Source organism: Dipodomys merriami, unplaced genomic scaffold (assembly GCF_024711535.1).
Source record: "Dipodomys merriami isolate MVZ:Mamm:240054 unplaced genomic scaffold, mDipMer1.0.p SCAF_1, whole genome shotgun sequence".
Taxonomy (NCBI): domain Eukaryota; kingdom Metazoa; phylum Chordata; class Mammalia; order Rodentia; family Heteromyidae; genus Dipodomys; species Dipodomys merriami.
The window spans coordinates 89,236,866-89,381,044 of record NW_027202270.1 but is presented as its reverse complement, the minus strand read 5'-3'; the positions used below and the strand labels follow the sequence as shown (position 1 = coordinate 89,381,044).

Sequence of the window (144,179 nt, the reverse complement as noted above, 5' to 3'; positions counted from 1 at the left end):
TATCTTTATGGCACGTTTTGAGCTTCAAGGATATATACATTCAGTCTTCCACTGAATTGGGGAAGTTTTGGTCATTGATTCATTTATTCATTCTTTACTCATCCCTCTCCCTTCCCCTTCTAGGATTACTATTATCCCTATATCTCCATATTTGATATTGTCTCAAATATCTCAGTCTCTACTTCTATTTCTTTCCTCTTTAAGCTGAATAATGTCAACTTACCTATCACCAGGTTTGAGGATTCTTTCTCTTGAATGTTTAAAATATGCTGCTGAATCACTCATGTGAAATTCTTTTGAGTAATTTCCCCTTCATGGCAATCTTACTGACTTAATAGAGTTCTGGGTTATATCATTTGCATTAGTCGTTCAACAAACTTCTCACAATCAAAGCACCCAAGCTCTGTGCTTTAAATACAAGCCCCTTCTATTTCTATCAGTAGCAGAAATCTATAGTGGGATTGTGTATGGCCATTTATAGACTATCAAGATGTACAGTTAAAATACTGTTAATGGTGCCTGGTGGCACCATTAGCTAACAACTAGTATCCTAGCTTCTCAGGATACCGAGATCTGAAAACTGGAGTTCAAGCTACCTTAGGTAGAAAGGTTGGTGAAAAACTTATCTCCAATTAGCCACCAAACAAAATGTCAGAAGTGGAAGCTAGGTGCATGCGGCCTGTAATCCTAGCTACTCAGGAGTTTGAGATCTGACGATCGCAGTTCCAAGCCAGCCTGGGCTTATTTCCAATAAGCTATTCAAAAAAGCCAGAAGTGACTCTGTGGCTCAAGTGGTAGAGTGCTAGCCTTGAGCACAAAGAGGCCCACTGACAGTGTCAAGGCCTGAGTTCAAACCTTAAAAAAGTAAGAAGCGGAGCTGTGGCTTAAGTAGTTCTAGCCCTGTAGGAAACAAACAAACAACAAAAAACTCAGAGAAAGTGCCAGGCCTTGAATTTTACCCCAAGACTGTTCCACCCCACACAAACATAAACACATACACAAAGTACCATTCAGTTTTCATACCAGGATTTACTTACTTTTCTGTTTTCTTGGTGTTTTTTCAACTACTATAACAATTACATATTGTTTGGGTAGAGGAGACTAGTTACAGTTTAAATGTTTCCTGTCTTACTGAGGAGACTAGTTACAGTTTAAATGTTTTGTGTCTTACTAGGCTTAACTTCTGATGGGACTTTAGCTGGAGATGGAGTGTTTGTGGTTCTGAACTAATTGATGCTTTCATGTTACTTGCTTCCACAAGGTCTGGCTGGGCTGTGAAAAAGGCAAAATTCAGAGAAATCAGTAGCCTATCATTTCAAAGAATGAAATAGTAGAAAAAGGAATTTAATTCGAGGTAAGTTCAGATTCATCACATAAAGTAGTTGATATGTTATAAACACACTCTTTGGAGACACTGGTTATAAAGGGGAAAATCCCACCATAAATGCAGAAACCTATCTTACTCATTTAATTGTAACCCCTCTGTACACTAATTTTAAAATAAAAAGACATGAAATAAAAGCTGATGATAATTTCCAGAAAAAAATAAATGCAGAAACCTTCACTGTTTACCTTAAGGCCAGGCCTGGATCTGCAATGTGGCTCAGGTAGAGTGATATAGTTCAGCCTTCAGATGTTTTGGAAATGTTGACCTTCAAAGTGCAGAAGGAAGGTACATCAACAGGATGGGAGGCTGGAATGTTCAGAACACTATAGACTGTATTCTTTCTAGGTTTATCAATAACTTTTTGTCTTCTGGATTCTTCTGAGCAGATGGGATTAATACTAAAGAGAGTTATCCTTCCCCAGGATATTGCTAGAACCAAAGCAATTGAGAACTTGGTAAGTGTAGTTGAGAATGGCAGGTGTTTTATTCTGGGTCCTCATAAATGAAGGGCTCTGCTGCACACAGACAGTTACACACCCTGTCTAAATGGAAACCACACAGAGGAGGTGTATTAAAACTACTTTTTATACATTCTTCTATTATGGTGACCACAAATGAGCACAACTCTCAGCTCCCTGTGGAAATTCCAGACCTACATAGGAGATTACAATAATCTGTCCTCTTTATAGACCTCTGCAAGCAGTTATAGACCTCTCCCAAGCAGTTATTACAAGAAAAGCTGAATGAAACTCCTAAAAGCTTTTCTACCTTTCTGTCCATCAGTCTCAATAGCCAGATGCTGCTCTAAGTTTCACTACTGTACAGCGAGGCATGGGGATGTCCATTTCTTGTTTCTTTTCTCTGATATTTGTATGATTTTTCATCAGCAGATAAATGTGCTGAAGCTATAGCTATAGGCATCTCTGACACAGCTGCTCAGCTGCTAGGACCTGTCATGCTCAGTTTGTGTTCAGCTTCCCCTGTGGTTTCTGTCACTGTGTCACTTAGAGCACAGTAGTACACGGCCATGTCTGACTCCAGGACAGCAGTTTTCTCCAAATGGAAGGAGGTGGCTTCTCTGTCATAACTGGCTGTAAATCCTTTGTGGCTGCCTTTGTCATTGGCTGTCATGGCTTTCAGGAGGAGTTGTGGACCTTCTCCGGGATACTGAACATACCAGAAGAGAGAAGGATATCCTGTGGTTGTGTAAGTGCAGTTTATCCTTAGGGAAGCCCCTTCCAGCACCATCACTTGCCCTTGTGTCTGGGTCACTGAATTTCCATGAGTCCTTCCTGGGAGGGAAAAGAGATGTGTGTCACTTTGTGAATAGAGACCTTAAGTAAGCTTAAGATTAAAAATTTTGCTTGCAATATAAAGAATAAAAAATAGGCATGTTACTTACCAAGTAGTAAGAGTATCAGAGTTACTAAGCTTGCAGAAGCACACATCTTAGAGTACTGCATAAATAATCTTCCCATACACTATGTTCAAATGATAGAGAACTGATTAAACTTAACTTTCAATGCAGTCAGGATATGAGTGGTGCTATGAAGTTGCTCCCCCTGGTGAACAGGGACTGAATTGTGCTGAATGCTTAACTGAATGCATTTCAAAATTCTCTTTTTAAAATATATGTACAGATGGGTTACAGTTACATGAGTAGGGTAATGAGTACATTTCCTATCGAGTATTGTTACCTCCTTTCTTTTTCCCCAACAATCCCTTCCCTCCCTGTCTCTCCAACTCCTCCAGGCCCCATCCCTGACATTGTAAAGTTCATTTTCAGCATAGTGTCCTGTGCATCTCATTGTCACAATGGGTTGACCCAAACCCCTATTTAAGCATTCCCTTCAACTCCCCAAATTACAAAAATATATATACAAGATTTGGGGCATCGGAATCAAATATAGTGAAAACCCGGGTTATAGTACATTATAAATACAAAAAACAATAGCAACAAGAAAAAACCACTCCTAACCCTGTCTTGGGGTACATTTCACTTAACATCATCTCATATGGTCACATGTACAAAGCCTTTGACCTTCTTTGTTTGTCCTAGAGATGTACTAGCACCAGAATCAACTCCAAATGGATCAAAGAGCTTGAAATAAAATCATTACAGGAAGGAATAGGAGAAATCTAGGGCTCCTTGGCACAGGGGGAAATTTTCTTAATAGAGACCCAGAAACAACAAATCAAAGAAAGGTTGGACAAATAGGATTGCATGAAACTGCAGAGCTTCTGCATGGCAAAGGACATAGCTAGCAAGATCAGTAGAAAGCCCATGGACTGGAGAAAACCTTGACTAGTCATACAATGGATAAGGGTCTCATATCTAAAATATACTTAGAACTCAAAAAACTAAATCCCCCAATAACAAATTCTCAAAGAAACAACTGCCTGATAAATAAGTGGGCTAATGACTTAAAGAGAGACTTCTCTGAAGAGGAAATAAGAATGGCTCAACTTCTCTAGCTATAAAAGAAGTGAAGATCAAGACAATGTTGAGATTCCACCTCACCCCAGTTAGAATGGCTATAATCAAGAAATCTAGCAACAACAGATGCAGGAGGGGATGTGGACAAAAGAGAACCCTACTGAATTGTTAGTGGGAGTGTCAACTTGTTCAACCACTTTGGATAGCAGTATGGACATTCCTCAAAAGACCCCTATGACCCAGCAATCCCACTTTTGGGCATTTACCCAAAAGATCACAAACAAGGCTATACTAAAGCTGCCAGCACAACTAAGTTTGTGGCATCATTATTCATCATAGCTAAGATATGGAACCAACCCAGAAGCCCCTCAGTAGATGAATAGATCAAGAAAATGTGGTATATATATACAATGTAATTCTATGCCTCTGTCAGAAAGAATGACATCACCCCATTTGTTAGGAACTGGAAAGACTTGGAAAAATTATATTAAGTGAAGTAAGCCAGGCCCAAAGAAACATAAGTCCCATGGCTTCCCTTGTTTGCAATGACTAGTACATTTCAAAATTCTCTTGACTGCAAGGGTGCCCAGGAATTAATAGACAGTAGGACACCAAAACCACTGTGGTTTTTTATTTTTATTTAATTTTATTTGAGCGAAAGAACAATACACTGACAGGTCAGGACCATGCTCAAGGTCGGGATCCTGGAGCACGGCTCTGAATGCCAGCCCACACCAGAAGGGGAAGGGGGAAAGACTTGAGCTTGCACAGTTGGGCTCTTTGTCCATTTTGGCCTATAGGCTCTCCAGAAGATTTTTGCTGGGGCCTTCTGCTTAGGGACTGTTGACAGGAAGCTTGGGGAATAGAAGAATAGATAGGAGTCACACTTTTAGTTAGTAGCAGAAGAGGAGTTACAGTTTGACTTTATAAACACAAAAACAAAGTTAAAAATGATCCATTATCGATAAGCAGAGGCTTCTAATTTCTACATGGCCCAAATACCTTTATTTAATTGTGAAAACGCGGTACAGAGGGGTTACAATTACATGGGCAAGCTAATCTTATCAAGCATTGTTGCCTCTCCTTTGTTTCCTCTTACCATCCCTTCCCATCTCCCCCCTCATATCTTTAATTTTTACACCACAACATTGACCTCCTTTAGAAGGTATATATCAGTCTTCAACTCTACTTTGTAAATATGAAAATATATTTCTTTTGTCCTTTTCACTTTTTTTTTCTTTTATTTTTCTCTTAAGATTGTACTTGAAATGAAAACACTTTTGTGTAGAGCATTCCTGGCAGTCTGTGTAGTCAAGAAAACATAAATTACTTGGTATATTTTAACATTTTAAAAGGACATTATATTTTCATACACTTATTGTCAGCTAGCCCAGAATCCACTGATATGCCTACAAGTATTTGGTGCTGAACTCATAGGAAGTAGTAAAGTGAAGTCAGTATGGAGTGATTCTGTTGCTTTTTTTGCTTTTGTTTTTGTTTTTGTTCTGTTGTGGTGTTCCCCAAAACCTAGAATAGTGACTGACATCTACTGTGTACCTTATTCATATTTGTCAAATGAAGCTGAAATATGAATAGATGGTCTTTGGTGGAATAATTGTACGAATGCCATTTTTATGTGTGTGGCAGTCCTTGGCCTTAAACTTAGAGGTTAGACACTGTTTCTGGGCTTTTGTGCTCAAGTCTAGAGATCTACCTTTTAAATCATTGTTCCATGTCTGGCATTTTGGTGCTAAGTTGGAGATAAGAGTCTCAGGGTCTTTTCCTGGCTGGTCTGGAACCTTGATCCTCAGAACTCAGCCTCCTGAATAGCTTGGATTTAGGGATATGAATCTCTTGTGCTCAGCTGAAATGCCAAGTTTTTGCAAAGGTGTTTCAGAGAGAAAATCTACTCTTCATAATCAGTACTCAAATCAGAACTTCTGACTTTCATAGTCATTCATAGAAAAGGTGTGAATCCTATGCAGAAGAACACCATAAATTAAATTACTAATTTCTTATAAAATGGTCTGGGATTCTTCCTCTACAGTTCAGCTCTAGACAAGGTGACCAGTTGTGGGATCCAGGCCACAGACATGTATTTCAATGTCTCTTGATCATGAAGTATGCTTTTTACATAGAGTCCTAGTCAATACTTTTTCCTGGTAATCAATCTCCACAAATTCAGACAAAGGGGCTCATGAATCCAGAGACAATCTGTTAATAATTACTTGGGCAAATTAAGTGAGATTCTCTGGCCTAGATACTGTTTTGGTTCCCTTTTCATATCCACCATCCTTCAAATAACATTGCCAGAACCTACATTGAACTACACTAGAGGGAAATTCTGGATAATTGGCTGCATCCTTGTGTTTATATATGAGGAGAAGGCATAGTAGATCCAAAGGTGCAGAGTGTAAGAATAAAGTATAGCAGAGTGTTTCAGTTTACAAGATGAAAGAATTCTAGATAGGTATTATTGCACAGCAGTATGAACACACAATTCATATTTACTTTTAGACAATATTCTAAAAGAATTGGTAGGGTTAACTGTTACATTATCCATCATTTACCACAACTTGAATTAGTTTTGAAATCTGTAGAAAAGTGCTTTACTTTAATACTTATTATCACATCTATATCTTCTGAGTGCAAACATAAAAGAATTTTAAAATACAGAATCAATTACCAACCAAAAACAGACATTCTAATTTCAGAGCTTAAAAAATTGTTGAGAGGGCTGGGAAGGTGGCTCAGTGGTAGAGTACTTGCCGCACATGCATGAGGCCCTGGGTTTGATTCCTCAGCACCACATAAGCAGAAAAAGCCAGAAGTGGTGCTGTGGCTCAAGTGATAGAGTGCTAACCTTGAGCTGAAGAGCTGAGGGACAGGCCCAAAGTTCAGTCCCATGACTGACAGAAAAAATAGTTGTTGAGAGATAGAATTAGGAAATCTCCATGTGTAAGGATTGTGTGTTGTGCAACACTGAAAATTAATACATGTGATGGTATGAAGTGCTTTTTAAAGAGATACCATGAAAGCCAGAGGAAAAGAAAGAGACAATTGAGTTTGTCCTCCACAGTGTCTCCCTGAAGAGCAAAATAATGTATGGATAAGACTGTTATAGACCATAAATCATAGAGTGTAGAAACTTAGTTCTTCATGCTAGAATTTATTAATCTTCTAAGTCAAATTGTTCATAGTATAAGGAGTGTGAGACTAGTCCCTCAATGATGTTTTAATAGAAGGTAATTAAGTCAATAGATGTTTAAATAAATCCTACTATTTTACTGTTGATATAGTGGCTCTGCTTTTTCATTAATCAATATAAATATCCCAATGAAAAACTTTATATTTAAGAATTCTCTTTATCATCTTTCTTGCTAGACAAGACTGAATATTTTTATTTTGCTACTATTTTTACTTTAGATTTAAGTTTAGGCTAGTTATATAAATAAAGTTTAACAGCAAATCTAGTAAAAATACATTGCAAAATTTTCTGTATTTGTAGGTTGGAAATTCTTAACCTAATAATCAGTGCAATTTACAAAGCCTTTTTTGCTCTTGAAATACTAGTAATAAAGGTATATAAGAGAAATTCAACTGAACATATATAACCAGGTAAATATGTAGAAATCAACTTGGTGAAATTATATTAAATACAATGGTGAGAAACTTCAAACTATAATTAAAGGACATAAAATATCCTTTATGATAACAAATAATAAGATAGTATCAAGGGGATGTTTCATATTCATTGTATAATTATACATTTTAGAGTGATACTGAATGTGGAAATAGATCAAAGAAATTTTATACTCTTATTTATTTATTTATTTATTAAGTTAGCACTGAAATTTGAACTCAGGGTGTTGTTTGTCTTCTGCAACTTGAATAATGTCTTCAGGATAGTTTTTTGGAGAACAGTACTGGGGTTTGAACTCAGGGACTTCCCTTGCTAGACATAACCTCTACCATTTAAGACATGTTCTTATAAGTCTTTTTTGTCTAAATCTAGATTCCAGAAATTAGAAAAGAATACAGAATTTTTCTTTGAGACTGGTTTGTTATACTTAATATAGTATCTCCAGTTTCTTCAATTTTCCTAAAAATAATTTAGTTTCATTTTTTGATTTTTGTGTAATGCTCCATTGCATGCATATATCTACATATACATGAATACACATGCATATGCAAATACACACCTGGGAATGAGAGAGTTGTGGGCAAGTGGGGAGATAAGGATAATATTGAAATTTTTTCCCTTCTTAAATGGCCTCAGCTGAGCTTTGGTTCTGAGCAGCATGTAATCATCAAAATTGTGTAATAAAATACATCTAAACAAGCTAAAAGCCAAGGAAATATGATTACCTACATGGAAACCTTTATTTCAGATACAGAAGGGAGTTTCCACTAGGATTTGGAATGTGGCAGGTCTCTAGAAATTCAGAGAGTAAAGAAGGATACATATGTTCAGTCATTCATTTTATAGATGAAGAAATGAAGAACTTCAATAATTTCAATATATTTGACTAGTCAGAAACACAGTAATTAAATAATAAATAGTGATTTAAAAAATCTTGATCGATTTCGACATGACCACTTGTACTTCTCATTGTTGCAATGGGTCCACCTGTATCCTTATTTAAACGACTTGTTTTTCCCCTTCCCCTCCACAAATTATACCGACATCAAATACAGTGAAAGCAGGGGTTATACTGTGGGGGAGGGACATACAAAGCAACAAATAAATAATCTTATAAATGAGTTTGGTTGGGGGGAGAGGATTGGGTGGGGAGAAGGCGGGGGGGGGGGGGACGGAGGTTGGGAAGGGATGGGAAGGGGAAACAAAGGAGGAGGCTACAATGCTTGATAAGAAATGTTCTCATTATCTTGCCCATGTAATTGTAACCCCTCTGTACAGTATTTTCACAATAAAAAATAAATTAAAAAATCCAGAGGATATTTACATTATAGGTTAAGAATCATTGATACAGGGCTGGGAAGATGGCTTGTGGTAGAGTGCTTGCCTTGCATGCATGAGGCCCTGAGTTCGATTCCTCAGCACCACATACACAGAAAAGGCTGGAAGTGGGCACTGTGGCTCAAGTGGTAGAGTTCTAGCCTTGAGCTGCAGAGCTGAGGGACAGCACCCAGGCCCAGAGTTCAAGCTCCATGACCAACAACAACAAAAAAATCATTGATACTTAGAATATTACGATCATCTGACTTGTAAGGAATTGTAACCCATTTGCACAACTATTTAATAATAATAATAATAATATAAAATTAAAAAATCTTGATCGAGCTTTAGATTTGCATCCCCTAGTATGACTTTGCTACCAGCATCCATAGCACATAATCAATATTGCTTGTAATATTTTAATGAAATATAGTTAATTTAAGAGTAGGTCCTGATGGTACACTTAGGCAAGTTTCCATTCTTTAAGGAAAATAGAATTCTTAGACCAGAATTAGACAAAATAAAGGGTTTTTTGTTGAAAATTACTGAGTCTGTGGTAGTGTATAATTAGACTGATGCACACAGTCATGGTGAAATCTCACTCAAACCCAAGAAGGATATGTAGTAGGTGTTGTCACATGAAAACAATGGTCAATTAAGTTCCACAATACAAGTTAGGGTTGGAGGCTTGACTCAGTTGGTAGAGTGCCAGCCAATGGAGGAAGCATCCATTACTGAGCTCAAGTCCCCCTCTTGCAACAAAAAAGTTACAAAGTAGAAGTGTGTAGAGGAAGAGTGCAGTATGGGAATCTGATGAAAGGCAGATGGGGTTTAAGGAGCACAGTCTTGGTTACTTGAGATTAGGTTACAAGTTCCTATGTTCCATAACAATTTTGTTGTATAGCCTCACAGTTTTCCTTTTGTTCTTCTTTTTTTTGTGAATGCATTTTCCTCATATTTGATACATAGTTATAACCACAATGATCCTTTAAAATCCTTAGAAGGATACTTTTGGAGAATGTTCATGAGGCCTGATTGAAGCTCACATGATACTACACCTTGTTCTCTGTTGGTGTTGGTGAAATCACATAATCTAACCTAATGCACCTGCCCATGTCAGTTGCTCAGTGAACACAAACTCAAGAGTCTTTTCCTTTCCAAGAGCTGCAGGAGGAGGGGTAGTGAGGCTACCCAGAAAGAAGATAGGTGGAGGGAGAGAGGATAAGGGCAAGTGAATGTTTTGCTTTAGTTTTCTATAGGATTTGTCTAGTAATTCTGAATATTAAAAAATTAATTAGAACAGAAAAGTTGATTCTATGCTGACTCCCTGAGGTGATGTCATTCTGGAAACAAGGAAGTGAGCAAAGGGAGGGGACAAAGAAGAGAATTGAAGACAGTGAGAAATGGAGGGGGTGGGGAGACTTGAAACAGATAAGCCAAGAAAGAGCAAATCCTAGCCCCTAAATACTGGCTTTTCCTGTCTTCCCATTGCTAAGAGCACCCATTGCCAGATACTTAAGGGTCATTTTAGCTTGGGTTCTGCAGAGTGGTTTTAGAGGTTTTAATATCTGAGGTGCACAAAAGTGAAGTTTATGTTATTTATATCAGTGCTTCAGGAGAAAGTGTGTTGAATATGCAAATTATGAGTCAGTACTTCTGGGTGGGGCTTGAGGTTTTGAATATCTGCAGAGGAAGAGAGTGGAAGCCAGGGAATGATTTAAAAACATCAATCAACTCTTACAGTTTTGGAGAATGCATCTTCACTCATTCAGCCACTGTTGAGCCACTATGAAGACCTAGGCTGTGCTAATCCTTGAGGATTCAGCAGTGAAACCACAAAGTTCATAACATTTCAGAACTTACTTGTTTATGTGGTGGGGTGTTTGGAAAGGATCAATAGGGAAATTTATAGTCCCTATAGTACCTATAGAATTAGCTGTAGCTCAGTTTTGATCCTTTGGTGTTTGAATTTTAGCTTTCAAAAATACTGTGGTCCTTACTTACAGGGTGAGATTGTTCAAGACTTAGCTTACAGCTTCCATTTCTTACATAGCTGGCTGCACACCAATTGGTTCCAATTGGTTTAGGCAGAATGAAAAGAGCTTCAGAGAATCAGTGAAGCCAGGAGTTTGTAATCACAGATGGAAGGTTAGCCAAATCTGTTGTAAGTCCGTTGTTCTGTGCTACAAATTTAGATTAACTAAACCACTTAAAGTCATTATCAGAGGCTTAGGAGAGTTTTCTATGATTTCTAAAGTTTTAAAGCTTTGTGCACATGTACTCTTAACTGTGTTTGGAGAAAAACAATGAGTAAACTTTATTCATACATGTTCTTTGCTAATATTATGAGCTAAACATATCAAACTGGTAATCCCCAAATAAAGTTTTGGAATGCTTAGAGTCATGTCTTTGGAATCTTCATTTCTTTCATATTTAAAATGATAATACAGGTAGGGAATCTCTTAACTCAAACATCCCAAATCTAAAATGATCCAAAATCAGAATGTTTTTGAGCAATTGATATGACCTTGAAAGAGCAGAGTTCCACAACATGTCATGTGACATGTTACAGTCAAGATGCATGAACTGTAGTAAAAAATTAACTTCATGTTATGTGCATAGATGTTTTTGGAAACAAAAATGCTTATTTTTGTTCCATGTTCTTCTTCAGTCCCATCCCCAAGAAATTTCTTTCCATATTTCTAAATATTCTGAAATTTGAAAACATCTTAGATCAGAAACACCTCAGTTGCAAGCATTTCAGATAGAGGATAATCCCCCATACCACCATACTTTATCTCTATTCCTTAATTTTCTTGAGCTGAAGATTTGCTCAGTAGTAGAGTGCTTGCCTAGCATTAGTGAGGCCCTATGCTCAATTCTTATCACTGAATAAATAAAAATGACTCTTAAATTTATCATTCGTCTTTATGACTGTATTTTACTACGTTCTCCAGCCATGGATATTCCTCTCACCTATTAGCCAATGAGTCAAGTCTTGGAACACTGCTTAAGCATTTCTGTTTATTTAGTTCAAATAGATATTAATTAAATTCCCTTTACACATGAATATATCCCTTTATCAAGTTTCTGTAACTATAGTTGTCAATAAATAGTAACACAACAAGGATGAAATTATGGATAGAAAATCAAGGTTGTCTTTCTGAGTGCCAGCTGACATAGGGTTGGCAGCTTGTCAGGTATTTTAATACCATAGTACGTATGGTATTGATTGCTAGGTTTCTTGTCTTTGAAGAAAGATTTGGTAGACTACTGCTTAGTTCTATGTATTAAGTGTCAAAATCCTATAACAGAATCTTCTAAGAAACATCAGCTTATGAAGTCTTCCCTCATTATCTGTTACTTACTGAAATAGATATCTAAGCATATGTGAAGATCCTTGTACCTTCCTGAGAAAATGGAAGGTACAAATGTCAAGACAATTTATAATGATTTCTATGCACAAAATGACCTTAATATAGACTACCTATGCTTAGAAATAAGAGTAAAGAAATAAAAAATGCACAAATAAGTTTGGTTTTTAACAGATGTGTACTCCTTGTACATTGCTTCAATTCAAAATTTTGAGAGAACAAAATATATTTCTATTTCTTTTCTTCCCTTGCCATTAAATTCTCCTCTTTTAAGTGGGAATCATGTGGTATATTGGTTTGACACAATCTCACCATAACTTTGGGAAAAAATTGGAAGATATAAGCATAAGCAATTATTTTCTGGATAGGAATCTAGTAAGGAAAATAAAAGCAAGAAGTGAAAAATGTTACTGCATCAAAGTACAAAGAATTTGTACATCAAAATAAAGAACAGAATGAAGAAACAGCCTATAGAATGAGAGAAAATCTTTGTGAACTATTCACCCCATAAGCCATTCATATTTAGAATATACAAAGAACTCAAGAAAAAGCGCCAAAAGGCAAATTATGTAATTATTAAATGAGCAAATGAATTTAACTGATAGTTCTCAGAAGAAATAGTAATGGTAATATACCAAGAAATATTAATCACAGCTGTAAGGAAATACACATCAAAATGATATTGCGATTCTTACCCCAATTGTGGCAATCATCAAGGAAATACCCATGGGGAGGCAGGGCAAAAGAACTCTCATACACCATTGATGGGAATGTAAGCCAGTGAGACAACTACAGAAATTCATATGCAAGTTCCTCAAACAACTAAAATGAGACCTCATTTAATACCCTGGCACATATCTCTAAATGTAAATAAGTTTTCAAGACAGACACTTCCACATTTATGCTTGTGTTTGCATTTTTCATAATGCAAATTAGGCTAAGTGCCCAACAACTGAAGAATGGATCAAGACAATGTGGTATATACTTCATGCAGTATTTTTCAGCCATAAAGAAGAACAAACGTTTGCTATTTGAAGGAAAATGCACAGAATTGTGAAATCATCACAGTGAATGTGATAAAACAAAATATCACATTTTTTATCAAGTAGAAAGTAAGCCTAAAATAAATATGATAATTGTGATGGTTATTGTGTTGCTGCTGATGATAATGAAATATGTGTGTTCAAAGGAGACTGGTAGTGATAACAGGATTGAAGAGGCAGAAGGAGATTATATTGAGAGGTAAAGAAGATTGAAATACATAACACATATACACATGAAGATAGCCTAATGATACTCACAAAACAATGATAAAGTGGTATGACAAGAAAAGAGGCAAAGGGAATGTACCAGAGTGATGAACTTCTTCAAAGGACAATGTATGCAATATACATGAAGATTTATCTAAATTATTTGTAGAATTATCCTAATGAACCCCCATGGCACTACTGATATAAGGTAAAAAAAGCCAAAGTGAAAATTAGAATTGTGTTTAATTTTAACAATTCTAACTTACTTCTGGCTCTCAGAAGAGTAAAAAGGCTCTGAAATACTTCTTAATTTTTAAAAGAGAATTTGGGGCTAAATAAAACTTTTCATGTCCAATTCATCTCAGAGTTAGGAATATATGTCCAAATATTTTCTGATATAGTAAGAAAAGATTCTTATTAGAAGAGTAAAACTTTTTATATATGAAATGTTTAAAGTGTTATCTTCAATTTATTTTGTAAATTGAAACAATTAAGTTGGACTTAGAGATATACACCTGATGTCCCGGCCCTTGGGAGTCTGAGGCTGAAGGATTGTGCATTCTAGGACTACTGAGACTGGTCTCCAAAAGGAAACAAAAAATACTCACAAACATACATGCATATGTATGTATGTATGTATTCTATTAAAAATCTATATAAATATACACATTCATATGTATGTACACAAACACATATATGCATATATATATATATATGTAAATACTTCTGTAGCTTTTTGTCACTCAGGGTTTTGAAACCTCTCCATGAGGTTTCAAAATAATTCTTCATGAGAGAAAATCAACTGAATGAATGAAGTCAAAGCAACAAGATCCAACCTAGAGAATGCCGTGTGTGTTTGAACCTTTCATATCTTTCTGATATTTACAGTTTTTAGGATAATCATATGTATTGCTCTTATCACCCCAAGAAAATGATTCTTCTCTTGAGCATAGGAGTTCTATAGTTACATTAAAGGAACAGTAATGTTCAGAGTTGTTACAACTGGTGTACTCATGATGTGTAATAAAACATGTGGATTTTACTTTAGTCCAACATATTATTCCGCTCTTTGTTAGCAAATCAATAATGCTTTTAATTTTTTTAGGGGGGGAGGTCCGGTCATGGGGCCTGAACTCGGCCTGGGCACTGTCCCTCAGCTCTTCAGCTCAAGGCTAGCACTCTACCACTTGAGCCACAATGTCACTTCTGGCTTTTTTTTTTCTGCTTATGTGGTGCTGTGAAATCGAACCCAGGGCCTCAAGCATGCAAGGCAAGCGCTCTACCACTGAGCCACCTTCCCAACTCAATGCATTTTATTTTTAGACCCAATCCATGAAGACCAGAAACCTGGCTCCATATTTATATGGAATATGATAGTAGTGAATTTATTCAGCACAAACCCAAATAGGTCTTTTATAAAGTTTGCATAGCTGAATTCTTCCGACCAACAAATATCTATTCTGCTAGGTTCAATCCAAAAGAGATGGGAAATGAAGCTGCACTGACCATTGGTACTACATCCCTCCTCAAGAGCCTGGAATATGGCCCTTTGACTTTTCATGAATCTTCCAGACAGTGCTCGAGCTCACTATAGATAAGAAATGGAGAATGAGGGTCGTGGATAGACTAGAAAAATGGAGGATGCTTTCATTACAAGGAGGTGGATGGGTGCAGAGCATGACCCACCTAGTCTGAGTCCAGAGTCTGGCTGGGGCACAAACACCTGTGGCACTAGAAGAAGGATGTGGGACTTAAATGTTAATTAACCTGTCTGCTACAAAAAGATGTTGGATATTGCCGCAGCCAGTCTGCTTTTGTCACACTGTCCTCTTCTCAGAACCAGAAACCTTAGAGGACCAGGTGCCTTGGTCCTGATATCGGTGCACCCAGCTCAAGGCCATCCTGTGCTGCTAGAAAAGTCTAAATATTAGCCAAACACAGGACCAGAGAGTCACCTTTTGGTGCGGATACCTGCAAAGGATAGCTGGAAGAACCCAGGAGCTACAAATCCCTTTGATGGCCTTTGGCCTACTGGTCCATGGACGCTTTCACAGCATTTTGAATTGAACCGGCCTTGCTCCAACAGTGTGCATGCACACCTATTCTGTGGAATGTGCCAGGTGATGTCAGGAAGGGCCACACTGAGCAGTGGGTCCATAGCTACCAGACAATGGAAAAGGGATAGCTCTAGTCACTTCTTGATTTTGCTGATTATTCTCACACAGTTTCTTGTAATGGGAAAGTTCTCAGTAAATACAATGTAGGCCTGGCTACCAAACTTTATCTAGGAGGGGTTACAGCACAGACTAGCCTATTTGCAGATGGTCAACCCAGATCTCAGGTAGGTGACTTCTTCAGGAGGTGCCCTCTGCCAGAGGCCACAGACTCCCCTCTATGGAATGTCTGTTTGGCATCTAGAGAGGACTGGCTAAAACATCAACAAAAGAACAACAACAACAACAACAAGAACTCCAGCAAATAATACCTGTACTGCCAATTGGCTACTAAGAGATGTTGAAACCCCAGAATCATGACGACCCCTTCTTCTCATTCTTCTCAATGTAGTCCTATGCTTCTGATTTCAACACCTAAGCCCTTTGCTTAGGTTTCAGAGCTGAAGAAATCATGTCATCGCTGTTCTCCTCACCCAAAAGACACAGAAGCCAAAGATTGAGAAGATCTCTAGGGGGAGTTAAAAATTCAGGAGGGGGGTAAGGGACAGACCATTGAGAAGAGGGGTCAACTTAGCAATGGTGAAAAATCACCATGTAGTTTGGGAACATCAGGAAAGATGCTTCTCAAGGGATGCTGTACTACTCCCCAGAGGAATTTTTTTTCCAAGGATGTCCATATGTCTCCTATAGGTACCCTATTGCATGTCCATGACATTCCCAGGTCTCAAACTTCACCATGGAAAGGAAATCTTAGAAGCCTTGGAGGGTAGAACAGAGGTGATGGCAGTGACATCAATACTGCCTCTTCTTTTCCTTCACCTCATGCAGGGACCTGTCTCTCTCTATTTCAAGGTTCCAGCTCTTTTCAACACCACTAATGTGGACAAACTGGCTGCTGGGGGCCTGAGGTCCTGTCAACACTCTCATCAAGCACTACACCTACAATATCTAGTTCCCCTTTGGCTCCTTTTCCACACCCTCTTCTTCCCTGTACCCCCTGCATCTAATTTGAGGGTTCTAAATGATACATTCTCATATATCCAGAGCTGTCATCTCTCCTACTTCTCTCTTCCCCAAAACACCACTCTCTAAACATTTGCCTCCTATAAAAAAGGATCCCCTACTTCTATGTGTGCACATTTACCATCACTTCTTTCCTAGGACCCTGTATTCCAACCAACCGGGAATAATGTAAACACTGGCAGCACCAGTATTGTATTTGTTATGCATTTCCCAAGGTATCTGATCATGTGACCATGCAGCCAGCTATGTGGATAACACACTACCTTCTGAGGTGCTCATTTTCAGATCTTCCCTATTGTCCAGCTCTGACCATTATCAGTTTCCCCAGATCTCTATAACCTGCAACAGGGATGCATTCTAATTGGACCAGTACTCAACAGCTCCCCTACACTCTACCAGAGCCAGAGGCTGCCCCTCCCTCTAGCAGCCTCCACAATCAATTCAAAAACAGAAACCCTGAGAACGGCTCCAGGCTGGGCTCTGTGAGATTTTCACAAAATAGCCCCAGGGAAAAGCTACTGATTGTTGAAAGGCCTCAACTCTACCCAGAACCTAGCCTCACCACTACATCCCCCACTTTTGTGATTCTCAAAGCAGATCACCCTCCCAGTAAACTAATCTGGGAGGAGGATCTCAAAATCTTGGGTAAAGCAGAGCATTTTACTGCCTGTTCGAACAAACTGACTTAAGAAACCAATCAAGCCACAAGACCTCAAGCTGACAAGAGACACCAACAAGAGGCTGGTTACAGACAAAAGGGAGATACAGGATTCTTCCCACCCCTCCCAAAAAAATCAAAAAAGAAAAAAAATCAAAGAACTTCTTTTTTTCTTCCTCTTCTTTTCTTTTTTTTTCTGTTTTCTTTTTGGTAGCTTATGTATATAATTTTTTTTCCTTTTCTAAAAATTTTATTAATTTTAATTTTTGCCTTTTTTGAAAAAATAATTGTTTTCCAGCAACTTTTTTTCCTCTTATAATTTTTATTTTAGGAATATATGAATGTGCGTTTTCCTTTCTTTTCTTGTCTTCTTTCTCTTTTTCTTTCTTTCTTAACAATCTTTTTGTTTTTTTGTCTACCTCTACTGAACTTCTGAACTTTTTTTCTCCCTTTCTAATCCTTTTCACCTTTTCCTCTCTTTTGATCTTCTTTACGTGACTTAACTCTTGTCCTGCACATCCTCAGATAAACCCGTAGTTAACTAGTAGACCCTATCCCCCATTGTGTACACACTTAATCCACAAATTTATTACTCAATTCAAAACCTCTGAGACTTAAATTCCTTAATAGCAGTACTACCTCTTTATACCTATATAATATTTTAAGCATTTTTTTAAGTTTTTCACTTCTCCTCTATGTCCCTACCGTTCTATTAATATACTCACATTCCTCTCTAAATAGATGGTCTTTTAATCTCCATAATAATATTAATTTTTATGTTTCTATTTTTTTCTGGTCTTTTTTCATTTCCCTTTCCTTTTCTTCTTTCTCTCTCTTTTTACTTGCATCCTACCAAAGCTATTTCCTACATTGAGATTAGGACATAGTTAACTCTCCCTGAGCCTACCCACACCAATCTATTCCAATATTTTACCCACATCTCTCCCTAACCCTAATAATTTCTGGTCTTCCAAATTCTTCTCTGCGGTTCAAAGCCCATTAACATATAGTTGTTTGATGTTGAATAGATGTATCTGTTGAACTAGATTGTATCTGTAGACTATTGACTGTACAAATGCAAACTTTAATTGATGGTTGCCTTAAGATAGTGTGCTAGCACAAACTGGTGCTATTTTCATCTCAAATGGGCAGAGTAAGCCGGAAAAACACAAGAAAAGTGGCAAATGCGGATATCTCAAGTCCCAATCTTGATAATCAGGGGTCAGAACAGATAATGAATAATCCAGAGGAGAGTTCCCAAATAGCTCTACAAACACTGCTGGCAAACAGATAATGAATAATCCAGAGGAGAGTTCCCAAATAGCTCTACAAACACTGCTGGCAAACATGATAAATGAGAAGTTTGACAACTTACAAAAGACTCTGTATGAGCGTGAAAGGGAGAGAAAGGAGGCATACCAAAAGCTTATACAGGAATATCATAAGCATGATGAAGCTACTCAAAAACTGATACAGGATTTGCATGAACAACTTGAGATTACTCAAAGAGAAAGGGAGGAATGGCATGAGCAGGCTGAGAACACTCAAAGAGAACTGCAGGAATCCCACGAATGGGAGGAAGCTAATCAAAGAGTAATACAGGAATTGAGAGACCAGGTAGAGAATACACAAAGATCACTAAAGGCATTCATGGAATCCATTAACAAAGAGCTGAAGGAAGTCAGGGAGACCACAAAGGGAATGCTGAATGGAACCCAACAGAAGGAATGGGAGTCCAAAGAAACCATAACCAATCAACTAAGTGATTTGAGAACAAACAGTGAACACCAAATTAAGGAAGTAAAGAAATTCATACAAGACCTAAAACAGAGCTTCAACAAAGAACTTGAAGCCAGAAAAGCTGACCAATTAGAAGGAAAAGAGATAAAAAACAAAATAGAGAGTCTTGACAGCAGGTTAGACCATGCAGAAGATCGAATCTCAGGGATTGAAGACAGCCTAGATATTATAGAGAAAGAACATACAACCATCCAAGACAAGTCCAAGAAATATGATAGAACTATCAAACACCAGGAAGACACCATCAGAAGGCCTAATCTAAGGATAATGGGTGTAGAGGAGCTCCTAGAAACAGAAGTTAATGGTCTAGGAAATTTGTTTAACAGGATCCTAGCAGAGAACTATCCAAACATACAAAAAGATAGGCCTATTCAGATACAAGAAGCTTTTAGAAACCCAAATAGACCAGACCAGAATAGGACATCCCACCGTCACATTATAATCCACACAGGATCAACTCAGACCAAGGAAAAGATCCTTAAAGCTGTCAAGGAGAAAAGAGCAATCACCTATAAAGGGAAACCAATTAGAATCACCTCAGGGTTCTCAGCAGAGACAATCAAAGCAAGAAGAGCCTGGAATGATGTATGCCATGCCCTAAAAACAAACAACTATCAACCAAGAATACTGTACCCAGCTCAACTCTCCTTCATAACTGAAGGCCAAATAAAAACCTTCCATAGCAAAGAAAAATTGAAACAATACATCTCCACCAAACCAGCCCTACAAAAGATTCTTAAAGATGTCCTACACATAGAAAACCAACAAGACCGCAAAAAAGGCCAAGAAACTGCACCCAAACTGAGAATCCAAGAACGATAGGAAGAACCCAGTTTTTACAGCCCCCAAGAAGGTGGATAACATGGCAGGAACTCCCAAATACCTCTCAGTCTTATCTCTTAACGTTAATGGACTGAACTCTCCAATTAAGCGACATAGACTGTCTAATTGGATTAAAAACAAGACCCTTCTATCTGCTGCCTGCAGGAGTCACATCTTGCCCATAAAAACAAACACATTTTCAATGTTAAAGGCTGGAACAAAATCTACCAAGCAAACGGCCCCCATAAACAGGCGGGAGTTGCAATCCTAATATCAGATAAAATAGACTTCAAATTAAAATTCGTGAGAAGAGATAAAGAAGATCTCTACATACTAATTAAAGGATCTCTCCTTCAGGAGGATATTACAATTCTAAATATCTATTCGCCAAACAATGGAGCACCCAAATTTATCAAAGAAACACTACTTTCCCTCAAATCCCATATAGATCCAAAGACATTAATTGTTGGGGATTTTGACACATCATTCACCCCACTAGATAGAGCAACTCAGCAAAACCTCAACAGAGAGACAGCAGATCTAAACAGCTGCATAGATCAACTAAACTTAACAGACATCTACCGAACATTTCACCCAGCAGCATCAGAATACACGTTCTTCTCAGCAGCACATGGAATGTTTTCTAAAATAGACCACAATTTAGGCCTCAAAGCAAACTTGTCTAAATTCAGAAACATTGAAGTTATACCTTGCATTCTCTCTGACCACAAGGGAATAAAATTAGAACTCAACACCAAAAGCCACCAAAGAAAGTCCGGTATCACATGGAGGCTGAACAACACACTGCTGAATCATGAGTGGGTCATGGAAGAGATTAGAAAGGAAATTCAAATGTTCATGCTATTCAACAAAAATGAACACACAAATTACCAGCTCCTCTGGGACACAGCAAAGGCAGTACTCAGAGGCAAGTTTATAGCTCTGAGCTCCTACATCAACAAATTGGAGAGATCTGAAACTAACAATTTAATGACACATCTAAACCTCCTTGAAAAAGAGCAGCAAGATAAACCCCAATCCAGTAGACAGAAAGAAATAATCAAAATTAAATCAGAATTAAATGAATGAGAATCCAAAAAAACTATAGAAAGAATCAACAAAACAAAGAGTTGGTTCTTCGAAAAACTTAACAAAATTGACAGACCCTTAGCAAATCTTATCAGAAAAAGAAGAGAACACACCCAAATTAATAAACTCAGAGATGAGAATGGAAACATCACCACGGAAACAACCAAGATTCAGAACATTATAAGGGAATACTTCTCAAAACTTTATGCTAATAAGTTTGAGAACTTGACAGAAATGGACCTTTTCCTAGCAAATATTGACATGCCAAAACTAAACCAAGATGAGTTAAACCAGCTTAACAGGCCCATATCAAGCATTGAAATAGAAACAGCAATAAGAGACCTCCCAGCTAAGAAAAGTCCAGGGCCAGATGGCATATAGCGGAAATTTACAAGGCCTCCAAAGCAGAGCTCACACCAATACTCCTCCAAGTCTTCAATGAAATTGAAAGAGAAAGCTCACTACCAAACACATTCTATGAAGCCATCATAACCCTCATCCCAAAATCAGGCAGGGACTCATCAAAGAAAGAGAAGTATAGACCCATTTCTTTGATGAATATTGTGGCAAAACTTCTCAACAAAATTTTGGCCAATCAACTTCAACAATTCATCCAAAAAATCATACACCACGATCAAACAGTATTCATTTCAGGGATGCAAAGCTGGTTCAATATACGCAAATCAATTAATATTATTCATTACATCAATAGGAGCAAGAATAAGAACCACATCGTTATCTCAATAGATGCAGAAAAAGCGTGCGCCAAGATCCAACACCGCTTCATGATGAAGGTTTTGGAAAAATTAGGAATCCGTGGAACATTCCTCAATACAATAAAGGCTGTATATGACAAACCTACAGCCAGCATTATACTCAATGGTGAAGAACTAAAGCCATTTCCTCTTAACTCAGGAACCAGACAAGGATGCCCACTCTCTCCACTTCTCTTCAATCTAGTATTAGAATGCCTAGCTACAGCAATAAGACAAGATGCAGACATAAAGGGGATCCAAATAGGGAAAGAAGAAATAAAACTCTCCCTCTTTGCAGATGACATGATCTTGTATTTAAAGAATCCTATAGACTCCACTCCCAAATTACTCAAGCTGATTCAAAACTTTGGCAAAGTAGCAGGTTATAAAATTAACCCCCAAATTAAAGGGCTTTTCTGTATGGCAACAATGAGAAAAGTGTGGCTGAAATTAGGAAAGCAACTCCATTTGTAATAGCCCCACAAAAAATAAAATACCTAGGAATTAACTTAACTAAAGAAGTGAAGGACCTCTATGATGAAAACTTTAAAATCTTGAAAAAGGAAATCAACACAGAACTTAAAAAATGGCAAAACCTCCCATGCTCCTGGATTGGAAAGATTAACATCATGAAAATGGCAATACTTCCCAAGTCTATCTACAAATTCAACGTGATACCTATCAAAATTCCACTCTCATTCTTCCAGGAAATAGAAGAGGCAATCCAAAAATTCACATGGAACAATAAAAGACCCCGAATAGCAAAAACGCTCCTCAACGGAAAGAACACTGCTGAGGGAATATCAATACCAAATTTCAAACTCTACTATAAAGCCATAGTAATCAAAATAGCTTGGTATTGGCATAAGAACAGACCTCAGGACCAATGGAATAGAATTGAAAACCCAGAAATGAACCTACAGACCTATAGCCATCTAATCTTCGATAAGGGAGCTAAAACAATAGAATGGAAGAAAGACAGCCTCTTCAGTAAATGGTGCTGGCAAAATTGGTTAACTACATGTAGAAAACTAAAGCTAGATCCTTATATATCACCCTGCACCAGAATCAACTCCAAATGGATCAAAGACCTTGAAGTCAAAGCAGACACTCTGAAAACACTACAGGATGGAATAGGAGAAACCCTAGGTCCCCTTGGCTCAGGCCGAAATTTTCTGAATAGAGACCCAGAAACACAATAAATCAAAGAAAGGTTGGACAAATGGGATTGCATAAAGTTGCAGAGCTTCTGCAGGGCAAATGACATAGCTAGCAAGATCAATAGAAAGCCCACGGATTGGGAGAAGATCTTTACTAGCCATACAACGGACAAGGGTCTCATATCTAAAATATACTTGGAACTCAAAAAATTAAACCACCCAACAACAAATCCTCAAAGAAACAACTACCCAATAAATAAGTGGGTGAAAGACTTAAAGAGAAGCTTCTCTGAAGAAGAAAGAAGGATGGCCAATAGACACATGAAGAAATATTCAACATCCTTAGCCATAAAAGAAATGCAAATCAAAACAACACTGAGATATCACCTCACACCATTTAGAATAGCAAAAATCAAGAATTCAAACAACAACAGATGCTGGAGGGGATGTGGACAGAAAGGAACCTTACTTCATTGTTGGTGGAAATGTAAACTTGTTCAACCACTTTGGAAAGCAGTATGGAGGTTCCTCAAAAGACTTCACATAGATCTTCCCTATGATCCAGCAATCCACTTTTGGGCATTTACCCAAATGTTTTCAAACAAGACCACACTAAAGCTACCAGCACAACAATGTTTATTGCAGCATTATTTACCATAGCTAAGATATGGAACGAACCCAGATGCCCCTCAGTAGATGAATGGATCAAGAAAATGTGGTATATATACACAATGGAATTCTATGCCTCCATCAGAAAGAATGACATTGTCCCATTTGTTAGGAAATGGAAAGGATTGGAAAAAATTATATTAAGTGAAGTAAGCCAGGCCCAAAGAAACATAGGTCCCATGGTTTCCCTTATTTGCAATATTTACTATAGGTATGAGTCAAGCAAAAAAAGTCAGATAATGTGATGTTAGGAAAATGAACCCTTAAATATGTATTTTAATGTTTTCGTTTCTTTCATGCATGTGTTTCTAACGCATTTATAAGATTATTTCTTTGTTGCTTTGTATGTCCCTCCCCCACAGTGTAACCCCGCTTTCACTATATTTGATGTCAGTATAACCTGTGGAGGAGATGGGGACAAATAAGTCGTTTAAAGATTCAGGTGGACCTGTTGCAACAATGAGAAGTACAAAATGTCATGTCAAAACTAGCTTTACAATATCGGTTTGGGGGGAGGTGTGTATAATTGGGTGGGGGGGAGGGGGGAGGCTTGGAAGGGAGGTGAAGGGTAAACAAAGGAGGAGGCTGCAATGCTTGGTAAGAAATGTATGCATTATCCTGCCCATGTAATTGTAACCCCTCTGTACAGTATGTTCTCAAATAAAATAAAATTAAATAAAATAAAAAATGGCCAAACCTCCCATGCTCCTGGATTGGAAAGATTAACATCATGAAAATGGCAATACTTCCCAAGGCTATCTACAAATTCAACGCAATACCTATCAAAATTCCAACCTCATTCTTCAAGGAAATAGAAGAGCCAATTCAAAAATTCATACGGAACAATAAAAGACCCCGAATAGCAAAAACGCTCCTCAACGGAAAGAACACTGCTGGAAGAATATCAATACCACATTTCAAACTCTACTATAAAGCCATAGTAATCAAAACAGCTTGGTATTGGCATAAGAACAGACCTCAGGACCAATGGAATAGAATTGAAAACCCAGAAATGAACCTACAGACCTATAGCCATCTAATCTTCGATAAGGGAGCTAAAACAATAGAATGGAAGAAAGACAGCCTCTTCAGTAAATGGTGCTGGCAAAATTGGTTAACTACATGTAGAAAACTAAAGCTAGATCCTTATATATCACCCTGCACCAGAATCAACTCCAAATGGATCAAAGACCTTGAAGTCAAAGCAGACACTCTGAAAACACTACAGGATGGAATAGGAGAAACCCTAGGTCTGCTTGGCTCAGGCCGAAATTTTCTGAATAGAGACCCGGAAACACAACAAATCAAAGAAAGGTTGGACAAATGGGATTGCATAAAGTTGCAGAGCTTCTGCAGGGCAAATGACATAGCTAGCAAGATCAATAGAAAGCCCACGGATTGGGAGAAGATCTTTACTAGCCATACAACGGACAAGGGTCTCATATCTAAAATATACTTGGAACTCAAAAAATTAAACCCCCCAACAACAAATCCTCAAAGAAACAACTGCCCAATAAATAAGTAGGTGAAAGACTTAAAGAGAAACTTCTCTAAAGAAGAAAGAAGGATGGCCAATAGACACATGAAGAAACGTTCAACATCCCTAGCCATAAAAGAAATGCAAATCAAAATAACATTGAGATATCACCTCACTCCAGTTAGAATGGCAAAAATCAAGAACTCTAACAACAACAGATGCTGGAGGGGATGTGGACAGAAAGGAACCTTACTTCATTGTTGGTGAGAATGTAAACTTGTTCAACCACTTTGGAAAGCAGTATGGAGGTTCCTCAAAAGACTTCACATAGAACTCCCCTATGACCCAGCAATCCCACTTTTGGGCATTTACCCAAATGTTTACAAACAAGACCACACTAAAGCTACCAGCACAACTATGTTTATTGCAGCATTATTTACCATAGCTAAGATATGGAACCAACCCAGATGCCCCTCAGGAGATGAATGGATCAAGAAAATGTGGTATATATACACAATGGAATTCTATGGCTCCATCAGAAAGAATGACATTGCCCCTTTGTTAGGAAATGGAAAAACTTGGAAAAAATTTTATTAAGTGAAGTAAGCCAGGCCCAAAGAAACATAGGTCCCGTGGTTTCCCTTATTTGCAATATCTAGTATATGTATGAGTCAAGCGGAAAAGGTCAGATAATGTGATGTCAGGAAAATGAACCCTTAGATATGTATTTTAATGTTTTTTTCTTTCATGCATGTTTTTCTAACGCATTTATAAGATTATCTCTTTGTTGCTTTGTATGTCCCTCCCCCATAGTATAGCCCCTGCTTTCACTGTATTTGATGTCAATATAACTTGAGGAGGAGATGGGGAAAAACCAGTTGTTTAAGGATACAGGTGGACCTGTTGCAACAATGAGAAGTACAAGTTGTCATGTCCAAAACGAGCTTTGCAACGTCGGTGCTTGGGGGGGGGGAAGGGGAGGAAGGAGAAGGATTGGGATTGGGGGGTAGTGGGGAGACTGGGAAGGGATGTGAAGGGTAAACAAAAGGAGGAGGCTGCAATGCTTGGTAAGAAATGTACGCATTATCCTGCCCATGTAATTGTAACCCCTCTGTACAATATGTTCACAAATAAAATTAAAAAAAGAAAAGAAAAAAGAAATGATGCACACAACAACATCAATGAATTGTAGAGATTTTACTAAGTGATGGAAGGCGGACATGGTTGTAAGGACAGGATGACTCTGATTCCAGGCCTATAGAGTTTGAGCTGACGATGGAGTTCAAGTGAATGGGGTAGAGGAGAGAGCTGTGGAGTTGGAAGGAGCCATGAAAATCTCAATAATAGAAAGTTTCAACATATAGATACAAAGGTATTATTTAGATAAAAACTAGCATAAAATTTTATTCAACAATAAGCTTATGTTTTGTATACTTCATTATATGTGTTGGGAAATTGCTTTCCAAAGTATTGGGGTAAGTGTTGTACCCCTCACCTGAGAATTATCATTGGGCATCCCAGCTTACTGTCTGCACTGGGCTGGTGCCAAATGCATATTGCTATTCAATATTGTAAATAAATATGCATTTTTAAATTAAAATAGAAGTATTTTTAAAGGAAAGGAGAAAAGACTACTGACATTGCACACAAGATTATCCACAAATCCCTGGTGTTCTAGGTAGCTTCCCTTGGAAAGATGCTTAGAGAGGACAGATTCAAGTAGGCCTGGAGAACCACACTTGAGGAAGTAAAGGGTCAAATTATAGATAATTTACTTGATTTTGATTCTGATACCATAGCCATGTTGGCCACTGTAGGAGATTATTAAAATAGATTTACTTATCATGTAGGCACAATAATGTGAGAAAATCAATATTTTCTAAGGGAAGTGTGTGTACTTGTGCATTCCCTTACAAATGAGCCTTAGAAACCTGGACCCTCCACATCCCAGCTTTCACCTCTGAGTTCCTGAGAAGAAAGCATTTATCCATTGTGAAGAGCAGATTGACTATGACCATGGACAGAGAGCAATCTAGGACTTGGATGGAATGAATTGTAACATCTCTGGGTGCTAAATAAATAACCACTTTGAGGAAAGCAGCAGAGACACCTCTGTCTGTGTTTCAAAACCCTGCTGCAGGGTTTCAGTGCAGTCAGCAGGTGCCTGGGGAGCACTGTGCATACACAGCACATAGGTAAGTGGCTGAGTCTTCAAGGTTAGCACTGGTGATGTGCAAAAAGCTTCCCTTTTTTGATAATGTGGCTCCCAGTCTGTCTTTCTGCTTTGCATCCCCAGCTGAATATAGGCTGAAGAGGAATGTGAGGCCTCTCTCAGCATCCTGCCTGTACCACAGAAGTTCTCTGAAATTGCTGGTGGTGTAGCTGCAGTTGAGGCTGCCACTGCCTCCATCCTGAAGGCTCAGGCTCTCGGGATTCTGTTCCACCTCATCTTTCCCATGCAGCCCTGTTCAGGAGGAGAAAATCAAAATGACAAAACATCTACAGTTCAGAGTTTTGATACATTTACAACAGAAGACTTTGGAGGAGCTGAGACTGAATACCTCCCTCTACTCCTCAGGTTGGATGAAACTGCCCTGGGTTCTCATCTCTTAATTTCTCACTTACAGTCAAGCTGAAGCCACAAGACCAGGAATATGCACTGCAACATATTCTCCAACGTGAGCTCTCAGTCTTGAGATGAGTTATAATGATTCCAAACCTTCTCTTCTCAGGGGAGCTTCCTTCACGTCTTTGGTCTTGTTCTAAGATGTGTGGAGAAAAGTTAAGTTTAGCCAATCAAATGCACCTCCTCTAGTTGTTTCATGCTTTTGAAATCCAGGTCATTTGTGCAATGAGGAAAATGGAACTACTGACGCCTAGTGGCCACAGTGCTCACTCCATGTCCCTGCTGAAGTATTCATGCTTGGTGAGTATGCAGCATAAGAAGGGTAAATGGCGAGTGAAGATCTCCCAATCGTGGGCTTTCTATAGATCCTGCTAGCTATGTCCTTTGCCATGCAGAAGCTCTGCAATTTCATGCAATCCCGTTTGTCCAACCTTTCTTTGATTTGTTGTGTTTCTGGGTCTCTATTAAGAAAATTTGGGCCTGAGCCAAGGAGACCTGTCTGCTTTGACTCCGAGGTCTTTGATCCATTTGAAGTTGATTCTGGTGCAGGGAGATATATAAGTATTTAGCTTGAGTTTTCTACAAGTGATTTAGCCAGTTTTGCCAGCACCATTTACTGAAGAGTCTATCTTTCTTCCATTCTATTTTTTTACCTCCCTTATTGAAGATTAGATGGCTATATGTCTGTAGGTTTAATTCTGGGTTTTCAGTTATTTTCCATTGGTCCTAAGGTCTGTTCTTGTGCTAGTACCAAGCTATTTTGATTACTATGGTTTTGGAGTAGAGTTTGAAATTTGGTATTGATATTCCTCCAGCACTGTTCTTTCTGTTAAGGATTGGTTTTGCTATTTGGGGTCTTTTATTATTGCATATGAATTTTTGGATTGCTTCTTGTATTTCCTTGAAGAATGAGGTTGGAATATTTAGGTATTGCATTGAATTTGTAGATAGCCTTGGGAAGTATTGCCATTTTCACGATGTTGATCCTTCCAATCCAGGAGCATGGGAGGTTTTGCCACCTTCTACATTCTGTTTTGATTTCCTTTTTCAGGTTTTTAAAGTTTTCATTATAGAGGTCTTTCACTTCTTTGGTTAATTTAATTCCTAGGTATTCTATTTTTTGTGGGGCTATTATGAATGGAGTTCCTTTCCTGGTTTCAGCCACACTTTCCTCATTGTTGGCATACAGAAAAGCCATTGATTTTTGAGGGTTAATTTTATACCCTGCTATTTTGCCAAAGTTTTGAATCAGCTTGAGTAATTTGGGAGTAGTGCCCTTGGGATTCTTTAAATACAAGATCATGTCATTTGCAAAGATAGAAAGTTTTATTTCATCTTTCCCTATATGGATCCCTTTTATGTTTGCATCTTGTCTTAGTGCTGTAGGTGAGCATTCTAATACTAAATTGAAGAGAGAGTGGACATCCTTGTCTCATTCATGAGTTAAGAGGAAATGGCTTTAGTTTTTCACCATTGAGTATAATGCTGGCTGTAGGTTTGTCACATACAGTCTTTATTATATTGAGGAATATTCCCTGGATTCCTAATTCTTCTAGAGCCTTCATAATAAAAGGGTGTTGGAACTTGTTGAATGCTTTTTCTGCATCTATTGAGATAACCATGTGGTTCTTATTCTTGCGCTTGTTGATGTGATGAATTTTATTAATTGATTTGCATATATTGAACCAGCTGTTGAACAAGATAATGTCATCTGCAAAAAGCGAGAGTTTTACTTCACCTTTTCCTATTTGGATCCCCTTTATGTTTGCATCTTGTCACTAGCCACACAGCAGACAAGGGTCTCATATCTAAAATATACCTGGAACTCAAAAAAGTAAATCTCCCAACAACAAATCCTCAAAGAAACAACTGCCCAATAAATAAGTGGGCTAAAGACTTAAAGAGAAACTTCTCTGAAGAGGAAAGAAGGATGGCCAATAGACACATGAAGAAATGCTCAACCTCCCTTGCCATAAAAGAAATGCAAATCAAAACAATATTGAGATACCACCTCACCCCAGTTAGAATGGTTATAATCAAGAACTCTAATAACAACAGATGCTGGAAGGGATGTGGACAGAAGAAAACCCTACTGCATTTTTGGTGGGAGTGTAAACTTGTTCACTTTGGAAAGTAGTATGGAGGTTCCTCAAAAGACTCCACATAGAGCTTCCCTATGACCCAGCAATCCCACTTTTGGGCATTTACCCACATGATCACAAACAAGACCATAGTAAAGCTACCAGCACAACTATGTTTATTGCAGCATTATTTACCATTGCTAAGATATGAAACCAACCCAGATGCCCCTCAGTAGATGATTAGATCAAGAAAATGTGGTATATATACACAATGGAATTCTATGCCTCCATCAGAAAGAATAACATTGCTTCCATTTGTTAGGAAATGGAACGACTTGGAAAAAATTATTTTAAGTGATGTAAGCCAGGCCCAAAGAGATATAGGTCCCATGGTTTCCCTTATTTGCAATATCTAGTATATGTCTGAGACTAGCAGAAAAGGTCAGATTAAGTTGAGGTTAGGTGAAATGAACCCCAAGACAACTATTCAAATGTTTTTTGCTTTCATGTGATTGTTTCTAACATATTTATAAGATGATTTCTTTGTTGCTTTGTATATCCCTCCCTCATTGTGTAACCCCTGCTTTCACTGTATTTGATGGTGGAATAATTTGGGGAGGGGAAGGGAAAAAACAAATCGTTTAAATAGGGATACAGTTGGACACATTGCAACAATAAGATGTACAAGGTATTATGTCGAAAAATGAACTTCACAACTTTGGCGGGAGGGGGGGAATGGTGGACATGGGGGAGGGCGGAGGCTGGGGAGATGAGAAGGGATAGTAAGGGGAAACAAAGGAGGAGGCAACAATGCTTTGCTTGATAAGAAATGTACTCATTATCTTGCCCATGTAATTGTAACTTCTCTGTACGGTATTTTCACAATAAAAAAAAGAAAAAAAATAGAATTGAATAGAAAAAAAGAAGTGTAAATTCTAATGAGAATAGCCTTGTCTTCTTTGTACTTTTAATCTTATCATTGGACTTTGAGTTGGCTCTAATGCTAACTGCTACCACAGGCTGCAAAAAAGTTCAGTGTTAATTGTAGGTCTCATGAATAAGGTTTCTCTTTGAAATACACAAGAACCTAGGCTGTTATACCATAAGAAAATATTGAGTAGGTATATGAAAATGGTTGTGGAAATGTCTAGCATACTTTTGTTTGTCTAGAAGCTTGGGAACATAGGTTAAGAAACTGATTAATAATTTTTTGCATAGCTACAATGACTGTTCCATGGTGACCCAAACTCATAATCACACATTTGATAGATGTTGATAGGGAAGTGAAAAAGAGCTCTGCCATTCTGGATCTTAATCAGAACTGAAAGTTACTGTGTAGAGTGTGCGTGTGCGTGTGTGTGTGTGCATGTGTGTGTGTGTGCATGTGTGCGCGTGCGTGTGTGTGGGGTGTGTGTGTGTGTGTGTGTGTGTGTGTAGCAGTGGCTATGCTGCATGCACACTATATGTTATACTATATAAATACGCAGAAAAGACAAGTCTCTGCACCTCAGTTCTCACCCTAGCAGCACCTATTCCTACTTTCCTACTCTCTCTTTCTATCTCTCTCACACACAGAAAAATATATAGATGTATTTATTTGTCGATGTGTATCTATCTGTCTATCTATCTGTCTATCTATCTATCTATCTATCTATCTATCTATCTATCTATCTATCTATCTATCTATCTATCTATCTATCTATCTATCTATCTATCTATCTATATCTATATCTAAATCTATGTCTTACTGTTTTTCCATACAGAATGGCCACAGACTTTCATAGTGAATGTATGCTCTTTGTAAATTTATGATTTATAGTTTTTCATTTGTGGTTATTTCAGATCTTCTACCACCACAAATTACACCAACATAAAGTTCCTCAGGCAAAAAGTTGCAAACAAGTCATCAGTAAGATAGTACAGATGTAGAAAACTGAGATAGAAAACATGTACATTTTCCATGGAATAAATGTGTCAGTATCTACTTCTCCACTTCCCAGTGAACACATTATGTTAACAATCTTTCTAATTTTCTTAATTTAATAGATGAATATACTAACTCAGTGTATGATAAGTATAATTTCTCTATTGAAACTAGGAAAGAAAACATTTTATAACAGATTATCATGTCTCTCTTTGAGACATGCTCCCTTATTCTCTTTGTTTTGGTTTATATTGTTGTTGACTGTGGGGCTTGAACACTGAGCCTAGGCATTGTCGCTCAGCTCTTCAGCTCAAGGCTAGCACTCTACTACTTGAGCCGCAACACCACTTTCGATTTTCTTAGTGGTTTATTGGAGATAAGAGTCTCTTGGACATTCATGACCAGGCTGGCTTTGAACTGTGGTCCTCAGATCTCAGCCTCCTGAGTAGCTAGGATTGCAGGCATGAGCCACTGATGCCTGACTATTTTTCACTTTTTAATGGTATTTTCATGTGAAAGATTTTATATACATGTCATCTTACTGCATGTTTATTCAAATGTGTTCATGTACAATATGCTTTCTGAATTTCAGACCCTAATTTCAATGTCAGATAAACTTCAAGGTATTTTAAAATATTCTGACATTTTGTATTGTGCTTAGCATTTTACCTTTTAAAAATGCAATTTGAACTACTTGATATAAGAAGTCAATTTTTTTCAAGTATCTTCGCAGTTTACCTTGTTTTTCTACTGGCTAGTGTGACATTGTGGTAATCTACATGTGATTTGTTTTATGTCTGACTTACATCTTCTTATCCAACAAACTAAGTAGCCCATTTTTATTTCAACTACTACCAAGGACTTTCACTTTATTACTGTTATTTAATGTAGGACAGACTTTGACTTCACTATGCTTTTCTGGATATTTGGATTTTGTTTGAAATTTGGAATCACTACATCTGGTTTTGAAGAAATACACAAACATTCAAGGTAATAGTATCTTAGACAATACCATCTTATATAAAAGTATGAATTAATGACTTGAGAGAATAGGTACTTAATAAAAATTAATCTCAATAATATTCTGGTTTAGGTAGCTGTGTCTCTAAGAATATTGAAGTTTTATATAATCAGACAAAGATATTATGGAAAAAAATTGGAAGAAATTTCTGTAACTGCTAATTTCTTAAATAAAATAAAAATGACTAGATAATGAATATTAGGAACTACAAAACGTAACAAAGTTAGTGCTCATGTGAGGCTGGTAATGAATGATAAACTAGAAACTGTCCAATTAAAACCTCAGCATTTTTTTGTTGTTGTTGTTGATCATGGAGCTTGAACTATGGACCTGGGCTCTGCCCCTCAGCTCTTCAGCTCAAGGCTAGTGCTCTACCACTTGAGCCACAGTGCCACTTCTGGTTTTCTGGTAGTTTATTGTAGAAAAGAGTATTGCAGACTTTCCTGCCTTGGCTGGCTTTGAACTGCGACCCTAAGATCTCAGCCTCCTGAGTATCTAGGATAACAGGCATGAGCCATTGGTGCCTGGCAAAACCTCAGCATTTTACAGAGATGTAAATGGAAATTTAGAAAAGTGAAAAACTAATTTAATGCCACACTGGTTATTTATGCAATGAACTCTAAGAGTTGCTTAGTGTTCTGTCTGCTGACATTCCATACCAGATACACCATAATCAAATATGATACCTGCAAAGGCAAGAATTGTGTCTGTCTTGTGACCTGGTTTCCCCTCACTTATGTAGTGCCTTGGAATTAATTTAAAAATTCTATTTAGGTTTCCCAAACTGGTGTACACATTAAGGCATATGAAATCAGAGGGAAAAAGGTCTTAGTCTCATGCAATGTTAACCCAGTTTTATTGTTGTTTTCGGTGCCAGTTCTGGTGCTTGAACTCAGGACCTAGGCATTGACCCTGAACTTTTTTGCTCAAGGCTAGTTTCCCCACTTGAGACATAGCTCCACTCTCAGCTTTTTTGGTGCTTAATTGGAGATAAGAGTCTCACAGACTTTCTTTCTCAGGCTGACTCTGAACTGCAGTCTCTTGAGCAGCTATGAATATAGGCATGAGCCATCAGTGCTTTGTGCAGATTTGTGGGGTGGTTTTTTGTTTTGTTTTGTTTTGTTTTGTTTTATGAGATTCTTTATATTTCATGACCAATAATTTAAAATTTTACATATATACATACTCATATTGTGAATAAATAATATGAACTAGAAAAATGAATATACAGCAAAGTCTTTACATATTCAAACATAGCATTTGACCTTTCCTCCTTGTGGCTAGTGTCCATTTTTATAGGTAAGTGAGAAATTAATTGGTTTTAATGTGACACCTGATTTTAAATAGTGGTAAGTGACTCAAGAAGTTTCCAAAAATTTTGTGGAGCCATGCCATGTCCAATGCTACAAGATGAACAGGTACCTAGAGTCAGGTGGTAGAGTATGAGATAGAAACAAAGTCACAAAGATGATCTCGGGGATCAAAATGGGGAAGCCATGGGGCACTGTGTCTTAGAGGACAAAGGCCCCTAGTTCATCTCCCAGGCAGCTAACATGACACAGTAGGAAAGGCAGTAAACTTTGTACACAACCAGTGATGAACAAACAAGTCTCATTTTTTAACACAAAGCAGACATCATTTTGGCAGAAAAGTAAGCCTGAGCTAAACAAGCTCTTCAGTTAACATCCTTAAGTAAACTTTTCTTATCCTAGTGTGGGAGAAGGGTTAGGAAGGGCTAGGGAACCAGCCAAGCATAAACTCTTAAGCTAACATTCTTGAGTCAACTAGCTATCTTCTCATGTTGGTTTGGGAGAAGGGTCAGGGGTAGGGACCAAAGCCACTGTTCTGTGTATGCCTCTGCACTCTGCTTCTAAGTGACTCTTGCTACGTATCCCTGGCATGGTGTCTTTACATGTACCCAAGGGTCCCTTCAGCCTTGCTTAGGGATGTCAGTGGTCCCCAACAGAGCCAAGGAACATTAAAATTCTTGTTTTTGAACATCTGTTGTAACATGTGAGGAAAATTACATTGTATAGCAGGATGTAAGTACTGATGATGGTCTGGACTCGGTTACCATGATAGCTGTCATTCTGGCCCCCGCCCCTTTTTGGTTTCAAAAGAGATAAAACTGGACATTTTAAAGGTGCAGCAAGAGACTGGCCAGGCTGGACACTTCCCCACTTTAAATATTTCCCTTTATAGGTAGTATCCAAATGAGAACAACTTGTCTAAATAGCTTTTAAAATTCACAATTTTATAACACTATAATTTGAGAAATAGTTTATATTGCTTCTGCTTGTATGCAGTATTGTTCACATTATTATATAAAGAAGTCCAGATTCAAATAATTTATTCTTCCTAACTGGTTAAGAATTATACTTTTTTTGTTGTCTGTCGTGGGGCTTGAACTCTGGGTCTGGGTGCAGTCCCTGTGATCTTCAGCTCAAGGTGCACGCTCTAACACTTGAGCCACAGTGCCACTTCCGCTTTTTGAGTGATTTATTGGAGATAAGAGTCTCACAGACTTTCCTGCCTGGGCTAGCTTTGAACCATTATCCTCAGATCTCAGCCTCTTGAGTAGCTAGGATTGCAGGTGTGAGCCACCGGCGCCAGGCTTGAATTACGCATTTTTAATAAGAACCAGTGGAATATGTTTGTATTAAAAGTAGATAAAGATATTCTATGTAATCATCACTGCATAAACATATATATTTTATAATTATCCCAATTGGTTAATATAACTTGATAATTTTTTTCTAACTTAGTAATATGATACAAGTATGCATAAAAGGCTTTGTTCACGAGCATTTTACAAGTGATTTTACATGTGCTTTATATTTTATCTCAATAAAAGAACAAAGGAGATACACATGTGATGTGTCTAGACATTGTATGTGAAATGCCCTATGGTCTCTCTGTAAGTCCCACCTGTGCCCACAGCCCTGCTTCTCTCCTTGGGTCTCTTGCTCTGGCTGAGGTTTATGTAAGGCACCTGCAGGCTTCTCTCTCATTACGGGCTCTATGAGTGTGCAGAAATACACAGCTGAGTCTTCTGGTTGTGTGGTTGTGATGGTGAAGTTGATGGATCTGGATGACTTCTAGAAGTTCAGGAAATAATGACCCTCTGTTGCATTTTGCTTATCATAAAAGTTCTGATGAATAAGAAAAGCCAATTCTCTGCTAGTGGGCTGTTTGTACCAGAAGATGGAGTAAGAAGTTTCCTTTGCGTCAGTCATATAAACAGCCTAGGGTCACAGCCTCCTTCTCCAACACTAAAATTGCAGGCTGAGCTTGGGGTTACCTTCTGAGCCATGTTGGTTCCTGAAGTAAAGAGGACAGAGTCAGATTGACATTTTCTTTATAATCACGGCATTTAAAAGATGAAGGGATTTAAGACTCAGCTCTGAATGTCTCCTGTTGAACCTTATTAGGGAACAAAGCTCCTCTCCTCATCACTTTCATGACTGAGAAGAGAGTGAGACCTGGGTTTATGGACATTCTTACCAAGACACATGGAGGCTATGGCTGCTCCCAGCAAGCTGGTGATCAAAATAGTAGTGGCTCTTCCTATGACAGAGATGAGGTTATGCCTTAAAGCCAATTGTTAATCTGTACCATGTGTTCACTAGGAAAAATAGTGTGTTCTGTGATTTGCTGCCCACCAGCTAGCAGACAGGAGGCAGGCTTGCCTGTGTCCTCTCACAGGCTTCCTGAACAGGGGCGGATGCTGTGTTGTCCTAGCACCTGATTGTCTCATAACTTACTGGTCTGGAAATAATCATAGGTAAATTTAATTATATTCAGCTCATTTTTGGTGCATGGATAATGCAGGACTCACTATTAACTGCATTAATGAACGTATTAGGTCATATTCTCATGCAACTCTTTTGGGATGAGTAGTACTCAAGTTTGAACTCTAATTTGCACTTGCTAGCAATGCACTTTACCATTTGAACTACATATCCAGCTCCTTTGGTTTTGGTTATGTTTCAGGTGGGATCTCATATTTTTGCCTACGCCAGCCTTGGATTGTGATCTCCCTTCTATGTCTCCAACATAATAGGGGGGCAGTACTGCTTCACTTGGTATTTTTGATGAGATGTGGGTCACACTAATGTTTTGCTCATGTTGGCTTCAAACCACAGGCCCCCTGATCACCTCCATATAGCTGGGATTTCAGGTGTAAGCCACTGCACCACCCTCTCAGGTACCTTTGTCTCCTACATGTGCCTCCTATTCTCTAGACACAGCCAAACTGAAAGGTTATTCAGAATTTTGACTCTACAATGAAGGCAAGATCTTTATTTTCAATCCTTGTTCTTACCAGTCATGGGCTTCAAGAAAATGTTATATAGTAAATGTTGTTATTGAATGATTTTACATCATCCTCTGGATCTCAAAGTCTGTCATAAATGTGTCATGTTTAATAACAGCAGAGAAGATATCACCCATGTCTTGTTTGATATCACATATGTGGACTAAATTTTAGACACTTCCATGTAGTTCTCAGGTCAAGGGATCTCACTTATGATTTAATCCATATTTTCTTGAAATCCCTCTTGTTCCTTCAAACTGTATTCACAAGCTGTGGTGAACATTAAGAGAGAGAAAAGACTGAAGAAGAGAACTTGAAACCAGAGCACTATCAATAACAACAGAAGCCATTTAAAAATACCAGTAGGAGCCAAGCATGGTGGCACTCATCTGTTATTCCTGTACTCAAAAGATGGAGGCAGGATGTCTAAGAGTTCTAGGCCAGGCTAAAGCATTTTTTATTCTCTCATGTCTCTAAGAAATAAAGACTAGTAGTATTCAAGCTCTATTGGCTTTTGACTCTGGCACTACATCATTAAATGTTTGTAGTCTCAAGATAAAAGTAACTTGTTTCAGCCATCTCCGTGTATGTTCAGAGGTCATAGATTTACACTGACATTGCACTAATAATTCCAAATTTTGAATTTGTACTTCATATATCAGTATTTTAAGACAGTAAATATCTCATAGTTGTTGATCTATATATTTTGTATTATGTTCTTATGCAAAATTACGCAGTTAGTGCATAATTCTTTAGAGGTCTGGTTCTCAAAGTAGAAGGAGCTGTCTCTCTTAGCATGACTGGCTTGGGAAACTCTGTTGCCAATCCTGGTCTGATGAGCTCCTCAGGAGGAGTTCAGGCTCTAATTTTGCATTAGACTTACATGAAAAGGAAAGATTGTTAGCTAATGTGGTAACAATTGCAGTTCAGTGCCAGACCTATCCCTTGGGAAAGGTAATCTGCCTTACTTCAGGGACCTCAAGAACCAATGAGTTCTTTCTAAAAACAGTAAACACTTTTACTACAATGTCAATGTCAAAGAAGTATCCTACAGCTCTGAAGAGGTTACATGTCAGCCTAAACCTGGAAGGAAACATCTCTGACGTTTTGAGTAGAATTACTCATTGGATATCATCAAGATCACCAGCCCTGACCAAGAAGCAGAAAGAGTGGCTGGCTGAGATTCATCTGAAAGTTGTGGTTAGGATACAGCAAACCTAGGAAGGTTCATCCAATTGCTGGATTTTTGCTGGAGTTTTACACATCCTGCTCATGTATTAAATGCTGGTAGTACTAGCTGAAAACAGAAAATGGTGTGCTGAGTCACTAAGGTGAGTTTGTTTCTGACAGGAACTTGGAGGGAACAAGCCCTCTTGTGGTTGCTGTCCATGCACCCTGCCCTGCATCTTTAAACATGGAGCTTAAATTATGTGCAGAGAAGGGAAAGGGGTGTCTGAGGTACTGATGGGGCTTCAAGCAATAAACACCAAATATTTTCTGTAGACATTACAGAAGTGCCTGGAACCCAAACGGTATGTATTTAAGTCCTTCTTCATCATAAGGTGCAGGAAAATCTGCCTTTCTAAAATTACCAGTCTTTCACTGATAGTGCAGTCTTGGAATCTATTCTGTCTGTGAGCCATAGCATTAAAAACAATCAAGTTCTAAGAAAATGTACCCATTTAAAGAGTATGTAGGCCAGGACTAGGAGGCTCCATGCCTGTAATCCTAGCTACTCAGGAGGCTGAGATCTGAGAACTGCAGTTCAAAGCTAGACCAGGCAGGAAAATCCGCAAGACGCTTTTCTCCAATAAACAACCAGAAAACCAGAAGTGGTGCTGTGGCTCAAGCAGTAGAGTGCTCGCCTTGACATGAAGAGTGCAAGGACAGTGCCCAAGCCCAGAGTTCAAGCCCCATGATTGGAAAGAAAAAAGAGTACCTTGATTTGTAAATGACATTTTCACATTTGTCATTAACTTGCTGAAAAAGATACAAAAAAGCGATGAAATCTATAGAAATGTTCTGCTTTGTTAGTCATCCCAACGAGAAATGTGCTTTTGTATAAAATTGAAAATAAAGTAAAATTTTCTGCAGAAAGCAACCAATTAACATAAATACCTTACAACTGTGAGATTTACTAAATATTTGTCTGCCACAGTTAATAGTGTAATAAGCAGAAGTACATAAAAATATGACAATAAATAAAGAAGTATTGGAATTAAAATACCAAGGGAACTGAATAAACACCTGTAAAAATTAAAAACAAAAGAGGAGTTTCGGGAAGATGGCAGAGGAGAAGCTGGAATCTGAACAAGCTCTCGCATAGAAAGCAGTTTTAGAGTTCCAGTGAACAGTCCTAAGCCAGAGAATCACACCAAGTGTGCCATCACAGGACAGAGAGTTAGACAAGAGAGGGAAAGCCAAGACAAGGAGACACGTCTGAGTGCTTGCCAGCAGCTGTCGCAGCTGCAGAAGGGTTGCAGCGGTGACCGCAGCCGCGGCCATACCTGAGCGCTCACACAGAGAGTCCGGGACGAAGGAGCCACACGCAGCGGGTGAGAGGATTCTACTCTACACCAGCAAGAACCGGAGCAGACATCTTCATCCTGCAGTTTGCAGACCAGAGATGACCCAGGATCCAAGACTCGGCGTGAGTACAAGCCCGACGTCCTCACTCCTTCTCAGGGAGCAGAGGAGGGAAGGACACCCCTCCCCCCCAGCACCAGTGATCTCCATCTTGGATACCGACAAAGCTCGGAGGAGCTGCTAGCTCCAACTCAGGCCTTGGAATAAAACGAGTCATTTAGCAGGTCACAAGAACTTAACGGTGAAGTGACTGCCAGACTCAGCTCCATCCAGGGAAAAGTCACCCAGCTCAGGCGCCAGCCATTGGAGTGGCTTTCCTCACTGGGTAACCAGAGCCAGAGGCTGCCCCTCCCTCTAGCAGCCTACACAATCAATTGAAAAACAGAAACCCTGAGAATGGCTCCAGGCTGGGCTCTGTGAGTTTTTCACAAAATAGCCCCAGAGAAAAGCTACTGTTTGTTGAAAGGTCTCAACTCTACCAGAACCTAGCCTCATCACTGCATCCCCCTCTTTTGTGATTCTCAAAGCAGATCACCCTCCCATTAAACTAACCTGGAAGGGGGATCTCAAAATCTTGGGTAAAGCAGAGCATTTTTCTGCCTGTTCGAAGTAACTGACTTAAGAAACCAATCAAGCCACAGGACCTCAAGCTGACAAGAGACACCAACAAGAGGCTGGTTACAGACAAAAGGGAGATACAGGATTCTTCCCACCCCTCCCAAAAAAATCAAAAAAAAATCAAAGAACTTTTTTTTTCTTCTTTTCTTTTTTCTTTTTTCTTTTTGGTACCTTATATATATAAAAAAAAATTTTCCTTTTCTAAAAATTTTTTTTTGTTAGTCTTTAATTTTTGCCTTTTTTGAAAAAATAATTGTTTTCCAGTAACTTTTTTTCCCCTTATAATTTTTATTTTAGGAATACGTGAATGTGTGTTTTCCTTTCTTTTCTTGTATTCTTTCTCTTTTTCTTTCTTAATTATCTTTTTGTTTTTTGTCTAGCTCTACTGAATGTCTGATCTTTTTTCTCTCCCTTTCTTATCCTTTTCACCTTTTCCTCTCTTTTGTTCTTCTGTATGTGACTTAACTCTTGTCCTGCACATCCTCAGATAAACCCATAGTTAACTAGTAGACCCTATCCCACATTGTGTACACACTTAATCCACAAATATATTACTCAATCCAAAACCTCTGATACTCAAATTCCTTAATAGCAGTACTACCTCTTTATACCAATGTAATATTTTAAGCATTTTTTTAAGTTTTTCACATCTCCTCTATGTCCCTCCTGTTTTCTCAATATATTCACATTCCTCTCTAAATAGATGGTCTTTCAATCTCCATAACTATATTAATTTTTACGTTTCTATTATTTTTCGGGTCTCTTTTCATTTCCCTTTCCCTTTCTTCTTTTTCTCTCTCTCTTTACTTGCATCCTACCCAACCTATTTCCTGCACTGAGATTAGGACATAGTTAACTCTCCCTGTGCTTCCCCACACCAATCTATTCCTATTTTTTACCCACATCTCTCCCTAACCCTAAAAATTTCTGGTTTTCCAGATTTTCTCTGTGGTTCCAAGCCCATTAACATATAGTTGTTTGATGTTGAATAGATGTATCTGTTGAACTATATTGTATCTGTAGACTATTGACTGTATAAATGAAAACGTTGGTTGATGGTTGCCTTAAGATAATGTTCTAGCACAAAACTGGTGCTATTTTCATCTCAAATGGGCAGAGTAAGCCGGAAAAACACAAGAAAAATTGCAAATCCGGGTATCTCAATTCCCAATCTTGATAATCAGGGGTCAGAACAGATAATAAACAATCCAGATGAGAGTTCCCAAATAGATCTACAAACACTGGTGGCAAACAAGATAAATGAGAAGTGTGACAACTTAGAAAGGAGTCTGTATGAGCGTGATAGGGAGAGAGGAGGCATCCAGAAGTTTATACAGGAATATCATAAGCGTGAGGAAGCTATTGAAAAACTGATACAGGATTTGCGTGAACAACCTGAGAATACTCAAAGAGAAAGGGAGGAATGGCATGAGTAGGCTGAGAACACTCAAAGAGAACTGCAGGAATCCCACGAATGGGAGGAAAGAGAACTGCAGGAATCCCATGAACGGGAGGAAGCTAATCAAAGAGTAATACAGGAATTGAGAGACCAGGTAGAGAATACACAAAGATCACTAAAGGCATTCATGGAATCCATTAACAAAGAGCTGAAGGAAGTCAGGGAGACCACAAAGGGAATGCTGAATGGAACCCAACAGAAGGAATGGGAGTCCAAAGAAACCAGAACCAATCAACTAAGTGATTTGAGAACAAACACTGAACACCAAATTAAGGAAGTAAAGAAATTCATACAAGACCTAAAACAGAGCTTCAACAAAGAACTTGAAGCCAGAAAAGCTGACCAATTAGAAGGAAAAGAGATAAAAAACAAAGTAGAGAGTCTTGACAGCAGGTTAGACCATGCAGAAGATCGAATCTCAGGGATTGAAGACAGCCTAGATATTATAGAGAAAGAACATACAACCATCCAAGACAAGTCCAAGAAATATGATAGATCTATCCAACACCAGGAAGACACCATCAGAAGGCCTAATCTAAGGATAATGGGTGTAGAGGAGCTCCTAGAAACAGAAGTTAATGGTCTAGGAAATTTGTTTAACAGGATCCTAGCAGAGAACTATCCAAACATACAAAAAGATAGGCCTATTCAGATACAAGAAGCTTTTAGAAACCCAAATAGACCAGACCAGAATAGGACATCCCACCGTCACATTATAATCCACACAGGATCAACTCAGACCAAGGAAAAGATCCTTAAAGCTGTCAAGGAGAAAAGAGCAATCACCTATAAAGGGAAACCAATTAGAATCACCTCAGGGTTCTCAGCAGAGACAATCAAAGCAAGAAGAGCCTGGAATGATGTATGCCATGCCCTAAAAACAAACAACTATCAACCAAGAATACTGTACCCAGCTCAACTCTCCTTCATAACTGAAGGCCAAATAAAAACCTTCCATAGCAAAGAAAAATTGAAACAATACATCTCCACCAAACCAGCCCTACAAAAGATTCTTAAAGATGTCCTACACATAGAAAACCAACAAGACCGCAAAAAAGGCCAAGAAACTGCACCCAAACTGAGAATCCAAGAACGATAGGAAGAACCCAGTTTTTACAGCCCCCAAGAAGGTGGATAACATGGCAGGAACTCCCAAATACCTCTCAGTCTTATCTCTTAACGTTAATGGACTGAACTCTCCAATTAAGCGACATAGACTGTCTAATTGGATTAAAAACAAGACCCTTCTATCTGCTGCCTGCAGGAGTCACATCTTGCCCATAAAAACAAACACATTTTCAATGTTAAAGGCTGGAACAAAATCTACCAAGCAAACGGCCCCCATAAACAGGCGGGAGTTGCAATCCTAATATCAGATAAAATAGACTTCAAATTAAAATTCGTGAGAAGAGATAAAGAAGGTCTCTACATACTAATTAAAGGATCTCTCCTTCAGGAGGATATTACAATTCTAAATATCTATTCGCCAAACAATGGAGCACCCAAATTTATCAAAGAAACACTACTTTCCCTCAAATCCCATATAGATCCAAAGACATTAATTGTTGGGGATTTTGACACATCATTCACCCCACTAGATAGAGCAACTCAGCAAAACCTCAACAGAGAGACAGCAGATCTAAACAGCTGCATAGATCAACTAAACTTAACAGACATCTACCGAACATTTCACCCAGCAGCATCAGAATACACGTTTTTCTCAGCAGCACATGGAATGTTTTCTAAAATAGACCACATTTTAGGCCTCAAAGCAAACTTGTCTAAATTCAGAAACATTGAAGTTATACCTTGCATTCTCTCTGACCACAAGGGAATAAAATTAGAACTCAACACCAAAAGCCACCAAAGAAAGTCCGGTATCACATGGAGGCTGAACAACACACTGCTGAATCATGAGTGGGTCATGGAAGAGATTAGAAAGGAAATTCAAATGTTCATGCTATTCAACAAAAATGAACACACAAATTACCAGCTCCTCTGGGACACAGCAAAGGCAGTACTCAGAGGCAAGTTTATAGCTCTGAGCTCCTACATCAACAAATTGGAGAGATCTGAAACTAACAATTTAATGACACATCTAAACCTCCTTGAAAAAGAGCAGCAAGATAAACCCCAATCCAGTAGACGGAAAGAAATAATCAAAATTAAATCAGAATTAAATGAATGAGAATCCAAAAAAACTATAGAAAGAATCAACAAAACAAAGAGTTGGTTCTTCGAAAACCTTAACAAAATTGACAGACCCTTAGCAAATCTTATCAGAAAAAGAAGAGAACACACCCAAATTAATAAACTCAGAGATGAGAATGGAAACATCACCACGGAAACAACCAAGATTCAGAACATTATAAGGGAATACTTCTCAAAACTTTATGCTAATAAGTTTGAGAACTTGACAGAAATGGACCTTTTCCTAGCAAATATTGACATGCCAAAACTAAACCAAGATGAGTTAAACCAGCTTAACAGGCCCATATCAAGCATTGAAATAGAAACAGCAATAAGAGACCACCCAGCTAAGAAAAGTCCAGGACCAGATGGCATACAGCGGAAATTTACAAGGCCTTCAAAGCAGAGCTCACACCAATACTCCTCCAAGTCTTCAATGAAATTGAAAGAGAAAGCTCACTACCAAACACATTCTATGAAGCCATCATAACCCTCATCCCAAAACCAGGCAGGGACTCATCAAAGAAAGAGAAGTATAGACCCATTTCTTTGATGAATATTGTGGCAAAACTTCTCAACAAAATTTTGGCCAATCGACTTCAACAATTCATCCAAAAAATCATACACCACGATCAAACAGTATTCATTTCAGGGATGCAAAGCTGGTTCAATATACGCAAATCAATTAATATTATTCATTACATCAATAGGAGCAAGAATAAGAACCACATCGTTATCTCAATAGATGCAGAAAAAGCGTGCGCCAAGATCCAACACCGCTTCATGATGAAGGTTTTGGAAAAATTAGGAATCCGTGGAACATTCCTCAATACAATAAAGGCTGTATATGACAAACCTACAGCCAGCATTATACTCAATGGTGAAGAACTAAAGCCATTTCCTCTTAACTCAGGAACAGACAAGGATGCCCACTCTCTCCACTTCTCTTCAATCTAGTATTAGAATGCCTAGCTACAGCAATAAGACAAGATGCAGACATAAAGGGGATCCAAATAGGGAAAGAAGAAATAAAACTCTCCCTCTTTGCAGATGACATGATCTTGTATTTAAAGAATCCTATAGACTCCACTCCCAAATTACTCAAGCTGATTCAAAACTTTGGCAAAGTAGCAGGTTATAAAATTAACCCCCCAAATTAAAGGGCTTTTCTGTATGGCAACAATGAGAAAAGTGTGGCTGAAATTAGGAAAGCAACTCCATTTGTAATAGCCCCACAAAAAATAAAATACCTAGGAATTAACTTAACTAAAGAAGTGAAGGACCTCTATGATGAAAACTTTAAAATCTTAAAAAAGGAAATTAACACAGAACTTAAAAAATGGCAAAACCTCCCATGCTCCTGGATTGGAAAGATTAACATCGTGAAAATGGCAATACTTCCCAAGGCTATCTACAAATTCAACGCAATACCTATCAAAATTCCAACCTCATTCTTCCAGGAAATAGAAGAGCCAATCCAAAAATTCATATGGAACAATAAAAGACCCCGAATAGCAAAAACGCTCCTCAATGGAAAGAACACTGCTGGAGGAATATCAATACCAATCTTCAAACTCTACTATAAAGCCATAGTAATCAAAATAGCTTGGTATTGGCATAAGAACAGACCTCAGGACCAATGGAATAGAATTGAAAACCCAGAAATGAACCTACAGACCTATAGCCATCTAATCTTCGATAAGGGAGCTAAAACAATAGAATGGAAGAAAGACAGCCTCTTCAGTAAATGGTGCTGGCAAAATTGGTTAACTACATGTAGAAAACTTAAGCTAGATCCTTAAATATCACCCTGCACCAGAATCAACTCCAAATGGATCAAAGACCTTGAACTCAAAGCAGACACTCTGAAAACATTACAGCATGGAATAGGAGAAACCCTAGGTCTCCTTGGCTCAGGCTGAAATTTTCTGAATAGAGACCCGGAAACACAACATATCAAAGAAAGGTTGGACAAATGGGATTGCATAAAGTTGCAGAGCTTCTGCAGGGCAAATGACATAGCTAGGAAGATCATTAGAAAGCCCACAGATTGGGAGAAGATCTTTACTAGCCATACAACGGACAAGGGTCTCATATCTAAAATATACTTGGAACTCAAAAAATTAAACCCCCGAACAACAAATCTCAAAGAAACAACTGCCCAATAAATAAGTGGGCAAAAGACTTACAGAGAAGCTTCTCTGAAGAAGAAAGAAGGATGGCCAATAGACACATGAAGAAATGTTCAACATCCCTAGCCATAAAAGAAATGCAAATCAAAACAACATTGAGATTTCACCTCACTCTAGTTAGAACGGCAAAAATCAAGAACTCTAACAACAAGAGATGCTGGAGGGGATGTGCACAGAAAGGAACCTTACTTCATTGTTGGTGGGAATGTAAACTTGTTCAACCACTTTGGAAAGCAGTATGCAGGTTCCTCAAAAGATTTCACATAGAACTCCCCTATGACCCAGCAATCCCACTTTTGGGCATTTACCCAAATGTTTACAAACAAGACCACACTAAAAAAAAGCTACCAGCACAACTATGTTTATTGCAGCATTATTTACCATAGCTAAGATATGGAACGAACCCAGATGCCCCTCAGTAAATGAATGGATCAAGAAAATATGGTATATATACACAATGGAATTCTATGCCTCCATGAGAAAGAATGACATTGCCCCATTTGTTAGGAAATGGAAAAACTTGGAAAAAATTATATTAAGTGAAGTAAGCCAGGCCCAAAGAAACATAGGTCCCATGGTTTCCCTTATTTGTAATATCTAGTATATGTATGAGTCAAGCGGAAAAGGTCAGATAATGTGATGTCAGGAAAATGAAACCTTAGCTGTGTATTTTAATGTTTTTTTATTTAATGCATGTGTTTCTAATGCATTTATAAGATTATTTCTTTGTTGCTTTGTATGTCCCTCCCCCACAGTATAACCCCTGCTTTCACTGTATTTGATGTCAGTATAAGTTGTGGAGGAGATGGGGAAAAACCAGTTGTTTAAGGATACAGGTGGACCTGTTGCAACAATGAGAAGTACAAGTTGTCATGTCCAAAACGAGCTTTACAATGTTGTTGTGGGGGCGGGGGGGAAAGGGGGGAAGGGGAACTATTGGGATTGGGGGGGGAGAGGGGGCTGGGAAGGGATGTGAAGGGTAAACAAAGGAGGAGGCTGCAATGCTTGGTAAGAAATGTACGCATTATCCTGCCCATGTAATTGTAACTCCTCTGTACACTATGTTCACAAATAAAATAAAATTTAATTAAAGAAATAATCTATAAAGAAGAATGAACCATGTCTCCTTAGATGAAATTATGATCATGAAAAACATTAATTTACAAGGTAAACGGAATTCTTGGATGCTGAGAATAAGAATTAGTTTACATCATTTTGGTGGATAATCTGGAAGTCCTCAGAATACCAAAATAAAACTGTCATACTTTTGCATCCAGCCATCCAAATAAAGTGAGGTGAGCAAGCTAAAGAGACACCAGCACACATTTTTGTAGGGCATTATTCACAGTTGCTGAGATATGGAGTCACTGATGTTGTCATGAGCAGAAATGGATTAAGTAATCTTACTCTTGAGGTGGACACTGGTGGCTCACACCTATAATCCTAGCTCCTCAGGAGGCCTTGATGTGGGGGATTGCTACTTGAAGGCAGCCTCGGCAGAAAGTCTCTGAAATTCTATCTCCAAAATAATCAGCGCAAGAGAGATATTGATGTGGACCAAGTGATAGAGTACGAGCCTAGCAAGTGTGAGTAAATGTAGCAAGTGAAAGACCTAAATTTCAATGTGGTAACCCTATAACATACACAAAAAGTTTAAAATAAAGAAGTTTATTTTGCTTGTAAGGTTTACACATTTACCAAATAATGCAAAATATCACATGAATAAAATTCAAAGTAAAACGTTAACATGAAAATATTGTTATGCAGCAAAAGAAGCACAAGACATTTGGTAGAAGAGAGCTATCAATGGCTAGTTGAATGATGGAGAGAGTGAAAGGGAGAGAGGGAAGGAGGAACAGAGAAAGAAAGAAAGAAAGAGATAGTATATTAGGAAGTTAAAGCATAAATTATTCAAGGTTCTCTCCTATCTTACAATAAAATGAGGGGGGTAAGTGATTGTATAACAAGCCCACATCCCTGTGTCAAAACTCCAGAAACACAAAACGAAACAAAACAATACAATAAATGTTTTACTTCATGAGAGACTGATTTAGTAAGTCAGCATAGAGTTGAATAGCCCACACCTTCCCTGGGGCTCTGGGTGCCTTTGATACAGGAAATACTGGTGGGGCAGGGCGTGGCTGATTTTCAGAGCTCTGCCATGAACATTACTTATCCTACCATCCTACTCACTCCTCACCAACATGAGCATGAATAGAAAGACCCTGATTTCCTCCACACATGTATTCAATGGTGTCAAGACTGTGAACAAAACTATAATAATCACCCACATATCTTAGAAGGCCCAAAATAAAAGCATGAAAACTTATAGATAGGCTTGATCTTAAAAAAAAAATCTGTTTTCAAGACATTGCATTTAAAATATTTTCTACAAAACCTGGACACATGTCTCTGTTGTTATTTTTAATGTACAATGTGATTTTTGTTTCTTTTGTATGTTCTTCCCTCTATGGTGTATCCCCTGTTGTCACTATATTTGATTTTGGTACCCTGGTATTGTATATGTCTATTTGAATTAGGGAAGGGAAGGGGAACAACAGAATGGTGAGACAAAGGTCACGGAGGGAACCAATGCAACAGCATACACAAGAAAATATGTTGGAAATGATCTTTAAAACTTGGGGGGGTGGGGGTCTGGGGGAGAGAAAGTAGGAGAAAAATGAAGGAAGGAGTAAGAAGGTTGACAAGTAATGTACTTATGGCCTTATCTATCTAAATATAACCCCTTTGTACATCACCTTGACAAGAAAAAAGTGGGAGAGGGGCTAGGAAGGTGGCTCAGTGGTAGAGCGCTTGCCTTGCATGCCTGAGGCCCTGGGTTCGATTCCTCAGCACCACATAAGCAAAAAGAAAAAAGCCGGGACTGGCACTGTGGCTAAAGTGGTAGCACGCTAGCCTTGAGCTGACGAGCTGAGGGACAGCACCCAGGCCCAGAGTTCAGGCCCCACAAAGCCAAGGACCCTAATTGAAGAGTTCCTAAATTTAAAGGTAAATTTTACTAAACCTCACCTCTGTACAGTGATACCTGTGCTGAGCTTCCTCCTCCTCCATATTTCGCACTTGAGCCACAACTCCATTTTTGGCTTTTTTTGGGGGGGAGGGTATTTAATTGGAGATAAGTGTGTCTCAGGTTTTTCTGCCTGAACTGGCTTTGAACTGCAATACTCAGATCCCAGCCTCCTGAGTATCTAGGATTACAGGCAAAAACTACCTGTTTTTTTTTAAAATTTATTATCAAGGTGATATACAGAGCAGTTACAGTTACACAAATGTAAGATAGTGATTACATTTCTTGTCTGACTTCTTACCTCCTTCTCTCATTATGATGCAATAAACATAGTTGTGCTATTAGCTTTAGTGTGGCCCTGTTTGTGGTTATTTTGGTAAATGCCCAGAATGGCCAATAGATATATAAAGATATGTTCAATATCTTTGGCCATAACCCCTGTTTTCACTGTATTGGATTCATGTCCTGTATTTTGTTTATATATTTTTCTAATTTGGGGAGGGGAAGGGAAATAAGACAATGCTGAAATAAGGATACAGGACGACCCCTTGTAACAATGAGATGTACAAGACACTATGTTGAAAATGAACTTTGCAACTTTGGGGATAGGGAGGGAGGAGTTGGGGAAGTGGGGAGGAAAGGGATGGTAGGAGAAAAACAAAGGAGGAGGTAACAATGCTCAATAGGAAATGGACTCATTACCTTGCTCATGTAACTGTAACCCCTCTGTAAGTATCTTTACAATAAAAATATGTATTAAAAACATTGAGATTCCATCTCACCCCAATTAGAGAGGCTATAATCAAGAAATCTAATAACAGCAGATTCTGGAGGAGATGTGGCCAAAAGGGAATGCTACTACACTGTTGGTAGGAGTGTAAACTTGTTCAACTAATCTGGAAAGCAGTGTGGAAGTTCCTCAAAAAACTGAACAGAGAGCTCCCCCATGACTCACCTGTGCTTTTTAAGTAAGATCCACTAGTTCAAAAGATACCTTTATACACAGAGGGGAAATTTTATGAAGTTGAGGCCTAGAAATCACATACCCTTATATGGCAGGATCAGAGTCAGATCTTGGGTTCCATTACTACAAGATTTAGCTCTCTGCCTCTCTTCTTATACACTGGTTCCAGTTCTCATTGTGAAATGAAAGACATGGCTGTGTGTGTCCTGAGATCTGACTCAATCCCCAGAACTACAGGAAGGTGAGAGTGACCTCAGCATCTCGCAGACCTGCCTTGGCCCAGAGGCTATACATAGTACAGAGGACATCTTCCAGTCCTGAGCAGTTCTTGCTCACACACACGAAGTGCCCTTTCTTAGTTAACCTGAACATAAATCAAGAATAGTTGGTACTTAGGAATCCTTGCCCTTCACAACAAGTGAGGACTTAGAAGGCCACTGCACTGAAGATGAGCTTGAGGTCAGCTGGCAGGAGGGCCAGATCTGAGCCTGACATTTCATTTCCCCACTCCAAATTCTAGCCCTTGGCAAAATTTCAGGTATTTCCAAAAAACATCAGTAGGAGAGGATTCCACATACTTATCTTAGACTCTCACTCATAGGAAGACATAACACAGCTCTCTCAGTGCTGAGGCCTTTAGGCAGAAGCTCTGGTGAGGTTAGAGTCAGGCTGCAGGTGCACACTGAACACTGTGCATCTGTGGCACAGAAGTAAACAGCAGTGTCTGCAGGCTGGGAAGTAAAGATGGACAGGGAACTGCTTCTAGCAGAGTTGTCCAGGGTGATTCTTAGCCATCCACTGATTTTCTCTCTCTCATTTGACCTTATTAAAATTAACATGATGGGTCCTCTGCCAGAATCCTGTCTGTACCACTGCAGGACAGTTATGCTAGATTTGTAACTGCAGTTCATGGTGGCATTTTCACCAGGTTGGATGCTCAGAGTCTGAGTTTTCTCTTCTCCTTGTTGGCTGTTCACCCCTAGAATGAAAAACAAGCCAGAGACTGGGGAGTCAGTCAGTTTTCAGATTACATTCCATTTCCAACAAGAAGATTCAACTCTAAACCATATGGCCTCTGAGATTTAATGTCCCAATTTCCATCACAAGATGTAAAAACTCACTTGCCACATGAAGCCACAGAGTCACCAAGAACACTCTCAGGAATTTCCCCATCCTTCTGTCCTTTTAAGATCACAGGAGATACAACTGTGGACACGAAAATGGAGCTGATTCCTCAGGCACGAGTGAATTCCTGTTTCTAAGAAGATACTTAGCTTTCCTGCCACAGCAAGCCAGTCAGAGTCCAGATCACTTATTTGCTTTGACTACATGTGAAAGCACACACACACACACACACACACACACACACACACACACACACACACACACACACATACACCATTGATGATGCTTGGAAACCAAGGGCTTCAGAGAAGGAAGAGGTACTGCCTTCTAGTGATGGCTACAGCACTCTGACAAGAGCTCAGAGCTGAAGCAGCTTTTCCATTTTCTTTCTGACTTTATGAACTGTGGCTCCAGCTTGGAGTAGGAACAGATGCAGTTTAAGTCAAGCAAGAGATTTCTGAGGGAAGAATGCTGGATATAAGATTTACAGATGAGCTTTGAGAAATATAGGCTTCCTATAACAACTATAATCGTTATCGAAGTATCTGTGGTTTACTTTAATGAAAATAAAATACCTTTGCTTCTGTGGATGGTCAAGGACATGGACTCTGATATGACTAAGTAGAAAATGATTGAGTTTGACTCAAAATGCCAACCAGGGTTGAGGAACTGGACTCAAACACTATGCAGTCAGTAACAAGACAGAAATTCACTCTGCAGAGCCTTACTATGAGGCCCTTCTCCTGAGGGCCAGCCCTACCGGTGGGGCCTGTAAAGCTGTCACAAAGGACAACAGTGGGCATCTGCAGTTCTGCTGACCTGCTGCTCTGCTATCTCCATCATCTTGCAATTACAACCATTCCCCCCACCCCAAAATAGTAGACTTTCTTTTATTGCAAAGTCATTCCTGAATCAAAAGTTAGGATCAATGCATCCTCCTGTTCTTCTCCATCTCTGTCTCTGATTTATACACAGAATATCCTAAAATCAATTTAGAAACTTTTTTTTAGCCAGTGATGGAGCTTCAACTCAGGACCTGGGCACTGTCCCTGGCCTTCTTTTGCTCAAGGTTAGCACTCTACCACCTGAGCCACAGCGCAACTTCCTGCTTTTTCTGTGTATGTGGTACTGAGGAATTGAACCCAGGGCTTCATGCATGTTAGACAAGCACTCTACCACTGAGCCACATTCCCAGCCCAATTTTAAACCTTTTTAAAGGATTTGTAACATGAGTTTGACCACTCATCACCAGGACCTATTATATGCAGCAACAAGAGATTTAAGTCATTACTGTCAGGTGCTGCTCTAATGCTATTTTGTTATCTTATCAAAAGCTTTCCACAACTCTGGAAAGATAGCACTGCATTACTACTATATATTGTCCACATTTTACCGAGGACCTGATACTTGAACTGGATGTCTTGATTGTAAAGCTGTTGTCTCCCTGTGTCCTCCTTTGGCCATCTACCACCTGTCACAGAAACAAAATCTCAGATGCCCATTCTTATACATCAAGCTGTGTTTACATAGCATGTCTATGCTGAAGGCCCAGAACTAAGTATCTATGAATGTGGCTGTAATTGGAGGCAAGGCCTTTAACTGTGGTCTTTAGAATAACCCTAATCCAAGGAAGAGGTTATGACTATTTTTTAAAGAAAGGTACATATGAAAACAGTTGGCAAGGAGATGCAGAGTGCCGGTTATCAGTTTATTGACTCTTTGCTACAAATCAACCCTTTACTCCCTGTCTGTGATATGGGATCATAGCCCTATAAATACTTTTCCTTGGCCATTTGGCATGATATGTGGCTTTGTCATTAGATCTGAATGAAAGGACAATTTTAGGAGGAAGAAGTTTTCCTTTTTAGGGCTGAGTGTTCCTCCTCTTTTGGTGAGCCTGGCACACATAGAGAAACATCAGAGAAGAGCACTGACAGTTCCACAAGGTTGCTAGGACTTTTTCAAAAACACCCAGGTATTTACAGCAGCTGTCATTTGTAAATTTCCTGTAATTGTTTCAGGACCTTCATAAAGGTTTTCTGCTAGACCAATCTTTTTGGGACACCTTAGCAAATATCATGATCTGGTGGGCTACAGCTGCACATTCACAACAAGTTCTAAACAATAACCTTGGCAGATTCCAGAGCTGCTTATTTGAAAGTGTTCCTTCTTTCCAACTCTGTCTTAATCCTGGGGAGGAGAGGCTCTATTCCTATAGAATAGATTCCTAAAGAATAGATTCCTATTTTCTTTAGCATACATTTGACATACTAGTGGGTGTGACAGATAATCTTGATTATCAGCTAAATTGGATGGAGACACATACCAGATTATTAAAGCACAGCTTGAGATGTGCCAAGCAGAAACATACAAAACCCCAACATGGGTGAAACAAGGCACAATCATGTTGCTGGGGCTTAGATGAAACAAAGAGACAAAGGAGAAAAGGCAGTAGATTAGGAAGACCCCCTTATCATGATGGGAGCAGCTCTGTTTTGACCCACCCTCCTTTCCATGATGAAAGTAAAACCTCTAAAATTGTGTACCAAAGTAAATAATTCATTCTTTAAGTTGTTATCTTAGGTATTTTGGTCCAGTATAGCTAAATAAATTAACACAGTAGCTAACCCTCATTTTATTGTTTTGGGTTACTTAATCTCGAAGCCTGGCCACTGTTCCCCAGCTCTTCAGATCAAGGCTAGCGCTCTACCCCTTGAGCCACAGTGTCACTTCCAGCTTTTTCTGCTTATGTGGTGCTGAAGAATTGAACCCAGGGCCTTGTGCCTGCAAGGCAGGCACTCTACCACTGAGCCACCTTCCTAGGTCCCCAGTGCCACTTCTTGTTTTCTGGCAGTTAATCAGCAGTAAGATTCTCATGGATTTTCCTGCCTGGGCTGGCTTTGAGCTGCGATCCTCAGATCTCAGCCTGTGAGTAGCTAGGATTACAGGTCTGAGCCACCAGCACCTAGCTGATTTTATTAATTGCTTTCATATGAAAATTCCCTTTTCAAATAACTTTGCTGCTTCTTCCCTTGGCCAGACCTTGACTGAAGTAGGATGCAGTGAAAGCCTCAGAAGAAAGGATGCCGGTTGCAGAAATCAGCAGTCACAGCTGAGCCAGCAGATCTGGAAGGATAAGGAGGCTAAGGGTTCCAATGCAGGGTAAATAGAAAGGTTGGTGTTTCCTCTTAACCCTCAAAAGCCAATTTGGCCTAGAAAACAATGATTTTTTTTAAGCTTAGCTATATTGTTATCATTAGAAAAGTTCTTTCCTGAGCACTTCAAAAATATATGTACACTTATTTTTTAAAACTAATTCAAGCAAGAAGGAAATGAGAATGACTGTGGATAATTTTCTGGTTCCATCTGAAGCTAATGAACCATGGACGGCATTCCTTTCTAAGAGTTAAACTCAATATGGCTCCCTAGAGGAGCAGGCCCCACACTGGCCACAGACAGAGTTGTAAGTCTGAGAGTTTGTGCTCTGCTTCCCTTGCAGAACAGCTACTGTGCACTTAGAGAGCACAACAGGACATGGCTGAGTCGTCCTCCTGAGCCCTGTCCTTCTGCAGATGGAAGGATTTCTCACTTTTGTTGAGAGTGGCTATGAACCTTTGGCGCTGCCTCCAGACATGTGTTTCAGGAGCAGCTGGAGGCTTTGTCTGGGATTCTGGACATACTTGAAGAGCACAAGGCTCCCAGAATAGGGTAGTCACACTTAAAAAAAAGATATTGCAATATTTATTCTGTTAGTCCATACATACATTTTTTCTATTAATGTTTTTATTGTGAAAATTATGTACAGAGGGGTTACAATTACATGAGCAATGTAATGAGTATATTTCTTATCAAGCATTGTTGCCTCCTCCTTTTGTTTCCTCTTAACCATCCCTGACCTATTCCCCTCTACCCCGCTCTCTACCAAAGGTGTAAAGTTCGTTTTTCAACATACATCTTGTATATCTCATTGTTGCAATGGTTCCACTTGTATCCTTATTTAAACAATTTTTTCCCTTCCCCTCCCCAAATTATACCAACATCAAATACAGTGAAAACAGGGGTTATACCGTGGGGGAGGGACATACAAAGCAACAAAAAAATCATCTTATAAATATGTTAGAAACAATAGCAAGCAAGAAAAACCATTTGGGGGCCTTTTGAAGACTGAGATGTGGTTCACAGACTGAGTTATTGTCTGGATTCTAGTTCCTCCTGAAACACCAGTTCTAGAGAAGGGAAACTTCAGACAGTGGAGAACAAACTGATTGTCCGTGTCAAAGCCCACAGAAAGCCTGAATGAAAATGACTACTCACTGAATGTCAGTATTGTCAGCATTGCTGGGATGAGGGAGAAGATCTAAACCTCTAAAATTGTGTACCAACGTAAATAATTCCTTCTTTAAATTGTTATCTTAGGTATTCTGGTCACAGTGTAGCTAACTAAATTAACACAGTAGCTAACCCTGATTTTACGTTTTGGGTTGCTTAAACTCCAGGCCTGGCCATGAGATGTAGAAGAATTTTCAGCCTCACAGAATCTGAGAAGGCAAAACCTACTGTGAATTAAACCACCATACAGCCAAAGACTCTCCCTCAAAAGGTTTGCTGGCTGGCTTCTAAATTCAGAGTGTAAAGCATCACCTGCAGACCTGGCCCAGAAGGTGGGGTTGTGGGAAACCCTTAAAACTATCAATCATCATGGGGAGGGATTTCCTCCACTGTTAGTAGGACAAGAGTAAAGTATGCTAATTAAAAAGTAAATACCATTAGAAATGTCAAAATGTAGAGTTCAGTTGGACAGAGCAATCTTTGAAGAGCTCCAAAGCTTGTGGGAAGGTAAAATTGACTACATATGTCATATTTGCTAAAATGTGCTTTCCTGCATGAAGAATCATTTAGAAGAATGTTTTTAGTTTTCTACTTCATTTTTTTATTGTTATAAAGGTGATGTACAGAGGTGTTACAGTCAGATAAAGAGTAACTTTCTATTTTGACAATGTCATCTCTTTACTCTCCATGTTTCACCCAATTTTTCCCTCCTATCCCACCCACAAGTTATATACTTTATTTTCAACATACTATCTAGTGACTACCACTGCTATGCTTGTTCACTCTTTGTCCTTCCATTTCTGTGTCCTTCCTTCCTTACCATCCCAAATACAGATAAATGAATAAACAAGACAAAAAGAAAATCTCTTGTTTCTATTTCCTGATTTTTTTGGAATTCCTTTCGATAAATATTATTTTAGATGATCAGGTACACAAGACATTGCACCATTGTGTTCTTCTCCTAAGAATGTCCTCCTCTGCTCTCACTGTATGTAAATACTGAGAGTCCTGAATAATTTATCACATCCCAGTTCACTATAAGTGAATTTTCCCCTTTGATTCTTAGCAGATGAAACTTGTTGCCCTCAGGAAGTGTCAAAAACCCAGACATGAGTCCAAGACCCACCATTAGTAGCCCTATGATAGCAGTCCCTCTAGTCACTATAAATTTTTTAAAACTTTGTTATTATAGATGTAATTTACAGAGGGATTATAATTACATGAATCAGCTAATGAATACATTTCCTTTTATACAGTGTCTTCTGTTCCCTCATTCTTTCCCAGTTCCTCCTTCCCATCTCCACCCACAATTTCAGTTCGCTTTAAGCAGTGTCCAGTTTGCTCCACTGCTGTACTTTTCCACACTTTTCTCTCAAGTTCTGTACCCTCCCAGCAACCCTCTGGAAGATAAACACTTGAATACATCATGCACAAGGAAATGAAGAGAGAATCATTAAAAAAAAATTAAAAATTAAAGAAAAAGAGATTTTTGTTTACATATATTGGAGTTCATTCAATATATATAAATTTTATGTAAATATGAAGAGGCACATAGGCATTGTGTTGAGCCTTTATGTTTCTCTCTTAGAGTATCTGATTTTGGTCTCACTATATGTGAGTATCTAGAATTCTGTATAATTTACCATATCCCAGTGTATTTTAGATCTAACTTCTGCACATCAAAGAGAACATGTGCTCTTTTTGTCTGTGTTTTGGCTTACCTCACTTACCATGATTTTTTTCTAGTTCCATCAATTTCCCTGCAGATGACATTGTTTTATTCTTTCTAATGACTGCGTAAAATTAAATTGTGTAAAGGTATAACTTTTTATTCATTCAACTATTGTGGGACATTTGGGCTGTTTCCATATCTTGGCTTGATTCTTATCTTTTCATTATAATTCAGCTCCTTCTTTGGCTTTGTACATTTACAATTAATTCCTTAAGTCCCGAGTTTTCCCTATGATATATCTTGAAGTATTTCTTCTTGGATCTTGTCTACTAGGATTTCTGTATGCTTCTCTCAGGTGGGTGAGATTTCTCTCTTTTGATTGGGGAAGTTTTCTGTTATAATTTTGGAGTAAGTTTTCAATGCCTTTAGTTTTAAATTCTTTACCCTCATCTATGCCAACTATACACAAATGTGATCTTTGGCTAAATCTGCAAATTCTGGGTTTCCCTTTGGCATGTTCTGAATGTTTTTGTCCATGCATTTAATTTATTGTTCTATTTCCTCTTTTATTCTCAACTCCTGCTACTCTGTTTTCTATTTCCTTTCTTCTATGGCTTATACTTGCAAGTAGTTTTCAATAGCGAAATTGACCTTTTTATGCTTCCAAGCTCTTTGACTTCAGATGTCAGGGTGTTAATTTTGTCTTTTAATGAGGTGTGCAGCACTTCTATCTTTCTCTCCATACCTTTGTGGACAACATATATATTATCTTTCATTTTCAACTTGTATTCTACTATTTGTTTTTAGATACCCAACCAAGTTTCTCATCATTACTTCATTACTTTAATGGTTCTTTTGTCTTCTATCTCTTCTCCTTCACTCTTTTTTTGGGGGGAGGGGTCTGGTCGGGGGGCCTGAACTCTGGCCTGGGCTCTGTCCCTCAGCTCTTCAGCTCAAGGCTAGTGCTCTACCACTTGAGCCACAGCACCACTTCTGGCTTTTTTCTTTTTGCTTATGTGGTGCTGAGGAATCGAACCCAGGTCCTCAGGAATGCAAGGCAAGCGCTCTACCACTGAGCCACCTTCCCAGCCCTTTCTCCTTCACTCTTACTGGTTCCTTCCCTGGATTGTTGTTGGCTTTGGATTTGGTTTGTTGTCTTGATTATTCACTAAATTTTGTAATCTTTCCCCGTGATTTATGCATTTGGGTTCAGAAATTGCAGAGGTTGTTCAAGTTGCTTTGAAGTGTCATGGTGGACTGTGAGTTGCTGGATGGATTTCTGTCAGACTTCGCACTTGGCAATTTTCAGCTTTGGATGGTACAAATTGTGTAATGTGTCCTGGTCAGTTGTTGGGGCACTGTACTGTTTGAGGTCGTATGGTGTCTTGCCCAAGCATGGGACAAGCATGGACCTCAGTGCAGGGAGATTGTCTCAGTTGGAATCCTGGTCTGGTGCTCTCTCAATTCCAGGACTGTTATCTACTTCTCACAAGGTGAAGTGATGTGTTCAGGTCTTTGGGACCTCCAAGAGTTTTGGGGTAGGTGGGTTTCTGTGTGTTGGGAGAGGGAAATCTTCCCTACTCAAGTCCAGATTGGAGGGCATTAGGTCCCTGCCTGAGTCCTGAATTGGGACAAGCATGTGCCTTGGGCACGATGGGTTTCCACATGTTGGTGCCAGGAGATTGTCCCAAATCAAGTCCCTGACTGGTGTCCTCTCAAGTCTTTGACTGGCATCTACTCCCGCAAGGAGGGGTGGTACTGGTTTCATACCTCCAGGGTAGGTGTGAGCTTCAGACGCTTCAAGATACTACAGGGAAGTTTGGGGGAGATTCTCTGTTGTCTTTTAGCAGATCAGGTTTTTCTGCCAGCAGCTAGGGCTGTGTGGGATGTAAGGTCCTAGCACACAACCAATATTGAGCTTGCAGAAGGGGACTGTGCATGGGTCTGGCCCCTTTGCCCTCATCAAGTATGGGAGGAGGGAAGGGGACTGTCCTAGCACTCTAGGTCACCCCCAGTTCTGGCGTCCTGTGTGAAGGATCACAGACAGGGTACTTAGAGTTCCTGACGTTGATTTTGGGCTGACTGGCAGCATTGTGGTGAAAGTTTTCTATGTCTGGATGCGAAAGTCTCATATCGCTGATCTGTGCCATTGTGTGTAATGATCCAGGCCTCAGGCAGCCACGGGGCCACTCTTGCAGTTTAGCCAGGCTGTGATTTCCTGTTTATATTTTCCTCATTGTGGATCTCTTCGGGTTGAAGTGTGTGTTAGGATCATTAATCTCTTTTTGATCAGAGAGAATTAGGGTGAGTCTCTTGCTTTTCCATCATCTTTTGCTTTGGAAGTATTTTTAAAAAAATCATTTAGAAATTAACCACTAAATTTGGATATGCACCTTAATAATTATTACAGAATAAACATTGAGTAGATACAATATTATCTTTAAAATGAACAGAGTCAGTTTATTTATTAAAATTTAGGATAATAGTAGGTTTTCTAAGCATGATAGAAAGAGTAAGGGAAAATATTGATAGATGACATTTGACAGAAATTTAAACTTTTGTACAGTTTCAATGAAATTTTGAAATATCATCATATCCACAATTTTTCCATTCACCATCCCTGGTTCTGACATTGCATAACATACTGTAAGTGACCTTCAGAATTTTAGTTCTACAAGAAAACAATAGGTTACAACAAAGAAACACACTCATTCTAGAGAAGTGGTAGACTGTAAAGGTCCCTGGTCATATGTCCTAACCCAGGGAAATTCTTTGGCCACCAGCCAAACTTAACCCACCTGGGAGTCAGGTACATGCATCAAGTCAAGAAGCTGGGAGCTCAATATGAAGAGTGGTAAACTACTGTGCTGAATTGATCATTTGACCTCTGAAAAGTAAACCATTTCTCCTAAGAACATGTCTCCTATTGTCACAGGGAAACCAAGAAGAATGAAATAAATAGGCTGAGACCATCTGTCCTTTAATAAAGACTATAAGACCGTCAGAGAATAAGGAGATTTGCTTCATTTTCAACTGGTATTTCTTAGTACTGTTGGCGGCAGTACTCTGCTGACTTTATAGTTGCTGGCCACAGAGAGAACATCTAGGCTTTTCTTCCCCAGGAAAGCCTATGTGATTACAACCTTAGGAGGGGAGGTAAGAAAGGGAAAGAATTCTAAAGTACACACTGGAGCTTCATATGGGTCAAGGATAGTCTGAGACAATTAGCAATATCAGAAAACCAACTTAAGAAACCAACACCAGAACATGCATTTTTAAGTTGATAATTTATATAAAAGCAAAGATCTCACAGAGAAAGATATATAATATGTAATCCTAAACACAATTAAGTGAAAGGAGAATTTTGTAAAGAATTTTGTAAACATGATCTTGAACATGAAAATGCTCTAATGAAGCATATAGAGATTAGGATATATATTTGGGGGCACCTTGCTCTCATTTCTATCTACTTCCTCTGTATTGGAGAAGCTCATAGCTCTCATTATCTTCACATCTCCATGAGGAATAATGAAATGCTAACTGAAGAAAGGTATAACTTCTGCATGTGCTAACTACTGATCCTATTTTAAGGGAGAGGATTTCTTATCCCATCATGTAAGTCAATTCACAATTTGGAATTATATATACATATATACTCTGCATCTAATTTATATATATATATATATATATATATATATATATATATAATTTCTTAAACATGTCAGAGTAAGTGATACTATTTCCTGGTTTTGTATATCATGATAATATTAATGTAAAATCTGATACTATGATTTTTTGTAGCAAAGAATTATTTTCTTATTAACTTTGTTACTGTGCTTTAAAAGACTAAATGTTCATTGGTTATATTACATTTTATCATAAATTAGTGTGACTTAAAGTGGAATGCCAATGAGTTTTTCCCTGCATTTCTGTATTATCATAGATTGATTGAAGTTAAAGATTTTATGTGGAAATTATTGAAATAAGTGAAGGTAAAACAAGGTTACAATTGATTGACTTTGATTATATATATACACATACATATATATGTATGTATATATACATGTATGTATATGTACATATATAACATGTATATACATATATGTACATATATACATGTTATATATGTACATATATACATATATATACATATATACATATATATACATATATATACATATATATACATATATGTATATATATACATATATATACATATATATATGGATATATATGGATATGTACATATATACATATATATACATATATATATACATATATATACATATATATAACATATATATATAACATATATATGTATATATACATGTTATATATGTTCATATATACATATATGTATATATGTACATATATAACATGTATATATGTACATATATGTATATACATGTTATATATGTACATATACATATATGTATATATACATACATATATATGCATGTGTATATATTATATATATGAGAACTACATTACAGTAGGCTCTGTTAGCTAACAATTGTAATTATAGCTACTCAAAATCTGAGATCTAAGGATCTGGGTCAGAAGCCAGTCCAGGCAGGAAAGTCCATGAGATTCCTTTTTATTTTTAAATTAAATTTATTATTATGTAAAAATTTCAATTCTGTAAGTAAGGTTATGAGCACAATGCATCTTGATCAATGTCACCCCTTCTATTGTTTTCCCTCATTATTCCCCCTTTCATCTCTACCCTCTTGTTAAATAGTTCATTTTTACATAATGCAATTAGCTATAATGACTATGTTGGCCCTCTTGCAAAATGTGTCTCCAATTCCTGATATTTATTTTGATAAACAGTCAATTAATTGTTCAGAGGATAGAACGCTTTTGGATTCCTCCTCTGAGTACACAATTATTTAGTTAATTTCTGTGTATATGTATACAGCCCTGTATATATTATCATGCATGGTTGTACTTTATACCTCGCTTCCACATGAGAGTCTTATCTCTAGTTAATCAGCCAAACACCAGAGTTGAAAGTGTGCCTCAAAGGGCAGAATGCCAGTCTTGAGAGAAAAAACTTAGCAAGTATGTCAAGCTCTAAGTTCAAGCCTCAGTAGGGGAAAAAATCCCTTTCTTTAAAACATTCAATTATTCTAGTGCCCTGCCAAATTACTTTTGGTACATGTAGCTAAGATTAGAAGCCTTACTACTTTGTAGCACTTGAACATATTTCCCAGTCACATATTGGGATATTGCACATGTGGTAGATGTGATATAAAACTGTATTAGACATCAAAATACATGCAGTAGACCTGTGCACCTCTTTCATATTTATTATACTTTAGTGTTGAAAAAGAAAGAGGAAGGACACTTTTAAGGACAATGTTCATGTTTACATCCTTATTTCAGCAAAAGTTGTATGGGTATTATGTGAATAGTCCTCAAGTTTCAGACATTAAATGTAAGTTTTTGGTATGTTCGAAAATTAAATTAGAATGTAAAGATAAAACTGAAAAATAATCCAATCAGATCAGTAATATAAAAATTAAACATTTTACAATTCCCTTAAAGAAAATTTTCAATCAAACCCTCCCTGCTATTGATCTTAATTCCCATGACATCCAGAACATAGTAGAATTGCTCTGCCCTGAGGCTTGTCCTCTAGCTCAGGCATTGTATGTTCTAGTAGGTTTGGGTGTAGTTGCAGGTGTGGAAGCATAATCACCTGACTAGGAGACTCTGATGTGCATATAAGTACATGGACTGGCTCTACTGAGAAGCACTGTGAATCTTCCTTCATCTTTATCACCATAGGTGTATGTGGACACCAGAATCTCAAGGCCCTTCCTAGCCTACTGTCTGTACCACCTAAAGTTCTGAGAACCACTGTCTGTACGAGTGTGGCCAAGTGAGGTAGTAGCTCCCTCTGGAACCCTCAGGGACTTAGAACTCTGCTCCACCTCCTTCTGTTGATTACTCACCCCATGCAGAAAAACAGAGGTCACACAGTGGCTTGATAGTGGATGCTCCCCAAATCTAAATTAGCTTTACATGGGGGTAAGAACATTTGTGGCGAACGCCTTCTCGACCAGCGAGGAAGAACGACCACCACACCAGGAGTCTTCTCAGATCACACTTTACTGGAGAGCCTTCTTACTTGTAGGAGAGCTTGAGCGCGAGAGAGCGTGCACAGAAAACATGGCCGCTTATATAGGGAACAGGAACACGTGTCGTCCTATCATTGGTCGTCTGCCTTTCACCGTCACCAAGTGCCACGGGATTGGCTGGGGACTCTACATGGCTCGCGCATGCGCAAAGCCCAGGACCCACTGTCCCGCCAAGTACTGCCTAATATGGAGTTGTTTACCTCAACGCTGGAAGGGAGTGGGCGGAGTCTAATTGCGTTCGCCCCGGCTCCCCACAGTTCCCCCTTTTTGTTTTTTGGCGACAGGTAAGAGTAGAGGTTGGGCCTCTGTCTAAAACATTAATGAGAGGACCTTGCACTGGTCTTCGCCTGAGGGGCGCCTTCCCCAGTGATGACCAGGCCCGTCCAATGCCTTTTTTGCAGAGGTGGGATCTTGGGCATCAACCCACATGCAACCCAACATGCTCTTCTTGAGGCGATGGTCCTCCTCAAGTGCAGTGCACTTGCCTCGCACCCTGTCCCAAATTACAAGTTGCATACCTGTCCCGGTGCAATGGGATCCCCTGATCCCTCGGGGTGCTAAGGCTATGCAAAATGGTAAGGCTTAATTGCCTCTCAGGGCCGACAGCCAGATCTGGGGTGAGGATCCACTCTCCAAAGCTGCTAATGCTTGCGAGATAACAACTTTGTCCCTTCTGGTTTGGGCTCGAAGGCGACAGACCAACCATAGGCAGACCATGCATACTCCCAGGCAGCAGGCTAAAAACATTCCGACTCCCACCCACTCTTTAAACCAGGAGACTGCAGAGGAGATCCAAGACTGGAGTCCCTCCACGAATCCAGGGTCCACTCGCATTGAATTCACGGTCACAATGGCAATCCGCAGCTCATCCAGCATTTCATCAAACTCACCAGTCCAGTTACCTAGAAGATAACTCGAAAAACTGTTTAGATAAGTTTGCAGCTCGGGTAAGGTTATCATACTGAATGCTTGTCACACATAACCCCTCATACTTCCACTGACAGCCAAGCTGAGAAATTTGCCAAAGGGTGTCCACTTGTTCCTGGACGAGATCAATCCTTTGGTTGACCACCATTAACCCTCCTCGCAACTGAGAATTAATGCCCCTCTGAACTGGACCCATAATTTGCATTTGTCCATTGATTGCATGCAAGTCATGTAGCAATCTCCACTTTCCAGATTTCCTTTTTATTACAAAAATAGGAGTATTCCAAGGAGAAACAGAAGGCTTAAGGTGCCCCAGTTCTACCTGTTCTTGTACTAGAGTTTGAGCAGCAGCAAGCTTTTCCGAGGGCAGTGGCCACTGAGGCACCCATACTGGATCCCCCCGTCTTCCAAACTATGGGAATGCCCGCCCCAGTGGCCGCTATGAAAAACCCAGTCCCTGTTTGTCTAACTTTTGTTCGTGAGTCTATGAAACTTGAATCTTTCTACTATCTTACTATATCAATCAAGAAATTCAAAACACTTAGGATCCAATTAAAACTAATCAAAATTTGTGTTTGAGTTATAGGAAACTTACATTCAAAATCAACCTGAATCCAAGCATTTTTTCCTCAAGTTCCTGAGCAGGAACTTCGAAAATAAAGTCATTAGAAAGCTCACAGCAGAAGAGTCAATTTAAGAAAGGGAATTATAAGCTATAACTGGCCTACTGAATTTAAAGAACTTCTAGCTTTTATTTCTCATTAGGTATGAAAGAAAATAGGCCTGCAGTTTGGTTATGTTTTGTCCAAATACAATGCTAATTTAATAGATCCTTTCAATATCTAAATGATAGTTACAAGGTATGACAATGATGAGCAGTAAAATATAACTCTTTCAAATATGATTCTCAGCGGCCCCTATGAAAAACCCAGCCCATGTCTATCAAGTTTTCGGTGGGCATCAATAGGCTCTTTACAGCCTTGCAAGTTTTTTCCTAGTCCTTGCCCTGGGCAGTAGCCCATTTGTAACATCATTTCCTTTGAGGTAGGGCTCCCGGACACTATGAAACAAGGAGCTACAATGTTGCATTCCTCAAGGAACCTCCGTAAAGTATCCTTTTTTAACTTTAGTCCTTTTGAGCGAAGCAGCTCTTCCAGGGCCAGAAAAATTGGATGTGACGTGGCGGCGCCCATCTTAGTTGTTTTTTTTTTGTTGTTGTTACTTTCACTTTAGGCCTGTATTTTATTTCTTCCCGGGTTTCCGTTCTCTTTTATCTACCCAGAGGAGCAAAAAATCCCTCCCGCTTTTATCGCGGATCCCCTCTTACCTGGGAACTTACCCCGGCTCTTGTCGCGGATTTCCATTTTACCTGGGAACTTACTCCCCGCTCTTGTGGCGGATTCCCCTTTTACCTGGGACCTTACTACCCGCTCTTGTGGAGGATTCCCCTTTTACCTGGGGACTTACCCCCGCTTTTGTCGCGGATTCCCCTTTTACCTGGGGACTTACCGGTGCACCACCCTGACCGCAGAGAGTTCTGAGTCCTCGTTGGGGTTATGGCTGAGTCCCCGTACGGGCCACCACGTGTCGCTACCGCCTCGACCAGCAAGGAAGACGCGACACCGGACTCTTCTCTCTGCCGTTTATTCAGGACCTTTTTTTAATCTTGTGACCCCAACCCCGGGAGAATTCCCCACAGCCTTAAGTACCCGCTGGGTAGCCAACCCTGATACGCCACGTGGGAACCACCAATAGGTTCAGGTGCGTGAAAGCAAGCCAGATTCTTTGCCTTAGCCATATAAGGAGTTGTTTACCACAGAGAGCACTCGCCATCGGGAAGGCAGAGGGCGGAAGCCGGCGCCATCTTCCAGGTGCGGCCTCTCGCCGCTCTCTACAGTTCCCCCTTTTTTGTTTAAAGAACACAGATGAGAACAGAGGTCTGATCCCTGTTGTGCAATGCAAGGACTGCATACAAGCCTTCTCCCAGAGGGCGCCTTCTCTAGGGATGACTCAGCCTGTCCATTGATTCGTTTTTCACAAGGACGGGAAAAGGCGAATCGAACCCGTGTGCAATCAAACATGTTCTCCTCGAGGGCAAAACTCATGCCTCTCGACTGCAGTACTTTGGCTTTGCAATCTGTGTTCATTGTTTTAAGGTGGCAAGCCACGCTTGGGGGGACTGACCTGCTCCAATGACTGTAAAGGCTTGGATAATCATGGCTGCACTGCGACACTGAGAACCTCTAATTTGGCAAATGCACCACAGACATACCAAGGAGGCTAACACCAGGAGGCCTGTCAGGGCTCCTAAACCCGCCCATTCCTTAAGATGATTCATAGCAGCGGAGATCCATGAAGATAACCCCTCCGCCAATCCGGCATCCACTCGGGTCCAGTTCACTGTGATGATGGCAACCCTGAGCTGTTCCATCAGGCTGTCGAACTCCCCAGTTCAATTACCTAAAAGATAACTAGACAACTGTTTAGACAAATTTGCAGCGTTTTTTGAATAGGTTTTTTCCTGGGCCTGAACTCTGGGTCTGGGCACTGTCCCTCAGCCCTTCAGCTCAAGGCTAGAGCTCTACCACTTGAGCTACAGCGCCACTTCCGGCTTTTTTCTTTTCTTTTTGCTTATGTGGTGCTGAGGAATCGAACCCAGGGCCTCAGGCATGCAAGGCAACTGCTCCACCACTGAGCCACCTTCCCAGCCCCATTCTCCTGGGTTAATTGCACCACAGCAGCAGCTAATCCAGCATTAGTTAGTGGTCCGCTCAGCTCTCTGCAAACTTTCATCCATGCTTCTAGTCCCCTATTCTTATATGGGGTTATGGCGGCTCTGCATTCCTTAGTGCACTGCTCATAAACAAGCTGTTTAATTAATGGCATGACTGCGTCTGGGTCACCAAAAATTCTGCCAGCAGCCTCGACCATACGAACAACAAAGTCCGAAAACGGCTCCGTAGAGCCCTGCAGGATTTTGGTGAGATTGCCACTCACCTCGCCTTTATTTGGTAAGGCCTTCCATGCCTTTATGCCAATTTTATTGATTTGTTCATAAACTTGAACCGGGTAGCCTATCTGCTGATTGGCGAATCTCCCCTGTCCAAGCAGCATATCTCTGTCCCAAGCTGGGTTTCCCGCAGCCTGATTGGCCGCAGCCTCTTCACTAGCAAATTCAATCAAAAAGGCCTTCCAATCTAAATACTGACCTGGGCTCAAACAAGCTCCTGCGAGCCCACTCCAATCACCGGGTGTCATGCAGTGTCTGTTTAGGGCCTCCACCTGGGCTACAGTAAAGGAGGCTGTGATTCCGTATGTCCGCACAGACTCAGCTAAAGATTTTATAACCTTAAAATCTAAGGGTTCATGATACCGCTGTCCCTGTGGATCCTGAAATATTGGACAGGCTAGATGTAACTCGGTTCTGACCACTTTCCACACGCCTGGGCTGAAAGAACAGCGGGGGCTGCCACTTCCGGGGTCCTCTGCATAGAGCGGAGGGGCCGAAGGTGTGGGGCGGTGCACGGAGGGCGTGCATTCATCTTTATCTGGGTCCTCTCTCTCCTTCCCTTTCCTCCTCTTTCTTATCTTTGTTTTTTCTATTTGTTCTATGAGTGATTGTAGTTCCTCTAAGTCTGTAGACTCAGAGGTATCTAGTTCGGCAAAATCAGGGTATAACCCCCCCCTGCTCTCCTCCTTTTCGCTGTCTGCCCTATCCGATCTTCCTTCCTGCAGCATTTCTAAGGCGGCCTGACCATTCTCTACCACCTCACTGCAATGCTGGTCCTCGAGACAGCCTCTTATCAGTTTCCATATTGGTCTCACTCCGCTCTTAAGCGTTCCTTGTTCAGAGGCAAAATCTAGGTCCCTCCCTAGTTTCTCCCAAGAGGCCACCGTGAGGCTTCCGGAGACAGCGAACCACGGGGCAACGATGTCACATTCATTCAAAAATCTCTCTAAAGTACTCTTTTTTATTTTTAACTTTTTTGAGTGCAGTAGCTCATTGAGAGCCAAAAAAATTGGGTGCGAAGAAGTGCCCATGTTTTAAACATTTAAAGCTGGTAAACAAACTTTTACTTTCACTTTTGGCTACTCTATTGACTAGCCCCGGGTTCTCGCTCTCTCTTTATCTACCAAGAAGAGCAAAAATCCCCCCCGCTCTTGTCACGGATTTCCCCTTTTCCTGGGAATTTACCGGTGCACCACACTCTCCGTGTGTTGAGTTCTGGCTCCTGTTCAGCCTCTCGCGTGGGTCCCGGGTTTCGGCACCACTTGTGGCGAACGCCTTCTCGACCAGCGAGGAAGAACGACCACCACACCAGGAGTCTTCTCAGATCACACTTTACTGGAGAGCCTTCTTACTTGTAGGAGAGCTTGAGCGCGAGAGAGCGTGCACAGAAAACATGGCCGCTTATATAGGGAACAGGAACACGTGTCGTCCTATCATTGGTCGTCTGCCTTTCACCGTCACCAAGTGCCACGGGATTGGCTGGGGACTCTACATGGCTCGCGCATGCGCAAAGCCCAGGACCCACTGTCCCGCCAAGCACTGCCTAATATGGAGTTGTTTACCTCAACGCTGGAAGGGAGTGGGCGGAGTCTAATTGCGTTTGCCCCGGCTCCCCACAAACATTCATGTTTTTCTCACAGGCCTGAGATAGACAACAACTCCAAAAACATTAAACTTCATGTTCTCAGCTCATGAGAAGTCACAGGATCACTAGTATGACACACAAGGCTTACATCATTCATTCTGAGGACCCAGCTTATAAATGTAAAGGGAAAGGAGTCTCATTCAGATGTAGTTATTATACTTTAGGAAACACAGTAGAAATCTGCTCTAAAAAAAAGAACTTTAAAAAAAAAATCCTTGTTTCACCAACAAGCTCTTTTCCTTTTCTCACACCTTCAGAAGTATGGAGGATTCTTCCTTGAGACAATACTACCCTCTTATGGTCACCCGATCATGTTCAAAGAAATAATCAATTTGCACTATTCTTGTGTTCCATTTTAAAAGTAAAAATCCATCATCAGCTTAAATTAAAATGTATGAGATTTTTCTCCCAATCAGAAGGTTGTTTCTGTTTGCATCAATTTTTATATCAGAAGTTAGATCATTTCTAAGTAAGAGCATTGATTTCCAAAAGCCTCATTTCTACACTTCATTCCTAATACTTCTATTGTAGAAATCTGGTGTGAATCTTGGGGTCAAGGAGCACTTTATATTGCAGAGCTCTTCTCTGTGTCACCTCAGGAAGCTCCATGTCATTCCTCGTGTCCATTTATTAAAGAAATTTCCTATAATTAAGAATCTAATCAAAACAAAATGGCTTAAAATTTAGCTTAACCAACATGATTTCTACTCATAGTCTAAACAACATTTGTTTTTATTTCATATTCAATTTACAAAATAATGGAGTTGTTTTCTTCTTCTATTCTTACTGGTATAGAGGTAAAAACAATAACAAAAGATAGTGTTTGGATGTCATTTCCTTGGCTTCATGTACATATTTGTCAAAATAAAGTCTATTGAAAATAAAAATGGGTTTATTGTGACATTTTCATGAATTCATATAATGTATTTAATTCATTATCATTGCACCAGCTCTTACCTCCCCCCATTGCCTTTTCCCTACTAGTAGCTCCCTTTCTACTCCTTTGTTTTTCTTTTATCTAGAATCCACATATGAGGGAAAATATGTAACACTTGTCTTTTGTAGTCTGGGTTATCTCATTTAACACAATTTTCTTCAGGTTCCTCAAGTTCTGAAAATGACATGATTTTATCTTGTCTATGCCTCAATGCTATAAAAGTGCTATATTTTCTTTATTCATTTGTTTATTGCTGAGCACCAAGGTCCATTGCACAGCTTAGTCAGTATGAATTGGGTAACAATAAACAGTGTGTTCAGGTTCATCTATTGTCTGCTTACTTTCATTCCTTTGGGCATATACCCAGGAGAAGAACAGCTTGATCATATGATATATCTATGTTCAGTTGTGTGAGGAATATTCACAGTGATTTCCATAGAAGTTTTATTACTTTATATTTCCACCAACAGTGCATAAGGGTTCCATTTCCCCTCAAATTCTCACCAGTATTTGTTGTTTTATGCTTTCTTTCATACCTATTCTTAGTAGCATGTGATGGACTCTTACGTATTTTTGCTTTAAAGAATATGTTTTTACAAAACTGGGACTAATCTTGGAATTGTTCATTCAGTTTTCTACCAATGACACACCTTTTGGGAAGGGGACTTATTTAGGATGATGCAGTAGGACTAGAGCTGACTCCAATGTCTAGTCTTTCAATATAACTACAAAACAAGAAGATTTCCTCACTTTAACCCCAAGACCATGCCTGGATCAGAATTGTGGTACAGCTTCAAGTCGTTGGGGAACACTGAGCTGCATAGCACAGAAGTAGGAAACTGATTCTGCAAAATGGAAGGCTGGGGTATTGAAATAACTGAAACCCTTTATATTTCCTAGCAGTATTTTAATATTTTTTGATTTTGTGTTTCTTCTGGTTACTAGAAATTAACTTCAAAGCAGGAGAGTCTACCAAGGATACTGCAGACATTAATGGCAGTTGAAGGCTGTTCTATCTTGAGAAGTGCTTTGGAGAATGGCAGGCATTCTTTCCTGGGTCCTCATGAACATAGGGCTCTGCTGAACATACAAAGCTGCCCACCCCATTTAAATGGAAATCACACAGAGGAGAAGCAGTAGGTTCCTTTTGGCATGTTCTTTTTGGATAGTGTCTCAAAATGAGCACAATAGCCCCACCATCCAATGTGAAATTCCACAGTATAGAGGAGGTTACCATAATCTGCTTGTTTTATTGACTTTTGCAAAGCCACCTTCTCACAGCACAGCTGACACAGGATAGGATGAATGAGACTCCTAAAATCTTCTACATCTTTCTCTCCATCAGACCAGTCTTCTTCAGTTCACTACTGAACAGCTAAGTATGGTGATGTCCATTTCCTGTTTCCTCTGACATTTGTGGAATTTTGGATCAGGAGGTAAGTGAAGGCGTGTACCTAAGACTGTGCTGAAACCACAACAATCTGAAGGGCAGATGTTCAGCTGCCAGACCTCTGCTGTCCCTCAGTTTGTGCTCAGCTCCCCCTGTGGTTTCTGCCACTGTGTCACTCACAGCACAGTAGTACACAGCCGAGTCTGACTCTAGGACTGCAGCTTTCTTCAAGTGGAAGGAGGTGTTTTCTCTGTCATATCTGGCTTCAAATCCTTTATAGCTTCCCTTCTCATTGGCTGTGATGGCTTTCAGGAGAAGCTGGAGACCATCTCCAGGATACTGGACATACCAGAAGAGATAAGTGTACCCTGTTGCTGTATAAGTGCAGTCTGTGGTCATGGAAGCCCCTTCCAACACAGATATGCGGCTTTCCTTCTGGGTCACCGATATTCCACAAGTCCTTCCTGGAGGAAAAAGAGATCTGTGTCAGTCTGGGAATAAAGTTCTTAGGTAAATTTTAGGTAAAGATTTGGTTGAGAGGCGGGGGGCAGAAGAAAAACAGAAAAGAAAGATTTTGTTGAATTTGTAGTAGAAAGTGTCCAAATTTTAAAATTGATTTTGCTTACCAACTATTAAGAATATTACTATCATTAAGCCTGGAGACATTCCTTATAGTGTTAGAAAAATATGTTCTCTATATGTTCTCTGCCCGTCTGGGTCTCCTCGGGCCTCTCTGCTCTTCACAGGCCTCTCCATTTACACAGGCCTCTCTACCGGCCTTTCTGCTTTCCACAGACCTCTATGCAGGTCTCTGTTCAGGCCTCTCGGCTCTGTGCAGGCCTATCTGCTGGCCCAGGTCTCCTCAGACCTCTCCACTGGCCTGGGCTCTCCTGCTTAGGCCTCTCCACAGGCCCAGGATCCTCAAGCTTGTCTGCTTTCCACAGGCTGCTCTGCCCTCCATAGGCCTCTCCACTATTCTCAGGCCTCTCGGCTCTGTGTAGGCCTCTCTGCTCTACTCAGGCCTCTTAGCCAGGCCATGATTTCCGCGGGTCTCTCCACCAGTCCCAGCTCTCCTCAGGCCTGAGAGCACCAGCTCTGCTCCACTCTACGAGGTGTGTCTCTTGCAGCCTCTTGCAGGGTGTCTCTAAATATTAAAAAAATAAAACTATAAAAAATTATTAAAAGTAAGTAAATAGTAAGTGAATAAAGTAATAAAAGTAAATAAATAAACAAAATCATTTAAAATTATAGGGATTTTTGTTTATTCGATTATTTTTTTGGTTAAAATGTATGCTAGCAAAAAGTGACTTAGCTACTCCTGAATATAACCATCATTGAAAAGTGAAAGTCTGTTAACCCAGACTGGAAAAATTTAAGCTACTGAATCCATATGGGATGGTTTGACATCAGTGACTTCTTACTCCACAATTTCACTGGCAAGACCAGGTGACCAGTTGTGGGAACCATGCAGTGCCAGGTCTGTATGCTTTTCACAGGATGTCAGTGAAGCCCAGCCTGTTTCCTGGTGTTCAGTTTCCAAAGACTTAGAGAAAGAAGTTTATGATTCTTGAAGAAGATTGTAAATAGATTTAAGATTTAAGTAAGAAACATATGCCTCAATAGCTTTGGGTTTATATATCCCTTTTCCTCTCCTCTACCTTCCAAATCAAATTGTCCCAACATGACACAGAACTACAGAACAGAGAAAATGTGGAAAATCAGTCGTAGGTTTTTCTGGGAGAATATAGAGCAGGAAGGGATGATGCTGAGTTATAAAAGTCAGTACAGTACACTTTGGATTTTACAGAATCAAGCATCTGCAGACAGATGCTTGAAAAGTCCATGTGATTTACACAGTATCACTGAACATTGCACTTATTTTAACCTGATTAAGGGGGTAAAGTTAAAGTCATGCATCTTTCTCCACAATTTAAAATAGTCTGTGAGTTTTCCTTTAGATATTTTATCTTCTGCTTTCCCAATGCAGATAATGAGGTGCTTACAATGAAAGGTCAGTCATCAATTAACTGCTAAAATTCTTATTTTAGGACTTGAAAAGATGAGATTGGCACTGGAAGCAGGACTGTAGGGAATGAAGATTCTGGATTAAAGAGTAATGATAGAGTTCAGCAGGCTATGTAAAATGCTCTTCATGTTATCATCAAATGTTCCTATAAGAGAAGTAAAGGACAAGGGCAGAGAAAGCAGATTGCACTCTGTCTCATCATGGTGTCTTCCTGGGACCACATGTTTCGGGCTAGGATTGGTAGGTTTCAGACAAATTTGTAGTATAGAAATTGGACTTTTTTATATTGTATAATAATGCTTCTAAATGAAACAAGTTTTCCTTTCATGTTGAGTTTTATTACACTGTAGGAACTTGACAATTTTTGAATAAATTAATATACATACAAATTTTTTTGCCCTGGTTCAGGGTCTTGAATTCAGGGATTGAGGGCTATTGCTGAGCTATTTTGCTCAAGACTAGTGTTCTACTGCCTGAGCCATAACCCCACTTCTACCTTTTGGTAGTTAATTGCAGATAAGAGTCTCACAGACATTATTGCCTTGGCTGGCTTTTAACTGTGATACTCGATCTCAGCCTCGTGTGTAGCATGAACCATCAGTGCCTGGCAAAATATGATTTAAAAAAAAATTAAGCTTCATTATTCTGCTAAAGCTCAAATTAATTTCTCTCCTTCCCCCTTCCTTCCTTCCTCCCTCCCTCCTTCCCTCCCTCCCTCCCTCCCTCCCTTCCTTCCTTCCTTCCTTCCTTCCTCCCTCCCTTCCTTCCTTCCTTCTTCCTTTTTCCCTCCCTCTCTCCCTGTCTCCCTCCCTCCTTCCCTCTCTCTCTTTTTCTTTCTTTCTTTTTTTCTTTCTTTCTTTGTTTCTTTCTTTGTTTCTTTCTTTCTTTCTTTACTTTTTCTTTCTTTCTACCTTTTTCATTTTGCCTACCACGGAATATGAAGTCCTGCTCTTAGCATCTTTTTTTCAAGTCTAACACTCGATCACTTGAACTACAGCTCCACTATCAGATTTTAGTTTATAGGAGGTAAGAGTCTCACAGCCTTTCCTGCCCAGGCTGGCTTCAAACCATGATCCTGAGATCTCAGCCTCCTGAGAATCTAGGATTATAGGCATGAGCTATTGTTGCTTGGGAGAACATTTTCTTACTAGTAATAAAAATACAATATTTCTGAATTAAAATTAATAAGATAGTTGGTATTTCCTTTTTATAGCCACCAAAAAGCAATAACTTTGTTGAAGATAGAAACAATACAAATTTCAAACTAAGCTGCAGTTACCTCTTGGAACAAAGACACACCCCGACACAAATGACCCTTTATTTAATATGGTTACATTATTAATTCTATTATAGCATTTACAGTATTATTACTACTATTTTTCAGGGCTCTAGACTGTCTTTGGTCTCTACACATTTTCTTGTGATAAGACCAAATCTTTGTTCTTAACCTCTGCATGTGTTTCATCAACCTCTTTCTCTTCACCCTCATACAGTTGGAGGCTGTGTGTTTTCTTGAATGTTTGAGACAGCATCACCTTGAACTTTCAATTTCTCATGAGCTGCTAACTGTTCTTCTGAGATAAGTCTAAATCTTGGCTTTCTGGAAACTACATAGATATCAGAAAGTGGCCTCTTTTAGACATCTGGTTTTGTGATGACAAAGAGGGCATTCTTGGATTTTCAGAAGGTGACTCCCATAACTCTAGTAACTCTAGTAACTCCCATAACTTGTCAAAGACCCAGATTGAACATAGCCTTTAGTTTCTTCTTTTTACTCCAACTCTGTTTTGCTTTGTGGGCTGCATATTGAAATGCATAAAGCAAATGTAAAACCATTACAGTGTAAAGGGGATTATTTTAGGAAAAGAGGACACCTTACAAACCCATAAGAAGTGTATTTTCATCTGGAGAAATCCACATATCCTGTGAGAACCATAGCTTACCAATGGTTTATGAATACAAATGATGCAATACAAGTAACCCTTATCAGGGAAACTAAGCTCTTTGATGGTAGAGGTAGTATGGTGTCAGGATGTACCCTGAGCATGGGTCAGTTCACATAGTATGCCTATTTATTGTTTGTTTTCAAATAATAGGACTTGGCATATACTAGGCAAACAATCTACATCTCAACCTAAACCCTTAGACATTTTGTTTTTGTATGTTGGTTAAGAGACAGACATTTACTAATTTTTTTGCAAGCTTAGCTTGAATTGGTGATCATTCTGTATCCACCTCTTGATAGTCCAGGATTAACATGATCATGCTAAAATAAGAGATATAGTAAAATATTGAAAAATCCATCTTTATTTAAAACCATGGCTGTCAGCATTATACTTAATGGTGAAAAACTAAAGCCATTTCCTCTTAACTCAGGAACAAGACAAGGATGTCCACTCTCTCCACTTCTCTTCAATCTAGTATTAGAATGCCTAGCTACAGCAATAAGACAAGATGCAGACATAAAGGGGATCCAAATAGGGAAAGAAGAAATAAAACTCTCCCTCTTTGCAGATGACATGATCTTGTATTTAAAGAATCCCATAGACTCCACTCCCAAATTATTCAAGCTGATTCAAAACTTTGGTAAAGTAGCAGGGTATAAAATTAACCCCCCAAAATCAATGGCTTTTCTGTATGCCAACAATGAGAAAAGTGTGGCTGAAATTAGGAAAGCAACTCCATTTGTAATAGCCCCACAAAAAATAAAATACCTAGGAATTAACTTAACCAAAGAAGTGAAGGCCCTCTATAATGAAAACTTTAAAATCTTGAAAAAGGAAATCAACACAGAACTTAAAAAATGACAAAACCTCCCATGCTCCTGGATTGGAAAGATTAACATCGTGAAAATGGCAATACTTCCCAAGGCTATCTACAAATTCAACACGATACCTATCAAAATTCCAACCTCATTCTTCAAGGAAATAGAAGAGGCAATCCAAAAATTCATATGGAACAATAAAAGACCCCGAATAGCAAAAACGCTGCTCAACAGAAAGAACACTGCTGGGGGAATATCAATACCAAATTTCAAACTCTACTATAAAGCCATAGTAATCAAAACAGCTTGGTATTGGCATAAGAACATACCTGAGGACCAATGGAATAGAATTGAAAACCCAGAAATGAACCTACAGACCTATAGCCATCTAATCTTCGTTAAGGGAGCTAAAACAATAGAATGGAAGAAAGACAGTTTCTTCAGTAAATGGTGCTGGCAAAATTGGTTAACTACTTGTAGAAAACTAAAGCTAGATCCTTATATATCACCCTGCACCAGAATCAACTCCAAATGGATCAAAGACCTTGAAGTCAAAGCAGACACTCTGAAAACATTACAGGATGGAATAGGAGAAACCCTAGGTCTCCTTGGCTCAGGCCGAAATTTTCTGAATAGAGACCCGGAAACACAACAAATCAAAGAAAGGTTGGACAAATGGGATTGCATGAAGTTGCAGAGCTTCTGCATGGCAAAGGACATAGCTAGCAAGATCAATAGAAAGCCCACAAATTGGGAGAAGATCTTCACTAGCCATACAACGGACAAGGGTCTCATATCTAAAATATACTTGGAACTCAAAAAATTAAATCCCCCAACAACAAATCCTCAAAGAAACAACTGCCCAATAAATAAGTGGGTGAAAGACTTAAAGAGAAACTTCTCTGAAGAAGAAAGAAGGATGGCCAATAGACACATGAAGAAGTGCTCAACATCCCCAGCCATAAAAGAAATGCAAATCAAAACAACATTGAGATACCACCTCATTCCAGTTAGAATGGCAAAAATCAAGAACTCTAACAACAACAGATGCTGGAGGGGATGTGGACAGAAGGGAAGCTTACTTCATTGTTGGTGGGAATGTAAACTTGTTCAACCACTTTGGAAAGCAGTATGGAGGTTCCTCAAAAGACTTCACATAGAGCTCCCCTACAACCCAGCAATCCCACTTTTGGGCATTTACCCAAATGTTTACACACAAGACCACACTAAAGCTACCAGCACAACTATGTTTATTGCAGCATTATTTACCATAGCTAAGATATGGAACCAACCCAGATGCCCCTCAGGAGATGAATAGATCAAGAAAATGTGGTATATATACACAATCGAATTCTATGCCTCCATCAGAAAGAATGACATTGCCCCATTTGTTAGGAAATGGAAAAACTTAGAAAAAAATCATATTCAGTGAAGTAAGCCAGGCCCAAAGAAACATAGGCCCCATGGTTTCCCTTATTTGCAATATCTAGTATATGTATGAGTCAAGCGGAAAAGGTCAGATAATGTGATGTTAGGAAAATGAACCCTTAGATATGCATTTTAATATTTTTTTCTTTCATGGATGTGTTTCTAATGCATTTATAAGATTATTTCTTTGTTGCTTCATATGTCCCTCCCCCACAGTATAACCCCTGCTTTCACTATATTTGATGTCAGTATAACTTGTGGAGGAGATGGGGAAAAACCAGTTGTTTAAGGATACAGGTGGACCTGTTGCAACAATGAGAAGTACAAGTTGTCATGTCCAAAACGAGCTTTACAAGGTTGGTGCGGGGAGGGGGGTGGGAGGAGAAGGATTGGAATTGGGGGGGGGGGGAGGGGGAAGGCTGAGAATGGATGTGAAGGATAAATAAAGGAGGAGGCTGCAATGCTTGGTAAGAAATGTACGCATTATCCTGCCCATGTAATTGTAACCCCTCTGTACAGTATGTTCACAAAATAAAATAAAATTAAAAAGAAATAAAACCATGGCTGTTACACATCATTTATTCAGTATGTACTAGGTGGGGTTAGATCAACTCAAAACCAACAATGCATGCAATTTTTGCTCTTTTTTGGGCGGTATTTCTGACCTTTCTTAGCCAAGTCTTCCAGTTTAATTGGAAGGCAAAATGGCACATTGCCTTTATAGCTACTCTTGCTTTTCAGTCCTCCATCCAGAAGTATATGTTTAACTTCAAATATTCAAGGATATAATTTTTAATGATTCTAGATTTTAATAATTTTAGATTTGACCTTTGAATCTGGAGACATATTTTCTTATTGTGATAGTTTACTCTCAACTGCAACACCTATACTACAGTCTTGGCACCTTTTGTCTGAGAAAGTGGGTTTCTTTTTCCTTGTACCCTACAACAGGTGGTTGTCAGGCAACCCCTGAGTTTTGTTGTGCACCTCTCTACAAAATTCCACTCACTGTGTATTGTTCAATGCACAGAAATATGCAGTGGAATCCCTCAGCTGTGAAGCTGAGGTAACAAGCTTGGAAGAGGTTTGCCTTCTATAATATCAATGAATATTAACCTGCTCTTGTGTTTTGTTAGCTGTAAGAGTACTAGTGAACAAGGAAAGTACTATTCTCTTTGCTGGGCTTCTAGTAGCAGAAGACTATAATTACCCTCTCTCATATCATAGGTACAGTACAAGACCAAAGTCTCTTTTTCTTGCTTGACATTGCTTGTTGGACCTGAGTTACCTTCTGGGTAAAAATGAACAGTGAGGAAAAAATACAATCAGAAAGTGTAGGAGAGCTCAGTACTGGAAGCTCATGCCCGTAAATCTAGTTACTCAGAGGCTGAGACCTGAGGACTGTGGTTGTAAGCCAGCCCAGACAGATAAATCCATGAGACCTTTATCTCAAACTAACAAGCAAAAAATCTATTACAGATGTGATTCAAGTTATAGTATTCCAGCCTTGAATGGAATAACTAAGGGAAAATGAGAGGCCCTGAGTTAAAACTTCAGTACTGGCATGTACACATAATCATGCACACACACATAAACACATGCACTTGTAAAAAGGAAAAAAAGAAAAGGGAATAAAAGAAATCAAGTTTAGGAGTAAATGGTATGGATCAAAGAAATTGCACTTTTGCCTCCTGTTGCCCCCTTTCCCCCCAAGGTTCCTATAATACATTTCCTCTTCCCAGTGCTCAGGGCATACAGGAGGGCCATTTGCAATGCCCCACTCCTATCAGCCACATAAAAACCATGACCACCTTCAGCATCTGGTGAACAACATGTGTGTTCTTCCTCTGATGTGAAATGTGTTCTATCTCTACTTTTTGGGCTCTGAGATCTGAGCTACCCTCAATGTGTTGCTGTTACAGGCAAACACGAAACAGAGACTTCCTAGTGGAGGCATGCCTAACCAATCTGTGCTGCTTGAACATTTCAACCAATCCAAGTGATTTTAGACTTAAATCACTCTTCCAATTTTTTTTTCATTTTTAAGAAGTTGTACAAAGAGTATTCAATTCAACATTACAGTTTATGAGTAAAATTCATCTTGATCAATGTCACTTCTTTTATAATAATTCTCTTTCCTTTCTCCTAACACAACCATTCTCTCAAGTTACATAGTTCTATTTTCATATATGTACATTGGATTTAGGAGTACATTTACCCACCTTTTTTCTCTTCATTTGTCTACTCTACTTCCATTTGACCTCCCCCCACCCCCGCCATACTACTGACAGCACAAGTCTCAGCTTCCTGGTATTCTTGTTGTTAACCTGTAAGTTAATTATTCAATTATTCTTGTGTTATACCTATATATTGTCTATACCCTGTATAGACAATAGTTTAGTGAATATGTGTATATGCCACTGCATATGTCTGCAGACATAGTTGTAATTGAGATCTAACTTCCACATATGAGAGGAAATAAGTGTCTTTTGCCTTTCTGAATGTGATTTACTTCATTTAAAATGATTTTTTCCATTTCCATTTGCCTGCACATTAGGTAAAAAGTAACCCACTCTTAATCTTGGAGCCATTAAATGTGAATAAAGTTCAGGACTATCTTGTTTGTCTAACATATTAGTTTTTCTTTACTATAATTTAGAAACAAATATTAGGAACTCCGAGAAAATAAGATAATTATGGCTGCTGGTTTGGACATTTTTCGACTGAGCTCTAGTCTATTTATTGTAATTTTCTCAATGTAGAAATAAAAGCCAAAGTGATGCTAAAAGTGTGTGCAAAATAATAGCTTCCTATGATAAACAGATTCTATTCCACTGAATTATTGTCACTCATATGCAGACATAATTAAGTTAAATGTTCTGAGATGAGAAGATTATCTTGGATTACTAGAGCCTTAGTGCAATCTTGTGGTTAGAAAGAGAGACTTGATAACAACAGAAAAAGAGATACTGCTCTTAACAAGCAGGCAGAGCTGGGAGTGATGCAGCTATAGACTGAGAAATAGCAGCATTCCTATGGCAAGAATCTAAAGCTTAAATGTATTTTTGATCTGAGATATAGACTCTGTACTTCATCACACTCTGGATTCTGCCTCTGCACACTTTGGGTACAGAGTGTTGTATTTTTTCTTATATCATCCAGTCTCACCATAATAAGATCCAGAGTTAAGCCAATGAAAATTCTATCACTCCTTTTGTAACCAAGAACTAAAGCAATAAATTACAAGCCCTGATTGCATTTCACAACTTTAATCAGTCTTGGGAGAACTAAACAAAGAGCAGACTTGCTTCTGAGGACCAGGAGCTAGTTGTGTAGTGAGTAAAATGAGAAAAACCAGGTGGGTCAAAAGAATGTGCTATATATATATATATATATATATATATATATATATATATATATATATATATATATATATGTGTGTGTACACACGCATACACAATGCAATTCTATGCCACCATCAGAAGGAATGACATCACCCCATTTGTTAGGAAATGGAAAGACTTGGAAAATATTATATTAAGTGAAGTAAGCCAGGCCCAAAGAAACCTAGTATCCCTTATCTGCAATGGTATCCCTTATCTGCAATAACTAATGTATGTCTAGGACAAGCAGGAAAGGTCAAAAGCTATGTACATATGACCATATAAGATGATGCTAAGTGAAATGAATCCCAAGATAGTGACACAAGAAGTTTTATCTTTCTTGCTGTCGTTTTAATGTACTTATAATGTACTATGTGATTCTTCATTTCTTTTCTATGTTCTTCCCCCATGGTATAACTCCTGTTTTCACTGTATTTGATTCAGGTGCCCTGCATCTTTTTTTTTCTAATTTGGGGAGAGGAAGAGAAATAAAATGCTGAAATAAGGATACAGGTTGACCCACTGTAACAATGAGATGTACAAGACACTATGTTGAAAATGAACTTTACAACTTTGGGGAGGGAGGGAGGGAGAAGTTGGGGAGGTGTAGAGGGAAGGAACAGTAAGGGAAAAACAAAGGAGAAGGTAACAGTGCTCGATAGGAAATGGACTCATTACCTTGCTCATGTAACTATAACCCCTCTGTACAATATCTTTACAATAAAAAATATAAAAAACAGGTGAAGGTTTGGCTAGATCTTTCTTCTTTGAAAACTATTATATGTGAATGACATTGATTACAAAAGTAAGTCATTTAACCAATAACTAACATCTATAACTCAGCCAGAAAGGATCAACCAAATGTTCAATTAAATTCATCCTTAAACAATTGTGGGAGCTCTTGAACCAAGCCTACATCTAACCAGAAGAGGGATAATTAGAGAATTAATTATTTATACAGCTTATTTATTTTCAATGATCTGTCAAGAGCATTAGAAGATACACATTTTTAAGAAAATTTAGGATAATATATAATTTAGTCAAAAGTTGAGGATAGGGCTGGGAAGGTGGCTCAGTGATAGAGCGCTTGCCTTGCATGCATGAGGCCCTGGGTTCAATTCCTCAGCACCACATAAGCAGGAAAAAAAGCCAGAAGTGTTGCTGTGGCTCAAGTGGTAAAGTGCTAGTCTTGAGCTGAAGAGCTGAGGGACAGTGACCAGGCCGAGTTCAGGCCCCATGACCGGACCCCTGCCCTCACCAAAATTTGAAGATAAAGCAGGAAATTGGTAGCAAGCTATCTGTAAATTAACTACAATCCAACTTCCTTTTGTTATCCACTAGTATGATATATGCAATGTAGGCACTAAATACATGCATAAAAATTTTCATATATACCAGAAATATAAGATGGTTTTCAAGGAATAAATTTAATTATCTTTAATAAGGGCAACTGAGATAGATGAATGGAAAGAAATGGTCTTTTAAAAATAAATTTTAGTATGAATTATTTGAGGCTTACAATATGACATTATTGAATAAATATGGATAGTAAATTGATTATTACATGTTTATCATTTTAGTCAGTTACTTTTTTGAGATTTGATATTAGATGTATTATAAAATACTTACTAGAACAAAATTATAACAATATAATTTTCCTAGCTGTTGATGTTGTATACCAACTTCTTTGTATCTCTTGATCAAATGGTTCAAACAGATAATCTGGAAACAGAATTCTCAGTTTTATATTTTGATGCTTTATTTATGTAACATATTTAGCATATAATAGTTAATCCTAAAAAGTAACCTGAAACTTTCAACAGACTCAAACTCCATGCACAAGAGAAAGGAGATATTGATATTAAAGTTTTTGTATGAAGTTTGAATAGTTATTGTAAACAAACAGAAAATGCCTGGATTCCAAGATACCATCACTCTGGTTGCCAGTGGATCATGCATGTAATACTCAGGTGGCTGAGATTTGAGGACCAGGGCTCAAAGCCAGTCTGAGTAGGAAAATCCATGAGACATTGATCTGCATTTAGCTACCAAAAGAGCTGAAAATAGAACTCTTATTCATATGGTTAGCCTTCTGTACAAAAGCTAAGGGACAGTGCTCTGGCCCTAAGCTCAAGATCCAGAATTGGCATGCAAGCACACACACACACACACACACACACACACACACACACACACACACACACACACACACACACAATCATACCCAGGACTGATGTCTTATGTCTGTAATCCTAGCTACTTAGGAGGCAGAGATATGATGATCATGATTTGAATGTAGCCTGGGTAGGAATGTCTGTGAGACCACTTATCTCCAGTTAACCACTAGAAAATTTGAAGTGAAGCTGCATCTCAAAATGGTAGAGCACTAGCTTTGAGCACAAAGCTCAACCCCCAAAACTGACCAAAAATAAGAACCATTATTTATTACTTTTCTAAGAAGTAATTAAGTGCAGCTTTAAGATTGCTGAACCGGAGGACACACCTGGATTTGGCATATCTTGAGAAGAGGAAGGAGGCCCTGTGTCCCAGTCCCAAATATAGCCCTATGCATTTTTCACCTCATAGTATGTATTCTACTAATAAATAAAATAGGAAAATAATCTCTTCAGTAACAATCACTCTATTTTTGTTTTCACCTGTCAGGGTCTCCTTAGACCTAAATGTTTGTGTGTTAGTTGCTACTTGCAAACAATTGGCAAATGCTGTGCAAGAAGGTCTGAGGCAAAGTATGGGCTGGAGCTCCAGTCTTAGTGGCAAGTTTGAAGACAGGCTGCAGGTGCCTGAGGAGCAATGTGTTCTTGCTGCACAGAAGTAGACAGCCGAGTCCCCAGGCTGGGCATCTTTGATGTGCAGGGAGACGTGTTTGTCCTTTTTTTTCAAAAACACAAGGAATTTTCCATTTTCAATTTTGTCCCTATTTGAACGAATGTTTATAATGAGCTGAAGACCCTGTCCTGGCTCTTGCTTGTACCAAAGAAAGTAGTCTAAAGCACTGTCTGAGTAAGTGCAGTTGATGACACAGCTGTCTCCCTCCTGCATGCTCAGGATAGAAGGACCCTGCTCCAGCTTCTCTCCTTCACTCACCCCTATGTGGAGAAAAAAACCAGAAAGGAGACAGTTGTCAGGTCAGTACTCTTCAGGACTGCCTTTTTCTACAGTAAGTACAGACAGCCTAGATAAACTGATCTCCTGGATGTCTAAACATCGAGTATTAATGTACTCTGGTTTCCCAAATCAACTTACAGTTCAGCGGCAGCCACAAGAGCAAGCATATACCATGAATCAATCTCTTCATATTTCTTCCCACTTGAAGACTTATAATCTGTAGTAAGGACAGCCACTTCTGTCATCAAATTGTTTCCTTTTCTCTCTTTCAATTAGAGTGGTTTCTTGAATTGTCTACACAGCCAATAAGAAGACTTCGTTTTTACCTTTAACCTACTCCTTTAGAATACACTGAAATAACCCCCTGCCTATTGGGCATCAGCTGAAATTTACTGCCACCTTGTGGTCACATCGTTTACTAGTAACTGTAGTTCACTTTTGAGGACTTATAGGAACACAAATATATATTTTTCTTTCTTGCTATTGTTTCTAATGTATTTTTTATTATTTCTTTTTTATTGTGAGAATACCATGCATAGTAGTTACAATTACATGGGCAAGATGAGTACATTTCTTATCAAGCATTGTTGCCTCCTCTTTGTTTCCCCTTCCCATCCATTCCCATATTCCACCCACCTCTCCCCACCTGATCCCTCTCCCCCACCAAAGTTGTAAAGTTCGTTTTTTGACATAATGACTTGTACATGTCATTGTTGCAATGGGTCCACCTGTATCCCTATTTAAACGATTTGTTTTTGCCCTTCCCTTCCACAAATTATACCAACATCAAATACAGTGAGAGCAGGGGTTATACAGGGGGGAGGGACATACAAAGCATCACAGAAATCATCTTGTAAATATGTTAGAAACAATTGTATAAAAAAACATTTAAATACTTATCTTGGGGTTCATTCACCTAACATCAACTTATCTGACCTTTTCTGCTTGACTCAGACATATACTAGTTGTTGCAAAGAAGGGAAACTATTTATAATGTACCATGTGAATTTTTTGAGAATTTAAAATTTATTGTATGCATTATTCTAAAAACTGTTAAGGTAGAATTGTAGAATTCATAGCTTTGATTTGATTTTCAGTAGCCTATATTGAACTCTTGCACGGTGCTACAGTTGCCAGAATTGGTTGCCTTTTAAGATTGTTATTTCCTTTTTTTAATTGTGAAAGTACCATACAGAGAGGTTACAATTACATGGGCAAGGTAATGAGTACATTTCTTATCAAGCATTGTTGCCTCTTCCTTTATTTCCCCTTCCCATTCCTTACTTCACCTTTCCCCTACCCCCCCCATCCAAAGTTGTAAAGCTCATTTTTTGACATAACGTCTTGTAAAGCTCATTTTTGCAATAGGCCCATCTGTATCCCTAGTTACACAAATTGTTTTTTCCCTTCCCCTCCACAAATTATTCCAACATCAAATACAGTGAAAACAGGGGTTATACTGTGGGGGAAGGGACATACAAAGCAACAAAGAAATCATATTATAAATAGAAACAACTGCAAGAAAGAAAAAAATTTGAGTCTTTATCTTGTGGTTCATTTCGCCTAACATCAACTTATCTGACCATTTCTGCTTGCTCAGACATATACTAGTTACTGCAAATAAGGGAAACCATGGGACCTATGGTTTCTTTGGGCCTGGCTTACTTCTCTTAATGTAACTTTTTCCAAGTCTAACAAATGGGGCAATGTCATTCTTTCTGATGGAGGCATAGAATTACATTGTGTATTTATACCACATTTTCTTGATCCATTCATCTACTGAGGGACATTTGAGTTGGTTCCATGTCTTAGCTATGGTAAATAATGCTAAAATAAACGTAGTTGTGCTGGTAGCTTTAGTATGGTCCTGTTTGTGATAATTCTGGTAAATACCCAAAAGTGAGATTGCTGGGTCATAGGAGAGTTCTATGTGGAGTCTTTTGAGAACCTCCATAATACTTTCCAAAGTGGGTAAACAACTTTACACTCCCACCAACAGTGCAGTAGGGTTCTATTCTGTCCACATCCCCTCCAGCATCTGTTGTTATTAGAGTTCTTGCCCAGCCATTTTAACTGGGGTGAGGTAGTATCTCAATGGTGTTTTGATTTGCACTTTTTTATGGCTAGGCAGTTTGAGCATTTCTTTCTCTTTTTTTTGCAGGTAGAAAACTTGTTTATTAACAGAGAGCAGCCCTTGAGCAATATCTTCATGTGTCTATAGTTCATCCTTCTTTCCTCTTCAAAGAAGTTTGTCTGTAAGTCTTTAGCCCACTTATTTATTGAAAAGTTATTCTTTGAGGATTTGTTGTTGGGGGATTTAATTTTTTGAGTTCCAGGTATATTTCAGATATGAGACCCTTGTCCATTGTTGGCCAGTGAATATCTTCTCCCAATTCGTGTGTTTTTTTTTTTGATCTTGCTATGCAGAAGCTCTGCAATTTCATGCAATCCCATTTGTCCAACCTTTCTTTGATTTGTTGTGTTTCCGGGTCTCTATTAAGAAAATTTCGGCCTGTGCCAAGGAGACCTAGGGTTTCTCCTATTATGTCCTATAATGTTTTTAGAGTATCTGCTTTGACTCTGAGGTCTTTGATTCATTTGGAGTTGATTCTGGTGCAGGGTGATATATAAGGATCTAGCTTTGGTTTTCTACAAGTTATTAACCAATTTTGCCTGAATCATTTACTGAAGAGGCTGTCTTTCTTCCAGTCTATTTTTTTTAACTCCCTTATCAATGATTAGATAGGTAGAGGTCTGTGGGTTCATTTCTGGGTTTTCAATTCTATTTCATTGGTCCTCAGGTATGTTCTTGTGGCAGTACCAAGCTGTTTTGATTACTATGGCTTTTTAGTAGAGTTTGAAATTTGGTATTGATATTCCTCCAATACTGTTCTTTCTGTGAATAAGCCTTTTTTTCTACTTGTGGTCTTTTATTGTTCCATAAGAATTTTTGGATTGCCTCTTCTATTTCCTTGAAGAATGAGGTTGTAATAATGATAGGTATCACATTGAATTTGTAGATAACCTTGGGAAGTATTGCCATTTTCACTATGTTTATCCTTCCAATCCAGGTGCATCAGAGGTTTTTTCCACTTTCTAAGTTCTGTTTTGATTTCCTTTTTCAGGTTTTTAACTTTTTATCATAGAGGTCCTTCACTTCTTTGGTTAATTTAATTCCTAGGTATTTTATTTTTTGTGAAGATATTATACACTGCTTTGCTTTCCTGATTTCAACCACGATTTTCTCATTGTTGGCATACAGAAAAGCCATTGATTTTGGAGGGTTAATTTTACAGCCTGCTACTTTGCCAAAATTTTGAATCAGCTTGAATAATTTGGGAGTGGAGTCTGTGGGATTCTTAAATACAAGATCATGTGATCTGCAAAGAGGGAGAATTTTACTTAATCTTTCCCTATTTGGATCCCCTTTATGTTTGCATTTTGTCTTATTGCTGTAGCTAAGCATTCTAATACTAGATTGAAGAGAAGTGGAGAGAGTGGACATCCTTGTCTCGTTCCTGAGTGAAGAGGAAATGGCTTTAGTTTTTCACTATTAAGTATAATTCCGGCTGTAGGTTTGTCATAAACTGCCTTTATATTATTGAGGAATGTTCCATGAATTCCTAATTTTTCCAGAACCTTCATCCTGAAAGGGTGTTGGTTCTTGTCAAATGCTTTTTCTGCATCTATTGAGATAACCAAGTGGTTCTTATCCTTGCACCTGTTGATGTGATGAATTATATTAATTGATTTGTGTATATTGAACTAGTTTCACATCCCTGAAATGAATGTTATTTTTTCGTGGTGTATCATTTTTTGGATGAATTGTTGAAGTTGATTGGCCAAAATTTTGTTGAGAAGTTTTGCATCAATGTTCATCAAAGAAATGAGTCTATACTTCTCTTTCTTTGATGAATCTCTGCCTGGTTTTGGGATGAGTGTTATGATGGCTTCATAGAATGAGTTTGGTAGTGAACTTTTTCTTTCAATTTCATTGAAAATTTGAGTAGTATTGGTGTGAGCTCTGCTTTGAAGGCCTTGTAGAACTCCACTGTAAATCCATCTGGTCCTGTGCCTTTCTTAGATGAGAAGTCTCTTGTTGCTGTTTCTATTTCAATGCTTGATATGGGCCTATTAATATGGTTTAACTCATCTTGGTTTAGTTTCAATATGTTGACATTTGCTAGGAAAAGGTCCATTTCTGCCAGTTCTCATACTTATTAGCATAAAGGTTTGAGAATTATTCCCTGATAATATTCTGAATCTTGTTTGTTTCTGTTGTGATGTTTCCGTTCTCATCTCTCAATCTATTTATTTAGGTCTGTTCTCTTCTTTGTCTGATAAGATTTGCTAAGGGTCTGTCAAATTGGTTAATTTTTTCAAAGAAACAAATCTTTGTCTTGTTGATTCTTTTTATGTTTTATTTGAATTCTAATTCATTTCATTCTGACTCAATTTTAATTATTTCTTTGAATCTACTGGATTGGGGTTTTCCTTGCTGCTCTTTTTCAAGGAAGTTCAGATGTCTCATTAAACTGTTGGTTTCAGATCTCTCCAATTTGATGATGTAGGAACTCAGAGCTATAAACTTACCTCTGAGTACTGCCTTTGTTGTGTCCCAGAGGAGCTGGTAATTTGTGTGTCCATTTTTGTTGAATGCCATGAACATTTGAATTTCCTTTCTAATCTCTTCCATGACCCATTGGTGATTCAACAGTATGTTGTTCAGCCTCGGTGTGTTACAGGACTTTCGTTGGTGGCTTTTGGTGTTTGTCGCTACCGCCTCGACCAGCAAGGAAGACGCGACACCGGACTCTTCTCTCTGCAGTTTATTCAGGACCTTTTTGTAATCTTCTGACCCCAACCCCGGGGAGAATTCCCCACAGCCTTAAGTACCCGCTGGGTAGCCAACCCTGATACGCCACGTGGGAACCACCAATAGGTTCAGGTGCGTGGAAGCAAGCCAGATTCTTTGCCTTAGCCATATCAGGAGTTGTTTACCACAGAGAGCACTCGCCATCGGGAAGGCGGAGGGCGGAAGCTGGCACCATCTTCCAGGTGCGGCCTCTCGCAGCTCTCTACAGGTGTTGAGTTCTAATTTTATTCCCTTGTGGTCTGAGAGAATGCAAGGTATAACTTCAATGTTTCTCAACTTGGACAAGTTTGCTTTGTGACCTAAAATGTGGTCTATTTTGGAAAATGTTCCAGGTGCTGCTGAGAAAAACGTGTATTCTGATGCTGCTGGGTGAAATATTTGGTAGATGTCTGTTAAATCTATTTGTTCTATGCAGTTGTTTAGATCTGTGGTTTTTCTTTTGAGTTTTTCCTGAGTTGATCTCTGTAGTGGGGATAGTGGTGTGTTAAAGTCCCCAAAAATTAATGTCTTTGGATCTATGTGAGATTTGAGGGAAAGTAGTGTTTCTTGGATAAATTTGGATGCTCCGTTGTTTGGCGAATAGAGATTTAGAATTGTAATACATTCCTGAAGGAGAGATCCCTTAATTAGTATGTAGCGACCTTCTTTACTTCTTCTCAGTGATTTTAATTTAAAGTCTATTTTACCTGACATTAAAATTGCAACTCCCATCTGTTTAGGGAGGTCATTTGCCTGGTAAATTTTGTTCCAGCCTTTCACTTTCAGAATATGTTTGTTTTTATGGGCAAGTTGTTACTCCTGAAGGCAGCAGATAGAAGGATCTTGCTTTTTAATCCAACTATACAGTTGAAGTCGCCTAATTGGAGAGTTATGTCTGTTAATGTTGGGAGTTTTGACTGAGAGGTGTTTGGTAGTTCCTTCCATGTTATCCACCTTCTTGGTGGCTGTGACAACTGGGTTCTTCCTATGGTTCTTGGATTCTCAGTTTGGGTGCAATTTCTTTGCCTTTATCGTGGTCTTTTTGGTTTTCTATGCATAGGACATCTGTATATATCTTTTGTAAGGCTGGTTTGGTGGAGATATATTGTTTCTGTTTCTCTTTGCTATGGAAGATTTTTATTTGACCTTCTGTTTAGCTGGGTACAGCATTATTTGTTGATAGTTGTTTGTCTTTATGTCATGGCATACATGATTCCAGGCTCTTCTTGCTTTAATTGTCTCTGCTGAGAAATCTGAGGTGATTCTAATTGGTTTCCCTTTATTGATTTTTTCTCCTTGACAGCTTTAAGGAACTTTTCTGTCATCTGAATTGATCCTGAGCAGATTATAATGTGACAGTGGGATGATCTGTTCTGGTCTGGTCTATTTGGGGTTCTGAAAGCCTCTTGAGTCTAAATAGTCCTATCTTTTGTTATGTTTGGGAAGTTCTCTGCTAGGATCCTGTTAAACAAATTTCCTAGACCATTAACTTCTATCTCTAGGTGCTCCTCTACAGCCATTATCCTCAGATTAAGCCTTCTGTTGTAAGATCTAGGCTGTCTTCGATCCCCAAGATTTCATCTTCTGCATGTTCTAACCTACCGTCAATACTTTCCACTTTGTTTTTTTATTTCATTTCCTTCCAATTGGTCAGCTTTGATGGCTTTAAATTCTTTGTTGGAGCTTTGTTTTAGATCTTGTATGAACTTCTTTACTTTCTTAATTTGGTGTCCAGTTTTTATTCTCAAATAACTTGGTTGATTGGTTATGGTTTCCTTGGACTCCCATTCGTTCTGTTGACTCCATTCAGCATTCCCTTTGGGCTCTTCCTGAATTCCTTCAGCTGTCTGCTTATGGATTCCATAAATGCCTCTATTGATCTTTTTCTATTCTCATTCTGCTCTCACAATTCCTGTATTACTCTTTGATTAACTTCCTCATGTTCACACCATTCCTGTAGTTCTCTTTGACTGTTCTCAGCCTGCTTACACCATTTCTGAGTTTCTCTTTGACTATTCTCAGCCTGGGCATGCAATTCCTGTATTCATCTTTGAATAGCTTCCACAGGTTCATGAGATTCTTGTATTAATCTTTGGTTTGCCTCTTCTCTCTCCCTATCACACTCACACTGAGTTCTTTGCAGGTTTTCAATCTTTTCATTCACCATGTATACAAGTAGTATTTGTAGAGCTTTTTGTGAACTCTCCTCTGGATTATTCATTAACTGTTCTGTCATCTGATTATCAAGAGTGGGAGTTGAGATACCCGGACTTGCCATTTTTCTTGTGTTTTTCTGGCTTGTTTTGCCCATTTGGTATGAAAGTAACACCCATTTTGTGCTAGAATACTATTTTAAGGCAAGCATCAACCAGAGTCCTGTAGTTGCATAGTCAAAATGGCTGCAGATACAATCTAGTTCAAAAGATACAATCTACTCAACATCAAACAACTATGGATTAATGGGCTAATTAAAGCAAAGAAAAATTTGGCAAACCAGAAATTATTAGGTTTAGGGAGAAATGTGGGGATAAATAGGATTAGAGAGATGTGGAGAGGTAAAAGGAGAATGAATTTCACCAAGTCCTAATCTCAGAGAAGGAAATGGATTGGACAGAATGATAGGAGAGGGATTAAAAAAAAAAAAGAAAAAATGGAAAAACAAAAATTTAAATTTAAAAAGTGAAACACTTAAAATTATGTAAGTTTAAAGAAATGATATTGAGAGAAGGAAAGGATAGGATGAGAGGAGGGGAAGGATAGAAAGGAGACATGAAAACTAAAAATAAAAATTCTTAAAATTAGTTACTTGAAAATTATATAGGTATAAAGAGATAATAATGGTATTAAAAAAGTTAAGTCTAAGAAGTTGTGAATTGAGTAATAAATTTCTGGATTAAGTATGTACACAATGGGGGATAAGATCTAATAATCGATCATGGGTATATATTTGGGGATGAGCAGAACAGCAATTAAAGTCACGAAAAAAAGAAAGAAAGAGAAAAAAATGAAATGAATTAAAAAGAAATAAGGACCAAAAGGTTAAAAGTGATTTTAAAAATCACACATGCATATAAACCTAAAATAAATATTATGAGAGAAAACATTTTTTAAAAAATAAAAATTTTAAAAAAGGTACAAAAAAGGTTCTTTAATATGTCTTTGTGTGTGTGTATGTGTGTGTGTGTGGGGGGGGTAATGGGAAAATCCTCTATCTCCCCTGTGTCCATAACCACTCTTTTGGTGGAGTCTCTGGTCTGTTTATGGTGTTTGGTTTTCCTAAGGCTTGATTGGTTTTTTAAGTCAGTTTGTTTGAGCAGGCAGAAAAATGCTCTGCTTCACCCAGGGTTTTGTGATCCTCCTCCCAGGATAATTCAGTGGGAGGGAGATCTGCTTTGAGTATCACAAAAGAGGGAGATGGCTGTTTCCTCTAGTTTGGAGATGCTATCATGGGGCTAGTTTCTGGGTAGAGTTGAGGCCTTTCAGCAAATAGTAGCTTTTTCCTGAGGGGGTAGCTTCTGAGACACTCACAGAGCCCAGTCTGGAGCCATTCTCAGGGTTTATGTTTATTGAATTTCAATTGATTGTCTAGGCTGCTGTAGGAAGGGGCAGCCTCTGGCTCTGTTAACCCCGTGAAGAAAGACTCTCCTCCAGGGGTGGAGTTCCTTTGCCTGGGCTGGGTGACTTTTCCCTGGGTGTAGCTGAGCCTGGCAGGTCAGGTTCCTGTGACCTGCTAAATGACTCTTTTGTTTTCTTCCAAGGCCTGAGTTGGAGCTAACTGCTCAGCTTGGCCTTTGTCAGTATCAAAGATGGAGATCTCTGGTGGTGGGGGAGGGGTGGCCTTCCATCCTGTGCTCCCTGAGAAGGAGTGCAGATGTCAGGCTTCTACTCATATGGAGTGTTGGTTCCTGGGCTGTCTCTGATCTGCTATCTGTAGGATGAAGATATCTGTTCCTTGTCAGTTCTTGCTAGTGTTGAGTAGAATCTTCTCACCAGTCATGTCTAGTGCCTTTGTCCCAGACTCTCTCTGTAGGTATGGTGGCTATGGCTGCTGCCACTGCCTCCAAAGCTGGGGCTACCCCCAAGTGCTCAAATCTCTCTTCTTCCCTGTCTGGCCAAATTCACTGTAGTGTGATGGCACACTTGTTGTGATTCTCTAGCCTAGGAGTGTTCACTGGCACACTAAAACTGTTTTCTATGCGAGAGCTTGTTTAGCCTCCAGCTTCTCCTCTGCCATCTTCCTCCAAACTCCCATGTGATTTTCTGTTTCTTTGTATGTTCCTCCCCTACAGTATAACCTCTGCTTTCACTGTATTTGATGTCAGGCCCCTGCATCTTGTATATACACTTCTCTAATTTGGGGAGGGGAAGGGAAAAAACAAAATGCTTAAATAGGGATACAGGTTAACCCATTGTAACAGTGAGATGTACAAGACACAATGTTGAAAATGAACTTTACAACTTTGGCAGGGGAGGGAATGGGGCAGTTGTGGGGGCAGTTGTGGAGGTGGGAGGGAAAGGATGGTAGGGAAAAAACAAAGGAACAGGCAACAATGCTCGACAGAAAATGTACTCATTATCTTTCTCATATAACTTTAACCCTCTTTACAGTATCTTTACAATAAAAAAATGTAGGGGGTTGGGAAGGTGGCTTAGTGATAGAGCACTTGCTTTGCATGCCTGAGGCCCTGGGTTCAATTCTTCAGCACCACATAAGCAAAAAGTAAAAAGCCGGAAGTGGCGCTGTGGCTCAAGTGGTAGAGCGCTAGTCTTGAGTTGAAGAGCTGAGGGATAGCGCCCTGGCCCAGAGTTCAGGCCCCACGACCGGACCCCCCCACACACAAAAAAAGTACAAAAAGAGTCACAAAACATAATAGGCTGAAAAAGTCACTGGATCTTGATTAGTCAGTAAATGCACAGTAAGCATGTGCGCTGCTTTTTGGTAGTACTAGGGTTTGAACTGCAGGTTTCATGCTTATGTGACTTGTTTACTAGGCTGGCATTCTACCAAACTCTATTAAAATGTTCTATACATGACACACAGAAAATATTTTCCAGTCATAAATTTCAAGATTTTCTTCCTTTGCCAAAGAGCTTTTCCCATTTATTCTCTCTCTCTCTCTCTCTCTCTCTCTCTCTCTCTCTCTCTCTCTCTCTCTCTCTCTCTCTCTCTCTCTCTCTCTCTCTCTCTCTCTCTCTCTGTCTCTCTGTCTCTCTCTCTCTGGTGTGTGTGTGTGTGTGTGTATGTGTGTGAATCTTTAGGCTTGAACTCAGAGCCTGAGTGTTCTCCCTGAGTTTTTTTTGCCTAAGACTAGTGCCCTACCACTTGAGCCACACTTCCACTTCCAGCTTTTTGATAGTTTATTGGAGACAAGTCTCATGGAGTTTACTTCCTGGGCTGGTTTTGACCTACAATTCTCAGTTCTCAGACTCCTATGTAGCTAGGATACCAGGCATGAGCCACTCACACACAGCCTCCACTCCTTTAATGTTTTGATACTTTCTGTTTTCTTCTTTAACAATAATTCTATAAACCTAAATATTGCCTGTGGCTACAGTGAGAAATTTGGCCCTAAAGAGCTGACCATCAACAATGATTTAAGAAAAACTAACATGACATAATTTCAAGTAATTTTTGTACTTATAGTCCCAGGAGTTATGCACAAAATATGTAACTTTCACAGCCTTAAAAACATTTGAACAGCCATGTGCTGGTTGTTCATACCTGTAATCCTAGCTACTCAAGAGGCTGAGATTTGAGGATAGCAGTTTGTAGACAGCCCAGGAAGGAAAGTCTGTGAATCAATGAGATGCTTATCTCCAATAAAATACTCAGAAATAGGCATAAGTGGCACTGTGGATCAAGTGGTAGAGTACTAGTTTCGAGCAAATGAAGCTGAGGGACAGCATCCAGGCCCTGAACTCAAGCTCCAAGACTAGAAAAACCAAACAAACAAACAAAACCACCAAAAATACTTTAGAACAGATGTAATGACAATCTTCAGTTTATATAAGCGTGTTGTACACATTTGTGAAAGTTTATGCAAATGTGAAAGATGTGTGTGTGTATGTGTGTTTGTGTGTGTGTGTGTGTGTGTGTGTGTGTGTGTGTGTGTGTGTGTGTAGTGTTTCCCTTCGAAAGGCTCTTCTGCTTTCCTTCCCATTTCCTATATGATGGAATTCTCAAATCAATCCCTGGGCAAATTTTACTTGGCTTAGAGACATATGCTTTAGGAGAGTGTCAGGCCATTGAGTTGTGGCATCCAGGAAAATAGCTTTTTAGTACTTTGATGGACTTTCAGTTGCAGGAGAACAGTGCACAACTTCATCTCAATTTCAATCACCATTTGGTTGACAATGTTTGAATGAGGTTTGTTATATTGTTTTCCTGCTTTCAAGAGATGTCTATCTGAGATAATGAACATATATTGTTACTCTTAGGAAAGTCCTTAGAAATCATCAGGTGGGGAAAGCATCACCATCACCTTTGGTTCATACCATAGCAGCCAGTAGAATAACCAAAGCTCACCTAAGTCGCTTTCTGTCCCACATTGTCACACATTTAGACAAATATAACTCCATCCTGGAAGCTTGGTGGACCAGGACTTTTCACATCCAAACAACAAAGAGAAGAGTTTCTGTGTTCTCATTATAGCAGTTTCTTCTCCCTCAGAAAATGGACTGGTACGAATGAAGAAAGGGCAGAATTCTCATAAGGATGTTAGGAAACAGATTTATTTCCTACATACCCTCAACTACTTGCCAAGGTTTTTTTCTTGGCATCTTGTACATCCTTTCTATCTCTGTAAAGTGAATGCTGACTAAAAATGTCTACCTGTTTGAACATTCTCTTGAGTATTTAACAGAGACAATGTTTATTGAGGGTTTGTGAAATGTGAAGTGGTATACGAGTGAGGTGAAATTTTATTGCACCACAGATATCCAAGACCAGTTGGTCACATGCAAGCCAATATATGTGAGAATCCTTTAATCTTTAGGCCTCTTCAGAAACAGAGACAAATATTCAGGATGTGCTCCTATCCTGGTTCCATCCTTTTCTAATGTAAATGATGCTTGGTAGCTCACAGTGAGATTATACTAATAGTAAAATGAAACAAAATAGGACTATACTAAATAATAAGGGTCAACTTGTGAAATATGGGTGGACTGCATGGCCCAAACATATGGGTGATCAGGATGCTCCATTTGGAAGATCTGTGTAGTATACTGATATTTCCGGTTATAGCACAACCTTAGCATTTGCATGCCAGTATGCATGGAGTTCATCATTTTACTGTGCATGATCAATTCATCTTTCCCATAATGCTACCATGAGTTTAGCCTGTTTGTGAGCACCATTTGAAGATGGGAGGTAGATTTTTTACAAAATTAATGGCAGAAAAGCACTCAACAGATCATACAACAATTTAAGCACATCTGATGTTATGTCCCTTGTGACTGAGATCTTTTTGGCATTAACTGAGCTGCATAATGCAATTTTGAGCTGCATAATGAAATTTTAAAATTTCAGTTCGTACATTTCTTTTGTGCTTCTAGGTACTAATTTTATTCAGCTTGGTCAAAATGCAGTGTAAAAGTTTGTCTTACAGTATTTTCCTGAAGGAAACACACATACACACACTCAATTTTGCAACTTAGATATGCTTGGAGAGCTAACTTATTAATATGTAGAGCTAAAAGCATGTTGTCACACTCATTGAAGGCATTCTGAATGAAGTAATTCCTCATTCGAAATATACCTTTGAGGTACAAATGTCTTCAGAATTGTCCACCTATTATGCGGATTCATTGCAAACTAAAACTTGAGACCCTTTTTCAAAAAGTAGAGAATGAGTCACTAAGTGGCATAAGATAAAGATCTTCTTAAAAATAAAAATAAAAACAAGAACATGTATATGGACTCATAAGTGACAAAATAAAGGCAAATATTGCAAAAATGTAGCATTATAAACATATGAAAACATTCTCTTGTGAAGATGATAAGATAATTTAATTATAAGGTCTTCCTGGATTGCATTTCTGTAATTTGATGTTACATTTTCACAATTCACTTTTTCCACAGCTCATTTTCAACCAGAATAATTCAAAGGGATATCGGATGTTCATCATCAATATCACATTGTAAACTGAAAGTTCAATCATTTCTAATTTTGAGAAATGATGCAACTGATACTGGAGCTCTTTTATGTGTATCATATATATTTAATATGCTATGAAAACATAAAATATAAATGCTAAATTGTAAAGCAAGTTTAAATATAATATTTAACAATATAGGGGTGATGTTTGTAGAGATATAATTTTTCTAGCATAATTCAAATCCTCATTCAAGTCAATTTTATTTAAGTCAGAATTTTCTCTTAAAAATAAATTTATAGGCTTGATAAGAGTGGCTCACACCTTTAATCCTAGTCATGCAGGAGGCCAAGATCTGAGGATCATGATTCAAAGCCAGTGGGAGTAAGAATGTCTATGAGATTACTATGTTCAATTACCAACCCAAAAAAACAGAAATGGAGCTATTGTTCAAGTGGTAAAGCATAAGGCTAGAGCACAGAAGCTAAGGGACAACAACTAAGCTATGAGTTAAAGCTCCAGTACCAGCACAAATGAATAAATAAATCAAATTATAGTAAATTTACATAGCATTATTTTAATGTTCCCCTTGACATACGCTTTAACATCTCAAGATATGAATACTTGTTTAAGTATCTTACCACTATGCCTCCAATCACAAGGAGAATTAATGTTAATTTTTTGCTGTGTTAATAATTGGTTTATTTGGAACTTCACATGAAAATAATGCTCTTCTACATCAAAGTGCTATTTTTTTTCTTTTTTTGTAATTTACTTTTATTGTAAAGATGCCGAACAGAGGAGATACAGTTACATGAGTAAGGCAATGATACCTTTCTTGTCGAGAATTGTTACTCCCTCCTTTGTTGTTCTCCTACTATCCCTTCCTTCCCCCTCCTCCACTCATCCCCCAAGTGTAAAGTTCATTTCCAATATATTGTCTTGTGCACATCATTGTTGCAATGGGTCACCCTGTATCCTTGTTTCAGCATTTTTTCTTGTAAGTATGGTTTAATTTTATTTTATTTTTATTGTGAAAATACCATGCAGAGGGGTTACAATTACATGAGGAAGGTAATGAGTACATTTCTTATCAAGCATTGTTGCCTCTTCCTTTGTTTCCCCTTACTATTCCTTCCCATCACACCCCCCCAGCCTCTGCTGCCCCCCACCTCCCCAGCACCAAAGTTGCAAAATTCGTTTCCAACATAAGGTCTTGTACATCTCATTGTTGCAATGGGTCCACCTGTATCCCTATTTAAACAATTTATTTTTTCCTTCCCCTCCCCCACGGTATAACCCCTGTTTTCAGCATTTTGTTATTCAGTTTCCCCTCCCCAAATTGGACAAATGCATACACAAGATGAAGGGTACAAATATCAGGCACAGTGACAAGAGGAGATATACCATAGGGGGAAGTACATACAAAGGTTACAAAACAATCTCATAGCATATTGCAAACAACAACAGCAAAAGAAGAACGACTTGTGTCCATATCTTTGGGTTCATTTTGCTGAGCATCATCTTATATGGTCATATGTACATAGCTTTTGAGATTTTCTGCTTATCTGATAAAATTATCCTAGACATATACTAATTATTGCAAATGAGGGAAACTATGGGGAAAAACACCAATACAGAAAAAGAAAGAACTGTATAGAGGGTCTAATGAGAGCCTCTTTTTTCCCAAAAGTTGGAATTCATGCTAATATGCCTCATTATATATAGTCCTTTGCACTAAGGATTTGGGATCTTGAGATTCCCTGTTTAGGGTATCTTCTACATATTCTAGTTCTTACTAAAGAGGAAGATCATATGACCTGCTTACTTTACTTAATATAATTTTGCCCAAGTCTTTCCATTTCCTTATGAATGGAACAGTATGAGTCTTTCTGATGGAAGCATAAAATTCCATTGAGTATAAGTACCACATTTTCTTGATCCATTCATCTACCAAGGGGCATTTGTGTTGGTTCCATAGCTTGGCTATGGTAAATAATACTATGATGAACATCCTTGTACTGGTGCGTTTTGTATGGCCTTGTTTGTGGACTTTTGGGTGGATTCCCAAAAGCGGGATTGCTGAATTATAGGGGAGTTCTATGGGTAGTTTTTTGAGGAACCTCCACACTGCTTTCCAGAGTGGCTGAACAAGTTTATACTCCCACCAATAGTGTAGTAGCATTCCCTTTTGGTCACATCCCTACCAGCATCTGTTGGTGTTAGATTTCTTGATTATGAACATTCTGACTGGTGTATGGTGGATTCTCAATGTTGTATTGATTTGCATTTATATTATAGTCAAGAAATCGAGCAATTCTTCAATTGTCTCTTGCCATTCATATTTTGACTTCAGAGAGGTCTCTCTTAAGCTCTTTAGCCCACTTTTTAATGAGGTAGTTGTTTATTTGGAGGTTTGTTTTGGGGGAATTTAATTTCTTTAGCTGTTAGTAGATTTTAGATTTGAGACACTTGTGTGTTGTATGGCTAGTGAAGATCAATCAGTGGGCTTTCTATTAATCTTGCTAGCTATGTCCTTTGCAGGGCAGAAGCTCTGCAGTTTCATGCTTTCCCATTTATCTAGCCTTTTTTTTATTTGTTGTGTTTCTGGATCTTTACTAAGAAACTTATGACCTGTGCCAAGGAGGCATAGTCTTTCTCCTATGTCTTCTTTAATATTTTCAAGGTATCTACTTTTATCTTGAGGTCTTTGACCCACTTGGAGTTGATCCTGGTGCAGGGTGATATATAGGGATCTAACTTTAGTTTTCTACACATGTGTAGTCAATTCTGCCAGCACCATTTTTTGAGGAGCCTGACTTTCTTCCATCCTATTTTTTTGGCTTCCTCGTGAAAGATTGGGTGGCCATAATTCTGAGGATTCATTTCTGAGTCTTTAAATCTATTCCATTGATCTGCAGCCTTGTTCTTGTGTCAGTACCAAGTTGTTTTGATTACTATGGCTTTGTAATAGAGTTGTAGGTGCGGTATTGAAATTCTTCCAGCATTGTTCTTCCTGCTAAGGATTGTTTTTGCTATTTAGGGTCTTTGTTGTTCCATGTGTATTTTTGGATTGCTTCTTCTATTTCATTGAAGAAAGAAGTTGGAATATTGATGAATATTGCATTGAATTTGTATATTGCCCTTGGCAATATTGCCATTTTCACAATTGAAATCCTTCCAATTGAAGAACATGGAAGGTCATTCTATTTCCTGAGGTCAGTTTTAATTTCCTTTTTCAGATTTTTGAAGTTTTCATTGTAGAGGTCTTTTACTTCTTTTGTTCAATTGATTCTGATTTTTTTTGAGGGTATTGCAATGGAGTTGTTTTCCTAATTTCAGCCTCTCTCTTTTCATTGTTGGAGTAGAGGAAAGCTACTGATTTTTGTGACTGATTTTATACCCTGCTATTTTGCCAAAGTTTTGGATCAGCTCAGGTAACTTGGGAGTGGAATCTATGGGGTTCTCTAGGTATAGGATCATGCTATCTGTAAAGAGGGAGAGTTTTACTTCTTTTCCTATTTGGATCCCCTTGCCTTATTCTTCTTGCCTTATTACTCTACCTAGGAATTCTAATACTATCTTGAAGAGGAATGGAGAGAGCAGTCTTTTCTCATTCCTGATTTTAGAGGAAATGGCCGTAACTTTTTTTGGGGGGGGTCTGGTCATGGGGCCTGAACTCTGGGCCTGGGCGCTGTCCCTCAGCTCTTCAGCTCAAGGCTAGTGCTCTACCACTTGAGCCACAGCACCACTTCTGGCATTTTTCTTTTTGCTTACGTGGTGCTGAAGAATCGAACCCAGGGCCTCATGCATGCAAAGCAAGTGCTCTAACACTGAGCCACCTTCCCAGCCCCTAGCTGTAACTTTTCATCATTGAGTATTATATGGGTTGTAGGCCTGTCATATATTGCCTTGTTTCTCTAGAGCGTTCATCCAGAAGGGGTTTTGGATCTTCTCAAGTGCTTTTTGTGCATCTATAGAGATAATCATGTGGTTCTTGTCCTTGCTTCTATTGATGTGTTGAATTATACATTAATTGATTTGCATATATTGAACCATCTTTGCATCCCTGCAATGAATCCTGCTTTAGCATAGTGTATATTTTTTTGATTAGTTGTTGAAGTCAATTGGCCAGATTTTTATTGAGAAGTTTTGCATCAATGTTCATCAGAGAAATGGGTCTAGAGTTCTCTTTCTTCGATGAGTTTCTATCTCGTTTTGGGATGAGGTTTATGGTGGCTTCATAGAATGAGTTTGATAGTGAGCATTCATTTTCAATTTCATTGAAGAGTTTGAGGAGAATAGGAGTGAGTTCTCCTTTGAAGGCCTTATAGAATTTGGCTGTGAATCCATCTGGTCCTGTGCTTTTCTTGGAAGGGAGATGCCTTATTGCTGTTTGTATTTCATTACTTGATATGGGTCTATTTCGTTGGTTTAAATCTTCTTGATTTAGATTGGAAATATTGACGTATGCTAGAAATTCATTCCTTTCTTCCATATTCTTAAATTCATTGCATAAAATTCCGCATAATATCCCCTTATGTTATTTTGAATATTGTTATTTTCATTCATGATGTTTCCATTCTTGTCTCTGATTTTGTTTATTTGGATGTGTTCTCTTCTTTTTTTGGTGAGGTTTGCTAAGGGGCTGTAATTTTTATTGATTTTTTTGAAGAACCAACTCTTTGTCTTGTTGATTCTATGTTTTTTTAAATCTCTAATTCATTTAATTCTGATTTTATTTTAATTATTTCCTTCTGTCTCCTGGGTTGGGGTTTGCATTGTTGTTCAATTTTCAAGGAGTTTAGGTGTATCATTAAATTGTTTCTTTGAGTTTTCTCCAATTTGTTGACACTCAGAGCTATAAATTTTACTCTGAGAACTGCCTTTGCTGTGTGTCCCAGAGGAGCTGGTATTTGGTGTGCTCCTTTTTGTTAAATATCATAAATGTTTGGATTCAGGATCTGATTTCTTCCATGACCCATTAGTGATTCAACAATGTGTTGTTGAGTCTTCATGTGCTGCAGGTTTTTCTCTTGGGGCTCTTTTGGGGTGCTGAGCATTAATTTTACTCCATTGTGGTCTGGGATAATGCATGGAATAATTCCAGTCTTTCTGAATTGCATGAGCTTGCTTTGTGCCCTAAAAAATCGTCTATTTTAGAGAATGATCCATGTGCTGCTGAGAAGAATGTAAATTCTGGTGTTGTTGGATGGAATATTCTGTAGATGTTTGTTAAGTCTAACTGGTATCTGTAATTGTTTAGCTCTGTAGTTTCTCTATTGAGCTTTTGCCATGTAGATCTGTCCAGTGGCAACAGTGGTGTGTTAAAGTTACTGTGTTTTGGGGTTTTTAGGTTAAGTAATGTCTGTTTAATGAAAGTGGGTGCCCCAACATTCAGTGTGGAGATGTTTAGGATCTCTATATCCTTCTGTAGGAACATTCCCATTATTCATATGTAATGCCCTCTTTGTCTCTTCTGACTAGTTTTAATTTGAAGTCTATTTTATCTAATATTAGGATTTCAACTCCTAATATATGGGGGCCGTTTATGGGGGCTGTTTGCTTGATAGATTTTATTCCAGCCTTTTATTTTCAGCATATTTTTGTTTTCTTGAGCAAGATGTGTCTCTTGAAGACAGCAAAAAGATGGATCTTGTTTTTTCTGATCGACCTGGTCAGTCTTTGTTGTTTAATTGGGAAGTTGAGTCCACTGATGCTGAGAGTTTGTATTGAGAGGTATTTGTCTGTGCCTGCCTTTTTATCCATTTTTGGGGGGTGGAGTCTATGCCTTGACTGTTCTTGCTATGATTATATAATTCTGTTTGGGGGCCAATTCACTGCCAATATCTCTTTCTTGTTGGTTTTCTATGTGTAGAACATCTTTGAGGATTTTTTGTAAAGCTGTTTTGGTAACAGTATATTGTTTCAGTTTTTCCTTGCTGTGGGAGATTTTTAATTGTTCAGCTATGAATGAGAGCTTAGCTGGGTAAATAATACTTGGGTGATAGATATCTGTCTTTAGGGCATGGCATATCTCATTGCATGCTCTCCTTGCTTTTAGGGTTTCTGCTGAGAAGTCTGAGGTTAATGTGATTGTCTTACCTTTATAGGTGGTTGTTCTCCCTCACAACTGTAAGAATTCTTTCCTTAGTTTCTATTGATCCTCTATGGACTATGATGTAGCAGTGAGATGTCCTGTTCTGGTGTGGTCTTTTTGGGCTTCTAAAAGCTTCTTGTATCTAGATGGGCTTATCCTTTTGTATATTTGGGAAGTTCTCTGCTAGGATTCTGTTGAGTATATTTCCTAATCAATTTGCTTCTCTCTCCACGCCCTCCTCAATACCTATTAGTCTCAAATTAGCCTTTCTGGTTGTATCTTGAAGCTCCTGCAAATGATCTGTTATGCTTCTTGGTTTTGTTATGAATATATGTGTGCTCTTTTTCTATGGAGGCTAAACTATCTGCTGCATCAGATATTCTGTCTTCTGCTTCCTCCATTCTGCTTTCAAGGCTTTTACTTTGCTATTTATCTTCCATCCTTCATGCTAGTCTTTCTTTTTTTGGGGGGGATGTCGGTCATGGTCCTGAACTCTGAGCCTGAGTTGTGTCCCTCAGCTCTTCAGTTCAAGGCTAGCACTCTATCACTTGAGCCATAGCGCCACTTCTGGTTTTTTCTGCTTATGTGGTTCTGAGGAATGGAACGCAGGGCCTCATGCATGCAAGGCAAGCACTCTTACCACTGAGCCATCTTCCCAGCCCCTTACTAGTCTTTCTTAATTGTGGCCAACTCTTTATTGAGATTTTCTTTTAAGTCTTGAATGGAGTGCCTTGCCTCCTGGAATCGGTTTTTGGTCTTCTATTTCAACTGCTTTAACTGGGTATCCATCTTTTCATTGGACTCTTTCTCCTTCTGCTAGAGTTCCTGTATCTTTTTATTTGTTGAGACCATGAATTCCTCTATTAATTTTTAGTTGGCCTCATCATGTTCTCACATAGCCCTGTGCTGGGTGTCCATCTTTTCATTCATCTGGTTTACCAGCCACGCTTTTAAAATATTTTGAGCATTATTTTCTAGGTCATTCTGGGACTTATCTGTAGCTTGTTGGGGTTAGTGGATTGGCCACGTTTCTTGCATTTCTGCTGTTTGTTCTACCCATTTGGAGACAAAAGGCACTCCAATAACAATAGGACAGTCTTTAAGGCAGGAGCCAACCTGGTGCTGTGTCGATGTATAGAATTTAGGGTTTCAAAATTATGGATAGGTGTTCCCTTATTTAGATCTTTCTTTGTTTGGAGAGGGATGTTGTAGTTCCCGGGTGGAGATTATCTATAGGTGTGACTTGTGAGATGATCTTGGTTTGGCTAAGTAGTCTGAACCTTAGTGGTAACAAGATGGACTTCTTGCACTCAGTCAAAATGGAACCAACTGCAAGTTGGCTCAGATATAAATAGACTGAAGAAAATGGAGAAGAGATATGAGTTTGAGTAAATATAGAAGAAAATTTGGTATAATGATAGTAGAGGGGTAAGAACAGCTTAAAGGAGAGGTATGTGTCATAGGAAGAGAATAGAGACTTTGATGTAGGAAAGAATTTTAAGAAAGCTTATGTAAGGAATAGGTTGGGGATCTTGACAAACATAAGAAAATAAATAAATAAATAATATATATGTATATTTTGGAGTGCTGCTGATATTAGAAAACATTCTATTGAAAGTTGATTAATCAAAGATAATATCATCTAACATAATATCATTATGTTTACCTACATAGAAGGCCTTACTTTGTGTATAGAACTAGACAGGTTAGCTCTGATGGAGAAGTACAATGTGGAGAGAAACAAAGAGAAAAGAGTGAAAGGAAAATAATTAAAATTAGGAAATTAAAAAGTGGAAGAAAACCTAAATAATAGTGAAAAAGAAGAGATTTAAGTAAAATAGCAAATCCTAAATACAAAACAAAAAAACAAAATAAACAAAAACAAAACAATCAAATATAAAAAAAATCTAAAGAGTGAGTTTTATAGTTTCTTGGGGGAGCTTGAGTCTCCATGCAGTCCTCTAAGCAATTTCTTGATAAATCCTTGTTTGCCTTGTAATAGTCTGCTTTCCTTGTGGCTTGGTTGGATCCAGATGGCCTTTTGATAAGGGAAGGTGACTGCTACCCAATATTCCACTCTCAGGCCTGATGGTGGGGAGTTAGGGGATTTGGATTTTTAGCCTGTTCCCAGGCTTTTCTAGGTAGCCACAGGAGATTTAGGAACAGAGTTAAGTTCTGTGTGGCCTTTGATGTGATCCCTCCCTTTTGGGCTGGGGCTTGGGTTTGAGGGTTTTGAGACCCCACAGAGAATTGCCACCCCCAGAGAGGGGACCTAGTTAGGTTACTCAAAAGATCAGTAGCTGGTAGTGTGCTGAACCACAGGGCCTGTGTTGTGGCATACAGGATGGTGTTGGCTGGTTTCAGAGTGAGGGTCTGGGTGTTGGCAGGACAAGTTTGGTGATGGGTGGCATCTTCAACATTTGAAGAATCTCGTTCTATATCATAGAGAGTCCCAGTTCCGGGAGGACCAGGTGGAGCTTGGAACGGCAGGCTGCAGTGGGCAACAGTGGCGCATTGGGTTGCTGTGGGCAGCCTTGAGGGTGGCCACCAATGGCTTCCGGCTGTTAGACTGTGGGACTAGACCACCTAGTTTGGGAGGTGATGCCTTCCGCAGCAGCTCTGGACTGTGCTGGCAATGGAGGTGAGGGTTTGGGGTCGGCAGGATCAGCAGAGCCCACATAGTGATGCTGCGGTGGCTGTGGGAACCCAGTGTTGGCACCCGGAGGTGTCAGGGAGGGAGTGGTCCCAGCAGAGTGCCATGCCAGCCAATAATATAATAACAATGCAATAATATAATAACAATGCTTACTACCTCCAAGTTTTCATTTACACAGAGAATAGACAGCTCCTCCCATGCACACACAGTTGGAATGGCCCAAGCAACTGTTTTAGGTGTTCTTTAGTTATACCCTGTGTCCTTGATCTTGAGCCTGCCCATGCTCCTGTCCTTGAGCTTGTGAATCTCCTCTGCTCAGGCACCAGCTCCATTCTCTTATCAATCTCCACATATAAAAGTTAAGCCAAATTAATTAAGAACAAATTTAGAATTTCAAGACAGAATTAGAACAAGCCCTTCCTGAGAGCTGAGTCTTGTGGAACTGCTAAACTCACAGGCCAGAAAGCTGGTCCTGCCTGTTCCCAGTTTCACTAGGGCTATTAAGAAATTAATAAATTAGATAGTTTACAGTGATACTTGTAAAAGCACATTATACAAATTTAGCAAAAAAAATATCTACATTCAGGAGTATTTTACAAGGGTGAGAGTACTAGGTCTAGTTTTACAGGACCTGAGTGTGAATCGGACAAGTGCTCCTAACTAGAACCATAAGAGCTCAGATAAGTCATTTCACTTTTCAGTACTCAGTATCTTCCCTTACAAAGTGATGAAATAGTCAATATGAGCTCAGGTATGTGATAACCTAGAAAGAGTCCTAAGCTTGATGATAGGAAATGTGCTTTATTCTGTGTATCTGTTATGGGACCATGTCTGAAAAAAAATCTTAATAAACCTGTGTGTGTGTGTGTGTGTGTGTGTGTGTGTGTGTGTGTGTGTGTGTGTGTGTGTGTGTGTAGTTTCCATTGTTTATTCTTGGAAACTGAAACACTAGATTATAATTTTCAATTTATACATACACATACACACATATACCATGTACACACATAATGCTAATACTAGGGCTTCAAGTCAGAACCTTAGACCAGTCCTTTAACTTTTTGTTCAAGGCTAGTGCTCTACCATTTAACTACAGCTTCAATTCTTGCTTTTTGGTCGTTATTGGAGATAAGAGTCTAATGAATTTCCCTACTTGCCTGGCTTCAAACCATGATCCTCAGATCTAAACCTCCTGAGTGGCTAGAATTACCGATGTGAGGCACAGGTCAATCACTATTTTTGTTTTAAAGCATGTTCCATCACAGTAATTCCAGTGCAATTTATGTGCTCTGGTAGGGGACTTGTTTTTCCTATTGTTTGTATTGTAACAACTTTACCCGTTGTCATACTGGTTCCATGAGGATTTTTTTTTCCTGCAAAAGAATCTCTGTATGGTAAAGGGAACAAGTGATATGACTTTCCAAACATTAGCAGATATAATGGTATTCAAGGTGAATCAGGAGCCCACAGCTGGGTAATGCTGCTGTGCATGCTCCCTGAGGCAGAGGCTGGGGCTGCAGCCCAGGTACACTTTGTAGCCAGGCTGTAGGGTGTCTGGGAGCACTGTGCCTCTGCTGCACACAGGATTTTTCTAGCTGGGAGGTAGAGATGTACAGGCTGCTGTAGCATTCTTTAGAATCCAGTGTTGACTCAGCCTTTCGTTCTGCTTTGTCCCCAAGTAATGAAAAATAGGCTGAGGAAGCCAGCACCAGGATTTTCTCACAACCTCTCACATTGTGCACCGTGGTAGAGAAATTGCACCTTAAGGTGGAGCTGGGTCCATCCTGGAGCCTCTGGACTGAAGGACTCTGCTCTACCCACAGTCCTATCATCTCTGCGTGGAAAGAGGGCAGAAGCTACACATGGTGTCACAGGGAAATCACCAAGGCAGCTGCCAAGCCTGAGGACAGCCCAGGAAAAGCCCAGGACAGAGAGGACAGCATAGGAGCATTGTGTCAGCTGACCTTCTTTACTCCCTGCCAGCTTTGGAACTTCCTGACCCCACCTGTGATTGCCCCAACTCACAGCAAATCTACACCCACAATCGTCCCAGAACAATCTCCATCTTCCTCCCTATGGCTCCTGGACTGTTTGCTAGGGTGACTTCTCCCCAGCTCTGGAGGCAGCCAAGTCATCAACCCACACACACTCTTCCCACAGGCAGCAGGTTCCACCTGACTCACCAGTCACCTCTGAGCTCTGCCCTTCACCTAACAGGAAACTCAGGCTTAGTGCCTGAAGATGCACAGCAGCCCCTGCAGAGCTTCGATGAGGGTGGTACAAGTTTGTTGGCAATGTTCCAAGTCGTGAGGATTAGAAGTCTTTTATCCTTCTAACAGTTTATATAACAAGTTTATGGGAACATGTGAGAAGTAGGGAAATGATATTCCATAGATCCTTCCCAAAGTAAATGAAATCACAGCTCAGGGATTCTTCCTCACAATGGATGTATAGACACCTTGCTCCCACTTTCTGGCCTCACATGCTTTCTAGCTTCTCTCTCAACTGTTCGACTTTCTGGCATCTTCAGGTTTTCTTTCTGAAAAATCCTGGAGAGCCTTTTAGTGTACAGAAACCATAACTTTAGACATGCTAAGAGCAGCCATATGCCTCCAGTTTCATCCACTCCTACTTTTGTTTCGTTGGGGCTTTTGTTGGGGCTTTTGCTTGTTTGGGGGCTTGAAATCAGAGCCTGAAAATTGTCCCTTAGCTCTTTTTTGTGCAAGGCCAGTGCTCTAGTACTTGAACCACAGCTTTACTTTTGTATTTTGTTGGTTAATTGGAGAGAAGATATAATAGTCTCCTGGACTTTCTTTTTCTAGGCTGGCTTCAAACCCAAATCCTCAGATCTCATCCTCTGAGTAGCTAGATTTATTGCCACTTCATGTTTTTTTATGAAGAAATGAAGATTATCAGAAGAAAAATGTAATTGGAACTAAATGAAACTTTTAACAAGCCATTCTATGTAAATTAAATTTTGAAATAATTTGGTAATTCTCATCTTTGCTACTTATTCTGGCACTTAGTAAAAAAAAAACCTAGATATTTATTGAAGTTGACTGGGAGTAAGTCACAGGAATAAAAAAGGAGAAGACTGGTTTATGGGCTCTATTCATTTTATTGGAAAGGATAAAATACATATATATGCACACAATAGGGAAGAGTAGGACCCTGAGATAAGCATACATGTGTTTTATAGGCCTTCTTCTATTGATGAATGCTAAGATATGCTTGTTATGTAACAGAAGTAGTTCAATATACTAAATATCTACTAAATACATTGGCAATGTGGCATACAGTTCATAGGATGGTCTCTGATTCAAGACTCATGCTGAATTCTATAAAACATAGCCTCATCTTTTTATAGTATTTGTTGTGATTCTTATTGTCATGGTTTATTTCTAATATTGTCTTGAAGTCTCTTCCCTTAGAATAGTCATAAGCCAAACATTCTCCAGGAGAGCCCTGCCCAGAGAAAGTCACGTTCAGGTGTTTTGCAAGGTGTACATGGAGCAGGTGGAATTTATTACTCACAGCACAAATGAAATTTATTATTTATAGATATTAGGAAAAGTAAGTTATGGAATGGGAGACAACAGATACCTGAGTACAAGAACTTTATTAATGTTTACATTAACTTTATTACATTAACTTTATTAATGTTTACATAGATTGGCTAGTTTAAGGAAAACACAGGAAAGAGGAGAAGGAAGAGGAAATAGAGGAGGAGGAGGAGGAGGAGGAGGAGGAGGAGGAGGAGGAGGAGGAGGAGGAGGAGGAGGAGGAGGAGTTGGTGGTTTAGGAGAAGGAGAAGGAGTAAGAAGAAAAATGAAAGAAACTAAGAAAACAGAAAAAAAGGCAGAAAGGCAAGAAGGCAGGCAGGCAGGAAGGAAGGAAGGAAGGAAAAACATAGAAAGAAGGGAACTGGTATATAAGACTTGTGTACAATACAATGTTGACCATTAGATTTTGTTCTGGTGGGAAGCTGTAACATGTAGTATTTTTAAATCAGAAAGATGAGAAACAAGCAGATCATATAAAAACTCACATTAAAGAAACTTCAATCGAAGTAAAAGATGGTTTAAATGGGTTTCAAACAATGGAAATTGTGTTTCAAACAATTCAAGATTCAGAATAGATGTTGTAGCAGCCACTGTATCAAATGGATTTCTGATGGTGCTCTCTCACACAGGCACACCTTGTAACTCAGCAGTCTTCAGCTTCTTTTGACTTTCAGTTAGAATAGCTATATGAGGGGATCTGTGGTATATGAGGGGATTGGAGGTATATGAAGAGTCAGGATTATTCATTCATTGATAAAATAACTCAGGATTCTCTCTCTCTCTCTCTCTCTCTCTCTCTCTCTCTCTCTCTCTCTCTCTCTCTCTCTCTCTCTCTCTCTCTCTCTCTCTCTCTCTCTCTCTCTCTCCATTGCTACTGGGATTTTAACACAGCTTTGTACTCTTGATTTGTTTTCTGCCTCAAAGCCTGCACTCTACCATGTGAGCAACGTTTCACTTCTGGCTTTTTGCTGGTAAAATTATCTGCAGAGACTGGTGTGCAGCCAGGGTTCTCAGATCTCAACTTTTTGAGTAGGTCAGATTACAGGCATGAGTCACTGGCATCTAGACTTAATATATTTATTAATGTAAATTCTTACTATTCATAAAATTACACAATCACATAATTATTAAATCAATTATTTTATTGATTTTAATTAATTTTAATGTATTAATCAACTAATAATTATTGAATCACAATCACCTTATTATTAAAGTAATAAAATAAAAGATAATTTCAATAAATATATAATTATATATTATAAATATAATTACTAATAAATGTTATTAAGTAAGTAAAGGAAGGAATGACAGACTTTCCTTACATTATGTGGCCTTTTGGACTACCATCTTTAACTTACTTTTTTAAAAGTCATTCATGCTCTATGTAGTGTATCTATATGGCATTCCTTTTGCTATATAATATTTCCTTGTATGTATACACTATATTTTATTGCTCTGTTTATCAACTGATGAACATTGGGTTAGTTGTATATGATTTGCCTTTTCTGACTAATGATATCATGAGCACTTTAGTATATCTCTTTTTTGCCAATCCTGGGTCTTGAACTTAGGGTTTGAGTACTTTCCCTGAACTTCATTTGCTCAAGATTAGCACTTCACCACTTGATCCACAGTACCACTTCTGGCTTTTTCTGTTTATGTGGTAATGAGGAATAGAACCCAGGGATTCATGCATGCTAGGCAAGCACTCTACCACTAGGACACATTCCCAGCCACTTGTATAGCATTTTTTTGTGGTATAAGTATGTTTTCATTTCTCTTGGATATAATTAGGATTAGAACTGCTGTTTTCCGGGGCTGGGAAGGTAGCTCAGTGGTAGAGCACTCGCCTTGCATGCATGATGCCTTGGGTTTGATTCCTCAGCACCACATAAGCAAAAAGAAAAAACCCTGAAGTGGCACTGTGGCCCAAGTGGTAGAGCACTAGCCTTGAGCTGAAGAGCTGAGTGACAGCACCCAGGCCTGGAGTTCAGGTCCCATGACCGGACCCCCCCCCCAAAAAAAGAACTGCTCTTTTCCAAAGCAGCTGCACCATTTTTCTTTCTATTACCAATGCAGAAGGATCCCAGTTTCTCCACAGCACTGCCAACAGGTGTTTTGTTATCTGTGTCTTATATTACTAACCATAGTGTGGGTTAAGTGACATCCCAGAATAGTTTTGGTTGGCATTTCCTTACACTAGTGTAATGACTAATTTCTAGTGCTATGCGTCACTTGTACCTCATTTTGTTTGTAATGCCTATTTACTCCTTTTGCTCATTTATTAAAATTAATTTTTATTGAGATTAAGTGATTACAAAAATTTCACAAATTTCACAGTCTTGTGGGATAGTGATACTTAGTTAAAGTCACAAACCTATTTTAATCTTCATGAGGTACATTGCCAATGCTTGGAATTTTGCACATTTTTTGTGGGGGGGTCTGTTCGTGGGGCCTGAACTCTGGGCCTGGGCGCTGTCACTCAGCTCTTCAGCTCAAGGCTAGTGCTCTACCACTTGAGCCATAGCGCCATTTCTGGCTTTTTTCTTTTTGCTTATGTGGTGCTGGGGAATCGAACCCAGGGCCTCAGGCAGGCAAGGCAAGCGCTCTATCACTGAGTCACCTTCCCAGTCCGGAATTTTGCACATTTTTAATAGGACATTTGTCTTTTTATATTACACTCATTTTTGTTTGTTAAATTTTTTTTGTTAGCATACATCAATTGTACAAGAGGACTCAATATGACATTTCTGTGTATACATGCATTTTACTCCAATCAAACTTACCTCTTCTCCCAATCTCCACCACCTCATATCCCTGCTTTTTAAAACAGTTTCAGCAGATTTCATTGTTCTGTTTTCATACATGATGATGAACAATTTTGACTATATTCATGCTCATTTATCCTCTCCATGATGCTCTATGATGTACCCACCCCTCAACAGAGCCTGTTCTACACTCTTATCATTCAATTTCTTCATACATTTGTTGTTCAAAGGGATTTTATACTTATCACTGAGTTCTAGGAGCTACTTCTCTACACTCATTGAAGGGACTTTATCAGACATGTGACTTATGAATATTTCTCATGTTAATGGAGAGACTTCTTGGTGAAGTAGTTTCAAGCATCTATATTTGTGATGCAGTCAAATTTGCCTGTCTTTATTTTGTTGGTTGGCATTTTGGTGTCATAGCTAAGTATTTACCCAATTCGCTGCCATGGATATTTATTTTATGTTTTCTTAAAAAATAATGTTGATGTTGCATATCTAATCCATGATCCATTCAGATTTAATTTTATGTACTTCAGAAGGAAAAGCTAACTTTCTTTTATATATAAGAAATTGTCCCTATTCTTTCTCTCTGTAGTAATATGTAATCTCTAAATAAGTTTTATGATGACGTTACCTTTAATAAGGCAAATTTATGTGAAAATACATATGTATATACTCTACTTCTGAAATCAGAAGATCTGTGACTTAATGGGATTAAAATTTGTTAAAATATTTAGAAGAATCATAAAGACAGGTCTTTGATGTACTTTTGAGGTGAAATGTTAAATTAAGAATATTTGAATTTGGGGACTGAAATACTCAATTAAGTGCTATACACCAAAACTAGTGGAAAATACTCATCTAGTATAATATGATCTTAGTAGATATTCAATAATTAATTACTATTAGTTCATTTTTATGTGTTTCAATATAAAAAAACTGTCAACTAGATTTCACATTTATAAGATAGTCTATGAAATTTAAAAGGCAACTTTAGATCTGATATGGAATTAGCCTTTACTTTCTGTCACATATGGTGAATAGGGACAGCTGATGTTAAATTTGGTGGAAAATGTGAGGATTAAACTTGTAAATTCTTTCAGCAATTCCAAATACTCTCTAAGCGTAATCGTCTCTCAGAATTTAAAGCTATGGGCATTGCAGCATGTGGTTCCTCACCCTTTGTAGAATGGTGAAGCAGAATTTTGGAGGTGAACTATAGATCCAATTAGGGACTGTATAACTAGAATATACAGAGAGCTTTAAAAAATAAGCTCTTGAAAAATCAACAACATAATAAATGGACAATGGAGATAAATATTTTTCAAAAGAAGTGTAACTTGTCAATGAACACATGAAGAAAAATGCTCAATTTTCCTAGCCATAAAAGAAATCTAGATTAAAACACCATTGAGAGGTTGGGTGCCACTGGCTTATACCTATAATCATAGGTACTCCACAGGTTGAAGCCAACCAGGTGCAATAGTGCATCATATTCTTCTCTCCAATTAATCACCAGCAAAAAGAGCCTTAGTACAGTTGTGGCTTAATTGGCAGAGCACCAACTTTGAGTAGAAAAACCTAAAAGCCATTGTTTAGACCATGAGTTTAAGACCCCATATCAGCACACAAATACCTCACAAAAACCTGACAGAGAGAAAGAGAGAGAGAAAGAGAGAGGTGAGAGATAAATAGACAGATAGATAGACATATATTTCATTAATATGTGTAGTATAACTTTCCCATAGACCCTGGGACAGTGAATCCTGTATACCTCCCCCACAATAAATTTTAGGTTAAAAAATCTTCTTACAAGGAATAATGTACCATATGGAACCAACAAATCTGATGAAAATGCATACTTAATATTGACAATACAAATGAAAATCTTTACTATCTTGAAAAGCACTAATACATCATTATATTCTTGTCTTTTCTATCCTCACTGTTTTGTAGCACTGGCCACTAGCTCCTCTTTTCTGGCTTGGCAGATACTGGAGAAGCTAGGACTCAAAGATCAATACCAACTACACAAACAACAAAAGCAGTGAGAATGTGAAGGAAAAAGGGAGCCTAACTGCAGCAATCACTATGGAAATCATGTATGGATCTTCCTCAAAAAATGAAAAGTAGACCTACTGTATGACCCTGCCATATCACTTAAGCATTACGCAATAGAATGTAAGACTGGATATAAAAAAGGCATCTGTATACCTATATTCATTGTAGCAGTAGCACTTGACACAATAATCAAACAATGAAAATGGCCTAGCTTTCCTACAGCTAATCAGTGAATCAAAAAATGCACTAGATAGAAAGTTAGATAGATTGATAGATAGATTGATTGATTGATTGATTAATTGATTGATTGATTGATTGATGCAGGAAAGATAGGTGATTGACCGATGATAGATATAAGACAGACAGAGAGATAGAGATGCACACTAATGTGTGTGGTATAATTTTTCTAAGGGCTCTGAGACAGTGAATCCTGTTTACCTCCCTGACTCTCACTTTTGGGTCAAAAACACTTCTCACAAGGAAAAATGTACCATATGGAACCCACAAAACTGATGGAAATGTCATGCGTAATATTGACAATACAAATGAAAAATCTTTACTGTCTTGAAGAACACTAACACATCTTCATATTCTTGTCTTTTCTATCCTTACTGCTTTGTAGCACTGGCCTCTAGCTCCTCTTTTCTGGCTTGCCAGATATTGGAGAAGGTAGAATTCAAAGACCAACATCTCCAAGGATCAGGGAAAGAAATTTACCTCAATAATTTTTCTTCTTCAGTCCCTAGACACTGCTTGTGCCCTCAAAAGTTGTCTTGTTTATGAGGATGATCCAGCTTGCCTGTGATAAGGGTGGGAGTAATCTAGTTTAGAGCCATGAGAATTACATTCCCAAGAATGCCAAGTCTTTAGTCATGTAAATTTTACAAAACAAAATTAAGAAATATTCCATCTTCTCTTTCCATGTATGTGGTCATATGTAGAAATCTGTTTTCCTTCCTTTCCTATATTTCTTTTTTTAGAATGTGTTATTTCTTGGCATAAACTCAGCTTTATTATGATTCTTCCTTCTGAAATAACCCCTTCTTGCACCAGCAGCTTACTAAGCAGACATTAGTATTTAGACTATGCCACAACTCTGTATCTAAATACAAAAGTTGTGACCCAGGTCAAGTTCAGGAGGATAGAGTGATATTCAGATATTCAGATATACAAGCCAGGTGTAGTGGTGTATGCCTTTAATTCCCTCACTCTTATACAAAATATAAAAAGAAAAAAGAATGAACATATAGAGCATTTCATTCATCTTGAGGTTTTATACTTTTAAAACACAATTTCATTCTTTCACTGAGCACCTATGTGAAAAATGTCTGCATTTTTCTCTATTGTGATCCTAGTGCTACCTGTGGTGAATGCAAACATTATACATTGTTACACTGTTTCATCCTCTACCAATGAGTACGATTGCAGAACAAAAACTTAGAAGCCAGGCTCCTGCTCCAGCTCAGTTTGTGTTCAGCTCCCCCTGTGGTTTCTGCCACTGTGTCTCTCAAAGCACAGTAGTACACAGCTGAGTCTGACAATAGGACTGTGGCTTTCTTCAAGTGGAAGGAGGTGTTTTCTTCATCATACATGGCTTCAAATCCTTTATGGCTTCCCATCTCATTGGCCTTGGCGACTTTAATAAGGAGCTGCAGACCTTCTCCATGGTATTGGACATACCAGAATAGGGTGGGGTACCCTTTGGTTTCATAGGAACAGTTCACAGTCATGGAAGCCCCTTCTAACATGGCCACTTGGTCTTGTGTCTGGGTCACTGATTCTCCATTGCTTCCTCCTGAAAACAAAATATGAGAATTCAGCGAGAATTACCTTGATATGCTTGGTCATGACCATCCTGTTTCTTAGAGAAACCATGGGTAAAGATTCCCTCAGCATCATGAACATTTTTTTGCACCATATCACTCACCAAACAATAAGAGCAGTACCATCACTGGTGCTGGGGAGCAGCTCATTTTCAGAGCCTCTGCAATCTGTGAATTTTGATTTCTTGTTGTAAGCAAAGGTGAAGGCAGAGGGAAAGATGAAATGTGAGCGGAGGATGACAGCAGGAAGTGGGTGTGTGTTAGGAAAATGTGCCCCCTTGTGGGCAAGATACCAAAACTGGAGGACTGTTAACCTCTTAAAGGCCAGTGCTGCTTCTCCATTTCTGATGGTTAGTGTCCGTGTGTGTGTGTGTGTGTGTGTGTGTGTGTGTGTTTTAGATACCTGTTAGCCTTCTGTTGATCCTTTTTAATTCTTAAGAATAGCTGATATTTTTTATATTTTGAGTCATTATGTTGTTTGCCAAATTCTTAAAAGAATTTAAGTTTTTAAGTTTATTATTTGTATTTAGGTGGGTTTTTTTGCAACTCAGTGACTTACTTAAAAATATAAAAGTAAGTTTTAGGATAAAGCTGTAGGAATGTGAACATGTTTAGTCACTAGCTCATATTGTTTAACAGAGTATTAAATTATGCCTCACTGTACTACTTTTGGAACAGCATCACAAACATAATAGGTAATTCAAAAATATGCTTCAATGCAAACTTAAATAAATGGATGGCTTTAAGCATGGGATTGTGGCCCTTGCATGAAGTCCCAGCACATGGGTGGCAGAGACACAAAGAGTATCAGTTATAGGCTAGCATGGGCTACATAGCATATTCCAAGTCAGCATGGCTTATGCAGAGAGACTGCCTCAAGAAAAGTTGTAAACTTCAAATTTGCATTTTCATCAGCATAAAAATCAGTCAATCATAATCTCAACAAAGAAAACTCAGAAGTAAATGGGACCATAGAGGTATTTCAATCAGCAGCTGCACTTTTAGAAAAATGAAAGCAAAGTAAACTGCAAATTATTGGCCAGGAATAAATACTAAAGACTAGAAATGAATTAAATCGATGCTAACTATTCTATACAAAGAATCACTAAAATGAAAAATAAGATTGATAAAATTGCTGGTGCAGGTGGCTCATTTTTGTGATCCTAGCTATTCAGGAGGCTGAGATCTGAGGATTGTGGTTCAAAGCAAGCCCAGGCAAGAAAGTATATGAGACTCTTATCTTCAATAAACCACCAGAAAACTAGACTTGGCACTGTGGCTCAAATTGGTAGATTGCTTGCCTTGAGCTAATGAGCTCAGGCATAGTATCTAGGCCTAGAGTTCAAGCCCCACACTGACCAAAAAAAAAAAAAAAAGATAAAATTCCTAGCTAATTTGACCAAAAGAAGGAGGGGAAAAAATCCTCAAGTTAATAAAGTTAGAGATGAAAAAATATCAAAATAACCATCAAAGAAATAAAAATAATTGCTAGAAAACTGAAAACGTGTTAAATAAACTGGAAAATTCAGAAGAAATGGACAAATTCCTGGGTATATTTGAACTACCATAATTCAATCAAAAAGATATAAACCACATAAACAGATTTAAAATAAGGGATGAGATTGAACATAAAATAAAGAATCTCCTAATAAAGAGAAACCTTGGACCTGATGAATTCACAGCCAGTTTCATCAAGTCTTCAACAATTAACTCCAATAGTCATCAAACTCTTCCATAAAATAGAAAAGAAAGGAACAATATCAAGCTTATTCTATGAAGAAAGTATTACACTTTTCCAAAACTAAACAGAGATACAATAAAAAGAGAAAAAATCATAGACCAATATCTTTGTTGAAGACTCATGAAAATTTCTTAATAATAATTCTTTCACACAGAATTCTACAACACATTAAGAAGATCATATACCGTGAGCAAGCTGGCTTTACTCCATGAATGTAAGGAAAGTTCAACAAACATGATCAATAAATGAAATTCATCACATAAATAGAATCAGCAAAAAATAACACAAGATCATCTCAATTGACACATCAAAACCCCTCACAAAATTCAAATTGTTTCATGATAAAAGTTCTGGAGAAACTTAGAAATGAATTTAATGAAGGCTACATATAAGGAACCCATAACAAACACTGCCTTTTTAGTTAGCATAAATGAATAAAATAAGTAGATAAATACAGTAAATAAATGAACAAATATTGTTTTACCCAGTAAAATGAATACTCTTTGTTGAAGTAATGAAATCATTTTAAATGTCAGATTCCTGTTGACACTATCACAATATTTAACTTTCATAACAAAAACAACCTGGGACCAACAAAAACCAGACACATTGACCATTGGACCAAAATAGAGGACACAGAAATAAATATACACAACCACCATCATCTTATTCCTGGCAAAAGATTCCAAAAGCAAACTCTGGAGAAGAGAGCCTCTTTGCCAAATGATGCTGGGAACACTGGATGTTCACATACAGATAATAAAATAGATTCCTATCTCCGTACAAAACTCAATTCCAAATCAAAGATCTTAAAGGAAGACTCCAACTTTGAAGTAACAGCAGAAAAACATAGAGAAAACCTTTCATGATACAGGACTCCTATAGTCGAGAAAGAGTGAGAATTGATTAAGAGATTACATCAGATTAAAAATTAAATAATAATCATAATAAAGACATAACAAAGGGGTTGGGATAAAATATTTAAAAGCTACTCATGTAACAACAGATTAATATCCACAATATATAATTCACAAAATTAAACACCCCAAAGAATAATCATATTAATAAGTGCGCAGATTATTTGAGAAAGCAGAAGTACAGATTACCAATAAATACATGATTCAAAATTCATAGCCATAAAGGAAATGCAAATCAAAATAACATTGGAATTCATCTCACCCTTGTCTGAATGGTTATCAGCAAGAAAAGAAACAACAGATACTGGTGAGAATTCAGGGGGAAAAAATGAGCCCTTTTATACTTCCAGAAGTAGTGCACATTTTTCTTGAGACATCAGGATGAGCTAACTGTCAGGTTAGGAGGGTTAGGAGTTATATGTCCTCTGGTTTGGAGGACCTTCTCAAATCTCTTTTTAAGAGTTAGTTGGTAAGCTAGGCTAACACCTGCGACCTTATCTATGTAGGAGGCTGAGACCTGGAAAGTTACAGTTCAAAACTAACTTGGTGAGAAAAGCCTGGGAAATTCTGTCTCCAATTAACCAGCATGAAGTTAAGCTGGAGGTATTTCACAAGTGGCAGAACACCAGCTTTGAGCTGGTTAGGTTCTAAGTTCAAGTGCCAGTATCAGTGTGTGTGTGTGTGTGTGTGTGTGTGTGTGTGTGTGTGTGTGTGTGTGTGTGTGTGTGTGTGTGTGTGTATGCACACACACACACAAACAAGTTAACTGGTAATCAATTTCAGTACACAAATTCAGAGATCCCTCCAACAAGAAAATGAACCTTCAGAATTAGTTATTCTTCAGAAAGAAAGAACTTCCTCAGGTAGCTTACAATACAATGTGTATGTGTGACTCAGATCTATAAGTGATCATTGGGACACTGCACTAAGTAGACTGTCAGAGTTTCAGTGAAGCATCTCTGGGGTTTACATGGGAAGAACCTTGAATCTTCCTAGGTTTTGAGTGCTAGTGTGACAACAGAGAAACAAAAACTGCTCACTTGCACTATTCTTCCTCAATCACCTTATGACAACATGACCAAGGCTGGATGAAAAAGATACCTTCCTGCTGCCAAGCCTACTACGAATTACCCTTGAACACAGATTCTTTCTTTTTCTTTTCTTTTCTTTTCTTTTCTTTTCTTTTCTTTTCTTTCTTCTTCCTTCCTTTCTTCCTTCCTTCCTTTCTTCCTTCCTTCCTTCCTTTCTTTCTTTCCTTCTTTCTTTCTCTCTTTCTTCCTTTCTTTCCTTCTTTCTTTCGTTCTTTATTTTTCTTTCTCTCTATCTCTCTCTTTCTACTTCTTTTTTAAATTATTATTGTAATGTGAGGTACAGAGGGATAATGGTTACATAATTCAGGTAATTGAGTATATTTCTTTTTGAACAGTGTCAGTGTCACCTCTTCCCTTGTTTTCTCCCAGTTTTTCCAACCACTGTCTCTGACAAGTTGTTCATTTTTATCATATCCTCAGTATCACTGCTGCACTTTTCATCCTTTGTCCCATAATTTCTGTGACCTCCTTACTCTCCTCCAAACTGTTAAACTATATATAAGACAAAAAGTACAGATATCAAAAAGAGTGACAAAAGAGAAAGAAAAAGAAGAAAATAACAAAAAAAACCCATTTGTTTTCATTTCTTGGAGTTCAATAAACAACATTTTCTATGACAATATGTCTATATCTATTGAACCTTTGTGACCTTCCCCTAAGAATATCCTCCTTTGATCTCACTGTGTAAATGTGAAGAGTCCTGCAAAATTTATCATGTCCTTGTGTATTTTTTTCTTTTACCATCTCTTACTTGTCAATTTATAGGCACTTTCTAGTTACAACAAATGAGGGGAACCAGGCAACCTATGTTTCTTTGGGTCTGGTTTATGTCACTTAATATAATTTTTTCCAAGTCTTTCCATTCCTTAAGAATGGTACAATATCATTCTTTCTGATGGAAGCATAGAATACCATTGTGTATGTATCTCATTTTCTTGGCCATCTACTGAGGGGCATCTGGGTTGATTCTATATCTTGACATGGCTGTGCTGTTAGTTTAGTGTGGCCTTGTTTGTGGTCAAATGGGTAAATGCTCAGTAGTGGAATTGCTAGGTGATAGCAAAGTTCTGTGTTCAGTCTTTCCAGAATGGTTGAACAAGTTTACATTCCCACCAACAGTGTACGAGATTTCCCTTTCAGCGACATCCCCACCAGCATCTGTTATTGGTAGTTTTCTTGATAACTAACTAGGGTGAGGTGAAATCTCAATGTTGTCTTGATTTGCATTTCTTTTATGGACAGGGATGTTGAGCCTTTTCTTCATGCGTCTACTGGCCATTTTTATTTCTTCTGAGAAGTCTCTCTTTAAGTCTTTAGCCCATTTTTAAATTGGGTTGTTGTTTCTTTGAGGGTTTAATTTGGGGAGCCTTAAGTTTTTGAGCTCTAAATATATTTTAGATATGAGGTACTTGTGTGATGCAGTAAAGATCTTTTCCCATTCTGTGGAATTTTTTCTTTTTTTAATTTTATTTTATTATACAAATGCTGTACAAAGGGGTTACAGTTACATGACTAAGGTAATAAGTACATTTCTTGTCAAACATTGTGGCCTTTCTATTTATCTGGTGCTTGGTGATATATAAGGATCTAGTTTCAGTTTTTTGCATGTGTATAGCCAATTATGTAAGGACTATTTGAAGAGGCTGTCTTTCTTCTAGGTGGCTAAACGTATATGGATTTATTTCTGGTTGTTCTATTTTGTTCCATTGGTTCTAGGCCAGTTCTTGTGCCAGTACTAAGCAATTATTATTATTATGCCTTTGCAATAGAGTTTAAAGTATAGTATTGATATTCCTCCAGCACTGTTCTTTCTGCTAAGGATTCATTTTGATATTCTCGGTCTTTTATTATTTTGGAATGTTTTCTCTATATCATTGAAAATTGTTGTTGGAATTTTGATAGATATTTCATTGAATTTGCAAATTGCTTTGGGCATTTTTGCCATTTTCACAATCCAGGAGCATGGGTGGTTTCTCCACTTCTTAAATCTGCTTTAAGTCCCTTTTTGGTTTTTAAAACTTCCATAGTAGAGGTCTTTCACACCTTTGGTTAAGTTAATACCTACATATTTTTTTGAGTCTATTACAATTGGAGTTGCTTTCCTGATTTCAGTCTGAAACTTCTCATTGTTGGAATACAGAAAAGGTACTGATTTCTGTGGGTTATTTTATATCCTGCTTCTTTCCCAAAGTTTTGGACTCTTTCAAGTAATGTGGGAAAATATCTAGAGGGTTCCTTAAAAATAGGATCATGCCATCTGCAAAATGAGACTATTTTACTACTATTTTCTCTATTGAATGAATGCCTTTTTCAGTGTGCTTCCAGGAAATCTCACCCTCCATGAATGCAGAAAAGGCAGCTGAATGTTCACACATGTAAGTGTAAATACTAACAGAAGATAGGTGAGTGTTACCAAATCTACATATTAACAATAAGAAAAAGCATACTACCTTGTCCTGTATTAAGATGTAAACACTAACAGCCTGTCACTTGGTTTAGGGAATTTAGGTCTGGATAATTCTTAAGTTCACATTCACTTTTCTCCATACCCTTTTCCTCTGATCTTTTTTCAAATCTCTGTGACAAGTATTATCTTCCTTTTTCCTAGTTCTTTTGGTTTCCATGTCTTTTCTAGAGTCATAGTACATGTAGAGTGAGCAGTTTTGTGCTACAAAACTCATCTCTTAAATGAAAGAAAATGGGACTGGAGGAAGTTGGCACAGGAGAAGCTGGAGGCTAAACAAGCTCTCACATAGAAAGCAGTTTTAGTGTGCCAGTGAACAGTCCTAGGCTAGAGAATCACACCAAGTGTGCCATCACAGTACAGAGAAGGAAAATCTAGGCAAAGAGATAGATCTGAGTACTTGCTGGTAGCCAGGACTGAGGCAGTGGCAGCAATGGCAGCAACGGCAGTGTCGTGGCTGCCATACCATCAGAGAGAGTCCAGGATAAAGGTGACAGACATGGTATGCAAGCAGATTCTACTCACCACCAGCAAGAACTGACAAGGAACAGAAATCTTTATCGTGCAGATCCCAAGCCAGGGATGGCCCAGAAACCAAGAGTCTGGTGTGAATAGAACCTTGCTATCATTATTCCTTCTCACAGAACAGCAGTGGGAAGGTAGCCCCTCCCCCACCACTGGAGATCTCCATCTTTGATTCAGACAAAGGCCTGGCCAAGCAGTTAGCTACAACTCAGGCCTTGGAAGAAAACAAAAAGAGGCATTTATCAGGTCACAGGAACCTGACCTGACCTGCCAGTCTCAGCTCCACCCAGGGGAAAGGCACCTGCTCAGGCAGGGATAGCTCTGCCCCCGGAGGAATGATTTTCTTCACTGGGTAAACAGAGCCAGAGGCTGCTCCTCCCCACTGCAGCCTAGACAAACAATTGAAACTCAGTAAAAATAAACCCTGAGAATGGCTATAGGCTGGGCTCTGTGAGTATCTCAGGAGCTAGCCCCTCAGGGAAAAGCTACTGATTGCTGATAGACCTCAACCCTATCCAGAACCTAGCCTCATCACATCAACTCCAAGCTAAAGGAAACGTCCATCTTCCTCTTTTTTGATACTCAAAGCAGATCTCCCTCCAAACAAACTAGCTTGGGAAGAGGATGACAAAATCATAGGTAATGCAGAACATTTTTCTGCCTGGTCAAACTAACTAACTGCAGAAAACCAATTAGGCCACAGGAAAACCAAACACGAGAAACAGACCAGAGACTCCACCAAGAGACTGATTATTGACAGAGGGGAGATACAAAATCTTTCCCCCCCCACAAAAAAAATCAAAGAACTCTTTTTTCTACCTTTAAAATTATTAAAAATGTTTCCTATTATTTTTTTCTCTCATAATTTTTATTTTAGGTATATATTTGTATGTGTGCTTTTAAAAAAATCTCTGACCTTTTGGCATTTTTTTCTTCTTTTTCTTCATTTCTTCTTTTCTTTTTTGCTCTGTTTCTTTCTTTTTTGTGTGACTTAATTGCTGTTCTGCTCATCCCCAGATATATCCCCCTCAGCAATTTTTAGACCTTATCCCCCATTGTGTACCTACGTAATCCAGAAATTTATTACTGAATTCACATCCTCATTGGCTTAACTTCTTTAATAGTAGTATTATCTCTTTATACTTATATAGTTTTCATGTATTCCACTTTTAAGAATGTTTATTATTTATTTATTCATTTTTCTTTTTTATCTCTTCCCTTCCCTCATCCTATTGTTTTATTCTTCCAATATCATTATTTATACTTTCATAATTTTAAGGGTTTCATTTTTAAATTTAAATTTTTGTTTTTCCATTTTTTCTTGTTTTTGTAAATCTCTCTCCTATTATTCTATCTAATGCATTTCCCTCTCTGAGATTAGGACTTGGTTAAATTCACTCTCCTTTTACCTCTCCACATCCCTCTAACTCTATTTTCCCCTACAATTCTCCCTAAACCTAATAATTTCTGGTTTGTTGAATCCCTATTTGATGTTCTTAGCCAATAGTTGTTTGATGTTGACTAGATTCTCTCTGTTGAACTAGGTTATATCTGCAGCCAATTTGACTATGCAACTACAGGAATCTGGTTGATGCTTGCCTTAAAATAGTGTTCTCGCACAAAGACTGGTGATACTTTCATACCAAATGGGCAGAACAAGCTGAAGAAATACAAGAAAAATGGCAAGTCCAGGCATCTCAACTCCCACTCATGATAATCAGGTGACAGAACAGTTAATGAATAATCCAGAGGAGCATTTCCAAAAAACTCTACAAACACTACTGGTAAACATGGTTTACCAGTAGTGGTAAACATGGTGATTGAAAACCTGCAATGGACTCAGTGTGGGCATGATAGGGAGCAAGAGGAAGCAAATCAAAGATTAATACAGCAATCTCATGAATGTGAGGAAACTAGTCAAAGATTAATACAGGAATTGTGTGAGCAGACTGACAACAGTGAAAAAGAAAGACAAGAATTGCATGAGCAAGCTGATAACAGTCAAAGGGAAACATAGGAATTGGATGACCAGGATGAGAACAGACAAAGAGAAATACAGGAATTGCATGAGCAGGTGGAGATCAGTCAAAGAGAAATACAGGTATTGCATGAGTGGCATGAGAATAGACAAAAATCAATAGAGGCATTCATGGAAGCCATAAACAGATAGCTGAAGGAATCCAGGAAGACCACAAAGGGAATGTTGAATGGTGCCCTACAAAAGGAATGGGAGTCCAAGGAAACCATAACCAATCAATTAAGTGATTTGAAAATAAACACTGAAAACCAAATTAAGGAAGTAAAGAAGTTGATACAAGATTTAAAACAAAGCTCCAACAAAGAATTTGAAGCCATCAAAGCCGACCAATTAGAAGGAAAAGAAATAAAAAACAAAGTAGAAAGTATTGAAGTAGGTTAGACCATGGAGAAAATCGAATCTTGGGGATTGAAGACAGTCTAGATAATATAGAAAAAAGAACATCAAAGTATCCGAGACAATTCCATGAAATATGATAGACCTATTCAACATTTGGAAGATACCACCAGAAGGACTAATCTGAGGATAATGGGTGTAGAGGAGCACCTAGAGACAGAAGTTAATGGTCTAGGAAATTTGTTTACCAGGATCCTAGCAGAGAACTGCCAAACATACAAAAAGATAGGCTTATTCTGACACAAGAAGCTTTTAGAACTCCAAATAGATCAGACCATAACAGGACATCCCACTGTTACATTATAATCTGCACAGGATTAATTCAGACCAAGGAAAGGATCCTTAAAGCTGTCAAGGAGAAAAGATCAATCACCTATAAAAGGAAACCAAAAAGAATAATCTCAGATTTCTCAGCAGGGACAATTAAAGTATGAATAGCCTGGAATGAAGTATGCCATGCCCTAAAGATAAACAACTATCAACCAAGAATACTGTACCCAGCTAAACTGTCCTTCATAACCGAAGGTCAAATAAAAGCCTTCCATAGCAAAGAAAAACTGAAACAATGTATCTCCACCAAAGCAGCCCTATAAAAGAGACTTAAAGATGCCCTAAACATAGAAAACCAACAAGACCACAATAAAGGCCAAGAAATCAAACCCAAACTGAGAATCCAAGAACCATAGGAAGAACCCAGTTGTCACAGCCCCCAAAAGGCGGATAAAATGGCAGGAACTTCTAAATACCTCTCAGTCATAACTCTCAAAATTAATGCACATAATCTCCAATTAACGAACATAGACTGTCTAGTTGAATTAAAAAGCAAGATCCTTCTATCTACTGCCATCAGGAGTCAAACCTTGCCCATTAAAAAAAAAAAAAAGCATATTTTGAAAGTGAAAACCATGAACAAAAATCTAAAAAGCAAACGGCTCCATAAACAGACAGGAGTTGAAATCCTAATATCAGATAAAATAGACTTCAAATTAAAATTAGTGAAAAGAGATCAAGAAGGTCACTTTTTTCCTTATTAAGGGATATCTCCTTTCGGAGGATATTACAATTCTAAATATCTATTCACCAAACAACGAAGCACTCAAATTTATCCAAGAAACAATACTTTCCCTCAAATCTCACATAGATCCAAAGACATTAATTGTTGGGGACTTTAACACACCACTATCCCCACTACATAGATCAACTCAGCAAAAACTCAACAGAGAAAATGCAGATCTAAACATCTTCATAGATCAACTAGATTTAACAGACATCGACAGAATATTTTACCCAGCAGTATGAGAATACACGTTTTTCTCAGCAGCACAGGGAACAGTTTTCAAAATAGATCACATTTAGGGCAAAAAGCTAACTTGTCCAAATTCAGAAACATTGAAGTTGTGCCTTGCATTCTCTCAGACTACAAGATAATAAAATTAGAACTTAAAACCAAAAGCCACCAAAGAAGTCCTGTAACACATGGAGGCTGACTAACACACTGTTGAATCACCAGTGGGTCATGGAAGAGATTAGAAAGAATTTCAAATGTTCATGATATTCAACAAAAATGAATATACAAATTACCAGCTCCTCTGCGACACATCAAAAGCAGTACTCAGAGGCAAATTTATAGCTCTGACTTCCTACATCGACAAATTGGAGAGATCTGAAACCAACAATTTAATGAGACATCTGAACCTCCTTGAAAAAGAGCAACAAGATAAACCCCAATCCAGTAGAGGGAAAGAAATAATTAAAATTAAATCAGAATTAAACCAATTAGAATAAAAAATAGAAAAAATCAACATAACAAAGAATTGGTCCTTCAAAAAAAATTAACAAAATTAACAGACACTTAAGAAATCTTATCAGAAAAAGAAGAGAAGAGACCCAAATAAATAAACTCAGAGATGAGAATGGAAACATCACCATAGAAACTACCAAGATTCAGATCATTATAAGGGAATACTTCTGCAAGCTTTAGGCAAACAAGTTTGAGAATCTGGAAGAAATTTATGATTACCTAGCAAATATCAACATGCTGAAACTAAATCAAGATGAGTTAAACCATCTTAACAGGACCATAGCAAGCATTGAAATAGAAACAGCAATAAGAGACCTCCCATCTAAGAAACCCAGGACCAGATAGTTTTACAGTGGAATTCTGCAAAGCCTTCAAAGAAGAGCTCACACCAATACTCCTCCAATTCTTCAATGAAATTGAAAGAGAAAATTCACTACTGAACTCTTTCTGTGAAGCCATCATAACCCTCAGGCAGTGACTCATCAAAGAAAGAGAACTATAGACCCATTTCTTTGATGAACATTGATGCAAAACTTCTCAACAAAATTTTGGCCAATCTATTTCAACAACTCATCAAAAAAATTATACACCACGATCAAACAGGATTCATTTCAAGGTTGCAAAAGTGGTTCAATATATGCAAATCAATTAATAAAATTCATGACATCAACAAGAGCAAGGATAAGAACCACATGATTATCTCAACAGATGCAGAAAAGGATTTGACAAGATCCAACACTGCTTTATGATGAAGGCTCTGGAAAAACCAGGAATCCAAAGCACATTCCTCAATACAATAAAGGCTATATATGACAAACCTATAGCTAGCATTATACTCAACGCTGAAAATCTAAAGCCATTTCCTCTTAATTCAGGGACGAGAAAAGGATGTCCACTCTCTCCACTTCTCTTCAATCTAGTATTAGAACATCTAGCTACAGCAACAAGACAAGATGCAAACATAAAGTGGATCCAAATAGGGAAAGATGAAGTAAAACTCTTCCTCTCTGCAGATGCCATGATCTTGTATTTAAAGAATCCCACAGACTCCACTCCCAAATTACTTGAGCTGATTCAAAAATTTGGCAAAATTGCAAGGTATAAAATTAACCCTCAAAAATCAATGGCTTTTCTTATGCTAATAATGAAAAGAGCATGGCTGAAATCAGGAAAGCAACTCCATGTATAATAGTCCCACAAAAAATAAAATACCTAGGAATTAACTTAGCCAAAGAAGTGAAGGACTTCTATGATGAAAATTGGAAATGTTCAGAAAGCTTTGTGAGATAGGAAATTTTTTATCTTCACATAATTCAAATTTACCAATACTAGGACATTCCTGATCCAAATGAAGCTGACAGAAATAAGGTAAATGATGAAAGTTGTATGCCAGAGAGATGGAAATGCTACAGTAATATTTGATGAAATAGAGTTTAAATGAACAATGAAAAAATAAAAAGGGCTATTTTTAATGATAAAAGCTAATCAATTATAAAAATACAATACTTATAAATGTATAAGTTTGTAACAACGGACCTACAAAACCAAGCTAAAACTGAGAATTGTAGAGAGAAACAGACATTTCAACAATAGTTTGGAATATAGTACTTTGCTTTCTATAAACAGTAGAGAAATTGGATAGATTAACAACAAGACTATATAGAAAGTTATTCTGAGTCACCTCCATGTAGTATTGCAATACACATCCATTTCATGCAAGCAGGGAACTCTATAGGCTATAGATAATTCAAACCTCAAAACCACAAATGGGAATTAGATGAGTGGAACAAACATTTGGACCTTTTCCTCACCATGTACTCACCATACATGAGCATTTTTCTATTTCTGCTTCACTGGAATTGTGGGCACACGGTTAGAATGCCAGAATGGTTTGACATGCCTCATTAAACCGTATCAATGTCACAGTTTCTTTATTTAAATGACTATTTCTTTTTTTTATTGCCTTTACTCTTTAGCCATCTAGAATCCAGCACACACTAGTTAATTTATTTTGATGTCATTTTCTATCAGCCACTGGGCTAGTTCCAAGTTACATATTTGTAGTGCTGGATGAGATATGGACTGAAAAGGGAAGACCAAGACCAAAGTTTCAAATCTATGAGGCCAAAACAATTGTATGTGAAACTCTACCAATGTAGGAAAGAGATGTGAGAGAAATGCAATGATAAGAAAAATATGTTGGGCTCTCCACAGTGTAATATGTCTAAATTTCAGACCTTCTGATAGGCTAAGTGCAAGGCCAGTGGGAGGGGTATCTCAGTGTGCACAAAACACACAGTGGAATCAGCCTGTACTTACTGGGCTGTTCTGCATCTGCAGTGCCATGAGCACCTGAAGAAAAGAATGTTTGTGGTCAAGATGAGGCTAAAGGCAGAAAACACCAAACATTACATATTACCAGACTTCAAAGAGGTACATTAGTCCCAAACAATAGGTCTTTCCTCTTTCATCTTCTTCACCTGTCAGGTTGTATGGCCTCCTGAATTCAATACAGTCCTGTTTCAACTGTCCAATCACATCAAATTATTTGAGGCATACTAGTTTACTGTGAGCATAACACAGCACATTCTGAAAAAAAAACTTCCTGATATACTCAAGAATAGATGGTCTGTACATCTCATTGTTGCAATAGGACCACCTATATCCCTATTTAAACAATTTGTTTTTTTTCTTCCCCTCCCCAAATTATACCAACATCCAATATAGTGAAAACAGGGGTTATAGTGTGGGGGAGGGACATACAAAGTGACAAAACAATCACCTTATAAATATGTTAGAAACAATAGCAAGAAAGAAAAAAAACCTACTTGTGTCCTTATCTTGGGGATCATTTTACCTAATATCATGTTATCTGACCTTTTCAGCTCATCCCAGACAAAATGCTATGTTGAAAAACAAACTTTCCAACTTTGGTGGTTGGGAGGGCACAGAATGTAGTCTTGGAGAAGGGAGGGAAGGGGTGGTAGGGGAAAAAACAAAGGAGGAGGCAACAATGCTTGATAAGAAATGTAGTATTACCTTGCTCATGTAATTGTAACCCTTCTGAATGGTATTTTTACAATAAAAATTATTTTATAAAGAACTAAGTAAGACAAATCAGTTGTCAGTTGAAAAAATGCTCTTGATATTGTATTTTAGGCTTACCTCACAGATGATAACTGTTAAGTTAAAGTGCATTTGAACTGCACATAATAAAACATGAATGCCAGAGTTAGAAAAAAATAGATGGTCTGGAACCAGGGGATAATCTCTCTGCTTAGATTGTCCATTCTCTCACCTGACTGGTGCCTGGATAACTCCCAGTTACCAGTAGGCACCCACCTCCTGATAAGAGAACTTGGAGACCTCTTCTCTCAGTGTCACCTCTTCTCCCAACACACATGTGTGTGCATCTGTCCCCCTTCTTATAACATCCTGTAAGAATTTTGTGTATTGTTTCTCAAGCTGTGACTAGTGTACCTGAATTCAGGAACTTACTCTTACTAGTATCAATAGTCTATTGCCACAAATATTCAAGCCGCTATCATAAACATTGTTCAAAATACCTGACTAATGACACTAAAATAGTGAGTGATGTGACAGGTGAGTGAAATTGCTTTGTCACGAGGGACACTGAGGTGAGAGACATGCTCAGGCTCTAGGGTGACTGGTCACTGCCAGAAAAGCTACTGTCTACATTCAGGTAACAGGTGAATCATCACAACGAAAGTAACAAAGCTGTAGATCCTCCTGTAAGGAATCCTGAAATTGACCATTTTAAAAAATGTGTACTCTTGAAAACACAAAAATAAAACTAGGTGTCACTTTTCATGATTATTACAAAATACAAAAGGAAAGAATTAATAAAGACATTCCAGTCTAAAATCAGCATGAAGTTTATTTTGCTGAAGAATCAGAGGAGATAGCAATGGATGGATAATGAATGATTGAGTATTTTGGAGTATCCTTGATGTATCAATCAATCAAATCCTCAACAATCAAAGGTGCCCATTTACTCCCCCCACACACATAAAGAATAAAGAATATCAAAGAAGAGAATATTAAAGGCAAAGTGTATGTTTATAAAATTATGGTGACAGTTTATTTGTTTCCATTTCCTGGAATTCATTTTCCTAGATATTTTACATGATTAGAGGAACATAGATGGTGTGCTTTTGTGTTGCTTCCCTATGAGCCTTTGGTCTCATCTCACTGTGTGTGAATGCCTAGAGTCCTGTCTAATTTACCATTTCCCCAGAGAAAACATGCTTTATTTGTCTCTCTTAGCTTGGCTTACCTCATTTAATATGATTTGTTTAAGATCCATCCATTTCCCTGCAAAAGTCATGATGTTATTATTTCTAATGGCTATGAAAAATTCCATTGTGTATAAGTACCATATTTCCACTCATCTATTGTAAGGTAGCTGGGTTTTTTTTTTTATAACTTTGCTATTGAGTAAAGTAGCAATGAACATGGATTCAAAAGTGTCTTTATGATATTCTGTCTTATGATGTTTTGGATAAATACTCAGAAGTGGAATGGAATGGCTGGGTCTTAGGGAAGATCTATGTTAAGACTTTTGGGAAACCTCCAGACTGCTGTTTAGAGTGATTGTACTAGTTTACATTCCTGCCAAGTGGGGTGAAATGGAATCTCAGGATTGTTTCATTTGCATTTCCTTTTTGGCCAGGGATGATGAGCATTTCTTCAAGCTTCTTTTGCCATTCTTACCTCTGGTGAGAAGTCGCTCCTTAGCTCCTTTGCACATTTAGTGACTGGTTTAATAGCTTTGGAAGGGGCTGATTTATTGAGTTCCTTTTAAAGTTTGGATATTAGGCCTTTTTGAGATGTACAGTTGATGTATAGTGACAATTTTATGGATACTTTCTTTAAACTTCACAAAAATGTAAACGTTACATGTGTGCACATTTTTGTTCATAGCCCAATAAAAATTTAAGTTCCCATTCATCAGTGGCTCATGTATGTAATCCTAGATACACAGGAAATTAAGATTTGAGAATTGCACTTTAAAGCCAGCCTGAACAACAAAGTTTGTGAGTCTTATCTCCAATTAATCACCAAAAAAGCCAGAAGTTTTGCTGTAACTTAAGTGGTAGAGTACTAGCCTGGACCCAGGTCCAGGACAACCACAAAAAATAATGTAAGTTAGAAAATAGAAAATAGAAAAATATTTTGATTAGATCAATATTGTGATTTTAATTTACCTTAAGGAAAATAGACAATCACACTTTCCATGTTATTACTCTTAACTTCCATGGCATCTACAGCACAACAGAATTGCTCTGCCCTGGGATCTGTACTCTATTTCAGTATTTGGTGGTTTCCTGTAAGTTTGGGTGCAGGCTGCAAGTGGCAGGGGAGCACTGTGTACTCACTGCACAGAAGTAGGTGGCTGAGTCACTGAGCTGGGAGCCTCTGATGTGAAGGGAAAGATAAAGGCTGGCTCTATTAAGATGCACTGAGAATCTTCCTTCATCCCTATCACCATTAGAGTATGCAGACACAAGCAGCTCAGGGCCCTTCCCAGAATACTGTCTGTACCACCTGAAGTTCTGAGAACTTCAGTTGAGAGAGGCAGTGGCTCCCTCTGGAACACTGCAGGACTCAGGATGCTGCTCCACTTCCTACTGTTGGCTGCTCACCCCTGCACAGAGACAAAGATCACACAGTCAGTGATTAGATAGTGCATGCTCCCTCTACAGAATCTAAATCTACTCTCCATTAAGAAGTATGAGAAAGTTCATGTTTCTCCTGACATTCCTGAGATAGAGGAAACTTCAAGCAATATATTGCAAATGTAATATTCTCACAGAAATGCAACACTCACAGCTCATGTGAAGCCACAGGATCACTAATAAGGCATTCAAAGATCTCATCTCCCTGGTTCACTGACGACTGGAAAACAAGCCTTAAAAGAAATCAGTCTCATTCAGGTATTTACAATTCCTGGGCTCTCTGAACCACAGCAGGAATCTGGTCTACCAATTAGAAAACGAGTGGGCCACTATATAACCTTCCCTTCACCAACAAGCTCCACTCTGTCCTTCTTTCACACACACACTTGAAAGGTTTCTTGTATGACTCTGAAAAGACACTGCCATCTTGTGGTCTCCCAATCATGTTCAAAGAGATACACAAATTTCAGGGTCTTCTTGGATAGACAGTTAAAATTAGACATAAAGTTAACTTAAAATTTAAGAGACATTTTCTCCACATCAATCTGAGGATTGTTTCTGTGTGTATGCATTTCTTATCAGATTTTGGCTCTTTTCTGAATTAGAGCAGTGACTTCCAAAACCCACTCTCCTGCATTAAAAGTCATGCATAACTCTTATACTGTAGAAATCTGGAGGAGGTCTGTGGGATAGGAGAGTATTTCACGTTGCAGGGCTCTTCTTCATATCAGCCTAGGCATCTCCAAGACACTCTCATATCTTCAAATAAAGGAAATTCCTGGGATTAAAAATAAATCTTTTCTAAAAAAAAAGTATTAAAATTTAGTCTCACTGTCTGAGCAACATTCATTTTAAATTTTATTTTGCAAAATAATGGATTTCTGTGATGTTTTAATACATACATATAATGTATTTCAGTCATTACTATTATACCAGTCCATAACACTCCTCCTCTTCCTGACTCCTCTCCTTCTTAGCACCCTCTACTTCCATTTTTTCTTCTTTTTCTAGAATTCACATATGAGAGAAAATGTGTCACACTTTCCTTTCTGTATTTGGATAAATATTTTTAGTCATCACATTCTCCTCAAAAAGACTTCACTTTAGTTTTTGTGCTTGATATTGTGTTTTGTTTATTCATTTGTCCATTCCTGAGCACCAAGACTGTTTGCACAACTTAGTCATTGTGAATTGTGTAACAATACACATGGGTGTTTAGGTCCATTTATTGTCTGCTTACTTTTATTTCCTTGGTCATATACCCAGAGAAAGCATAGCTTGATCATGTGATATATCTTTGTCTACTTTTAATTTTGTGAGTAATGTCCACACAGATTTATATAGAAGCTGATTAATTTCATGTCCAGCAACAGCACATAAGGATACCTTCCCCAACCTTCCTTATAATCTCATCAGCACTTGTTGCATTTGGGTATTTTTTATAGACACTCTTATTAGGGTGTGATAGAAACTCCATAGTTTTAATTTTCACACGAGGATTCACTTACTTTTCTGTTCCCTTGTTTTTTTTTCTCAGTTGCTATAACCATACATTTAGTTTGGCTGGAGTAAATAGTTGCTGTCTTAATGTTTTCTGTCTTACTAGGCTATCCTTTTCATGGCAATAAAGAAAAGTTTGTGGAGGTGTGCAGTTCTGAGTTAATTGATATTTCCATGTTACTTGCTTCTGCAAGATCTAGCTGGGTTGTGCTAAGCAAGGCAAAATTCAGAGAAATCACTGTCTTATCATTTAAAAGAATGAAATAGAAAAAAGAAAGTATAACCCCTGCTTTCACTGTATTTGATGTCGGTATAATTTGTGGAGGGGAAGGGGAAAAACAAATCATTTAAATAGGGATATAGGTGGATCCATTGCAACAATGAGATGTACAAGTCGTTATGTCAAAAACGAACTTTACAACTTTGGTGCAGGGGGAGAGGGGGGGCCGGGAAGATTGGGTGGTGGGGCGGGGAGGATGGGAAGGGAGGAGGCTACAATGCTTGATAAGAAATGTACTCATTATCTTGCCCATGTAATTGTAACCCTTCTGTACAGTATTTTCATAATTTAAAAAAAGAAAAAAGAAAATAAAATCCACGCAAGTTCAGATTCTTCTCATGAACTAGTTGATACCTTATAACACACTGCATGGAGACCGTGATTATAAAGAAAAACCCCACCATAAGTACAGAGACCTTCACTCTCATCCCAAGAACAGCCCTGGATCTGAGATGTGGCTCAGATGCAGAGATATGTTTCAGGCTTCAGGTGTTTGTGAAACACTGAGCTGCAAAGCACAAAAGGAGGGTGACTTGGCAGGATGGGAGGCTGGGATGTTCAAAACACTATGGACTGTCTTCTTTATCTTTTTTGTTTCTTCTTGCTTTTCAATAGCTGGAATTAAGATTAAAGCTAGGAGTCTTTCCCTAGGATCTGGCCAAAACCAATGGTAGTTGAAGACTGTATTGTCTTTGAAAGATGAAGTTGAAAATGAAGGTGCTATCTCCTGAGTCCTCATGAATAAAGGTCTGGCTCTGCTGCACATGGAAAGGTGCTCACCTTGTTTAAATGGAAACCACACAGGGGAGATGGATTAATTCTACTTTTGATGCATTCTTTTGTCATGATACAACAGTCCATACCTCTCTATCTGGTAGTTCACACCTATGCCTCCTGAATGCAAATATAAGAGAAACTTAAAATATAGAATCAATTATGTGCTCCCAAGAACCATTCTATTCTTAGGACATATAAAGATTTGGGGAATAGTAGAAGTAGGAAATTCCAGTGTAAGGATTGTGGACAGTACAACACTGAAAACTAATTTATATGATAGCATCAAGTGATATTGTAGGAAATGACATGAATTTCATTGATACTTTGCCCATGTCCGATGTTCCCTGAAGAACCAGGAATAGCTCACACAGAGTCCTTTACAAGCTTTCAATCTTTTCATTCAGCATATTTACCAGTAATGTTTGTAAGAACATTTTGGGAACTCACCTCAGGATTAGTTATTAACTGCTCTATTGCTTGATTATCATGAGTGGGAGTTGAGATACTTGGACTTGCCACTTTTCTTGTGTTGCTCCAGCTTGTTCTGCCCATTTGGTATGAAAGCAAAACTGTTTTTGTGTTAGTATTTTAAGGCAAACATCAACCAGAACCCTGTAATTGCACAGATTGTTTGATACAGTCAAAATGAGTACAGATACAATCTAGTTCAACAGATACAATCTAGTTCATCAACAAACAAGTATGGGTTAATGTACTAAGAACACCGAAGGAGTCAGCAGACTAGAAATTAATAGGTTTAGGGAGAATTGGGGGAGAAAATCAGATTATAAGAATGTGAGGAGGTTAACTAGGGATACAGGTGTGCCCATTGCAACAATGAGATGTACTAGTCATTATGTCGAAAAACGAACTTTACAACTTTGGTGGGGTGGGAGGATCGGGTGGGGGGCTGGAGGGATTATGGGAAGGGTGGGAAGGGAAAACAAAGAGGCGGCAACAATGCTTGATAAGAAATGTACTAATTATCTTGCCAATGTAATTGTAACTCCCCTGTATGGTATTCTCACAATAAAAAAAAATATTAAAAAAAAAAAAGAATGTGAGGAGGGAAAAGGAGAGAGGGAATTTAACCAAGACATAAACTCAGAGAGAGGAAGCGGATAGAAGGAAAGGAGGAGAGAGATAAAGAAACAAGGAAAAATTAAAAAATAAAAATAAACATTTAAAAATTTATAAGTATAAAGACAAATACTTAGAGAGGAACAGGAATGAAGGAAAGGAGGAGAGAGATAAAGAAATAAGGAAAAATTAAAAATTTAAAATTTAAAAATGGGACTGGGAAGGTGGCTCAGTGGCAGAGTGCTTGCCTAGCATACATGAGGCCCTGGGTTCGATTGTCAGTACCACATAAGCAGAAAAAGCTGGAAATGGTGCTGTGGCTCAAGTGGTAGAGTGCTAGCCTTGAGCTGAAGAGCTGAGGGACAGCACTCAGGCCTGGAGTTCAAGCCCACAATTGACCAAAACCACAAAACAAAACAAAATTTAAAAATGAACCACATAAAAATTATATAAGTATAAAGAAATAATACTACTATTGAAGCAGTTAAGTTTGAGACTTTGTGAATTGAGTAATCAATTTCTGAATTAGGTAGGCACATAATGAAGGATAAGGCCAAATAATCGATGATGGGTATAAATCTGGAGATGAGCAGAACAGCAATTAAGTCTTGCAAAAATAACCCAAAAAGAGCAAAAGGGAAAAGAGTAAAAAGAGTTTAAAAAACACATACACCTAAATTTAAAATGATGAAAAGAAAAAAGAATTTTTGAAAAAAGTTTAAAAAAATAGGTAGAAAAAAAAGAGTTCAATTTTTTTGGGGGGAAGGGGGTATCTTGTTTCTCCTCTATGTTCATAACCACTCTTGGTGGAGTGTCTGGTTTGCTTGTGGTGTTTGGTTTCCTGTGGCTTTGATTTGTTTCTTAAGTCAGTTTGAACAGGCAGAAAGAAGCTTTGCCTTACTAGGGACTTTATGACCCTCCTCCCAGGCTAATTCAGTGGGAGGAGATTTGCTTTGAGTATCACAAAAGAGGGAGATGGCTGTTTCCATTAGCTTCCGGTTGCTGGCATGGAGCTAGGTTTTGGGTAGGGTTGAGGCTTGTCAGCAATCAGTAGCTTTTCCCTGAAGGGCTAGCTCCTGAGACACTCACAGAGCCTGGCCTAGAGCCATTCTCAGGATTTATGTTTACTGAGTTTCAATTGTTCTCTTTTACCCCTCTTGCTGCTGGGTCCACTGCCTAGGCTGCAGTGGGGAGGGGCAGTCTCTGGCTCTGTTTACCCAGTGAAGAATGTCACTCATTCATGCTTGTAGCTTCTCTGCCTGGGAAGAGCAACTTTCCCCTGGGTGGAGGTGAGGCAGTCAGGTCAGGTTCCTGTGACCTGTTGAATGGCTCTCATTGTCTTCTTCCAAGGCCAGAGTTTTTGCTAGCCTCCCTGGCTGGGTCTTTGTCCGTATCAATGTTGGAGTTCTTCTCTGGTTGTGGGGGAGGGCCTCCCTTCCCACTGCTGCTCTGTGAGGAATAAGGATGTCTTGGGGGTGCTCACGCCTATCCCTTGGTTTCCAGGCCATCCTAGTCCACAGTCTGAGTCTATTTGTGGTCAGCAGGATGAAGATTTCTGCTCCTTGTCAGTTCTTGCTGGAATTGAGTAGAATCCGCTTGTGCACGGCCACTTGTGCCCTTTTCCTGTGCTTTCACTGTTGATATTGTGGTCATGGCAGCAGCTAATATTGCCACTGCTGCAGACATGGGCAAATGCTCCAATCTGTCTCCTTAACCAAGCTGCCTCGATTTTTTTCCATTCTGGCCAAATTCTCTACTTTGATGGCATACTTGTTGTGACTCTCTAGCCTAGGACTTTTCACTGGAACACTAAAACTGCTTTCTATGTGAGAGCTTAATAGCTCCCAGTTACTTCCTCCATCTCCTCTGCTTCCATTTCTTGAGAGCTTAACAGCATGTCAAGTACCTGGCATTATCACTTTCATTCCAACTGGTAATGGCAGAATGAAAAGCACTTCATAGAATCAGAGAAACCAGGAGCTTGTAACCACAGACAGGGTTGGCTAAATACATTGAAGGCATATTGTTCTGGGCTACAAAAGGAGATAACTAAAAAACTCAAGGTTACTATCAGAATTTTAGAATTTTTTCTGATTTTGAATGTTTTAAAGCTTTATGCACATATGTTTTTAAGTGTGTTCTGAGAAAAGCAATGAGTAAACTTTATTCATAAATGTTCTTTTCTTATGAGTGAAAAATACAAAACCAGTAATCCTCAAATGTGGTTTGTGTATGCTCAGATTCATGTTCTTGGAATCTTCATTTCTTCTATATTTACAATTTCAATATAATTTAAAATGGCAATTCCCCAAATCAAAATGTTTTTGAGCAATTAACAATTATTATTTTTCTTTGACACAGAATCACCCTGAGAAGTACAAACTGTCCTGAAATACCCGTGTAGCCCAAGCTAGCCCCAAATTCATGATCCTCCTGTCTCAGCCTCCCAAATACTGAGACTTCAGGAATATGCCACCACACTTGACTTGAACTAAAACTATTAGTCTAGTTAATTATCAGGAAATGTATGCACTAAGTCATCCCCTTAATTATTCACATTCATACTTTTGTGTTGTCTCATATATTTATATCACACATTGGTAGAAATCACTGATGTTTTGATAGAATGTATTTGCAAAATTAGTTCTGAATAATAAGGCCTACAGGATGAAAATATTGATGAGATACTTTCACAACAAAAGGAAAGACTAAATGAACAGTATTTTATAACTGAGTGATAAATATTATTTTCAAATATTGTAAGTTAAAAATAGAAAACACGTAATCTCAAGATCAAGTTTTTGTATGCTCAGACTTATATTTTTGGGATTGTCATTTCTTCCATATTTAAAATGGAAATACAGCTTAGAACTCTAATTCAAAACGATAAAAAATCAAAATATTTTTGAGCAATTGAAATTACCTAGCAAGTCGGGAATCTCACAAGATCTCATATGACAAATCTCAGTCAAAATGCACAAGTGGTAGTATAAAATTAAATTTAGCTGTGCATATAAAGTGTCTATGAGGCAGGCATTGGGGGCTCATGCCTGTCCTAGCTACTCAGGAGTCTGAGATCTGAGGATGGTGGTTCAAAGCCAGCCCTGGCAGGAAAGTCCTAGAGACTCATCTTCAATTAGCCACCAGAAAATGTGAAGTGGCCATGACTCAAGTGATAGAGCACTTCCCTTGAGCTGAAGAGCTCAGGAACAACACCCAGAGTTCAAGCCCCACAACTGATAAAAATAAGTATCTATGAAAGAAATGACTTCCATATTCATCTTAGGTCTCATCCCCAAGATATTTCATGTATTCAATTATTCCAAAATCTAAAAATGTCCCAAATCAGAAATACCTCAAGTTCCAAGCATTTCACTGTAGCATCATACTTTATCTCATTTCCTTTTAAAAATTATTCTTAAAAATGAATCTTTGGATCAGTTGTAGAGAGCATTGGTGAGGACCTGAGTAAATAAAAAATTACTGTTGAAAATAGTGCTCTTCTCTATGAATATATTTTATTACCTTCTCAGCCATGGACATGCTTCACACCTATTATCCAGTGAGTAAAATTTCAGAAACAGGGCTTAAGGACAGTTCTATTTCTTTTTTTCAAATGGAAATTAATTAAATTCCCTTTATATGATAATACACCAAGTTTCTGTAATGTTCTTGCCACTAAAATAGGTAGACAACAAGGGCGAAATTATGGACAGAAAACTGACCTTGTCTTTCTGAGTCCCAGCTGATAGAAAGTTGGCAGTTTAGCAAGTGTAAAATACCATAGTATCTTTTTGATTGCTAGGTTTGTTGTCTTTGAAGAAAGATGTGACAGATTACTACTTCATTCTGTGCATTAGCAGTGTCATATTCCTATATAAGAAACTTCTAAGTTCCAATTTGCATTACTTTTATGGCTAGGGAGGTTGAGCATTTCTTCATGTGTCTATTGGCCATCCTTCTTTCCTCTTCAGAGAAGTTTCTCTCTAAGTCTTTAGCCCACTTATTTATAGGGAAGTTATTTCTTTGAGGATTTATTGTTGAGAAATTTAATTTTCTGAGTTCTAGGTATATTTTAGATATGAGACTCTTGTCTGTTGTATGGCTAGTGAAGATCTTTTCCCAATCCATGGGCTTTCTATTGATCTTGCTAACTATGTCCTTTCTGCCTATTACATGTTTCTTCCTGAAACATATTTCTAAGCATGTATGGGGAACACAGAAGTTTCTGAAGGAAAGGAAAATTTGAAAATGTAAAGAAAATTTATAATAACCACAAGGCACAAAATAATTTTAATATAGACAGCCCAGAAATGGAAATAAAAGCATAAAGGAATGAATAATACACAATTGTTTTGGTTTTATATGGGTCAAAATTTAGAGAAAACAAACCACATTTTTTTTGCTATCTTCCCATGCCAATTGCTCTCTTTAAGTGAGCATCAGTGTAGCATGTTGTTTTGAAACTACTTCAGGAAAACTTGTGGGGGCAATGAATATAAACATAAGAAAATATTTTCTGGATGAGAAGTACAAGCAAGAAGTGAGATATGGGACTGGATCAAATTAAAAAAGCATGTGTACATCAAAGAAAAAGGTTAACAAAATGAAGACATAACCCATAGAATGAAAGAAACTCTTTGCCAGATGTTTATCAGGAAAATGGATAATATCCAGAGGTAAACGATCATGTAGTTTTCAGAATAAGTAACAGGGGGTAAAAAAGTGAAGAGATGTGAAATATAGTTATCCATAAGGAAATACAAATCAAAACTACACTGAGATTCTTACCTTAGTCATGGTATTCACCAGGAAAAAAAATAAAGGTGCAGGACAAAAGAAATCTCATACAGTTCTGATTAGAATATAAACCAGTACAACCATTATGGAAATTAGTATGCAAGTTCCTCTAAAAACTAAAAGGAGACCTACACAGACTACTCTGGCACATATCCCTAAGCGTAAATCAATTTTCAAGACAGATACTTCCACATCTATGTTTATCTTTGCCCTATTCACAATAGGATTATTCTAAGTTCCCAACAACTAATGAATAGAGCTAGACAATGTAGTCTATTTCTCATCTATTATTAATCATCTATAGAGAACAAAATAATTATTTGCAGGAATATGAATGGAGTTTGGAAACCATCAGAGTGAATGAGATGTCAAGGTCAAAAACCAAATATGTTTCTATTCATGTGGAATCTCAACCTAAAGTAATGATGATGGTGATGTTTGTGTTGCTGCTGCTGATAATGGGATATGTGTATAAAAGGGTTGGTAAGGATCAGCAGTATTGGAGAAGTAGAAAGAGACTATACCAGGGAATGAAGGAGATTGAAGTACATTATCTATATACACATCAAGATAGCATAGCCAAACCCAACAGATACTATTTGATAAAGTGGTATGAAAAGAAAGGAGGCTAAGGGATTAGAGGGATGAACTTGTTCAAATAACTCTATGTGTAGTCTTTCTGCAGAATTATCTACAGTGCCTGTAAACTTATCACAGTAAAATCTCAAGAATTATGTTTAATTTTAATAATTCTAGCTTATTTTTGGTGCTTAAAAGCGTAACATTGCTTTGAAATACTTCTCCATTTGTAAAAGAGAATTTGGTTCTAAGCAAAACCTTGTCTCTTATTCAATATGTCCAATTATTTTGTGACATAGTATGAAAGTATTCTTCTAAGGGGAAGGGTAAAACTTACTTTTCAATACATGCAATACTTAAAAAGTTTTTGTACATTAAAATGGTTTTGTACATGAAAACAGTAAGTTGGACATAATTATGCACTCTTGTTATCCTAGCACTTGTGAGGCTAAGGCTGAAAAACTGGAAGTTCTAGGTCTAGTGAGACCTTGTCTCAAAAAGAAAACAAAGCAACACTTTCAAACATGTGTATGTATATTTTATTTATGTATGTTATTTTCAGGAAACATAAGTATCCACATACATATAAATGTACACAACCACAAATTTGTATATGCATGTACATACTTCTACAGCTTTGTAATTTATAGTTTTTAAACTGTAAAATATGACACAAATATTTCTTCTCTGAGTGAAAGTCATTGGAATGAAGCCAAAGCATTAAGATCCAACATGGAGAATTCTATATATGTGTTTTCCAACCTTCCTTAGCCTGGTGAAACTTACAGTTCCTAGGATAATTGTATGTATTTTCCTTGTCAGCATTTCCAAGAAGAGTACTCTTCTCTTGGGCATAAGGAGCTAGGAGATCTATATTTAATGGGCCAATAATGTTCAGTAAAGGGTGGACCCAACTTGTGTGATCACAATTTCCAAGTTATATGGATCCTACTTTAACCTAATACATTGTTCCACTATTTGTTAGCAAATTAACAAAGGTAGATAATTTGTGGGCACATTCCATAAAGACCAAAAAAACTGACTCTAGATTTGAAAAAAAATATGCTACTGAATTTCTTCAGAGCTTACACAAATAAATTTTATATGATCTATGCATGGTGGAATTCTTCCAAATTAAACTAAAGCACAGTTAGTCTGCAAGGCTCAAATCTGAGAAAGTTGGGGAATGAAGCTGTGCTAAAAGTTGGTGTTCCATCCCTCCTCAGGGTTCCAGGGCCTTTGGTAATTTGGCTGACTCCCCTAGACAGTGCTTGTATTCAGTATAGATGATGCGGTGAAAGTCATGATGGACTAGAGAAATGGAGATGGTAACCCAGTAGCATTCATTACCAAGAGACAGATAGGTGCAGAGCATGACTCACTCAGCCTGGAAGTAGAGCCTGGTTGGGCCACTAACATCTGTGGGACCAGAAGGAAGATGTATGTTGCCTTACCAAATGAATGAAAGGAAGTGAAAAGAACTTACAAGATAAGCAAAGATGATGGGGAGTGTTCAGTCAATTTAAGGCACCGGTCCACTGCTCAGAACCAGAAACCACAGAAGAACAGGTGACTTCATCTTTGGAGAGGGTGCACTTAGCTCAAGGCCATCCTGTGCTGCTGAAACGGTCTAAATATTAACCAGACACAGGATCGGGCAGTTGTTTTTCTGGTGCCAATACCTGAAAGGGGCATTGGGGAAGAATACAGGAGCTAGAAATGCAGTAGGCAACCTTTGGCCAACTGGTTTTGGACCATTTTCTGCGTGTTTTGACTTGAACCTGCCACGTGCCCGCAGCCCACATGCCCGCCTCTTCTGTGTCACCTCATCATAAAGGGCCATGCTGGGCCATGCGTCCTTAGCTACCACAGAAAGGAAGAATGCTAGCTCTGGCTGCTGCTTGGTGTTGCTGATCATTCACATATGATTCCCTGTAATGGGAAACATTGTCAGTAAATATAATGATGGACCTCACTGCCCAGCCTTAGCTACCAGTGTTTACAAGGTAGAACTTGGGCCTACAAGCTGACTTGCTCAAAAGCTGAGCAACCTGGATCTCAGGCAGGTGCCTTCTTCAGATATTCACCAAGGGGTCCTAAGAGGAGGCATCCTCTGCCAGAAGCAACACTCTGGAGGAATGTTCCTTTGGCATTTTGAAACAACTCTCTCTTTCTTCCTATCCCTCTCTCAGCCTCTTCCTCTCTCTTTCTCTTCTCTCTCTCTCTCTCTCTCTCTCTCTCTCTCTCTCTCTCTCTCTCTCTCTCTCTCTCTCTCTCTCTCTCTCAAGCACACACACACACACACACACACACACACACACACACACACACACACACATACTATGATTGTGCTGCCAGCTAGCTATTTTGGGGCATTGGAAACCCCCATAAATGCGAAAACCCCTTCTTGGCTTAGATCCTAGCTTCTATTTTTAATACCTAAGCTGCTTGCTCAAGTTGTGGAGTTGAAATCTTATGATCTCTGTCTTCCTCATTCAAAGCACACAGAGGCCAAATGTCGAGCAGAGCCCAAAAGGCTAGTGAGGAGAGGGGCACCTAGCAATGCTGAAAAAGCATCATGTAGTGCAACAAATATCAGGAGAAATTTTACTCTCAAGGGA

General features: G+C 38.5%; 1 pseudogene; it reads right to left on the bottom strand.

Moving 5' to 3' along the window:
• Window positions 1–74,576: 74,576 nt before the first annotated feature.
• LOC138813335 (nascent polypeptide-associated complex subunit alpha-like) lies at window positions 74,577–75,082 on the bottom strand (annotated as a pseudogene).
• Window positions 75,083–144,179: the final 69,097 nt, after the last annotated feature.